This window comes from Nylanderia fulva, unplaced genomic scaffold (genome assembly GCF_048542155.1).
Source record: "Nylanderia fulva isolate GAGA-0341 unplaced genomic scaffold, ASM4854215v1 Scaffold8, whole genome shotgun sequence".
NCBI classification, from domain to species: Eukaryota; Metazoa; Arthropoda; class Insecta; order Hymenoptera; family Formicidae; genus Nylanderia; species Nylanderia fulva.
The window spans coordinates 5,786,862-5,931,040 of record NW_028190916.1 but is presented as its reverse complement, the minus strand read 5'-3'; the positions used below and the strand labels follow the sequence as shown (position 1 = coordinate 5,931,040).

Below are 144,179 nucleotides of genomic sequence, written 5' to 3'. Positions count from 1 at the left end.
TGTCCTATTTTATTTATATATAAATAAAAATTATTAAATTAATTTGAATTAAATACTCTAAGAATTAAATACATATTACAAATTGTCTATATTTTAGATATTTTCTCTACTAATTTAAATTTTGAAATACATTGTTTTGTAATATAAAGCTTACAAAATACAATACCGTGATTCAGACAAACGCATTTTACACTAAGATGTAAAAATTTAGACAAATATCGATCTATATATAGATGAATGTGGATATTTTTATTTTTAAAAAATTTAAAATTTATAAATTTTGCAGTGTGTTGTACACTGTGAATAATCTTGCGATTGCTACCGTAAAATCTTTTTCCTCTGTTTCGACCTTGTTTTCCTCACCCTGTCGTGCCTCTCCTTCACCAGGTACCATCGATTCTCTTTGTTGGACCTTTTGTGCAATTAAGCACTCCGACTGTTTCATTGGCCCGCACTGAATTCGCGATCTTTAGTGTGCGAGGCATGTGTAGAATTCACCGAATTTGCATCGGGACGAGATACGAGATCTACCTGGTATGGTGTTCGAAATACACGCGTTTGATTCTCGATGCCGAGAGAGCCTCGGCTGATTGCGCACGGCCATAGCTTCATTAAGCAACCATTCAGGTTAATCGACCATCATACCGCGTTTTAATCGCGATACTTTATCGCCACTGTTCTTGTGTAAGATAAAATAAAAAATTATCTTGTTTATCTGCTTTTTATGTGTAACGCAAGTATATGTATACAAAAATTCAGAATAGCTTTGTAATTGATCCTAAATTGGATAATGATTTTACAAAATTTGATTTTTTATATTGTACTCGTATTATTTTTGTAATTTAAAATAATATTCATTCTCACAAAAATGTTTCTCTTATTCAAATTTTTTTAAACGAGGAAATGTAGATAAAGATTAATTTTTTTGTCGCATTTGTCGCTCTATACTCCATTTTATCTTGAATAAGAAAGAACATACACACGCTCGCGATCTTTAGGATCGATCAAAGAATAGAGGAATCGATATGCCGCATGATCTTCCGTATATATCGAAGATAGAGACAAAAGTTTGCCAGGTACGCAGGAAGACAGCCGGTAACAATGCGAGGGCCCCCCGTGCTTTAGACTTTAATATATTGCCACTGGTTGCAAGGTGGGAAAAGTATTGGACCTTGTTAGGCTTCCCTGTATAAGGGCCTGCCTTGAGAGTCTTATCTTCCACCTTCGCTTTGTCTTCTTGCGTCACGTTAAAAAGAATTCACATGCTTCGCATTAAAAAGAATTTTTAATGTGAAAAATTGATTTAAAAAAAATTTTTTTAAGAACGAGGTAAAACAAATGGTGATGATACAATAGTTATTAAAATTAAAGGTATCTTTGTTTTTTCACGTATGATTATTTGTATATTATATTATTTCTTTTTTCAACGTAAAAGAATATTTATAAAATATTCACAAACTATATATTTTTACAAAACGTTTTTTATGAAACATATCCAGATCTCTATATAAATTATGTCTCGCGTTGTAATTTTTCAGTATCCATTATTTTTATGTCAAGAAGGGAATAATTTTATTTTTAATAAACTATTGTTTCTCTCGAAATATATTCTTTCGGGGAATTGGGCATAGAGACTTAATTTATTCTCAACGAATCAAGGAACTCTAGCAATCTTCTAATACAACAATAGTTATTAAAATTAAAGGTATCTTTGTTTTTTTGCGTATGATTATTTGTATATTATATTATTTCTTTTTTCAACGTAAAAGAATATTTATAAAATATTCACAAACTATATATTTTTACAAAACTTTTTTTATGAAACATATCCAGATCTCTATATAAATTATGTCTCGCGTTGTAATTTTTCAGTATCCATTATTTTTATGTCAAGAAGGGAACAATTTTATTTTTAATAAACTATTGTTTCTCTCGAAATATATTCTTTCGGGGAATTGGGCATAGAGACTTAATTTATTCTCAACGAATCAAGGAACTCTAGCAATCTTCTAATACAACAATAGTTATTAAAATTAAAGGTATCTTTGTTTTTTTGCGTATGATTATTTGTAAATTATATTATTTCTTTTTTCAACGTAAAAGAATATTTATAAAATATTCACAAACTATATATTTTTACAAAACATTTTTTATGAAACATATCCAGATCTCTATATAAATTATGTCTCGCGTTGTAATTTTTCAGTATCCATTATTTTTATGTCAAGAAGGAAATAATTTTATTTTTAATAAACTATCGTTTCTCTCGAAATATATTCTTTCGGGGAATTAGGCATAGACACTTAATTTATTCTCAACGAATCAAGGAACTCTAGCAATCTTCTAATACAACAATAGTTATTAAAATTAAAGGTATCTTTGTTTTTTCGCGTATGATTATTTGTATATTATATTATTTCTTTTTTCAACGTAAAAGAATATTTATAAAATATTCACAAACTATATATTTTTACAAAACTTTTTTTATGAAACATATCGTATCCAGATCTCTATATAAATTATGTCTCGCGTTGTAATTTTTCAGTATCCATTATTTTTATGTCAAGAAGAGAATAATTTTATTTTTAATAAACTATTGTTTCTCTCGAAATATATTCTTTCGGGGAATTAGGCATAGACACTTAATTTATTCTCAACGAATCAAGGAACTCTAGCAATCTTCTAATACAACAATAGTTATTAAAATTAAAGGTATCTTTGTTTTTTCGCGTATGATTATTTGTATATTATATTATTTCTTTTTTCAACGTAAAAGAATATTTATAAAATATTCACAAACTATATATTTTTACAAAACTTTTTTTATGAAACATATCCAGATCTCTATATAAATTATGTCTCGCGTTGTAATTTTTCAGTATCCATTATTTTTATGTCAAGAAGGGAATAATTTTATTTTTAATAAACTATTGTTTCTCTCGAAATATATTCTTTCGGGGAATTAGGCATAGACACTTAATTTATTCTCAACGAATCAAGGAACTCTAGCAATCTTCTAATACAACAATAGTTATTAAAATTAAAGATATCTTTGTTTTTTTGCGTATGATTATTTGTATATTATATTATTTCTTTTTTCAACGTAAAAGAATATTTATAAAATATTCACAAACTATATATTTTTACAAAACGTTTTTTATGAAACATATCCAGATCTCTATATAAATTATGTCTCGCGTTGTAATTTTTCAGTATCCATTATTTTTATGTCAAGAAAGGAATAATTTTATTTCTAATAAACTATCGTTTCTCTCGAAATATATTCTTTCGGGGAATTGGGCATAGAGACTTAATTTATTCTCAACGAATCAAGGAACTCTAGCAATCTTCTAATCATACATCTTCGTCATGTTTAGAAGTCAATCGCTCGCCGTTCGCGATATATTAATCTTTATGAGACGCGCGTAGGATTTACGTGGGCTTTAGTCCGAAGCCAATCAAAATCCACGTAATCTTCGAGCAGACCGAATGCAGCAACGCGCGATAAATAAACTAATAAAGCGTCGGACCCTTTTCGAGCTCCGTGGGGACCCCGAGGGACGATCAGACACCCTGCTTTTTAAATAAGCCCCCGCCAAAAAATCGCCCTATCGTTATGGTGGGAAATGCACATAGTATGATAGAGATCACCGCGTGTAATCTGGCCATAATAACATTACCCGATTTACATATGGTGGGTGCAGATCATGAATTTATTGCCATCCGGTAGTAAGCGTACTGTGCATGAGAGATAGAGGCGTAATGCGCGTGTTGTCGGTTATATCTATACACATTGGCTCGTGTCACCCGGCTTGATTATTAATATCCGTAGACACTAGAAGGAATAGGGCCGAGAATACCGGTATACGAGGATATTACATGATAATGAGGCGTGCTTAATTGATGGGAAGTTTATTTTCAAAATAGAAGCGAGCTGAGAACGAAGTCAAATCACGCTTGCGTATTCGATACTTTGTATTGGACAATATTAATATCAAGCTATTTAAATTGTTCAAAAGTTGACGGACGTTGGTCTTATTATCTCCACACTGGAAAAAAAATTTTGTTGGATTAACAAAAATTCTGTTCGAAAATGGACGAAACGGAATTACTAGTTGAATCTACCAGAATTTCTTTTAATGCAACAAGAATCTACCAGAATTCCTTTTAATGTAACAAGCATCTTGTTTGTACAACAAATCAGTTTATTGGTGCAAACAAGATATTTGTTGTATTAAAAGAAATTCTGGTAGATTCAACCAGAATTCCGTTTCGTTCATTTTCAAACAGAATTTTTGTTAATCCAACAAAATTTTTTTTTCAGTGCAATATATTGTATATTCAACTGCTTTACTTACAAGAATTCCTTAAAATCGAAGAAATAAAATATAAGTAGATTTAAGTCTACTTTACATTTGTCAGATTAACAAATTATACTTCTTGTAATTGGCACAATTTCTCACGAAAATAATCACCGATTCTTCCTCTGTTCCCGAGTTTACATACAACTTTTTTGTAACCCCGGTGGACTTATATGGCATTAATAATTTTTACTGTGCGAAAGGCAAACATGAGAAGCAAAGAATCTATTTTTATGGAAAAATAGTAACGTCGGCCTCGCATGATCTGATATTTTGATCATGTTTACCAGAGGTTTAACTAGCCCGGATTATCTTCCGAGGCTACTTTAAATCCTTGGGTGGGAATGTAGCTGTACGATCCCCTGCACGAGGGGGAATGTGCATATGTCAGAAGAATAACGACGAGCCATAGAAAAATAACGTGTGTGTCGCATCAAGGATGTGTTGGGGGGACAATCGCCCTTTACGGGCCTCCAATTGACTGCTATTGTTACGCTGTATATCTTTGGTACTTTTGACACGCGCTACGAGTCGAGAGTGATAGGTATCACGTGTCATATGTACTGTTATTCGCAAAGAAAAAAAATTGTGAGACATTATTTCGAATTCTATAACAATTTGGCACATTCTACAAATTTCAAAATAATACTAAGAATTTTAATAATACTTTTTATAGTTCTATATAGTTCCTGATCAAAATTAGAAAAGGTTCCGCATTCTTTATATTAAAAATTCAAAATTGAAAAATGTGCCACGACACCCTTCTCTTTGAAGTATTAAAATGCGTATAATATCATTTTTAACAAGAATTTTGTTCAATTTTAGAATATATATATATATATATATATATTATAATTTTAGATCGATATTTTATTAATTAATAATTTTTAATTGATTTTTAATATCCACGCTCAGAATGATTTTTAGTGAAAAGATATCGTGCTAATGATTTTTCATAGTTCTGATGATTTTCAAGTTTGTTCTATAAATTTTTTACATTAGAAAATTAATTCTAAAATGAATTCCGATTATTAACTATTTTTTAAACACTGTTCAACAATTTCCTCTAGCATGACACTTAATATTAATATCTTAGTATTTTTCTTTAATTTGTATTGTAGAAATATCATGTAAAATTCAGATATTCTAGATTTTCGAAAATTTTTTTCTTGTAATTTTGTATAATAATCATTTTGATACCGTTATTTTACAATCTCTCGGTCGCAAGAAAAAATTTCAAAATATATGTCAAGAAGAATATTTAATATTTATATTTGCATTAAAAATTAACAGTAGAGGCAGTTTTGCAAATATTTTTATTATATTCATTTCGAGAACACGTGACGCCAATTTCTGTTACTGCTAATTAGTTGCAGTTATGCAAGCATCGCACAAGAGTATTAAATTTAATATCAGATATCTGTATCCGTTTTTAATGATCAACAGCACACTATACGTTATACACCAATTAGTTTTTAAATAATCTTGAAATTAATAAATCTTGTTATCAGTAAAGCGGATGAAATACGGTGCGTGAATGTAATAATTCTTAAACTTGCAATACGCGCATCTCTCTTTTCCCCGTATTCTTTATCTCTCACTTTGTTTCTCTTATCAGCGAAAACATTTATGAGAATTAATAATAAATTTGTATTTTAAAGTAAAAAATTTTGTCATAAAAATTAATAACATTTTAATTTTTCAAACAAGATCAATTTAATATATTTTTCGATAGAATTTTTAATGTACATTTTTTTAAAGAATTGCGAGATCTCTAAAAAATATTTAATCTCCAACAAAATTGCATATTAATGCAGGGTTTTTGAAACATGCAAAGCCGATCCTGAGCATGTTGAACACATGTTTGCACCATCATTTCATAATGCATATTTTTATTTTTGGAGAGAGTACGTGTTATCTTAAATCCCTTTTTAAAGCATGGAATAAAAATCGAATAGATTTCGATAGCAGATCGAATCGCCGAGTAAAGTGAAACGGGAAGCAACGAGTGGCCACTTAGCACGACACATCACGCTTGTTAAGGTAACGCGAGATTAAGAGTGGTGAAATTGAAGACATTCTACGGCCGTTCAATTTAAATATATATTGTTGGCCTCGGTTTAATTAAGCCTACTTAATTTTCTCCGAAGGTCCGCGCCAATGTTCCTCGTAATTAGTATCGGGACGCGTACGCCGGCTCCACCACGGTCTCGTCTCGGTTCGGCCTTTTGTTTTCTCTCTTATTCCTCCGCATTAGCCTCACCTCTATCTTCGACTCTTCCCGACATCGCGCTTCTCTCAAGTCGACGCGACGGCTCTGCAGCCCTTCCGACCGAAGAGAGCGCATCAAACGAGTCACTCTTACTTTGCACTTTCCGACGGGCTTTGTATTTGGCGCGAAGCTTCTTGCATTATTAACCCTTTACCGCGCGATTCTTTTTTGCAGCTAAATTATTATGTTTGCCAAGAACAGAAAAGGAGTGCATGTTGCGTAAAAAGTATTTTAATATGTTTCACAGAATATTGAAAACAAAGGATCTGCCGTCGCGCCAATCTCGTTCATAACGTGACACAGTGTATTACCCGTAGAATAATTCTATTATGTTAAAATTATGAAATAAACTGCAAATCGTACGTATAGAGTTGTACATTTTTACAAAACTGAGAGGAAAAGTGTTAAAGAAAATCTCGATAAAATAAAATCCTGCAATTTCCCTTTTAGTTTAATAGTTCAAATGTGTTGTTTAAATTAACAAGCATTATGGAAGTGTTAAAAATATATGTACAAGCCAGAATTTCTAATTATTTGAAAGTATTTTTTCTATATTTCGTAAAGAATTTTTTACAAAATATATTTACTTTTCTCGTTTAAATGATAAGCCAGTTTTACACACATGTTATCTTATTCATCGAATTTGAATTATTTTGTATTAATTATATGCACATTGTATCGGATATGCCGCATTATATCGTGTAATCTCAATAGTTCAGGCGAAAAACGTGTTTTTAAAATATACTACTTTATATTTTTTAAATAATTATTCTGATAATTACATCGCATTAACTTAATTAATTGCACTACTCTAAATTTTTATTATTTTAAATGTATATATCGAGTATTACATCTCATAAATTTTTTCCTCGCACATTATCTTGCTGTTTTAATGAATATTCAAGTATTAATTCTTAAAATATACTAAATGTTCGACTCTACTTAGCTGAACTTTGCTCGATACAGAGATAATAAAGCTTACTTTCAGCATTGTATGATAATGAAAGTATAACATAATATCTTACTGTTATATCATCAATAAAATCTTGAATTTAAATTTTCTCAAATGTTCAGATAATTAGATTTTTAAACTTCTTACACGTTATATATGCACATGCAAAAGTGCAATTTAAAAAATTCTAAAAATACCTAATCTTTTAATTTGCACTTTTTACCGTATAACGTATGAGAAATTAAAAAATCGAAAAATTATCTCAAAAATTCATCTGAACAAATTAAAGTTCAAGATATAATAGTAGAATTTGTGTGTTATACTTTCATTGACATACAATGTTAAAAACAGACTTTAATCTTCTGTAGTAAAATTATATTATTAACAAAAAAAGAAAAAAAAATAAAGGGCGAGCGTGCAAATGTCTCTGGAGGCGGCTTCGAGCAAAGTCCAGCTAAATAGAGTCATCCCCGGTATAGTCGCCATCAGAAGTATCGAAAGACCGCCACAAATCATAAGATTAGAATTTTAAATTCGACGCAGACCTTAGGCTACGCTCCGCCACGTGGTCGGATCCGACGTCGAATTCCCTCGAAATCTCGATTCACGATCTATCTTCGCGACCTCTCTCACATGGCAATGCAAAGGCCTACCGAATAAAATCGGACGAGGAGGTCGAAATTTGAATAACTACCATTGTGTACAGACCGCGACGTAACTCGCCGGCGCTATGCAGGTACTTTTGTATGCCGGTGTATTTTTTTATAAAATAGACGTGTTTAAAGCGAGCGTGGTATTATATAGCTTGCAACACAGAATGACGATAATTTTATTAAACATCAAGTATTTTCAGGGTGTCTAGTAGCAGTCAGGGAAATCTGGAAAACCGGGCATTGTCAGGGAATTTTATAAATCTGGAATTGTCAGGGAAAAGTCAGGAAATTTTACTATTTATCTAGATTTTTTCACGTTATTCTACATTTGTCTTAATAATTAAAATGTTTTGTTAAATAAATATAAACTTTTCCTTGACTTCCATCACGCTAATTTTCTGTGTTACAAATCAATTCATCTACAGCGTGTTCGTTAATTTATATTTTCATCGTCGTGTTATTTTATTTCAATGTGTTTGATAGAGATAAAACTAAAAAAAATTTGATCTAATATAAATAAAAAAGGTGATTATTTAAATAGTTTATAGTGACATTCGTTTGTTTCGATTATCGTGCATAATGCAGATTGTATAATTGTTAATTGATTTATCATATAGATATATGCAAATTACATATTTGGAAAAAATAATACTAAAAAGTTAGGGAAAAAGTTAATGTCTAATCTTGGAAAATCTGAAAAAGAGAGAATTTTTTTCATTCTGCTGGACACCCTGTTTAATATTTTGATTAATTTAAAAATCATGTTCCATATCGATTTTGCTAAATATCGCGAGATCGATGAAAAATTAACCACAATCGCCATTGTCTTCCCACACTAATTACGATATTAACGGCGATCCATCATTGGGACGAGTCAGTCAGGTTACTGCACGTAACGACGTAGCCTACGTCCAATCAACGTGTTTCTTCGTCGAAGACAGCACGATCCGCGAGGCAATCCTGCAAGGAGGATAAAAGAAAAGCCTAATCAGCATGCGGTCCGTCCAGCCAATTAGAAATACTCTGTTTTACGAACTGTCACCGTGGATCGCGTATTGAGTTGTATCGGTCGAGTTATGTTCGCTTCGTTAGCCGGCAATCCTCTCTGGCCACCGTGAGCCACTCTCTGCCGCCTCCTCTTCTGCTCTCTTCGGCATACGTGCACATACACGTTGATCTCGCGTGCGTATACATACGAGCAAGGCCGCGTGAACGGGACATATACGCACCGTTTTAGAGACTCCTCACAGAGAGAGGCTGCACGATGAATCCCCTCTCTTTCTGTATGGACCGCTGCTTGATTTACGACGGACGGAGTCAGCCGCGACTTCTCTCGGTAGTAAGAGAGACTGCTAATAGTCCCTCCATAGTCTGTGTACGTCTACCTCGCAAATATTCTGCTCTCTAATTGGAATTGATTAGGATGGACCATCGGTGCATCGCTCCGCGGAATAAAGACGGAATTGCTGGCTGGCCAACCATCGACTCCCGCAAAGTACTCCGTCGCGATCTCTCTGCTCTTCTCGCTTTCGTCCTTTTCCGTTTGCTTTCTCCACCTTTTTTTTGCATCTCGAAAGAATCGGGGTTGACTGCGCGTATAACGATCGAAGATCGTTACCATATCTTTGTCGTCGTAGAAAAGAAGAAGTGGAAGAGGGAGAGGGATGTATACTTTGGATGGTATGCGAGATCCTCAAAGAGCATCGATCGATGATGACAAAACTTTCTGTTGTCACGCGCGATAGGCGCTCCGGGATATATATTATGTCATAAATCGTAAAGATCTTGTGTCAAGAGGGTGAAAATATTTATTGACCCTGGGCAATACTGTCATATCATTGAGAATACAATATTTCTTACATAAATCTTTAAGTGGATCCTAAACTAACATAAGTTTCTTTCCTGTTTTATCGTCAAAATGTGAGGTTCGATAAACTATAAATCTATTTATTGGCTATACGGATTGTCTTTTACCTGAAATTAGAATGCTTCGCCTTTTGTTTATATTTTAATTTGTACAGGAAAAAGACTTATCAATCTGTATAGTCTCATATATCTTGGTTACAGAATTATGAATTCTAAGCATACAAATTAAAGTATTAATATTAACAAAGGGCAAAGCGTTCTAATTTCAAGTAAAAAAAAACAATCCGTACAACCAATAAATAGATTTATAGTTTATCTAACTTCACATTTTATCGATAAAACGGGACGGAAATCACAGACGTTTAGAATGACGGTCGAAAATGTATAATGCAACGTTACATAATTTCTACTTTTAAACATTTATATACTTATTTGCTATTTAATATAGATTCTTCATGGTTTAGTAAAAATGTTCTCTGTATAATAGACGGATGTTCAGAGAGCGGAGAAATATGCAAATTATTTTGCTCGAGTCTGATCAAGGCATTTCTACAGTAAGAGGAAACCCAAGACGTATGTTCTCTAGCTCGTCTCTACTTCTTCCCCTTCTCTCTCTTTTTTTTCTCTTTCTTTTCAACCTTCAATTCCCCTTGCGTGGCAGCTCGAGTTTTGCTCAGGGACGAGGCCTCCCTTCATTTTATTTTCGCATCCAAGACGCGCTCGTTTGCTATCTCAGTTCAACGCTAACGAGCCTGTTAGCAGCAATTATTCTAATTAATATTCTCCCCCATTGGTGGGCGACGAGAAGAGGGTCTCCACCCTATCCCGCGGTCATTCTCTCTCTCTTCTTCAGCTGGTTCGTCCCTCATGGAAGCAGCGAGGAGGGATGAGAGAGAGAGACTATCGACGAGCTTTACGACGCTTCTCGTTGTGGTTTTTGCGTCTGCCGCGTGATTGGCTATTACCGTCTCTTCCTCCTCGGTTATACACCGAGGCTCGCCACGCGGGATTGAGTCTTCTTCGCCTTCTCCTTTTGTCTCTTCCTTCTGCGGCGCCTCGAAGAGGAATCCGAGGTGCTGCGTCCGGTTTACAGCGAGATAGGAAGAGGAGGGAGAAACCCTTCCGGGCCTCACCTCTAATTGTGTTTGCTCTCGCGTTTAAGACTTTTTAACCGAACGCGTGTATTAGCGCCAAGAATTAGGGGTGGAAGGACAGCTCGGTCATTATAGCAGGTTCAACAGCGAGGTTTTGCCCTATGCTCTCTCTCTTCTCGCCATTCTACTCCGTCTTGTTCCATTCGTCGCGCATACTATTCATGGTCTAGGTTCTCACGAAGAGGATACTTAACCCCGGCGTTCACCTAATTACGCTCTTTAGCTACGCCAATGGTCCTCGGATTCTCTTCCGTTCTCGAAGTTTATAGGGACTTTAACAGGAGTGTTCGATTGCATTCGCACGCTCGAGCCAATCCGATTGGAGCTAATTTGAAATTTTAAATGCGCGAGGCATCCTCGAGGGTCGTTGAAAACAAAACAGGAAAGAGGTACCGCGAGTGGTGGAAACATGAAGAGAGAGAGAGAGTGAATGGGGAACGAGTGCAGGTTTCGCGGTACAAAACGACGAGGCAAGAAAAGGGAGGGAGAAGGAACTGCGAGTCCGAGAGGTAGAGTGAATTATCGCGATATTTAAATTAACAAATGACATTCTGCATTACCATAGTCTGTCCACGGGTTTAGTATAGTAGCGGTCTCTCGAATTCTTTCACCGTTGTCGAGGAACAAAGACATCTATCGATCGTTGAATCTGTTAATTCTTTCGAGACACTGGAAAATAATGTAGCAAAGATAAGTCTGTTCTAGAATCATGCGAATACAATTTTTGAAACCTGTCAAGGTAAACGTTAAATGAAATACAGATGATAAAATTAGAAATATATTGCAACATTTACCGCAATAAAATATAAAATATGTTCGATGAATTTTACTATGTACATATTAAAATTTTTTATTATGATAAATATTAATCAGAGAAATTCTTTGAAAATTCTTCCAATACCACATTGACTATTATTACCATGATTTTCAGGGTAATTTCTAAGAGAAAATTCTCTCCGTGTACTAATCTATTTTATTCTTAAAAAATCCATTATTGAACTAATATAATAATAATAATAATAATTCGTTTTTATTAGATATGAAGTACACTACGTTTCGACCTTAAATTTAGGTCCTTTTCAAGTGTTAAAACAATTCTAATAAGCCACATTAAAGTTCACAGCGCTTAACATATCACAATTTATATCTCTATATCTTAATGTGGCTTATTAGAATTGTTTTAACACTCGAAAAGGACCTAAATTTAAGGTCGAAACGTAGTGTACTTCATATCTAATAAAGACGAATTATTAATAAGAGCCAGTATGGTCGAACTAATCATTAATTTCCTTATTATTTTTTAAATTCTCTCTGGCGAAGAATAAAAATCTAATAATAATTAGAATCAACTAGTTGCGTGTTCTGCTTTGCTGTTCAATCGAACTTCAGCAATAGCATCAACAAACTGCTGCGACAGTATACTGCACATGAGATGGTACCTCGAGAAAGACTATGAAAAAACACGAAAAGATAAACTGAAGGAAGGAGTACAGAAGTCAAGCAAAGACGAGAGAAAGAGAGCAGTGGCCCGACGAGACTAAGACAACGGAATATAAGAATAAAGGCCACAGAAGAGAAGGTAGAGTCTTTCCCTCTCGCAGCGAACGAGCAAGCGGTGGTGGTTGTATACCGAAGCCGGGAGATCTGGCGACTTAGATAGCAGGGTGATCTGTGAGGCCCGGTGTGTGGTACCCCTTTCGCGAACGTCCTGCACGCTTTTGCGACGAGGGCTGCGCGATCTGGCGAGCGCAGAGGGGAATCGAGGGACAGTATATGGGGAAAAGATAGTGACGTCGGAGAGCAGCGTGTTCCTTGCGGACCCTCCAAGGAGGACTCTCGAGAGCTCAGGATTGAGACGTCGTGGCCTCTTTGTACCGCGCCGTGATGCTTTCGGAGCATCGTATTTACGAGTAACGCCGTGTAATCGTGCGCCTGCGAGCGTATTTTCCTCTCTTCTCTCTCTTTCGTTTCGCGATGCCATGTGATAACTCTCTTCGTCGATTTCTCCATCGCGCGAGAGAGCCAGGGCTTTGCCCCTGCACGCCCGAAGCGCATTTGAATTCGAAGAAAAGGCGCAACAAGACCGGCAGCGGCTTAGTTTATTCTAGAGAGGAAATCGCGAGAGATTGATTTTCTCGACGAGAGAAGAATATCGGAGGTTGCTCGATAAATGCCCAAGATGTGTCACGTCAGAGAAAGAGAGAGATCTTTTCCGTATAACAATAACTATAATTGCGTTCTTTCTATTTTTTCGAGAATGTTCAACAATTAGTGACATGAATGTATGATTAATGTTGAAAAAAATTGCCAATTTTATTAATACCTGATTAAAACATTCCCGATATGAATTTTGTTTTACAAGTGAAAATTTTCCAAGTTTTCATGAATTATATATTTTTTTTAATATAGTTTTAATAATATGATTTAATATATGGGTTCTCTTAATGTGATTTTTTAAATATTTCTAGAAAGTAATTTAAATATTTCATTGAATAATGACTTAAATTAATCTTTATTTGAAATGAACAAGTTACTTATTTTTAACGAAAAGACAGAGTGCTTTGTATATATCTTTTAACTCTAATTTTTTATATTTAATCTCTAGAATATTTAAAATTTTAAACAGGATTCTTTGGAGAAAAAATTATTGATTATGTCAAAATATTTTAAATTAAATATTCACAAAGTTTCATTTTACAATTGCTTAATGCAATTTTTAATATTCTCTGTACACAAAGAGATATTTCATTTACGCAATGATATAAACATTATTTTCTTTCACAAGTACCGCCGCGGTAAGAATCTTCGTGCAGACGTCGCAGATATTCTGAGAAGGAGACCTCGAATTGAGACATCGTGGTCGGTTGTAACAGCCATGATGCTCTTGGTGCATCGTATTTACGATCAGCTCTACGTACGCTCACGAACCTTTTCTCTCTCTCTCTCTCTAATACGAGACTTTGATTTCAACTATGTCGCATTTGAATTCGAAGAAAGCGCACGACTAACAACGAGAAAGATATGATTTATCATAATGAAGTAAAAATATAAACTTGGCTAAATTCTTAATTCTTTAAAACAAGAAATCGTTTGAGATGTATTTTTCATTTTCACACACTTTCTGCAAAATCACATTTTTTTTTTATTTAAGAATGATTTTGACAATATAATTCCTTTTTGATATTTTTCTATGACAAACTTATAAATGTAAACTTTATAAATGTTTTCTTAGAAAAAGGAAATTAACAAATTTCTTTCAAAATATAAATTAAAAATTTGAACATAAATTTCTTAAAAAATGTATCTATAAAAGATCAAACAAATGTAATATTAGATTTATTTGTAGAGAAATTTTATTCTCATATTTATACATAGTGTGTGCCTTTTCAAAGAGTTCTGATAGTTAAAACAATGAAAAAAATTTGTAACTAATTATATGCCCGAAAATTGCATATTTTCAAGCTTAAAGGTGATATGACAGTTGATTTTTGAGAGTTCTATTTATTCTAAAACAGTTCTCGTATAGTGTTTGGCAAGCACAATGTCTTTCCATTCATTGTATGTGTCAAATATTGTACGAGAACTGTTTTAGAAAAAATATAACTCTAATATCGACTGGTATCCGACTTTAAGCTCGAAAATATGCACTTTTCAGGCATACTAATTAGTTAAAAATGTTTTATTGTTTTAATTATCAGAGTCTTTAGAAAAATGTTGTACATGTCAAATTTAATAAAATTTTAATAAAGATAATTACTGTTGATCGTAAATCGTTTTCCGACAAAATAGCAGGAAACCAGAGACATCATGTGCCATCACTGTTTATTATATATCTTGAGCGCGCGCATAAAAACAATTTAGTACTCTTACGGATTAACACACGTTCGCAGGATTCTATGATTAGAAACGGACACTCCCTATAAGTTGGCTGTCGTATCCCAAACTCGTTGTCTGATTTCCGAGTTCTCTCTTTCACGCGACACATCTTTAAATAAACTTTAAATCAAATAAATTTGTATATTTTTATTATAACGAAGTAAAAACGTGACTTATTGTTAGTTAAATTTTCTTACTAAATTCTTAATTCTTTAAAACAAAAAATTGTTTGAGATGTATTTTTCATTTTTACACAATTTCTGCAAAATCACATTTTTTTATTTAAGAATGATTTTGAGAATATAATTCCTTTTTGACATTTTTCTATGACAAACCTTAATAAAATTTCTTAGAAAAAAGAAATTAAAAAATTTATTTCAAAAATAAATTAAAGTACATATACAAAAACTGAATTATGAAGCACGAAAAACTAACATTAGTTAAAATCTGAAATTATTGATGCAAAATTAATATTTATTGTAATTAGCTATCTATAATAATTCATATAATTAAATATATAATAATTTGCATATAAGCTTGCAAAACTTGTACACGTGATTACAACTAACTCGATTTTATTTGAGATATGCTTGATCTTGAGCTATCACTTCATGCGAGAGAGAATCTTCATCTTCTTTTTTCTTCCTTATTCAAACGTTAATTGAACCGATCATATGACTATTATTTCTATAATATTTTCATAACAAAAAATTGTTTGAGATGTATTTTTCATTTTTACACACTTTCTGCAAAATCACATTTTTTTATTTAAGAATGATTTTGAGAATATAATTCCTTTTTGACATTTTTCTATGACAAACTTTAATAAAATTAAATTAATACAATAGTCGCTCGTATATTGAAAACAAAGTGATAAATATAAGGCCAACTTATCGAGCTGAATATTCGAGATGTTCAGTCAACTACCATTTATTACATGTATAAATTATAAAACTACAGTCATTATATTAAAACTAACGCAAATTACAATCATTCTATAAACGTTTCGACCGCACGCGGTCTTCTTCAGTATAATTATTGAAATATAAATTCTTACAATTCACATAATATTGAAATTTAATTATAGTTATTCAGAATCAAGAGTTTTTTTGAGTAATTAACGCGTGTTTCATTCCGTCCTGTCCAACAATGTTCGCCTCGATATGATCCCTGATTTTGTTCAGATCTCGGATAGTTTCATCGTTAATATGCGAGAAATTAACCCGTTCCGTAGGCGCTGCGATTTATAAAAAATTACCGATCAACGCATGTCCAAATTATAATATGTATCCCCTACAATTGGTAGTATGCTTACCTATCATCGTTCTTCTTGATAATTTTGCTACTTATTAACAGTTATTAAGGATGACACATAACAAACCAACAATACAGAAAGACAGCTCATTTTAAACTCTACTTGATCGGAGAGCGTGCGTGTTTATATATGATCTAATATCTATGTTTTACTCGTTAATGTCCTATTTGTCCTATTATTATTTCTTGTTCGCTAATATATCCAAAATATCAAAATACGACTCGCTAAGTAACTCAGTATCTTTGTTTAAATTTAGTCCATTTTTTTGTTCCTTGATATGTAGCATCTCAGAAATGAGTCTTTTATAATAATTATTTTCGTTGTCCATGATCTTAACATTGTCCCAATTAAAAGTATGATGTTCATTTATTATGTGTTCAGAAATTACTGAATGTTTCGTTGAGTCCAACCTAATATTATTTTTATGTTCTTTTATTCGCGTCTGCAATTGCCTCTTTGTTTGGCCTACATAAGATGCATTACAATTATTGCAACTGATCTTATAAACCACATTCGAATTGCATGGATGTTTAGTTTTATCTTTCTGCGCTTTAATAATATTGTCCAGTTTGTTGAGACATCTATACCCTACCATACAATTTTTATTTTTTACCGAGGAAACAATCATTTCTGAGATCCCATCTATATACGGAATGACAAAGAATTTTTTATTGACCGAGTCATTTCTTATACTTTTTGTTCTTTCTATGTTGGCCTGTCTCTCTATAATGCTCCCCTTAGATATGATGTGTTCTATCCGATGATTAATTTTGTTAAAAATCAGATCAAGCGGGTAACCATTGCTTCTGAGTATATTAATAATTAACTCCAAATTTTTATTAAAAAATAGTGGATGTGATAGCAATAGACATCTGTCTACAAGGTTATATATTATTCCTATTTTGTGACATAGTGGGTGGTTTGAATAAAATGATAACGTCCTTCCTGAGAAGGTTTCTTTTTGATACCAGTCTATATATATTTTGTTATTAATAATTTTAAGTGATAAATCTAAGAAATTCAAGCTATGGTTAACCTCTTGTTCGACCGTGAATTTAAGTCTTTCATGATAGTTGTTAAAATTATTCACAATCTGAGTCATATTAGTCATAGAGGTGGCCACTATTATGTCATCCACATAACGAAAATAAAACAAACATTCCAAATTCAACGCTTTGAGAACTGTATCCTCAAGATCTTGCATAACCAGGTCTGCAATAATTGGTGATAACGGTGACCCCATAGGGGTCCCAAACGTCTGTTTATAAATTATGTCATCAAATGTAAAATATGTAGAAGTCAATATGAATTTTATACCCCCCAAAAATTCGTTTTTCGGTATTTTAGTATTTATTCCAATGTGATCCCATCTATCGTTAATACCGTCAATCGCAAGATCCAGAGGAACGTTCGTAAACAAAGACACCACATCCAAGGAAAACATCCTATCATTCTCATCAATCTTTTTACCAGACAATATGCTGTACAAATCAAAACTATTATTAATATGACATTATAGAGAGACAGGCCAACATAGAAAGAACAAAAAGTATAAGAAATGACTCGGTCAATAAAAAATTCTTTGTCATTCCGTATATAGATGGGATCTCAGAAATGATTGTTTCCTCGGTAAAAAATAAAAATTGTATGGTAGGGTATAGATGTCTCAACAAACTGGACAATATTATTAAAGCGCAGAAAGATAAAACTAAACATCCATGCAATTCGAATGTGGTTTATAAGATCAGTTGCAATAATTGTAATGCATCTTATGTAGGCCAAACAAAGAGGCAATTGCAGACGCGAATAAAAGAACATAAAAATAATATTAGGTTGGACTCAACGAAACATTCAGTAATTTCTGAACACATAATAAATGAACATCATACTTTTAATTGGGACAATGTTAAGATCATGGACAACGAAAATAATTATTATAAAAGACTCATTTCTGAGATGCTACATATCAAGGAACAAAAAAATGGACTAAATTTAAACAAAGATACTGAGTTACTTAGCGAGTCGTATTTTGATATTTTGGATATATTAGCGAACAAGAAATAATAATAGGACAAATAGGACATTAACGAGTAAAACATAGATATTAGATCATATATAAACACGCACGCTCTCCGATCAAGTAGAGTTTAAAATGAGCTGTCTTTCTGTATTGTTGGTTTGTTATGTGTCATCCTTAATAACTGTTAATAAGTAGCAAAATTATCAAGAAGAACGATGATAGGTAAGCATACTACCAATTGTAGGGGATACATATTATAATTTGGACATGCGTTGATCGGTAATTTTTTATAAATCGCAGCGCCTACGGAACGGGTTAATTTCTCGCATATTAACGATGAAACTATCCGAGATCTGAACAAAATCAGGGATCATATCGAGGCGAACATTGTTGGACAGGACGGATTGAAACACGCGTTAATTACTCAAAAAAACTCTTGATTCTGAATAACTATAATTAAATTTCGATATTATGTGAATTGTAAGAATTTATATTTCAATAATTATACTGAAGAAGACCGCGTGCGGTCGAAACGTTTATAGAATGATTGTAATTTGCGTTAGTTTTAATATAATGACTGTAGTTTTATAATTTATATATGTAATAAATGGTAGTTGACTGAACATCTCGAATATTCAGCTCGATAAGTTGGCCTTATATTTATCACTTTGTTTTTAATAAAATTTCTTAGAAAAAAGAAATTAAAAAATTTATTTCAAAAATAAATTAAAGTACATATACAAAAACTGAATTATGAAGTACGAAAAACTAACATTAGTTAAAATCTGAAATTATTGATGCAAAATTAATATTTATTGTAATTAGCTATCTATAATAATTCATATAATTAAATATATAATGATTTGCATATAAGCTTATACAAAACTTGTACACGTGATTACAACTAACTCAATCTTATTTGAGATATGCTTGATCTTGAGCTATCTCTTCATGCGAGAGAGAATCTTCATCTTCTTTTTTCTTCCTTATTCAAACGTTAATTGAACCGATCATATGACTATCATTTCTATAATATTTTCATAAACTCCCTCATCGGTGCGAGCGTATCGAGAGTGTTAAAAGGGTCTTTTATCGTCAGCGCGCGATTATAAACTAGCATCGTGGATTCTCGTCTAATCTATCGGCTTTTCGGGAGGGATTAATTACTCTTCCTACGTAGATCCCCCGTTCTCGCATCCATGCCATCGCGGATGATCGGCTCAAGGGTGGCCCGTGCATGAACAAATCGCGCTCTCATCTTCGATATCTCGGCCAGATCGACCGGGCGGCCACCTTTGACGCAGATGACTTGCTCTAATCGGCTAAGTTAGACAAACAAATGACAATAGAGATCGGTTATCTAACTGTCAAGAGAGATTGAGACGAGGGAGAGAACTATGGAAGGATGGAAGAGGTAATAAGTTCGTTTCCCTCATACCGTATATATCATCGATATATCGCAGGATAGGTTTATTCCGTCGCAACAGGACGGGGATTCGGCAGGTGAACGGGATAGGATATTCAGACCTAATGAATAATCATACTAATTGGCATTAAGCCGTTGTCTAGAATTTTAATGAATAGATATTTGAATGAAATATTGCTTTGATAGATTTTCAAATGATTACGATCTTTTTTTAGGCTTATTATTCGGGGTGTCTAGCCGTTCTTGAAGTCCTTTAACTCCTTGAAATGTTCTGGAATTTTGTGTTTGTTCTTTAAAAATCCTGGAAATGAACTTCAATTTTTCGTAGATCCTTGATTTTTTTTCGTTGTTTCTAAACATTCAGCTAAAAGAACAGTTGAGACTATTCGAGTAAAAAAGATTTTATCTTACTTTGTAAATAATACAATAATGTTTTATTTAGAAATCCAAAAATATGTGTTACGCATAAGTTATTTATAGAGTTTAAACGTTCAAATGTAATATAAGAGAATATTGTATTGAATATTTGTAATGCATATATTAATTTTCATTAACATGCATTATATCGACTTGATAAAAAAAAACTTATTAATTTTTTTCCTAACAAAAAATTAAATTTTTTACATGTCTGAATATCATTATTGGAACCGTATTCTTTTTAAATTAAAGTATTATTAATTTTTATGTTCATCAATTGTAATTAAAAAATATATTTCTGTATAAAAATCAAAATTATTTCTTTGTTATGTCTTATTATAAATTTTAAAAGAATTAACAAACAAAATTCAAATTTAATATAAATAATGATTTTAAAAATTAACTTTTAATTCAACTTCAGTTAATTTAATCTTAACTTTAACGGAGTTAATTTTTTGTTTATGCAACTTTTAACTTAACTAAATTAATAAGCATCCAACTTTTACTTAACTTATATTAAAAAATCATTAACTTACCCAACTCTGAATATGATACATATATTGGATATATAAAGCAGGGGTTATTCTTATAAAATTTTCGATCGTAACAACCAATGTCATTGAGAAGCACACATTAAATCTTTGATGCTCCTCGAGGATTCCAACAGGAATTCTTTTTAAAGGAGTAAAATCTGGCAGAGATGTATATCTGGAAGGTGCTATAAACCATCATATAGAACGTCGCGTAGCCGCCACACGTTTAAAATTCTCACGAATCGTACCTGCACGAATCTCTCCTACCGGCATAGATTCCAAACAAAGGGAATTATTTTAACGATGACAAACGACTCCGCGCCGGTCATCGATCCGCTGAAATCTTTGAAAAAATTTAATTTTCCCGCCACGCCCCCCAGTGCGAGCCAGAAAACACAAATTATTCCGGCTCGAAATATACGCCGCTGCTTCTTCGAGGGTAGATCGGGGCCGAGTTAAAAAACTATTTTTCTTCCAACGGGCGGACTTCGCCTATTGTGAGCTAGTTTCTTTCTTTTTTTACCTACCTGATTCGATGATTCTGCGTATGGGCGAACTTATTCGATGCGAGAGCAGTCATCTGGAAAATTTCTCGGCCGACTCCCACGTGGAGAAATGTCCCTGTATACGATTTTATTAAGCTCTCGTCGAGTTTCTCCCGATCTAGAATTTTTCAGAGCCCGTTTCGGTCATCTTTGTCAGATACAAAGCGATCTCAGGCAAACAGATCAACGTTATATCATCTTTGTAGCGACGAAGGGACTCACCTGCGTCTCGCATTCATTGGTAACCTCTTAATCGACCGTAAAAAAGCTACTCGAGACGCACAAAGAAGAGTCACTTGAGTACTACAAAAAGGCGTTTGTGTTCGCACTATAACGTTTAGCTCCAATTTTTTCATCCTTCTTGAGAGCAGATACTTTACGATAAAATCATTAGTGTGACATCTGGATGCCTTGAAATCACGCACATTAAAAATTAACTTACATAAAAATTAAAATAATTTATAAAAAATTAAATCACATAATTAAGTAAATATTGTTAGAAAAAAAGAAAGAAAAAAGTTTTATCGTACTTCTTGCAGTACATAATGCAGACTGTATAACTGATTTAAATTTTTGTTTTAACTTTCGAACCTTTTCATTGTTGACAAAAATATCTCACACAAGGATTTCATGATTTAACATTTAATTGATTTATCAAATAGATATATGTATATGCAAATTATATATTTGGAAAAAATAATACTAAAAAGTCAGGGAAAAAATTAATTTCTGGTCTTGGAAAATGTGAAAAAGTCAGGGAATTTTTTTCATTGAGTCTATTGGACACCCTTATTGTTTATAAAATATTCGATTGTTTCTAGACTTTTAAAATACATTGTATACACATACACATACATATACATATATACATAATTTGAATATTTTGTTTTCAGAACAATGTGCTGTGTACAACTCCGCTTTTGGTTTCGATTGGTGAGTGAGAAATTGTTCATTTATTTATCTAAATTGTTTATAACATTTATTTGTTTAAATTGTTAATAACATTTCTATGGCGATAATAGAGGTGTGTAAAGCGTCTCATTTCGTGGAAACTCATAAATAATTAAGAGTTCTAGCTTAATTTTTAATAGTTCTAGAATTCTTGATAGTTTGAACAAATAGTTTTAGTGAATAATAAAGTGACGAAATTTTTTTCTTACAATTAGGCCATCGATTAATTAAATTTAAGAATTGTGAACTGCAGAATTTAAAATTGATCATCTTTACTCGTATTAATAATAGAATGTCTATGCTTCACAGTTGAAAATTATTATTAATCAGTTGATTAAGATTAATCGGAGATGTTGAAACAAGCCCAGAATTTTACGAGAATTACTTTAGAATAACCAGAATTCTCGAAAATCATTTAATATTTCGATATCTATATCACCTCAATATAATTATAGAAATCTGGTTGTTTCTATTTTCAGCATAATTAATTTTTTTTTTTTGCTTTAAAAGGCACAATTTTTTTAGAACTCATATTGAATCTAAATCTTGTTAATCATGATAATTACTGATAAGAAAAATTTTTTAAAATCTAGAACTATTCAAAATAAAGTGATAAAACTCTTAATTATTTATAAATTTCCACGAAATAAAATACCAACTTTCACACATTAGAAATAAAATTTTGGATTTATTGAGCCTTAGATATAAAAAATCACGCAATGTTGTGAAAGTATTTACATATATTTGGATATTGTTTACATATATTTGGAATTTAGATATTGCTTACATATGTTTGGTTGCATTCACATATATTTGAAATGAGATATATATTTAAACAATTTTTTGTGACATCAAAGGTAAGGAAAAATACTGTTTTCTATACTAATTTCTGAGAAGAAAATCTTGCGAAACGAAATATATATATTTTTGGAATTTGGATATTGTTTACATATATTTGGTTGTGTCTACATATATATTTGAAATAAGATATATTGAACAATTTTTTTGTGACATCAAAGGTAAGGAAAAATACTGTTTTTAGTTCTAATTTCTAAGAAAAAAATCTTGCAAAACGAAATAAAATTTTGCGAAACACAATAGATAAAAATAGAGAAATATGCGTGGTCATATATTGATAGCGAAAGAATCGAAAAAATCAGGTTCAAGTTGTGGAGGAGTAGGCCGTGGTTTTGCGTCCTTTCTCGCGGCGAACAATCAATAACTGCGGTCTCTATGATAGACGACACAGACGACTGTGCAGGTGTTAGTACTGGCTCGAAAAGCCGACAAAGATCCCGAGTTGCATTCGGCATTTGTTTCTGGAGATACTGAGATCGTAATCTCTTTCCGATGCTCTCGGACTTTAGTGGTAGTTATATGCGTCGTCTTTGCCACTCCTCCGTTTAATCTTGAATTTAACGTGTCTTTTTCGTTTGCCGACGTTCTTGTTCTTTCGCTATTTCCGAGAAAGATCTGAAAGAGGCGGGACAGCTACGCTACTTAGCAGTAATATGATTATAACTGTATTAATCTGTTAGCAGCTATCAATAAGACGGTAATTAAATCAGAAAATTATTACTAAAGAAATGATTTAAAAATAGCTACATTTTATATATAAGAGATATATTATAAATTGCAAAGTATAGGAATTATAAATTAATTATTTATATTATGTGATATATTAATTAATATACGTATTTTGTTTTTTAATTTATCTCAATAAATTTCACTGAAAAATTCAAATTATTTAAATAACATGAATTTTCTCGCGAAAATATTTTTTTTTTTTGGCATGCTTTATTTTAATTTTTACACATGTAGAGATGTAAATAACGCGCAAACTTGCTGGATTTGTTTATTCGGGCAAGAATTAATTAGGCAATCGCCTACACAGTGGCGACATCAAATTCCGATCCCGTGACTTCCGACTAAGAAGAGTAGTAGAAGTAATTAGTAGGTACCTACCGATTAGCATCTGCAAGGTGAACGAACATTTTATCATGCTTAATGAGTCTCGGAGAAAGAAAAGGAACCGTGAATCTCGAGTATATAGTATACATGCTAAACATGTGTGTTTATCTTTACTTACATTAAATTTATTTTTATTTATATGCTACGTGAACATCATTTGTTAACACATATTTAGTTCAATACGTTCAAATAAATTATTTATTTTTTATTATAATTATTTTTTAAATAATTATTTTTTTATTATAATTATTTTTTAAATAAATCTTTATTTGTTTCAAATAAATGATTCATTTGGACACATTGAACTAAATATTTGTTAATTTAACAAATTTTTTTCAGTGTACCTATATTAAACTTATTTTTATTTGTTATTTTGTTGCTTGACAAATGGCCAAAATTTGACAAACCGGCGATGTTCAGTATAAATAAAAATATATAAGATAGTATAAATAAAAATAAGTTTAATATATAATATATTTTTCTAAAAATAAATTTCGGCTGACAATTCGAAATTAAAAACAGTTAAAAAATAGATAATGGGCGAAGTTTTGCATCGATTATCAATATCGCGACGCGCATCGCATTGTTTCGCGGAGCCGACGATATACGCGTTGATAATTGACGTAGCAGATCGGTTAAAGGGATCTTGTGGAGGACTCCACTCGGCGATTAAATAGTCGTGCGATGTTCGAGCACGGGCCGAAAAGACATTCGTATCAATTATAGGAGGTAAAGTTTCAGTGCCCCGCTAAGGAGTCTACGGTGGAGACAGACCAGCGCCTTTCGAAGGAACTGGCCCGCTATATTTTACCCAGCGGGAGATCGTCTTCCCCTACCAAACATACGGCTAAAGAGTGCATACTTGTGCCAGGTCGTCCTACGTTCCCTTTGTCCTTCTCTATCTTTGTCCCGTCGGCATTCTAACGTCGTCTCTCCTTCTCTCTTCCCGTTTCTGCCGTACAAATTAAATTAATTTTCGAGAGCGGCGAACATTACTCTCTTATGAATTCTACCGCAGCACCCACGGAATGGAGATGTTTTCACGTCCCACTACTCGCGGTCTCGGGCCCTCAGAAGAGTAAAGATTCGGTCTAGGGGTCATTAGTAAGCCGTAGTTTCTTCGTCCATCTCGCTCTTTTCTTTCGGCTTTCTTCGCATCTTTTATCCGCGGATCGTTCCTTTATTTTATGACACTCGTGTTCTCTATTCATCGTGATGAAGGCGACATTTTAATTCGCGCGCTTAATCCTGCACCTAGCCGAGGAGAGAAGAGAATTTTTAGAAAGGGCGCGAAAAAATTGGAATAGAAAATAGACATTCCTGTGAACACAAGTTTGTACAAATATATTTTTATTTACGCAATTAACATTAATGTTTCACGATCCATGGATAATTAATAATATAATTAACTCTTGTTGGGAGAAAGTAAATAATACACATTTAATTGTACATGTATATAATTAGTAAGTTATTTTATCTCTCTTGACTTTCATTTACAAATTTTTTAAGACCTAATTACTTAAACTTTTTTTAAGTAATTATGTTTTAAAACTTTTGCAAATAAAGCCGGTAAAAGATAAAATATCTTACTAATCATGTATGAAATAAATGCATGTTATTTATTCGTTTTCTCTTTCAACATAAAAATTGTAATAATTATCCCTAGATCAAGAAATATGTATGTTTGAAATATAATCGTATTCTTCAGAATTCTAAATTCTCTATTAAAGAGTGAAATTAACGAAATCTAAAAACTACACTGAAAAAAAATTGTTAACTTAACTAAATATTATTTTGTTAATTGAACATAAAAAATATTTAAATTAAACATAATATATTGAACAAAACGCATATTTGACAAATATTAATATAGGTTCAATTAACAAAATAGTAATTTAGCTGAAAGGTTTAGTCAAATTAACAAATCTTTGTTCAGTATATATATTCGTGTATAGGGTCAACTAAATGATAAGGCGGCCCAACAAGCTGCCAACTTAGAGACGATAAGCAATTTGTAATATTTAATCGGAAAAGGAGAAGAAGAAAAAATGCAGCGACAGAATGAAACGACCGAAGATTGAAAGGAAGGAGAGAGATCAGGGATAAAGGCTTAGAAAAAAAATGAGACTCGGCTAGCAAAGCCGGCTAACAGATACCGTCTCCCCGGATCGTGATGAAATACATAAAATGTTATTCTCGCTTGTGTAATTCATGTCTAAACTATTCAGATAAGCCGTTATCGCACAGACGAGAGACACGAATGCACGAACCTCTTGCCCTTTTCGTCACTTTTTCTCGCTCGATATATCGGTATTTATATCATTATTCCACGCCTTTCAATCTATTCGAGTTTTCTGTATCGAGTTCTTTCTCGGCTTCTTTCAGAGAAGCCAATTAAAAATCAGTGTAATCAACGAACGAGCAAATCTTACGCCTCGATGAATGTTAATTATACGTTCCGTCTTCGGAGAAATCGCGCGTTGCGATGTTGCGATAAATCTTAAGCTACGTAGCTTTTCTTTCAACAGTGCTCCCTTTATGTTTCCGATATCAAATGATGGCAGAAAAACATTCTTGTATTACACGTGCAGGCAAAGTGGCACTTTGTGTGCGTGTTTTCTGTGCGGAAAGCGGCCGATTTTCCACGCCGCAATCTAGCGGCGACGCGGTGAGTGAATAAGCCGCATTCAAAGTCATTGCCTACGGCTGAGCCGCGTTCAAAGTCATTGTCCGTGGGCAATGACTTTGAACGCGGCTATTCCCGCACCGTGCCGTCGCAAGATGGCGGCGTGCGATCGGCCACCTCGCGCACAGAAAACGCGCACAAAGCCACTTTGCCTGCACTTGTAATACAAAATATCGTGTGTATCAAGTGCGGATTGACAATTGTTCACTCGTGTGGGGTGGTCCATCCCCCGCACTCGTGACCAATTGTCAACTTTCCGCACTTGGTACACAATATACTATTATAGAAATGCAACTTATTCGAATAGCACTTCAAAATTATGATATATAAATTAAATATATTTATTTACTATTCTAAACTTGTAATTAATAAATGAAACATCTTTCAAAATAAATTTAAATATGCAATAAAATTATTTCTTACATTTGTACGTATTTTTTAAGTTACTTTTGGCAATTATTTATAACGATGTGCTACAAAGTCGATTTTTTTATCGCGTATATCTGAACGTACTTGGTCTTTTAAAACTTGAAAAACGTACATCAAATGCGCGTGAAATAACCGATCGGGATGTCCGCTCCGAAAACTTAAATCGACGCCAGCGCTTGAGGCTATATTATTAAAGATGAGCTCGTAACAATATCGAACCGGCAGACAAATTGGACCACCCTGGGCAATACCCCCTGGTGCACTCCGCACACGCTGTCCAAAGCGAAAAAAACTTACAGATGCTACCAGCTGAGATATCGAGATAATGACGATGCCAAGAGAAGCGCTCGTCTTCCTCGTCAGGAATTTGGCTGCAAGTTATGTTCGATAATCTGTCTTCTTTTGTAGGAAAGGAAATCTTTTTCGAGATTTCATCGAGCTCTCTGTTTTCTTAATCAGTATTCATATCGTGCGGGCAACGTGTCAATGTTGAATTGTGTTGAGATATTTATGACTAATTTCGAAGCGTTTTGCCAAGTCTGTCGTGCAGTTTTTAAGGATGAAATAAATGGCGATTTTTTTTTAAATTAATTTAAAATCAATAAAAGTTTTCCAAAATAATTATATGAAATGTTAACTTGTATTGTTTTAGTTTAAATTTAAACATAATCTATACATGTAATATAAAAGGAAATTTTATTTTCAAATCTTTAAAACAATATAATATTGAAAGAATTTGATAAGAGTTTTTCTAATTAATATTTACCACAATAGGAATATTAATATCTATCACAAGAAGATATAAAATATGTACATATTAATATTTTTTATTCTGGTAAATTTGAACCAAAGAAACTCCTATAAGATTCTTTCAATACCATATATCATCCCACGATTATCATGATTTTCAAGGTAAATTCTAAGAGAACATTCCCCATGTATCATTAATATATATGGATATGAAATTGTATCTTATTGTCAGAGCACAGTAACTAATCAATCTTGTAATTTTGTCCGTTCTCACTAAAAACTTTCAATACAAATCTGATGAAAATCGACTGCATTACTGCGATCAGCAAAATGTCAGAGCGAAGAAATATGCTCCCGCCGGCAGCTAATCTAAAACAACGAGCGCGCGATATGGGCACAAAATCGGATCCCGTCGGAAGGGTACGTCCCATAAATAAGGAACTCGGATTTCGAGAAATTCAATAAGCGGGCATTATCGAAAAGAGAAACGGCCGACCTATGCACCGACTGACGGAAAGCGACCTCGAGAAAAGTCGATATCTCAATTGACCGCGGTATATAGGTATATATCGGACGTTAATGAATTTCCAACGGCGATTACGGCCCCCTAATATTACGAAATTAGTTCGCCGCTCATTTCGTCCATTCGACCCTGACGTAGCAAGAAGAAGTCGGAACCGTATTTCCGACGGTCATAAATCACGAAAAATAGACACAGGAAAGATTGCCGGCAAAAAAAAGATCGAACGGCGCGACAGGAAGAGGAAAGGTGGATATCAGATTAAAATTCTCCTCGCTCTTTCTCATATCCCTCCCATCCCTCTCTGCACGTTGGCAGATGAATGTGGCACTAAAGAATAATTAAAGCCCAGGCTGAGAAATTTGCGGCGCCGAGAGCTCGTCATTACGCATGTTGAAGGAGAGCTCGGCAAATCTTAATTAAAGTTTTACGGCGTATAATTTGGTGTGTTCTTTGCCTGACGTTACATTGGATTTAATCATATCATCTCTAATTGTATATATCTCTTTCTGAAGCAATTTCAGTTGAATTTTTACTGGCTCTATATAAATCAGGTTTTTTTCTTTTAATTGGAAGAATATTATTAATAATATTCTGTTAAAAAAACTTTTAATTATAGATTGAGTCATTATTTAATTATTATTGCATAGTGATAAATGATTCAGGAAAATTATTAATTAATGTAAATAGAATATTTTTATCAGTTATTTTAAAATTTGAAAATAACTATTTATTAAATATTTAACAAATTATTTTTTTAAGACGAATTAATAAATAATTGCACCCGCAGATTCACAAAAAATATAATTGTATTAAAAAATATATAACAATAAAATATTAAATTTCGTTCGCCAGGAATGAAATACTAAGGTAGTAGATATTAAACTGACTACACTGGCTGTCTATTAGATTTGTTAAACTATATTTATTGACGTTTCGACCATACGGGCTGTGGTCCTTTTCAAAATTACAATAGAATCATTCTAGAAATTAATGTACATGCAATCAGAATCAACATTTAAATTGAAAACGTGAAATGTAACAAATGAGACTTACAATGAGTTACTGCATATCGTTATTGACATTTAAAAGTACGCTCCGGTGAGACTTAACTTAAGATCGGATGGTAAATTAACTGCGTTCTGATTGCATGTACATTAATTTCTAGAATGCTTCTATTGTAATTTTGAAAAGGACCACAGCCCGTATGGTCGAAACGTCAATAAATATAGTTTAACAAATCTAATAGACAGCCAGTGTAGTCAGTTTAATATCTACTACCTTAAAAAATATATGTTATATATTAGATTTCAAAATATTTTACATGCAGTTGAGAAGGATAGTATATAGGTGCCATCTTTCCCCAGATATAGGTACTAGTTTTTTGTCTGAGCAAATGATATACATGTTCAATGATCTCCTTTTTTTTATAAGCATAATTTATCGGAGTTTTAAAAAATATTTTAAAAATATAATTAAGTCGCAAACATAATGAAGAAATAATATATATTTCCAATTTAATTTACCAACTGTCTTTTGACTAATATCTGAGATTGGTAATATAGAAAGTGTTGTGAAAGAACATATCTACTGTAGAGATTTTGTTCGAAGAGAACAAATATACATATGTATGTATATAATATTGTTAAAAAATTTTATTAACAAATTTTGACAGTATTTATAAGTTTTTTTTACATTCGAAACATTGATCTATATATTAGAAATCCATGTGCACAAAAAGAATTTAGTTCTTATTTCTATATAATACTGATTTTATTTACAACATGGATTTTATATTTAAATTTACAATATACTAGTAATAAAGCGTTAATCTTAAAAATTTTATGAAATTATCTCAGCATTTTTATTATTAATATTTTACTGACAGCATACATGTATTTTTTCGTATCACTATAATCATGGACCATTTTAAAAAGCTTTTAGTAGATGTAAAAAAATTATAATATACACATGTAAATGTTAATGCAAATTTTAATTAATTTTCTCTGAACTAAAATTAATAGAGAGAAAACCTTTTTTTTGTATAGATACTCTTTACACGTTAAAAAAATATCTCCAATAAAATTAAAATTACATAAAATTACTGATTTTTTTAAATGTGCGATTTAAAAATACTCTCATGATTTTTTGCATACTTAAAAAAATAAATTTTTATTGTGTTTAAAAATGTTACAAGAAGTATAATAAAATAAAGATAAAACGCATATAATATATGAGCAATTAAGTTTATTCATCTAGAAAAAATAAGATACTCTCATTCTTCGTAAAGGATCTTTACAGTAAATAGCTTTACTTAGATTTTTCTCATTATCAAAATTATAATTGGGTGTCTATATCTTGGAGGGAGGGACAACTATAAGAAAAATTTACTATAGACAACTTTTTAAATCAAACTCTCGGCGCTGCAAATTTCTTCGCTTGGGCTTTAATTATAGTTTAGCGTCATATTCATCAACAATTATAAAATATTATAATTTTCTGGATTAAAAATTTAATTTATATAAAATAGAATGCTAAGTTCACATAAATAATAATATGTGAATTAATTAATCCCAATAAATAATTCTGAGATATTAAATAAAAAATAAACAAACTAACTTGTACATAAGAATGAAAGAAGATGCATATAATTCACGAAAATTAGCAATTTTTTAATTCTCACATTAGCCTCTTGGGGACACACGTAGAAAAGGGTCCTCATCTTTAACTAAAATCGATTTGATTTGTAGACATTAACTGTTTATGCATATGCTCGTCTATTTGCACACCATCGCGTGCTTCCTTTTTCGGGACCTCGCGTAAACGTTCATCGCGGTTCCCCTTTGGCTTACAAGCAAATAAGATCGAATTTCTATGTTGAGCGTTTTATGATTGATTATCTGAATACATGATATCGTAATGGAACTATAATGATTAGAGAACATAGATATATGGTGCATGTGGAGTGATGCATTAACGTACGTTTTAAATGTGAAAAACAACATTGAAAGAATATCAATTTTAGCAACTAAAAATTCGAATTCTAAATCTATCAAAGTTACGTAACTCATTAACAATAAATGTATTTTTTTTATTAAAATCTCTTTTATACTACATATATACAAATATTTATTTTTTTATACTAACTATACATGCAGCAATGAATCGATTGTATTGATCTATCTAGCCTGTCAGATTGAAACTTCTTGCAGGTGTGGTCAGGTGCACATTTAGAACGAGAGCAAGTTGCTCTTTATTTTAGATACGATATAGCCACATGAACCTTATAAAATTAATAGTGACATTTTTATCAGCTTGTTCCCATGGCCCTTTATGGCACCAGTAGCACCATGGGCACGATTACACTGATGTAAATCGTCTATGTAGGCAGCACTTGACTGCCAGATGACCCATCGTGTTCGCGTGATAACCCAAAAGGCGCCCATGGTTTCGCTCAAGCTGTCAGAACTCACCTATTTATAAATGCCATTTTGCCATATTTTTGTATCGAATCGCGAAACTTTCAAGAGGCATGTGGATTGGATTTGATTCGATGGAAATCAATATCGATTATAAATACACAGAGCATTCATAAAGATGCATAAGAAATGCGCATGCATTTAATTTTCTTGCGAATTCTTACTTGTTTAAAAATTGCAACTTATAATTTACACATTTTTTTGTTCAATTTTTATTCTTATTTCATATTAGTACCACGTTAAAATTATATTGTCTGGTAATGAATTTTTTTTACTTATATATAATTTAAATTTAATTTTGTGGTGGACTCAGAATTTTATTGATCATTAAATACGCACAATTTTGTATCTTGTTACCTGTTAAAATCGAATCGCGAAACTTTCAAGAGGCATGTGGATTGGATTTGATTCGATGGAAATCAATATCGATTATAAATACATAGAGCATTCATAAAGATGCATAAGAAATGCGCATGCATTTAATTTTCTTGCGAATTCTTACTTGTTTAAAAATTGCAACTTTCTTATAATTACACATTTTATTGTTCAATTTTCATTCTTATTTCATATTAGTACCACGTTAAAATTATATTGTCTGGTTATGAATTTTTTTTACTTATATATAATTTAAATTTAATTTTGTGGTGGACTCAGAATTTTATTGATCATTAAATACGCACAATTTTGTATCTTTTGTTACCTGTTAAAATCATATGTAATTATAATTACAGGAGAATTAATTACTCTATCAAAATTACTTTTGCAGACCTTAAATATGTTGTAAACACAAAGTTTTATTTTTTTACGGAAAGTTAAAACAATTCTAAATATAGAATGTATATGTAGGAAAAACACAACGCTCTTCTTATATTTATGCACATTAGATGTTTAATAGAAAATTGAATATTCCTCATAATTGTTTACAATATACATACATTCTGGTCTTTTTAAGCAAAGTATATGCGAACAAAATTAATTTATTGCGCAACTTGCGTCTGCACTTGAAAGTCAGAGAGAAAAAAAAACTTCTATAACATCCGCGGAAAAGTGCTCGATGTTTCCGCAAAGGCCACTTGAAACAATTTCCGCCACTTATACAGTGTGTTACTATTACTATTTCGAAAGGAAAAATCTTAGCCGACTAAAAACAGCTGCCAATATCATAAGCTCATTCTTTGGTTAACGTACTTCTAACTTAACTTAAATTACTTACATATCCATAATAGAATTAAAAAATACATCTTTGGTTAATTACTTTAGTATATTTGGTTATTGTTTTTTTTTCCTCGTGAATATTTTTTTCGCAATTTAAAATTTTTTTTATTTAATGTTAATTAATTAAAATAAAATGTTTTATAAAGTTTGTAACCTATGTGAAAAATGAAAATAACATCTATTTTTATTATGTGATATGAACTAAAGTATTTAACATAAAAAATGCATTATTATAATTGATCATGATTCTTAATAATCGTCACACCAATTTTAAATTAATCAATAATTAATGTTAGTGTAATTGGATTCACACACACATGATCGAAAATAAAATCTAAATATTCGTCAGCAAAAATATAAAATATTTTTCAGCAGCGCATAATTTATAGTATCATTCAGAAGAATTCAAATATAACGACGTAAATTAATTACTAAATCTAAGCTGCTATCAGCTGAATTACTATAAATTCGAAAGCAGAAAGTATACAGCGATAAATTATTCATAATTCTCACATCAGACAATTCTTTCTCGTAAAGATAATTTTTTCTCAAAATCGGCACCTACCACAATCGCTGCAGATTTTGCTCCATAGGTATTTGCTCCATATAATTCACGTACTGCATTTGATAATTAGGCGGAGGAAGGTAATTCGAGAATCCATATTCGCCGCTAGGCACATCCATAGGCATCCGCTTGTCAGTCACGAGCTGTTTATTGTCAGATTGAACATTTTTTAGATCTGAATATGAGGCGGTTTCATTCCCGTTCGCGCATGTTTTAAATTGCGTCTTGATTAATCGATTGCAATCGTGCACATCCGGTGGAGCATCCGTTACAAAATTATTCCTGTATTCTGGAACGTGCCTGTCCGCCATATTATTCAGGCTCGATCTTCCAGGTATGTCTGAATTTACCTCTGATTTATACTCCGGACTAATACTGGAGTCAATTCTCACCTCGTTCGAATTGGACCTAAAATCGGGACTGAGACGAAGCTCGTTTGTCCTGAAATCTGTCTGCATCGGGCCGCTCAAATCCGATCGGATATTTGGCCAGTAAGGGCCGTTGTAAGACTCCTGTACGTTAGGTTTGCCATCCTTGATAAGAATGGGTACAGCAATCTTTTTTAGTGATTGATTCTTCATGTTCTGCGCCTGCAGTTTTTCGGCGTCCTCGATTCGAGCGCGTTTATTCTTGTATCGTCGATTCTGGAACCAGATCTTCACTTGCGTGCTAGTTAATTTCAAGGTTTGGGCTAGCATCTCCCTTTCAGGTGCGCTCAGATATCTTTGTTGCTTAAATCGTTGTTCCAATTCATAAACTTGTGTCTGTGAAGCGGATTGTTATTTATCATTTAACGCTTTGTATCTTTTAATATTTTACGTGCGAAATTCCTGTATAATTTTTTTACAAAAAATGTTAAGTTTATAATTTATAAGATTAAAATCTTGTAAATTTTTATGAAACTTATTAAGTCACAATCCACTTGAGAAGAATATTTTAATAGATATTTATAAATTATTATTAATACAAAAATATTAGATTATAGAATATTTTTAACCTACTTGTGAGAACAACACTCTTGGCTTCCGTTTCGTTCTTTTACCAGATTGACTTTTGCGCAGTTCTGTTTTGCTGGATGTAACAATATTACCTGAAAATAGTTTATTATATAATATTATTTTATTAGAAATTTTTTTACTCAATAATGTTTATTAATAAAATTAAAATTCTCCGAACTACTAAATATTTGAGAAAGAAATGTAGCAGAATATATCTCACCAATAATTTTGAAATTGTTTATCGTACTTATTTGTTTCTATCTAAAAATTAATCTTGCTTATCATTTTTTCTGACAATATAAATTTCTTACAAATTACACAAGTACTGCCATTATATTAAAAAAATGTATTCATTTGAGGAAGAACATCGATATAACATCTTTACTATAATTTGTCATTTTTATCATATTGCTACAATTAATTTAATTTACTGAGAAAAAGCGTACAGAACAATAGATAGCTTATTATAATTTCGTGTCACAAAATTATTAATATAATATAGATAATTATACCGTAAAAATTCTACTGTATAAGAAATGATTGAATTTTAAATAAAATATTAATAACAAAAAAAATAGGACTTACCATCTTCAGTGATAGAAGTTTCTTGATACGGTGGTACCACCTGACTCAACTGGTGAACGTGATTGAGATCTGAGTAATGTTGATAGTCGGGCATCGATTGCTCTTTAAATTTATCCATTTCCCAATTATTTTCAGGTACAATATTATATGAATAATAATCTTGATGCGCCACATGTGCCTGATTTTGATGATGCGCGTAACAATCCATGACGCCAAGTTGTTGTTCTTCACTAAGAATATCACGAACGCTAAACGGAGTCGATATTGAAGAAGACAACATTCTAAAGCATTCTCGATATTTAAGTCACTTATAATCGAATTTCTCAAGTAAATCCTGAATAATTACTTTTCTTTTGCACTTTCTCTTAAATGAGTCTCATCTTTGTAATTAAAAAAAGATCTCGATAATTGAAATTTTATTTTCACTATGCACAGCTTGCTGCAGCATCATAATATAATTTTGATTCGATGAATTAACTTAAATTCTAATGATAATTTTCAAAATAGTAATTTAATCAGGCTTGAACAAATCAATATTTCTTCTCGTGGAATTCTTGAAAACTTCGTCAATTAATAATTATCAAGCTTGATTATAAATTCGTCTCTTTAAATTCACACACAAAAAAGTCTTGGGAGTCCGCTCACTTTAAACTGTCAAATTTAATTAGGAAATCTTTCAAATGAAAGTGACAGTTCGAAATTCAGTTTCAAAAAAAAAAAACACATCACCAAATACAATGATACGTTGCAATCTGCGAAACTCGCGAAATTATAACGAAGAGTTATTTATCGATACGCTAACTATCCCTATTTCGAGGGATGGTCACGGTTGAGTGGTCGGGTCGGAGGGCAGACGTATAATGTGACTTGGTCTTGCAAGGGAGTCAAGTGTTGGTCCCGTCGCACAGGAACGTCATGGCGATACGCTGATGTGAATGTGCGGGTACATCAGTGTATGATTGAAGATTTTTACTACCACAGTCGCGCGTTTTTTAATAGTAATTCCGTGCATCACCATTTTCACGAAAATTATTTGTTGGAGAAAATGCAGCTATTTTAAATACAGCTATTCTCAAATATAATAATATACAAAATATATATTTTGTATATTAGAAGACATATGTTAAAATAATTTTTAAATGACTTCTAAATGATTATAAAGTCTTTCAATCGTCCTGCAATTGGACGTTACATTTTGTACAAAAATTAGGTAATGTAAAAGTATAAAGTATAATATCAGAAAATCTCGTAAATTTTAGATACTATAAATTTAATAATTAATGACGTAAGAAGTTATATTATTGCTGATATTTCGATATTTAATTAATTATATTACTTTCCATAAAGTTTTGTTACAGAGAGTAGACTTTAATTTTTATACATAAAAAAATATAATTTTTTATTTAAAAAAAACTTCAATCTTTAAGATTAACTATAATTCATCTAAATAAATTTAAATTTGTCTGTTGAAAAATTTCGATAAAAATTGTAGCATAAAAAAGCAACTAAAAAATTGAGATGGGGGTTACTATATGTATATTAATTATTGATATCATAAATGTATGAATAATCAAGCAGGCAGCAAAATATCTTCTTGCGTCATGACAGCCATAACCACTGGTAATGTAAGGAGGAGAATACGAAGACCCGCCTATACAAAAAGAGTCTGACCAATCAAAACATGCTGCGAGTCATGTTTCTAAAAGTGATATTTAAATGATTATTTGCGTAATACGTTCCCTCTCGTTCTCCTCCGCCTTTCTTGCTAGCGGCAACACGTAGTGAAATCAATTCACATCTCTCTCAGTTATTATACATGTTTTTGAATTGTGATTCAAAGCGTTGCCGAAATAAAATTAAAATACTTTCATTAATAATGTACGTCATTTGTTATGCTATAGTGCAATTTGCATAATTATTTTGCGAATAACTGAAAAAAATCATCAATCATAAAATATATTTTATAACACTTTTTCTTTTAATTCCTTCATTTGTTCATAAAATATTTTAACAAATTATAATTAGATATGCGAATAAATATAAATTGCGAATCTCAACGTAGCAAATTATTGCTTTATATTCTTGAAATGGACCGTACAATAAAATATTTTATAATTAACTATCAGATAAGAGAAATATATTAAGTATAATATCCCACATAGTATGAATAATAAATCACAAAAAAGATCTTGACAAATTATTCGGGAAAAAATAAAGAAAAAAATTTATATTTTGCGAAAGCATAGTTTTCCGTCGGCGATCGTTGCACTTAAAAGTAGCGGAAAAAGACTCAAATGCAATTTCTGCCGGAACAGAAAATGTGAAACGACGCGTCGTCTAGACTTCCAGATACACGCAATTGTCTAGACCACTCAGAAGAAAACGACAAAAGTCTCTCGATGCATTCGAATGCATAGTAGCTGACCTCTTCAAATATAATAGAAAGCATCTTCATCTGCAGTTCGGCGAGTTCTGATATGCATGTTCGAAAACATGTACAATTGAGAGAAATGTCACTTAATTTTATTACGTGTTGCTGCTAACAAGTCTTCCAGTTTCTCATTGTCGTTAAAATATATTTTTTTACATACAGTATGCCATAATAATATTAATTTTTAAATAAAATTGCATTCTGAATATGTTCAGTAATGTTCAATTTTTAATTGAAGGTAAAAGAATAATTTATGAGAGATGTAAACAATAGATTGATAATATTCTTTCTTTTAAACGTACAAATGTTTATTAAATGTTTAAATTAATACAGAGATTCATGCTTTTTTATATTATTGCAATATACCAATATTTAACTTTGATGGAGTTTTACTATGATGGGAAAAAACAGGCACAGAGTAGTTTCACTAGTCTGACTAATTCTGACGATTTCCAGTTTGTGTTGTCACATACTGACAACTTTAATACAACAATTTTTCTAAATCATCATTGTAAGTAATTAACTGACTCTTTTTTGTCATGGAAAATTTAATTTTTAAACTGAGAAATCAATTATAATTTTTATAATCTTTCTATTCTTTTGCAAACTCTAAAAATTGATGTCAATTATCTCAAAATAATCTGATAGCCTCTTTGCTACCATGTTAATTATTAATATAAAAAAGGTGCAAATTATGATTATTTCGTTGAATCCACATATAGGTTTTTGTAGAATCTCCTCTCTTCCCAACTCGTTTTATATTATCTGATAATATGTAGCAATAATAATCGATTAGCGACGAGAAAGAGCAGATTTTGAAAATGCAGATGCCTCGCCATGGGCGGCAGACGACCCCCCATGAGTTGGGCGGAATACACGCCACCGTGCGAGATTTTTCTATAAACTGTACACGGATAGGGCATTCGAGGTCGCATGCGGCTATTTAGACGTAAAGCGACAGCACAAAGGGCCCATTTATGCGGTAATACGGACGAGCCAGCCTTGCAACTGGATACCACATTATGCCGAGTATCTTCCACGACCTCAGTTTAGCATACGAGCAATCGAAGCGTATTGATTCTGCACAGCTCTATCTAATCTGGATAGCTAATCATTTAATTATTGTCAATTTAGATGTCCAGGGTGTCTAGCGGTCAGGGAAATCTGGAAAACCGGGCATTGTCAGAGAATTTTATAAATTTGGAATTGTCAAGGAAAAGTTGGAAAATTTTACTATCTGGATTTTTATTATTTTTATCTGGATTTTTTCACATTATTCTACATTTGTCTCAATAATTTGACATTTTTTATTTCATAAATATTAACTTTTCCTTCACTTCCAGCACGCTAATTTTCTGTGTTAAAAATCGATTCATCTACAGCGTGTTTTTTTTATTGTTGACAAAAATATCTCAAAGATTGCATGATTTTTAACATTTAATTGATTTATCATATAGATATATGCAAATTATATATTTGAAAAAAATACTAAAAAGTCAGGGAAAAAATTAATTTCTGGTCTTGGAAAATCTGAAAGTCGGGATTTTTTTCATTCAGTCTGCTGGACACTCTATAATGTCTCAATTTGTGAGTAATTTTTCTAATTTATATAAACTTGAATGAATATCTCACAGTATTTTTATTAAACTAACGTAATTACAGCTCAAATCTGATTGGTCAACAAATTTTTCAAAGATTACATATGTCTTCGTTATTCTATAACATATTGCTAACAAATTCTGTAAACATAACTACAAAGTTTTGTAATAATTTCTGTCATTACAATCGAACAAAATAAAAATAATTCTCGAGATAAAAATTTCGTACGAAATTGCAGAATAAATCGAAAATTATTAATTGGCAACTATATTTTTATCATCCCAAAATGGTAATACATTGCATACGAATATTTCTTGTTTATCGCGAGAGCTTTGCATTCCCGAAAATACTTGTCGTTTATTTTACTGCGGGATAGTGTTATCTATGATTGAACAAAAACCAAGCGAAAGTTAATTAAAAGATTCATAAGGGTGTTCACACGGCGTCTTCGTAGGACTCTCCAGTCGCCGGCGCTTCTTTCCCACAGTTAAGAAGGCGCCTGCTTTGCTATCTTTTGGCGCCTACCACGCATGAAGCCCAAACGTCCACGCGCCACTTGTGCTTGTATATAATTACATGCATGACTAACAGGGCGCATTAATAAAATGGCATCAATTAACAAGACGATTCTAGAGAAAACAATGTTTTATAACTTTTTATGTATGCTAATGATTCTCTCTTTCTCTCGTCTTTTTTTCTCATATGCAGTTGATCAATTATTTTCATATAAAACTCACAAATTTTTTTTTTAATTTTTTATTATATTATTTTTACTTGAACAATAGTTAATAAATTAATATATTTTTATTTTAAAAGAGATAAATATTTAATTTTAAATTTAATGGTATTTAAATAATAGTATTTATTATATATTGACAGTTTTAATTTAAAAAAAATGATGAAAACTGTGATGCGCAGGAGATACACATACGTTGAACCCGAGTTCAAGTTTCGAGACAGTGATTTTTCGAATTCCAACCTCGGGCGTCAAGGGTTCCGGGCGCCTCTAGAAACGCGTCTGGATTATGTTAGTTTCGACTCGTCGAAGTCGCGCAGTCGTAAAGGGACGTAAGGATCAACTCCTCCTGTTGCCCAGGGAAAAATGCATTGTTTTGTTTGTGCTTTAACTCTGTTACCCGAGAGCTGATACTGACAGCAAAACCACCCTGTCGAGATTATGACACGCTCCTCTTCTGTTCCGTGTCAGATGTCAGCGTAACGAAACAATTAGCTTTCAATTCTCAATAATGGAACAGTGACATTTTTTAGAATTATATTTCCCGGTAATCTCCGAGCCGTAATAGAGATCATTAATTATTCGGACATTTTATAACAATACGAATTACATAGATTTCTGTTACGTTCAACAAAATTTGAGAATAAAAAATATAAATATTCTTACGATAAAATATTAATATAAATATTCATAGTCGAATTATGCGTTGATGCATTTTTAATGTTGCAATTTATCGATTGTCGAATATTCAGATTTTAATATAAGGAAAAATGTAAATATCATTTGTATATATTATTTTATATTATTTCTTTAATTGTAATATTTTAATTGAAACTGCTAATTACGCTACAATGTTTATATTTAAAAAATCACTCAATATATAATTGAGAAACGATATTTTAAAAATGCATGTACTTTATAAATTTTTATTTTAATAATAATTTTTGCATATAGAAAAAGATTTATTAAATTAATATTCTAAAGAATAATATACATTTTTTTTGTAAAAAATTGGATTTAAATATCGAAACCTTTACTCTGCTTTATCAACGTGTGTCAAGTTATAACCGTGTGTTGCTTGCATCAGTATATTGAGAGATCAAGGGATGAAACTACTTCTCTCGGGAGAATTTAAGCTCAAATATCTAACTTACCAGCATATGAAACAGTCATTTAATTGATGCATTTTATTGACATGTCCTGCACTCTATATAGAAAAAATTTTTATTAATTTAAAAAAAGATTCTCATTGTTATATTAATGGCAAAATTCTCACTTCATCAATTTTGCACTCGCACAAATAATGTAATGCTTTATACTACTGTTTTATTATACATTCTAGAATCATTCTAAGAGATTTTGTTAAAATGTATTAGCTGTTCTCTCTCTTCATCATATGTACTATCAAATTAAATTTTTAATATTAAATGCATAACTTATCTTGCTAAAAAACTGACAAATAATATTTTTTATTTCAAAATACGAAGAAGCTCGAAATATATGCTGGTGCTATTGACGTCTATCCTCAGTCCTCCTAGTTGGTAAATATAAGAAATATTCGAAAGAATTTCTTTGAGTCGTGGCGGCTGCATGAAACACCGCTGATTGGCCGCGCGTACGCCAATTTTCCTCGACGGCGCTTCGCCACGAAAAATCGCTAAATTGCTTCTTTGAAATACCGGAAAAGCGGAGGAAACGGTTCCCTCCGTAGTTCGCTCGGCAAGTTCTTCTTGGTAGACTTCAAGCGTCGTTACCCGCTTGATGATCCGCGATGCACTCGGGCTGATTTTCTTCCTTCTTCCTTAAATTCAAAGCAGAGCGGGCATTAATTTTGAGAAGAAGAAATATTTTCACACGTAAAAATGCGTAACGTTTGTAAAGTGAAAAGTTTACACTACAAGTCTTATTTTTCGTCAGATATAATAGATATTCAAAGCTTGGATAATTATTAATGTACTATATTATATTATTTTTCATTAAAATTTCTTTTCTATAACATTGAAAAAAATATTTTTACATTTTAAAAAGCGTTAGATAAAATCCAGGATTGCTTTAAAATTTTTGTAAGTTTTTAATTTTTCTTATGAAATTATAAAATAAAATACAATTTTTTCAATAATTTTAGAATGAGCGTTAGTTTTACATTAGTAATAAATTATTTATCCCATACAGTTGATAATCAAAAAAATATAATTTATCTAATAAATAATTAAAATACTTAAAAATTTATCTTATACTTACAAATCCTATACTTGTCCCTGACGTAGCATTTCAAATGTTTTCGCGAAATGGAGAGGTGTCCCCTTTAACGTTTTCAATAGTCCATATGACACTCCGGTTCCTAGGTTTCCTTGGCAACCATCCCAATTGAAACGCGTGTCAGAAGTCGGAAGAATGGTACATAAGAGAGGTAGGAAAAAGTGACGACAAAGACGAAAGTAACTGAAATCTCAAACTTGGAACCAGTAATTCCATTTATATTACTTGGAAAGGACGGCAAAATCAGATTCACGCGTTTGTTTTACTCATAAAGAAGAAGAACTTATTACATTTTTTCTATTCTGTTCTTTAACATCTTAATTGTATATTGACTGCACATTTTCAATTATTTTTGCAGTTGATTTACAATTAAAAAAAATGTTTAACTCAATCAATGAAATATTACATATATACTTTACTTTTAAAAAATGCTTTAATTATACTTTTAAATTTGCCTCGCTCATTTTACATTTATTGTAAGAGACACTGCAGGCGCTTGAAAAAAATCAGGATTTTTTTACCCTGCACGCAAATGGTTCGTGCAAAATTGATAATGGCCGTTATGCAGCCCCGAGCGATTAAATTCCTCTTTGTACAATTTTTTACATGAAATTCAAATTGATCCCGCTTGAATGATTTTTGCGATAAATATGATTTTCGTTACCTCTACTTGTCTGCGAATTCATTAAACAAAGGATATTTAATCAAATATATATTAAAGATATGAATATATTCTTTTTTTTAAAGCTTGATATTTAATTATAATTTTTTATCTAATTATATTTTTTAATTATAATAATTACTGGGATGAATTTTTTAGATAAATAATAAATTAAAAATAACAATTTTTGTAGATATTAACACAAATGTGAAGAATTTATTTATGAAAAATGATATAAAAATTTCATAATCACATGAGATAATAGAGCACAATATTTTATATTATTACATATCAAATATAAAATTTTAATAGTATTTTCCTTACGAAAATTTGTGTATAAATAAAATATCTAAGAAAAATTTAGATTTAGATATTATATAATAGTATTTTTATAATAAAATGCATTAGGGAAAAAATTGTGAATTTTTATCTGAAATAATTTATTTGGAATATCTGCAAAATAGATTCTACATTAACTTTCCCAGTTTATCTTTCATTCATTTAACACGAAGCTTTCTAGTAACAAACGAAAGAGGTGCGCTTGTAGAGAAATGGTGTAACGAGGGGATAAGGCGTAGCGCCGTAGTGGATGATCAAGGGAGAGGGTGGTCTTGTGCTATTAACAGCTAATGAAAATTAGCTTTCGTCGGTTGATTGAGCGTTAAATCGTTCCTTTCTCGTTTTACGAGACTAGTCCGTCAGTGATGCACTCGAACTAACGTACTCTCGCTTCAAATTGCGAGCTTGTTACTGTCGGTAGCAAATTCCTGAGTCAAGGGTTGAAAATGGTTTGTTACATCCATATATTCTTAATTTAGACTTTGACATCTTTTTAGAAAAATTCCGGCGACAAAACGTTGCCAATTAATAACGACATGATTTTAATAATAATACAGTTTATAAAAAATAAAATAACTGAGAATTAAAAATTTTTATTTTACATTATGCTAATTGATTGATTGATTGATAGATCTACTTAAGTTAGCGTGTTTTTATCAATAACGTGTAATAGTTTTATATTTATAACGATTATGTTATAAAATACGCAGACTTATAATATTATTGAAGTATGAAATTTTTTTACTTATTTATGTCGCACTGTTGATGCGATACAAATTTTGATTACAGCAATTAATACGGCGACTTCTATTCGTAATGTGTTGGTAGTTTAAATGTGCGCGATGGAAAATCGGTGGCTGTAGACTTTATAGTCGCTTCTGCAGTCCATTATTGCTTCGTTTATAACAGTTCTAAACATTGTAAAGCCATATTGCTCTTGTGCTAAACGAGGCCTTGTGTCGATGTACAGTCGCTATTAGTGCCGAAACTCGTAATAATTTGTGGCTTGCGTCACGAAAATTATGTTGACCACTGTAGTTTGTTGATACTCAGAAACACCAAAAATACGAATTACGAAATAAATGAATGGACGATTTTTCTACACACACATCTGAGAATTTTTGTATATTTTTGTACAAAATGTATTTACTTCATAATTTCTTTTTTATATAAATTATTTAATCAAATATCTAAAACATTTCAAGCTAAATTATTATTTAAATATATTGTTTTTTTTTTATTTTTCTCGAAATAATTTACATCGTAAATTAATGTCGTAAAAGAATAGTATTGCAATAATTTATGAAATATTCTATATATAACTCTCATAAAAAAATAGTGCTATATACATGCAATTAAAACTTGAAAAAAATGTAAACAAATAAATTAAAAACTGCTAATTATCTTCTTAACAACTTAAAGATCGCCTCATATAAGGATTTACACGGCGGAATGTAAAAGGCATTTCGGCGAAGAGAATGTAACATTTTTGTTTACAACAGATGAGTGTCAGATCTAGATTTTTTCTCATCCGTCGGTTAAGCTTGCTCATCTCCGTGTCTGAATAAACATATCTGATGTCTGCTGGGCCCACCCAGATGCAACCATTAAAACCCTTATGAGAAAGTCAGTTGCAATACCGACGAGAAAATGCATTTTTCACCTGCAATGTTTTTTTTTCGAAATTAAAAGGAATCGGGGGAAAAAAGGAAAAATTAGAAGAAAACGTACACATATAATTTATAATATATACACAAATTTTGAGTGATATACATATATTTGAAAACATTTACGCGATCATCCGAATGTACTTAAATAATAAATCGAATTTGAACATAGTACACTCGTGATGCATGTTAAACAAATTCAGTTAGTATTAGATTTAATTCATACTTTTTACATTGCACATAGTTCACTAGTAATTGCACATGTTTTATAGTATTAATTCGAAGAACACATTTTCTAATTTTACTTAAGAATCATGCATCGCAATTTATATGTCAGTTAATCTTCTTCCAATTAAAAAGCTAAATATAGTTTAGCATTATTACAATACAATATCATTTCTGTTTCGAGATATGAAACATTAAAGTTAAAAAACATACATGAAGAAGTCAATATAGAGCAGAGTATTAGCGCATTGTAAAAATTTAATTCTTTAACTCTTTCCTATTTTTCAAATTTAATAAAGTATATGATATATCCTAGATAACAAAGAAAATAGAGGAAACCCAATTATTCGCATTTTATTATACATTTATTTACAGACTAATTTACATCATTTTTATATCGTCATTGAATTACAATAAATATATGATAATTTCAGACAGCTCTATAAGATGAGTAGTAAGTCCAATTATTATGCATATTATTATGATTCTAAGAAACAGACTTTTCGTATGAAGTGCTTCATACATCGAAATATAATTGAAAGGCTTAGTACAATGTTAAGAACGTTTTATAGATAAGCTACTGAAAAATATCATAAATTGTTAGTAACATTTAGTATAGGTGTAGTCATACTTCGAACATCCTTTGATTTGATATTCTAAAAAAGATGAAAAACACACTTTCATGAAAAGTCTCATAATTTAATAAATAAATATCCAAAAATTGTATTTGCGATTTTTGCGGGTGGATTGAGCATGCTGTTGTTTCAAGTCTCGTTCAATTTATTTATTTTTTTTTTTATTATTCAGGCAAAGTCAATAGATTTTAAAAGTCTTCTCCCACGACATTTCGCAATACATTTATCTAACACAAAATATAATTATTCTAAATGATAGTATTTTACATGATTCACTTGAAAGTGACCATCATCTTCGTGTCGATATGAAACAACAGTCGACATTTCGCGAGCAATCTATCGTTCATTTCTCGTTCTTGATTTTCGAGATTTGACTCGGATCGAAATCGGGCGCGATCGGGCTTTGTACCTGAACGTGGGTGGCGTGCAGGGGCGGACAAAGCAGCGGATGATACGGGAGACAGTAATATGGGAAACCGCCGAGCGCTTTGTTCGCTGGGTGAATTTGCGGGCTCGACATTTGGCCGGGAAGTTGTCCGGAACCACGAAGAGGCAATCCCCTCAAATGCTCGTCCGGATGTACCAGGACGCGTACAGCCACGCGCCTGGCGCTCCCAGAATTTACGAGGGCACCTAATTCCTGCTGTTGGCGCCGTTTGGTCTTGTATCTGAAGTGAAAATTAGTAAGGATACACGGAGTTTTCTTTTAGAATTTACCCTGAAAATCACTGTAATCGTAGGATTATATCGTGTTGGAAGACTTTTATAGGATTAATGTTTATCACAAAAAATATTAATAGGTACATAGTAAAATTAATCGAGTATATTTTATATCTTATTGTGGTAGATATTCATATTTTTATTGTGATAAATATTAATCGATAAAACTCTTATAAAATTCTTCCAATACCATATTGTCCCATGATTACCATGATTTTCATGGTAAATTTTAAGAGAAAATTTTCTGTGTTTAATGAAATTCGAAACGGTAATCCGTATAATAGTGTCAAATTCCGATTCTATTTCCGAAAAAAATTCAGGGTGTCTAGCGGTCAGGGAAATCTGGAAAACCGGGCATTGTCAGGGAATTTTATAAATAATTTTATAAATATCTTGATTTTTTTCACATTATTCTACATTTGTCTCAATAATTTGAAATTTTTTATTAAATAAATATAAACTTTCTTGACTTCCAGCACGCTAATTTACTGTGTTGTCGATTCATCTTCAGTGTTCGCTTTACATTAATTTATATTTTCGTTGTCGTGTTATTTTATTTCAATGTGTTCGATAGAGACAAAACTAAAAAATTTGATATAATATAAATAAAAAAGGTGATTATTTAAATAGTTTATATAGTGTCGTGTTGGTTTCGATTATCGTACATAATGCAGATTGTATAATTGATTTAAATTTTTATTTTTTTTTTTAACTTCCGAACCTTTTTATTGTTGACAAAAATATCTCAAGGATTTCATGATTTAACATTTAATTGATTTATCATATAGACATCTGCAAATTATATATTTGGAAAAAATGATACTAAAAAGTCAGGGAAAAAATTAATTTCTGGTCTTGGGAAAATAAGAAAAAGTCAGGGATTTTTTTTCATTGAGTCTACTAGACACCCTGAAATTACAAAATTTTTATATTAAATTTAAAATTAATTATTATATATTTTGAAACCTTCGATTTTGAAACCAAATCTTGACTTGCGTCTCCGTCAATTTCAAGCCGCGTGCCAGATCTGCTCTTTCAGGACCCGACAAATATTTTTGAGCGGCAAATCTTCTCTCTAATTCGTAGACTTGTGCATGCGAGAATGCCGCTCTGCTGCGTTTTTTTCTGTTCTGCAAACTTTGCCCCGAATTTTGCGTTTCATACGCATCGTCTTCCACTTCATCTGTAAGATATGGACGAATAAGTTTATTTCAGAAATAAAATCAAGCAACTCCTTTTGCATGCTGCAACTTAAATTAATAGATACTTATAAAAAGTAAAACTTTTATTTTCACGACATTCTACTTTCATTAAACATATTCCATTTATATTTTAAATTATCATGGTATATATTAAAAGAAGAGCAGCTTTTGCAAGCTTTTACATATCAACGACCATGGAATCTCATTTTTCGAATAACGCGAGCTTGCCGAGCTCAAATTCGTTTGCGGATAAATATTTAGATTCACGCGAGAATCTGCAACTATACCGTAAAGCAATCGTTTAGCCCGAAAGTCGGAGTAACCATCAGCGAGCGGCCATAGAGACGGCGAACGATCGGAGAGAGAAAGAGAGAGCTTCGTTGCTTTTGATGTCTCGAACAAACATTAACACATGTACTCGCTACTCCGACATGTTTACGCTTCTGTTCCGCGGTAATTCTCCTCTAAGTTTAACCAGTGGCACTAGAGTACAATCATGCTCAGCAGATCGGGCTAACTTCTTCTACTTGGCAATGCGCTTGGTCCACTACTTTGCAATACAAATATATACAGGTATTATTATAAGCAAATAGCATATACTTTTTTAATCAACAGAATGAACAAATTTCATCATTGACGGCTACAAAATTAATTCGCACTTTATTACTTTTTATAAATTATCGAGATATCTTTTGAAATATCTTTGTATTGTATTTTTATATAATTTTTTTTTGTGTAACATTACAATTTTGACCGCGGACATCCTTTCAAAATATATCGTAGAGATGGTCAAATTAAAATTATTTAATACAGATTTCTTATATATTTTAATATCTAAAAATATATCGCACCTTTGAAATATAGAAATAAATTCTTTAGTATCATAACGATTTGTCAGTGAGATATCATATTTAAAAAAGTGAAAAAATCCTTTTTAATGTATTTATCAAATTTTAAAGAAAAATATAATTAAACTTATCACTCTGATAATTTTCAAATAAATATACAGAGGGGAAAAAGAAAAATGAATAAGATTTTTCAGATCAATATATTTTCGCGAGTTTTTAATCGCGAAGTTCTCCGATGGTATTATAATTATTTCGCGCTTAAAACGCTCATCCTACGTCAATGTTTATCGTCGGCGGTTCGCAGGGGATGCGGAGCATTTAGAGAGATCTATATTTGATCACTTTCGACGTCAACTAGATGCCATCTCGTCCGGCTAATGCGTCCATCCTTCGGCGCTCGTCAAACATCCTACACCGCGTCTATATCGAGAGTTTAGTTCCAGACGAGCAAGTGGCGTCGACTGACTCTGATTACATCGATGATCCTTTGAAACCACTAAAACGCTTTTCGGTCCCTACCTGTCTTAGCTTACGACGCGACGGGGGCGATATTGAAAACCATTTTTTCAATTATTATTTCATTACCGCAATGAAGAATTAAGAGTCATCTATTCGCGACGTTATCGATATTCTTTCGATTTATATGTTCATTATTATATTAAATGACTGGAGAGATTTTTCCTTCGTGGAAGTAGAGTCGTAATTTTCTGAGTGCACCTTGAATCGGTGCCAGCTCGTGCCTATCTCTTTACCCCCGAGTCGCTGCAAACAATATACTTCCGTGGCTCGTGCTCAAGTGACGATTCTTCATTTAAGAGGAGGCGGTACACCGTGTCTTCGTAAAGTTAATTATCGTATTTTTTTTTATGGAGCTATCCTTATCCGATTTTTTAAATAAAATCTTATATAGTTACGTATTTTTTTATAAAGAATTTTTTATTTTTATTTTTTTTTAAATTATACTAAGTTTTATTAGATTACATATTTTATTAGATTTTACATGCTTTACGAATTTTTTAAATTATTTGGAATTGATTTTTTATTTGTATAATACATGGACATAATTCTAAGAGCGCAATTATTTAAAAATATATCGAATAATTGTAACACTTGCTAAATCTGAAATGAAAAAATTAATCAAAATTTATAGTTCGTGACAAATTATAGTGTCGTATTTAATATAAAAATTCTTTTCTTATTATATTTAACGATTTAAGGATAAAATAAAAATCATGTGTATATTTCACCACGAACGCTGTTAATCATGATTGATTTCTCGAGCATGCAGTGTGAGAGAAAATATCTCTGTTTACCTTTATATTAAGATAACACTATTCGGCCATGTAATTCAATACCTACCCTTCGTATCGCAATAACGAGGGCGAATATATATTACGAAAAAATGGATATAGGGGAATGCAAAGATTAACTAAGAAATTTCGCTATATGCTGTGACATGAATTGGTATAAAATTTAATTTATTAAGTGGGAAATATCATCAGTGCAATTCTATGTGCAACATATATCACACATCGCAGATTTAACGTAAATAGTTAATGATAAAAATTATTGCTATTCTGTATATATTACGTAGCGTTACATCCATAGCAAATAAATCAATCGCGAATGTTTACTCGGAAATAGTTAGCGATCGTAACCTTGATCTAAAACAGTTTTTGAGGTAATCCACGAATCCTTGCGTGCTTTCGAGACAGGGGAACCGAGTGCGGCCAGAGATTGAACAAGTGCAAGAAGTAATCGGCACTCGTGACGTCTGCCGAGTCGAGTGCCACTTATGCTACTAAAATTACATTCAATTATGTTATCTTCGCTCGGGTTAACTTTAAAAACCCTTGAAGAAGCTCGCCTGTTACGCGCGTATCTGCTTAAATGACCTCTTAAGCCCGCATCCTCGTGCCCGACGTAAGATCATCCGGCAAGTCACCATCTTCCAGAATTTCAGAAAGATGTTTTTATTCGCGCCAAATATTAAGCATGTATTATTTCATCTCTTCCGAAAAGATTTTACTTTAATTTTCTTTTATTTTCTTTTATTTTTTTTCAATTTTTTTAATATTCATTGATAATTGTAATCGATTGATCATTGTTAAAAATATATTGTAAGACTTATAGATTACAATAATCAATTATTATTAATAATGAAAATTTGACAAAAATAAGATTAAAGTAAAATTTTGGATGAGCTTTTTATAAGCTTTTTAAAAGTTATATATATCATCAGCATTCTGAATAATATTTTGAAGAAAGTGCGATATAGTTTGCATAATAAAGTTGCTTATTGAATTGTGATATTTATTACAAGATTATTATTTGATAAAATTCAATATTGTTAAATTGATGTACGAGAATAAATCTTGATGCTACTTTGGCATAATTTTTAATGATAGAACATTCGTGATACAATACGCTCTTTATTATCGAATAAAATTTCTCGCGCAATGAAAATTAAATGATTAACTCACGCGAACGATATCACGTACCTAAATACTTGTTTTTACTCATATCCAACGCTTCGTCCTGCTGTCTGTGAGAAGTCTCCATCGGTTCTTTAACAGGCTGATATGCCGTTAGATTTTCCAGAGTCTCGAGGTGATGCTTGAAAGTTCCCTGGGTTAAATGCGGGATGCTTCCAAAATTTGATAAATTTGCTTGCGCCAGATTCCTTCTCAGGATATCCAGTTCGTGCGCCATACTCAGCTCCGGGGTTGGTAATCTCGGATAATGAATCATCCTGATCGTGATCGTAATTTCCGTCAAGCTGCTCGTTCTCCGCTACGCGCTCGTAATCCCGATTGTGTCTTCTCATCGGCGCGGAAACAACGGCCTGGATTTTCTCTAAATCGCATCGTCTCGAATCCGTAGTTCTTCGACTTAGAATGTCCGCGATGCTGAAGGGAGTCGGTTGAGAAGGTTTCGGCGAAGCTTCGCTACGCTTATCGTCCTCCATCACTCCGATTTCGATGAGCTTTCTCGCGGATCTCGCAATAATTGCAATAAAAAAGTCTAGCTAGGAAAAAAAAAAGGATTCTTTGTACACTCTCAGTCGTCTCACTTTCAAATGTTTTCAACTTTTTTCTTCATCATTACAACCATCATCAATTGTATGCACACATGAGAAAGCTTGTCGCGTCACATGTTATACGAATCGTCACCAAATTCCACTATCCTGTTTCCTTCTACAATTCTTTTAGTTCTCGATCACCTTTTACGAACCTACAGAAGTCGAATTTTCTCAGTCACTCGCTCGTTCAACTAGCGTCGTCGACACGTCGGAGCGGAGAATCAGCCGACGAATGCTAGAAGATGTCTTCCGCGTTCACATAATCCCTGAAGACTCTTCGAGCAGCCAGAGAGGATCGCTGGTAGGCCGACTGGCGTTATTAATTGTTATTCCCGAGTGCTCGACCCTTTCGATTCGAGTGTGCTTCGGTCAAGTGTGCTTGTCGCCCGCGGAGACTTATTTTTCGAATTACCACACTCAACTCGCGACTCTCCCTTCCTCCCTCGTAAAGAGAGAGCCTCCCTCTTTTGCCAGATCAACCCCCACCTAAGAGACGCTTGCTGTTCTTTGCCCTTCTCTTTCTGGTCCCACTTTTTCTATTTTACGAAAACCTCTCTAGTTTCACACAGATGATCTCGAAGTTCAGTTTTATCTTCCTTTATCGGGGGAAACGAAGTTCAGCGTAAATCAATTCCGATTATATATTACTCATCAGCTATCGATCTCCCGCTACGTATTGAAGAGATGATCCACCACCTCTTCTCTCATTAACGTGCTCGACGGTGCTTCTCTCTCGTTTGCCCACCCTCTCGGTCTCGGCTCTCCCGAGCTTGCACACGAGTTCTGAGATAGGTGGAGCTTTAGATGTCCTACGTGCGACCGGATGTAATGCTTCCGTCACGACGCAAGCCTCGCCCTACAACCAATCCGTCGCTTTTCCCTCGACTCTGCTTTTCCGCGATGGCCAATCCAGACTGAGGCGCGAACCGGGAAATATTCCGCGACGGAGTGGGAATGCGGGAGATTTTTAGATCATCGTATAGTCGTCGCGACCCCGCCGGAACCGTACGGGCACTTTAGACATTTTCTCGTTTTGTCATCCGTGTCAGCGAGGAATGATAAAAGGCTCCTTAAGTTCTTGCGACGAAGCAATCACTCACGGTCGTCATATGCGACGACAGTTTCATAATTGATGTCTGTTTCGCACAATCGAGTTTACTTGTACTAATATTGGAACAAAATGTGCTTTCACATATTGGGGAAATAATTGTCTTCAATTAGATTCAAGTTTGTTAAAGGAACTCGCTGGAACTCGGTGGAATTGGCTTTTTTTATATGTTATAGCTTGCGGAACAAAAGATGTAATGCAAAGATAAATAATGAACAATTACTGAGTTACAACCAGTCAAACAACTCGCAAAGTTCTAATTCTTCATTTTTGACTGCTTGTAAATCAGTAATCATTTATTATTCAGCTTTTTGGGCTTATTACATTTTTTGTTTCAGCGAGTCATAAGTTACAACATGTGAGAAAAGTAGCTGATTTTACCGGGATTTAATTTCATCTAGGATTTTATATAGGTTCAAAAACCCTGTACTAATCATAAAATTAAATTTTGATGAAATAATCTGATTTTCTCATATGTTGTAGCTTGTGATCTACTGAACAAAAAATATAATAGGCTCAATGCTAAAATAATATACATTTACTGATCTAGAGTCAGTCATACGAAAAACTTTGGAGGTTGTTTGACTGTCTGTAGCTTAATAACTATGTAATATTTAACATTGAAGTTATTACATCTTTTGTTCAGGATTACAATATATAAAAAAACAACTAATTCGACCGAAAGCCAAAATTCTATGTATTTAGTGCATCCTTTTAAAGTACTTTTTTATAGTAAAATAAAATTATAAAACTTATAATAATTTCACGTATTTAATTAATATATTGTAATGCATTTATTATCTATTTTTGATTGCTTGTTTTTACATCATTTTTCTTAAGTTATTAAATATATTTTCTATTGATCCAATTTTTGTCTTTTTTTTTAAACGTCACGATTAATATTGAAATATTAATTGTAACTGCATGGGATCTATGTATATTTAATTCTGACCTAAATATTACTTCGATTAATGCAATTATAATGTAGATAATTTAGGCAATTACGTAGGTTTTATATTTTAATTTACATTTAAATATATATCCAATCATATATATTTAAAAACATGCACACACACACACACACATACATAAATATGAATCGGAAAATATTCCTTTTTATTTTAAAATATTTAATCTCTCATAATGTCAAATATTTAATGTCTCCTTTTTATTTTAAAATATTTAATGTCTCATTATAATGTATTGATATATATGCATTAAAATATTTTAGCACATATTAAAGATAACAACCAATAGAGCTTCAATGTTTCATAGAAAAATTTCAGTACAAAAAATATAGCACTTCAGTAGAACATCAAAGTTTTCTTTTTGTAAAGTATGAGAATTACGATTCGAGAGGCCACGTCGGTAGTGGATAAAAGCGATCAAAGTTGTACCAGTTGAATCGCAGCTAATGCTTTCAAAAAGTTACATCGCTCTCTCTATCTCTCCTTCTTTCTCTAGATTTAAAGGGGGTAGTAGAGGTACCTATGTAGTTCTCTCGTCTCGATACGATACGAGAGAAACTGCGCGGTGCATATATAGGGTGTGCTTTACATAACAATCGTCGCTAAAGACTCGCAGCATTGTCCGCCACGTGCTAGCACCCGAGTTCCTATGGCGGTTTAATTAAGTGTGAACCGCAGGAACGTGGACTACGCTTGACTTGACCTGATGATGATTCCGCGCGTTCGAGATATCGATGAGAGAATACTTTTACCTCCCAACTTGTTGTCGGGCGAGATATGTTATTTTTATTCAGTCGTCGAAAGGCTGCGTGTCGATTATCTGTAATTACAAAAATAATTGGAGATATTAATAAGTAGAAAATATATCATTTTTACGAGATTCAATTTCTTCTATTGATACATTTTTATTTCAATCAAATTGAAAAACAGTAGCATTCATAATAAGAGACATCACGATATTTATGACATTTGAACGTGTAATTATCTAAATATATTTTTTTATATTTTTTAAAATAAATAACAGAATATTTAACAAGATTATCTCCTATATATCAATAATTATTTAAAATATTAATTATTTATATTTATTTTTATTCATATGATTATTTAGCAGATTTTTAATTTAATGACAACATATAAGTTACATACTAATAATTACCTGTAATCAATAAACTTCTTTTTAAAAGATTATGCATAAAGTGCTATTATGCTTTGAGCATCCGGATCGGAAATTGGAAAATCGACGTTCGCCATTTGCTCGTTACACTCCGTTATAACGTAGACCATCTTAAGTCTACATACCAAGACCTTTTTTTCTCGATTCGATCTAATCAATAATAAATTATAGGGGGATGGCGGTACGTCTCTCCCCTAAAGCTAAGGCTCTGACCCTCCCGCTCAATTGGTCGCAATTCTTAAAGACCTTAATTGGCGCGGAAAATTATACCTTATTTCAGTTACCCCCGAATAAGACCAGCGTCCGCCCTTCGCGTCGTCCTTTACTCAGCCTCGCTGTACTTTGTTACATCTCTTCATCTTCTTCGCGCTCGAATTTATGCCACTCGGATATTTTTTTTTTTTTTTTCGCTGTGAGCAATCGCTCGAAATATCGAGACTGCGTGATGACGAATGTCTCGAGCGGATGAGATTTTTATCGAGCACGATGTCACGAGTTACGTCGATTAAGGGCCAAAGTGTCAGTCATTTATGATATGATTTCGGCAGCATCCGTCTGTCGACTTCAGCAGCCGTCAGTCTCTCTCTTTCTTTCTCTCGTCGCTGCAAAAAGTCAGCGGCCTCGACAGTTCGTCTCGCTACCCTTTTAAACAAGCTCGTCGTCGCCTGTCGCGCGAAGAGAGAGCGGCTGGAGATGTCCCATAAAATCCAATAGTTCCGTACGTGGCTCCTTCCGAGGCCGGATTTAACCGGCAGTCAATAAAGACTTGTGAGCCAGCGGTGGCTCGTTCAACGACCGTATCGAAACGAAAGCGAAACGTTAACGTAAACTGAAAAACAATCGTCGGCCACGGCGGCTGTCACTCCAACGAGGAGTTGGCATCCGCGTGGCGAGTCATCTGTTCCCTACGCGGCCGCGGTCGTTTATTTTTCCAGAATGCCCGCTAAAACACCGTCGTTTTGCCCGGGTCCTCCGAGTAATTTCGACTATTTATAACGATCCACCTAGGACGAGCTATCAAGGCGCTTTTTACGGAGAAGGTGCTAACGTGAGAATCGATGAGTAATGCTTATTACGCGGTATTCTTCATTTGTCGTGCAAACGCGAAGAGGCTGCCTCTATTTATCTTATACATATATTTTTATATTGAAATTGTAATAATAACAAAATTTCCATGTAACGTTACATTGTAAAGAATCGTATTCATGGACGTTTTCCCAAAAGTTGCACAATCATTTTTTCTATAAGAACGGGAGATATCTCTTGTCCAAAATCTCTATATTTTGTTATTTGATATCGCAAGCCTTTATGTTTAAAAATGAAATAATCAAATTCGGTATGTGTCATTTATGTAGCATTCAATTAATTGTACCATATATACCTCTATAGGTTTTTTAATATATTGTATATTAATATATATATTTTTTTCGGATCAAAACTTCGAATGCAGATGAGATACAAAAACACCATACAATATATTTTAGATCATCAAGCAGTCGCATAATTATTAATAAAAAAAAGTTGGAAGCTTAACATAATTCTACGACTTATCACAACGAAATTTTATATACATACAATCTTTGAGAATTTATACATAAAATACCCATACAAGAAAAAGAAATTTGTAAGAGCCAGAAGAATAAGTATTAATTTAACTTAAATTATTATGAACATATTAAACAAATATTACTTTATTCCACATATTGATGTTAGACATTAATTCTATCATTTTTGTTTATATACAATCGGCAAATCTATATGATTAAATTTTGTGTTTTTTCTTAAAGAGCTAAGGTGTAATTGATCATTGATATTATCACATTTTATTATATCAAGATGTTAATTTTAATTTTAATTTTCTATTAATTTTAATTGATACGTATACAATAATGAATTAAATGACAATAATAGCGGAAATTAATTGTATCATTTTTATTTTTATACAATCGGCAAATCTATGATTAAATTTTGTGTTTTTTCTTAAAGAGCTAAGGTGTAATTGATCATTTATATTATCACATTTTATTATATCAAGATTATATTAACGTTAATTTTAATTTTATTTTCAATTAATTTTAATTAATACGTATACAATAATGAATTAAATGACAATAATAGCGATCCGAGAAGTTTGAGAAGACACGTAGGAAAATAAGAGGAAGGAGAATCATGCGAGGGAGTGACAGAAGAGCGAGAGAGAGGAAGAGTGAATGAGCGGGAGTGGTGGCGGCAGCATACACTAAGCACTAATATTACGTCTCTGGGCTGACAGACGCGCGGACTTTAAAACCCAAGACTAACAAACAGTTAGCAGTCATCCGGTCTTCTTGTTTTTATATTCTTACGCGTTCACGCGCACGGCCGCCCATATCGCGCGCCAACGCTCGCGCGAGTAAGCTTCTTCTCCCCCATGTCTCACTGGTTACTTTCGCGTCGTCAAACAGCGATCGAAATTTCCTGCTCGTCTTCGCCGAAAGCAAGCACGAGATTTCCTGTCGACGTGGGGAGACGCGAGAAGTCGAGTCAAGTCCCCCTCAAAGTAAGAGCAATTTTTGTCACCGTCAAAAATGCCCAACTTAGGTATCGTTTGAATGGATGATTTATTTTTGTTCCAATGAGTATTTAGGATCGTCGCACCCAAATTCATATATGACAGGACTATATGTGCAGACAAGGTTTCATAAATTATTAATATAATTCAATCTATTTTTTCAAATACATTGAACGATGTAATTAAATTAAATTTTGAAAGAAGTTGAGTGCAATATTATCAACAATATAAGATACTGTTTATAATAAAAACAAATCATCTTATTAGGGTCAAAGCTATGTTTGGGAGAACTTTATTTTGACTCTCTGATGTTCTCTACATATTATGGTTTTGTCTGTAATCTTTGTAATTATTATGTTCTAATTTGTGTAGTCTACTTTTGTATCTATTAGCTGTCTCCGAAATGCAATTAAAGTAAAGTAATTATTTGTTGATCAGTCCATGTGATTATATGTTTTGAATATTTAATGCCATTTAATTTAGCAAATTATGTTAGTGCAGAAATTATATATAAAATTCAAGATGCATTATAGGAGTTTCGATAAGTCTCGTTTGATAAACAAATAAATAAAATGAATACAATATTTATTTATTAAAAGAGACTTATCGAAACTCTATACATTTATCAAAAGATAAGATTCATCGAAAAAGAAGAAGAATGCATTCTGATGCATCTTGATTTTTATATTTAATTTTTGCACTAACATCGAATAGCAAAGATACCTGTTTTAATAAATTGAGATACGTGGGATAGTTATTTTATCATTAGAAGATATAAAGAGGAGAAACAATTTCTCACATATATTAATGGTATATACCTGGTATCCATCTTCTACCAACTGATGTAAAAGTAGATTTCTCGGTAGTCTCTGCTACCAGTATGGCCACTTCGAAGCAACTCACCACATATGGCTGGAGATGGCCACATTTTGCCTTCTCCTGAACATCTCTTCTGTACATTCAGCTTTACCAGTAGAACGAATCGTAATAGCCCATAAATCCCCATTTTTTTCCTTAGGCATCAGCTCTTTTTATTATTTTCGACCAAGCGAGTGTGAATAATCGAATAATTATCTTTCCAAGTCGTAATTAGGCCACCGCGGAAGGCCTTTTTTTCCAAAGCCCCGTCGTTTCAAAATTAAAACCTCGGACAGAATGACGTTCCCTAATAATACATGTATTTTACCTTACTAATTGTCTTGCACCTTCGAGGTAGATCGTGTGTGAAATGCACATGTTATCCCAACCTTCGCAAGAATGCACTTTGCTATTGAAAATGCGAAACACAATTTAAATATTACATGAATTCACCAACATATGGAAACAGATATTGTAATTAATTTTTAATATTATTTAGCGTAAACAAAAGAACATTTTTTTATTTAATTAACATATAATCAATATTTTATTTTATCATTTTAAATATGAATAACAAGATTAAATAATTGAAAATGTACATGAAAATATATAGTCCATACATTTCAATGCAAAATACAATATAATCCTTTTAATTGCATTATGCTTTTTTTATATTTGGTTTCTTCCTCTGTGAAAATTTTACCGATTCTTTATATAATTTTAGCATTCGAGAATAATTATCGTTATCCATGCCAGTCTATTAGCTGTCATTAAATGAAACTGTCAGTGTAGGAAAAAATTGGATGTCAATTTTATTTTTCACTCTATTCCACACGTAATAAATTGAGAAGCGTTTAATTTTCATTCGAGATTAAAAAGCGCTGATTTTTAAAATTATTTCGAGCAAGATTGCATATAGAATACACGCGAGAAGTTAACAAGCTCAGGTAGATTCGTTGAAACATCGTCATCATCAACGTTATATCTTTTCGCGGATAGTCCTTTCACCTTACCTCAAGGACTACAGACGAGAAAAAGAGGAGATTGGTCGGGTCGGGAATGAGCGATTCGCGAAAGGAAGAGAGCAAGGAAGAAATAAAGAGCATGGCGGACGCTGATAACTCCCGGGGGTCATGATTAATCAATTAGCGATCTCGGGATCCCCTTTAAAAATCGACGCCGGGGGAAGGTCCGGAGCAAAAAAAAAAAAAAAGGATAGCTGCCCAAAGGAGCCGCCGATGACGCGGCTAAATCCGCTGCTCGACCGGACTGTCAACCGATTTTCGAAAAAATTCGATCACGTCGATTGTTTGCCTTGCCGATCGCACCGCACTTGAATCCTATTTTGTCTTCTACTTCTCGTAACAGAGTTCTTCATCAACCGACAAATTCTATTATGTCGACCGAAGAAAGAAAGTGTTTCCCTTCGTCCTTTCTATATAGTCGGCCCTTTCGATTTCACCGATTTGTTCTCATTGAAATGTAATTAAGTTATCCTACGTATGTTTATGCTGTGTGATTAATTAAGTGAATTTTAGCTTACAATTAATATAAGAGACAGTTCATAAGATCAATAAGAGATTTATTTTTACAATCTTGAAATATAATTGTTGGAGGAAAACGTTAAATTTTTGTAAAATATTTATTGTATTAGTATTAAAAAGCTCAACTAAATTTCTCTAGTGAAAAATTAATATATTATAATATACAGGGTGTCCGGTAACTAACGGACTAACGATTACAAGTGGATTCTTTGGTCAATTTGGGAACGATTTTTCCTCAGCAAAAATGTCGAAAAAGGTCATCATTTTTTACAACTTTCCAATATTTGTCATTATGTATCTTTATAACTAAGCCTCAAATTAAAATTTTATTATAGTAAACTCTACCTGAAATTAACTGAAGAATGTAATTGTGTTAGACTTTTAACTCCAAAACGTTTAGTTTTCAAAAAACCCATTTTTTTCAATCGCTTATAACTCGAAAATTATTGACTTCTCAACATTTTTGCTAAGGAAAAATCGTCTCCAAATTGGCCAGAGAATCCGCCCTTAATCATTGGTCCGTTAGTTACCGGACACCCTGTATAAATGAAATTTTGAGCGCACCTTTTAAATATTATTTGCGCGCAACTCTATTAACTACTATTAAATACTATTAATACTATTAATTACTAATAAATACTTTTAAATACTATTAATTACTATTAAATACTATTCATATATTGCATAAGATTTAATGTCAAATTTTCTTATCCATGTAATCCGCGTATTTTTGACACGCAGATGCAATGAAAATTATCCGATACTTTTTCTAACAACGCGGACTCGCAAAAATAATCTGAATTCCATAGATAGAAGACGCGCGTTAACCATTCTTCGGACCGAAGTCTGGAATGTCTAGAATATTTATAGTTCCAGTCAGAATCGAGTGATTTATCGTTGAACGAAAAATTATATAAGATCGAGAATGATCAAATCTTTGATTATATCGAAGATGCATTATCTTACAATTAATAAAGCGAAAAACAAATACGGATAACTGGGACATAAAAAAATTAAACGTCATAAGAGAGAGAGAGGTTAAGCCTTTTAATCCTTTTTTTAATATCTTGAAAAAATTGATTTGTTATTACCCCGCATTACAAATCATCTGAATCATCGCGTTTCGAATAATTTCGCTTCCGTTTTCGCTGATGCAAAAATCGCGGCGACTCCCACGGCCGACGTCTCCAGCAGTTGGGTAACGAGGATGCTCTTTCAGATTCTACGGCGAATCGGGGCCCGATCCAAGGAGAGCCTAACACCCGAGGACACGGGTCGTTTAGGCGGCTTCTTTCTTCGATCATTAGTCCGGTCCGCGGTCGACCGAGGGTCGTAAGTCCTCCTCTTCTTCCACATTAACTCTTCTCGCCCCCGCGTGGGTTCGTTTTTTGTCTCCTTCCTCTTGTCGCGTCTATCTTATAAACCCAGGCTTCCTCCGATCGCTTCACGGTATCCGACATGTATTTTGACAGAAGCGTGTCTGGTAGTTCGGCCTTTCCACGGAAAGAGAATCGATAAGAGAGGGTTGCGGTTTGTTGTGATTGCATTGTGTCGCCGCATCAATAATCTGAAATTACTGGCTTGATTTCTCGGAACGGATTTTCCTCGAAACTACATTTTTCGAAATTCCGAGATATTTTTAGAGCGATTTTTTATGCAGCTCTGTGCAATTTAGAATCAGTGCATCAACGGATGCTGGGTGTCTAGCGATCAGGGAATTTTGTAAATCTGAAATTGTGAGGGAAATATTATACATCTGTCTCAATAATTTGAAATTTTTTGTTAAACAAATATAATATATTTCAATGTGTTTAACAGAGATAAAGCTAAAAAATTTGATATAATATAAATAAAAAAAGATGATCATTTAAATAGTTTTTATAGTGACACGTTTGTTTCGATTATTGTACATATAATGCAAGTTGTATAATTGATTATTTAAATTGTTTTTTAAACTTCCGAACCTTTTCATTGTCGATAAAAAGATCTCAGGAATTTCATGATTTAACATTTAATTGATTCGCCATATAAATATCTGCAAATTATATATTTAGAAAAAATGATACTATATGAAGTCAATGAATTTTTTTTCATCGAGTCTGCTGGACACCCTGAAAGCAGATTGCCCGAAATAGATGGCCAGCTCTTGGAATTCTGAATTCGTAGATTTTGTGCTGATTTGAGAATATACGAAAGCGCAATAACTATTGAATTTCAAAAGAGCCATTTACTTTCCTCTGACACGTAAACCGGAATTGTTCGCAGTTTTGCAGCCGTCGCTCTTCCGTTTCACAGAAACCGTCGAGACGAGAAGTACCGGACGCGTATTATACGCTCTGTAAGTACATTTCCATGAAACGCTGCATTTAGGTACCGTGTGATGTATTATGCGTCCGCGTGTAAAAACGATAATTCAGTGGTATAAGCGTGTTTATTGACTTTTTGCGAAATTTTATAAGGACCGCTTCCTTAATCCTTCGCTGATTTTAGCATCGAAATATACACGTATATACTTGCATAAAAATAATATTATACCGCAAATTAAATATTCATCGCTTCGTGTCGAATCTCTCGTATAATAGATCGACGTGTTGTTTCTCTATCATCTATTTTCGAACAAACTCGCAGCTCTCTTCTTCGTCTCTCTTACACGCTCCCAGCGTCAACGCGCGCGCTTTCTCTCCTTCCTTTCGTCTCTTTCTCTCTTCGCGAGATGTATAAGGCAGCGGCAGTGCACACAGAAAATCTCAATCATCTCCGGCCGGTTTCTTTTGTACTTGGCGCTCTAAAGGCGGCCGCTGATTGGTCGAGGGGCGTTCAAAGAGCGCCGCCATGACTCGCAAAGCGGCCGGCTTTTGTTTGTGAAACAATGGTGCTCGGTGCTCACCTCACTTAGCGTGCCAACCAAATGACAACCTCTTCCGATATTTAATCTATTAGGGAAATTAGCGGGTCACGCGAGTGCTCGAAGGCGCGAGAAGACCGAGCGATCCCGAAGAGATCGAAAGACCTACCTGCATCTCTCTTCCTCCGCCCACGGCCAGCTTTAGATCCCGCGTAGATACACGGAAACCCTAATTAAACAATTAGTCGAGGAGTCTTGCCAGCAATCTTCCCGCTACTCGCCTCGATGACAAGATCGATCGTTTCGCCGCGCTCAACTTGGAAAATTTTCGCTTATCCCGGCATCGATGAGCCTTTCGATCCGGCTGATCGTATCTTTTCGAAGATCATCTTTAACGGGGTGTCTAGCGGTCAGGGAAATCTGGAAAACCGGGCATTCCCAGGCATCGTTAGGGAATTTTAATTTATCTGGATTTTTCATTTTTATTCTCTACATTTGTCTCAATAATTTGACATTTTTTATTAAATAAATATCAACTTTTCCTTGCTGTGTTGTTAAAAATCGATTCATCTACAATGTGTTCGTTAATTTATATTTTCATCGTATTTTATTTCAGTGTGTTTGATAGAAATCATGTTAGTTTCGATTATCGTACATAATGCAGATTGTGTAATTGATTTAAATGTTTGTTTTTTTAACTTCCGAACCTTTTCATTGTTGACAAAAATATCTCAAGAATTTTTCATGATTTAACGTTGCATTGATTTATCATATAGATATATGCAAATTATATATTTGGAAAAAATAATATTAAAAAGCCAGGGAAAAAATTAATTTCTGGTCTTGGAAAATCTGAAAAAGTCAGGGAATTTATTTTTTTATTGAGTCTGCTGGGCACCCTGTTTAAGAGATGTGAATCTTTAACTGCGTTCGGCTCTTTAGATATAATATACAGGGCTTTTCAGTGTACCACGTGTTAATGGGAAATTCTTGAGGCGATTTGGATTTTTCCTCAGCAAAAATGTCCAGGCACCAATAATTTTCGAATCATAAACGATTGAAAGTAAAATCTTTGTTGTAAACTAAGCCTTGTAAAAATAAATTGATAACAAATTAATTTCAGGTAAAGTTTAATAGAATTTTAATTTAAGGCTTTTAATTACAAAGATACATGATTTCAAAAATTGGGAACATTAAAAAAATGATGACCTTCCTCGACATTTGCGCTGAGGAAGAATCGCCTCCAAATAACCTCAGGAGTCTCCTATAAACGAATAATATAGTAAGATTAGGACACTGTATAATGTATCAAGTTGTACAATGAAAATTTATAGACGAGAAAGAATGGCTTAAATTGTTAATAAAATTTGAATAAGGATGCATTTCAGTGCGTTTCTTGATTGCGATTCTTAGAATTATCTTATATATTTCCTAATATATCTACAATCTTCGAAGAATGAAAGAATGTATGACTAATCGTAATCGAATGACTAATTGTGATTGAATCTATAAATAAATATGAGCATATAAAATCTCGCGATACTTTCTCTTACATGATTTAGCACGTTATTCGAAACATGAGACAAAACTAAATGCCATTTATATTAAAACAATAAATAATTATATTACAAAAGGAAATAATTCCGATAATATGTATTAGCTAAACTGGTAAACAGTCATTGTTATTAAAAATGACGATCCGCCGACGTTTGAAAATTTATCATCAACACGCACGACTTATAATCATTTAATTAATCGGATGTCTATATTAATTCATCAACCAATTTTTCTCTTTGTAACATAAAGTTGTAAATATCTGACTAAGTAATAACTAATTGTAAGTCACGTATCTCCGACTAATAATTCATGGCAATGCCTCGTGAATACGGACAAGAGCAAGAAAATTACCTTCGATAATATAAGATCGTGTTTACTTCATAATTTCCAGATGGCAAGGCATGAAGAATTCTAAATAAAATAATGGAACCGATAACTTCCACGTGTGTAATATCTACTTTATTAATAGATTTCAAAATTGTCAAAAAAGGTTAGAGAAAAATATTAAAATTAAACATTCCATATTTTGCTTTTTATGGAGTACAAGTATACGACAGTAAATATATTTCATCATCTTTAATGATTCTTTAACTCGTCTACTCCTCCGTTTAGTACATGCTGTCGGTGCTTCTATCGATTTTTATTTAGTGTTTAAACACAAAATATCAATAGCGTACTGTTCCAAAAGTGGTTTTCTCTTGATATTTCTCTTCGCCGTTTGGGGAACGTGTCGGTAATGGACAAGGTAACAGAACTTTAAGAGTTAATTAAATCAAAGACTGCCGACGCGGACTCGTAATAAAAGTAAGAACACGTCCCGAGGTATGCATTATAGAAGGATGCAGCAGCAATAAAATAAAAAGCTTTCGGAAAGGAAAAGATAACCGAAGGGTTTGCGCGCGGCCGCTTTTGGACCTGCAATAAAATTCGGGCTTCCTTATATATTGGACACACGTTTTCGCTGGTTTCGTGCCTTCCTGCGAAAACTTTCCTACGAGAATTCACGAAACGAAGAGGACGCTTAGACGACGTCAACTTCTCGTAGACGTCCCGCGGCGACGGGTGTCGAGAGAAGCGGTGAAAAAACGCATATATACACATATATCGAGCGATTAACCAAACGAGACAGGAGTCTCTCTCTCTCTCTCTCTCTATCCCCGTATCGAACATTATCTGGCCCATGTCGAAACACCAGTGAGCGATTTCGTCCGTCTTGTTCGTTCTCTCACTCGCTTCGTCTCAGTCACACCCTCGTGACACGTTCCTAACCCCGTCCCTTTCCTGCAGCTCTCGGAGCGCAATATCCACCGGTCGTCCTTGTCGCACATCTTCTCTCCCTTCCATCTCTCGTTCTCGAATTCCCCTTAAATATTCTTTTCTCTTTCTCTCTTATAGAGGGGATTCATGCTAAGCTCGCCTCGTTTCTCTTCCTCAAGCGCGACCCTTCTCGCTCGCTCTCGAACGAAACGCCGTATGGCGCGTATAATTTTCATATGGTTCCCTCTCGCTCTCGGCCGTCGGCCGGCGAGCGAGCCGTCGGCTCTCTCGCGCCCGTGGCGGCGCGGATGAAGGAGAGCGGCGCCCTTTGAAGTCCAGTTGGGAGCCAATTACACGAGTCACACAGGGCCGCACGCACCGCGGCCGCGGCACCGAAAATATTATTGCGCCCTCGCGCGCTCGGGGATCAATTAAAATCGAGAATTATGATTGTAGGAACGCGCCGTGGAAAAGGTGCGATGGTTCAGGGGTAGGGGGAGGAGGGAGAGGAGGATTAAACGCTTAAATTAATTAACGATCGGACCGACAGTGACGGCTGTGCACGGAAGCGGATGGAACTCGCGGTAAATGATATAATTCGTTGATTAGTAGTGACTTCCGTAGATTTTAGTTGAGAATTTCTCGGGAATAATTGAAAAGAATGAAGAGGAAAACTTTTGCTTAAATAGGTTTTATATGTATATAAAGAAAAGACTTTTGAGTTGGAAAAACACGATTGCGAGGAACTGTAAATGATATAATTCGTTGATTAGTAGTGACTTTCGTAAATTTTTAGTTGAGAATTTCTCGGGAATAATTGAAAAAAAAGGAGAGGAAAACTTTTATATAGTTTTTATTTATATATATATAAAACTCTTTTGAGTTGGAAAAACACGATTGCGAGGAACTGTAAATGATATAATTCGTTGATTAGTAGTGACTTCCGTAAATTTTTAGTTGAGAATTTCTCGAGAATAATTGAAAAAAAAGGAGAGAAAAACTTTTATATAGTTTTTATTTATATATATAAAACTCTTTTGAGTTGGAAAAACACGATTGCGAGGAACTGTAAATGATATAATTCGTTGATTAGTAGTGACTTCCGTAAATTTTTAGTTGAGAATTTCTCGGGAATAATTGAAAAAAAAGGAGAGGAAAACTTTTATATAGTTTTTATTTATATATATAAAACTCTTTTGAGTTGGAAAAACACGATTGCGAGGAACTGTAAATGATATAATTCGTTGATTAGTAGTGACTTTCGTAAATTTTTAGTTGAGAATTTCTCGGGAATAATTGAAAAAAAAGGAGAGGAAAACTTTTATATAGTTTTTATTTATATATATAAAACTATTTTGAGTTGGAAAAACACGATTGCGAGGAACCGCGATTACTCATTATTTTGTTCTAAATATTTATACGTCTTATTGATACAGTGAAAAAATGTTAACTTGATTATAAACCTCTTTTAAGTAAATATTATTTTGTTAATTGAATATGTAAAATTATTTAAATTAAATATAACATTAAATCTAACAAAGTGTATATTTGATTTAAATACTAATATATAATAAACAAAATAATAATTTAGTCAAGTTAGCAAATATTTTTTTCAGTGTACTTATGTTAAAAATTTTATCTATGATTTTTTTCTCTTTCACTCATCTATATTTTGCACACAAATCCATCTATATATGCATGTATGTAACAACGCATTTTGCAAATGCACGTTTAACAGTTAATTGCTATAGTAATAACTAATCTGGATTGCGTTAAGCATCAAAATTATAATAGCATTTATAAAGAATATTCCTTGCGTAATGAACTTAACTTATCGTCCATGATCTGAGCAACTTGTTAACGCTTATTAGACACGTAAATGCTTATTAATACGATGCTAAGGCATCGAAAGGATCGAAGGCCGGCATCATTCGCGTTTTGATACGAATCGTTAACCGTGACTAAACGGCTAATTATCTTGTCCAAGTTTTTATGTTGCATGAATCGATCATATGCGCCGATAAAATATTCTTCATCATCCGAGAATCGTTATACTCGTAGTATAACGTATATGATCCATAATTCGCTTGATTTATTCCATTTCTGTTAAATTAGAGAAGAATGCCTATTGGAAATTCTCATCGCAACAATGTATGAAGAAAAGATATTTCTCTCTCTTTTGCAACCCGGCGGCAATATTTACCATAGATCATAATATGAGATTTATACATATGAGGTTGAAATAATTTTCTTTAATCAATGTAATGTAAAAAGCGCTCGCAGATTTTATACATATATAAAAATAGTTGGAGAGAAATATTTAATTCAATTAATTTTTTTTAATTGATATTAACTAATTAGAGATCGCAATCCTGCTCTTACGGATACAGCTTACTAACGAAAGGATCAAAAATCAATTTCGGGAGTGAAAACACGGCACATTGCGTTTATTGTTGCTCCAACCATGCACGTGCCTATCCACGACACGGTGCTTGGTACGGCGCACCATAGCCCGATGCCTACAAACACCCACATATTTTCGCATCCACGCGGGAACGATTGGGTGAGACTGCTGGACAGAACGAAGCGAAGGAAAGGGAGAAAGCCGCGAGAAAGAGGTAGGGTGTGCATAGTGTCGGTCGTAAAGTTGCAAAAGCTCGCGTGCTAAAACGCAACCTCGGCCAACGCGCCGACCAACGAGAGTGGCAAAGCCCGGGTTTCATCGTCGTTTCAAATACCCGAGCCGAGCTGTCACGAACGATCTTCTCTCGTGACGAAGTTCGCGGCTATTTGACCCTCTGTGCTGTGGTAACCTGCTTTACGCCGAGTAGCGTGCACGCTGCATGCTTAACGAGAAGTGTGTCTACGTGGAAAAGTAATTTAAAAGCTCTTGATTTTCTACTGACATATCCATGAATGGATATATACAGTACATATACAATAGTTGTATATATTTATAAATAGTGCATATTTTTAACGAGGCTACTAAAGCACATAAAATTACAATTCATATTTATTTAAAACAATTTTATTAATTATTTTTCTCGTTTATTTATCAGGGTGTCTATAGCGGTCAGGGAAATCTGGAAAGCATTGTCAGGGAATTTTATAAATCTCTTAGTGAGGCTCTTTATATAGATAAATAATTTAAAAATTAGATAATTAAATAATTCATAAATTAAATGATTAATAAAATGCTTTATTAATAATTAATTAATATGTTGAATATGTTTAAGCAGGCTTCAAAATATGAAAAAACGTCAAAGCTTATCATATATTCGAAAATTCGAGTTTTTTGGATTAAATATATATTTAGTAGCAGCCTATGGTCGGAACTATGTTCAACAAATGATGTGCTAACTTGGTTTGAAAGTTAGCACATCACACTTCACATCTTCCAAATTTGAATAATGAAATTTTATAGTTTTTGACGTGTTCTATAGTTCTGTGACATAGTTCCGACCATAGGCTGCCACTAAATATATATTTAACCCAAAAGCTCGAATTTTCGAATATATGATAAGCTTTGACGGTTTTTGATATTTTGAAGCCTGCTTAAACATATTCAACATATTAATTAATTAAGGAGTTTTATTTTAGTATTATTATTTAATTTGTATTAATAATATATTATTTAAAGATTCACACATATTTTTTAACAGTTATTAGCTGAATTCTGTCAAAAGATTAATGGGATTCAATTTTTATTAATTTTTTTAATCTAAAAGCGAAAAATGGCACGCACTTGTGTTGTTCTAGTGTATATTAAAACCTCATTCGTTGATAGAGGAGTATCAATAATTATAACTCGATTGTACTTGTTATCTCTCGCGTACCGTACGAGACCACCCAAATGGCGATTCTGTTTCCCGTCTGGCAACACGATTGCAACTATCCTCCCTTTTCCCATTCTCATAGGTAAAACCGTCAGAAAGGGGCGAGAACGAAAAAGCTAGAGAGAGAGAGAGAGAATTGCGGTAGAAGAATGGACCAGGTGGCGTAAGAAATTAGTAGTGGCCAAGCAAGCACGGGCGTTCTCGCCCTCAAGGTCCCTAATAGCGTGGATGGTATTGACGATGCCGGTTTTGCCACCCCTGCAGTCTCTTCCTCCTCGCTCTCTCCTCGTTGCATTACCCTCGGCATCTATAGCTCAATTTGCCGACACCTCGCTAAGTATAGGTTGGGTGGGTGGTCCTTCCTTATGGGACCACGCGGGATCCTCCACGTACGGAGGAGTGAACCTGACCCGGGACGATAGATGAGAGACAGAGCGCGCGAGAGGCAAGAGGATCTTTCTCGCGCCTCATATATCTATCGGACCATGAGACAATGGGGGCCCCTTCGATCGAGCCGGCTTCGATCGCCCGTAAAGAGCAAGCACGCCCGCTCGACACCCACCGCTTCGACTCGCGAGCGCGCGAGAGCGTATTTACGCATCAGGATGCGCCCAAATTCATTTCTGCGTTTCGCGCGTCCGGAACCACACCTACGCGTGCGCGAACTCTCCAGCTGACGATGATTGATTGGGGGATGAAGAAAAATAATGTCCGCGTTCGCAATAGAGAAAATAAATAATTTTGTATATATACGAGAGCGATTTGTTTAGCATTATATTTTTGTCTCTGCTTCTCTGATTAATATTTTTACCATAATAAAAAATCTTAATCTATCTCTTACAATAGTTTATAAAATAAAAAATTAAACATTTGCTTTCCTTTTGAATAAAATTTATTTGCTTACGTAATATAAAAAATGAAAATAAAATGACAAAAAATAAATTTTTAAAAACTAAGAAAGAAAAATTAATTATATGCCTCCTTCTGGAAAAAATCCTGCGGACGCCCGCATGTGTTCATATTAATCTTTTTTTATTGTATTGAAATATTAATCAGAAAAACTCATAAAATTCTTCCAACGCCATATTGTCTCACGATTACCAGGATTTTCAGGGTAATTCTAAGAGAAATAAATTCTCTCCGTGTATATTATATCGGAGCAACTTGCCTGTAAGATTATGCTAATTGTCTCAGATAAAAATAAGACACTCTCGTTGATCCTATTCACGAAATATGCACCATACATGCCACAATGGAGGAGGGATTTCCAAATCCGTAGTACTTTGGCCACCGGTTTGATGCGTGATCGTTCCCGAATAATGACGGTCCAGATGGCGGATGGCATTGTCTGAAAATGTTTCGTGAAGTGATCAATACTCGTGTCAGACAATGCCTTTTGACGCTGATGGCAACATCTTCTCCGCAAAATCTGCTTCCGAATGGAGAAGTCATCATAATACGAGGGATGCGGTGACGTCGTATTAAGACGGCAACCGACACGTTTAATTGACGTTCTCATTTGCATGAGACACGTCCGGCGCGTTAACCGCTATTACAAGACGTTAACATCCCTTTGTCATCTTTACTGGCGATGCGATAAATACAGGGATATTATCCGTCGTATAATTGCATTTAAAATCGCATTCGCGTTCTTTTGTAGTAACAAACACGTACATATCTTCTATACACGTGTATAAAAGAGTCGAGGAATTTATAAAATATCTAAAGCCGTAATTAGCTTTTTACTCGAATTCTTATTTGATTTTATATTCATTGCTGTACTAAAATATATCAAAACGCATTTTTTTGCACTTTCTTATAAACATATTCGGTATGTAGGGTGTCTAGCGGTCAGGGAAAATCGGGCATTGTCAGGGAATTTTATAAATCTGGAATTGTCAGTGAAAAAAGCCAGGAAATTTGACTATTTGGATTTTTTCGCATTATTCTACATTTATCTCAATAATTTGAAATTTGTGATTAAATAAATTTAAACTTTTCCTTGACTTCCAGCACGCTAATTTTCTGTGTTAAAAATCGATTCCTCTACATCGTGTTTTTTTATTGTTGACAAACATATCTCAAATATTGCATGATTTTTAATATTTAATTGATTTATCATATAGATATATGCAAATTATATATTTGGAAAAAATACTAAAAAGTCAGGGAAAAAATTAATTTCTGGTCTTGGAAAATCTGAAAGTCGGGATTTTTTTCATTCAGTCTGCTGGACACTCTAATGTCTCAATTTGTGAGTAATTTTTCTAATTTATATAAACTTGAATGAATATCTCACAGTATTTTTATTAAACTAACGTAATTAGAGCTCAAATCTGATTGGTCAACAAATTTTTCAAAGATTACATTCATTATTCTATAACATATTGCTAACAAATTCTGTAAACATAAGTTCAAAGTTTTGTTCCAGAGAAATCTGGAAAACCGGGCATTGTCAGGGAATTTTATAAATCTGGAATTGTCAGTGAAAAGTCAGGAAATTTTACTATTTGGATTTTTTCGCATTATTTTACATTTATCTCAATAATTTGAAATTTGTGATTAAATAAATCTAAAATTTTCCTTCACTTCCAGCACGCTAATTTTCTGTGTTAAAAATCGATTCATCTACAGCGTGTTCGTTAATTTATATTTTCATCGTCGTGTTATTTTATTTCAATGTGTTTGATAGAGACAAAGCTGAAAAATTTGATATAAATAGTGACACGTTTGTTTCGATTATCGCACATAATGCAGATTGTATAATTGATTAAAATGTTTTAATCCTTCGAACCTTTTTATTATTGACAGAAATATCTCAAAGATTTCACGATTGAACATTTAAATGATTTATCATATAGATATCTGCAAATTATATATTTGAAAAAAAAAAATACAAAAAAATGAGGGAAAAAAATGAATTTCTGGTCTTGCGTGGAAAATCTGAAAAAATCAAGGAATTTTTTTTCATCGAGTCCGCTGGACGCCCTGGTATATCTTATGAGGCCTCTTACATAATATAAGTAAAACATGTCTCTTCCTCTATTTAGCACTCCTAGACGGTCTGTCTCGGCGTGCACAATGAACATCTCTTCTATCTTTTATCGCGTAGAACCAAAGAAGCAGAGCCGGAGCGTACGATTAGCGAGGATAATGTTGCGGTCTCCTGACCGCAGTACTTTTCCGGCTCGTCATTAATGTTTGTATGATAATGGCGAAGGTGTGGAGAAATGAGAGATACCGTGGAAGAAAGAGACAGCGAGATTACCAGAACCCGGTGGTAAGTCGGGAAGGAGAAGAAGTACGCGAAGCGAAGAAGGAAACCCAAAGAGAGAGAGAAAGAGAGACAGAGTGGGCGCACGAAGAAGAGGAGGTAGGAAAGCGGTCCTTTTGATGGGGCCTTTGTCGGTTCTCGCGGCGCTTTGCGATTTGCAACTAAAATCGTCGCCCTCCTTGCCTGCGCTCGCCGTTCTCCTCGTCGAGTGATTTGCGGTGAATTTATTAATGCGACGCCGCGACGATAGAACGCACGTCGTTTTCGAGCCGTTTTGAGAACGAGGAATCCCCGATTACATATATATACGTGCGCGTATGTGTGTATTCAATCGAGCTTCTGAATTTTCAACGCAAAACGCGCAAGTCCCGCCTTTTTCATTAAATTACATTATAATTATAGGTGGTTTCTTGGATCCGATAATTTGTAGACGAACAGATGGACATGAATTATATCGTAAAATTCCCACGATTTCTCTCTGCATTAATTCTAAAGAGAATTAAGTTACGATCGTCGTCACCCGGTGCAAATAAATTTTCATAATTTACTGGATGCTGTGTATGATGAAAGAAAAAAAGAGGATTCCAACGTTCCTTCGATATAAATTCCAGAAAAATGTCAAATTTCAGATTCCTATCCGGCAATTATTGGAAAATTGTACATGGAAAAAAAAAATTGTCCAGGATTCCCATAGTTTATTCCTAACCAGCAAGCCGCTCGGGAGAGATGCAACGTTCCGTCGAACAATTTCGCGAGGCATTGCGGCGGCCGTATGGTAACAGACGCTGGAAGATCGGAGGGAACGTAGATCGTCGAACCACATAGTCGAAGAACATGAGCGTGGAAATATGAATAATATAAGCGCGCGCGCGCGAGAGAGAGAGAGAGAGAGAGAGAGAGCGAAGAGATGATGCCGAAGAGGGAGAAAAAGAGAGAGAGAGTGGAGAGGACTCTTGGTAGGCAACGGCGAAGAAGAAGGAAGAAACGCGAGAGAGAACGCGGGTAGGGACCACCCCGTGGCTCGTCGGCTCGTTTGATCTTCTCCCACCCCGGAACGGTCCTTTACCCCCTTTCGTTCTCGCTCGTACGTCGACCGGTATCGTCGTCCTTCTCGGTTCCTTCTTTCTCTCTCTCTCTCGCTTCCTTCTCTCGTCTCGTGATCTCTCACCTGCGGAGAAGAGGCGTCCGACACGTCAGAATCACACCTTCTACGACTACCCGCTCACTAATAATCCGAAGCTTCGTGCTGTGGTCCTTTTCTCGGGATCCGTGGAATCCTTCGAGAGACGATGGACGCCTTTTGTCTCTGCCTTGAACGTGCTTGCCGGCCGCCCTTGCACGTGGATTCGCACGTCATACGGACGCATCTTCTGGGTATCGGTTGGTGTAATAAAACTCAAATTGTCAAATTTATTTTATGGATTTATTTTTAGCTTTTGTACTAAATATATATAAGGTTCCCCGTGTATTTATTGCTGCATCGCTAGTTAGGATGGCAATATGGGATGTTAACATCTCGGAACAGCGGTTGTCTCTCTCATGTATAAATGAGAACGTCAATGAAACGTGTCAGTTCCAGTCTTAATATAGAGGACATTTCATATTTTTATGAAATACGGTAATTCTTTATTTGACACTCGAGGCTTATTGGAATGGATCATGATGGTTTTCATCTCGACAAAGATGTCATTACGGAGTAGAATCGCAAAATTTCTCAAAGGGAAATCCGAAGAACATCTCGGAACAGCGGTTGTCTCTCTCATGTAAATGAGAACGTCAATGAAACGTGTCAGTTCCAGTCTTAATATAGAGGACATTTCATATTTTTATGAAATACGGTAATTCTTTATTTGACACTCGAGGCTTATTGAAATGGATCATGATGGTTTTCATCTCGACAAAGATGTCATTACGGAGTAGATCCGCAAAATTTCTCAAAGGGAAATTCGAAGAGCACGAATATCGAGCATAGCATCGGCGTGTTGTGTAGCTGGGCGTTATTCGAAGGCGCTACTTAATTATCTCGCAGCCTCTAATCTGTCTGAGCCGACATACACACACGCCACGCATCTAGCGGACGTTACCTCGAGATCCGGTCTATGCCTAAATCTAAATCTCCCTTAACTGGAGGGCAGGCTGCGTATAACGATCGTATTCAAAATATTACGCATTCTGACATGAGCCTCGTGTATCGACAATGGCCCGAAGGAACTCGTACAGAATTATTTAAACAACAACACATCGTTATCGAATGAAGGATGGACGCTACGATTCCATTTATTCATCTCGCACAAATTGCAGAATTTCGAAATCGAATAATTTTGCAAGCTTAATTGAGAGATTTTTAACGGGACGCTGACTATGTCTGTTTTACCGACTTTGAATTCAAGAGCTTTTCTTTTTATTGGCTATACAGATTGAAAGATCCTTCTCCATAATTAAAGTACTGATAATAATGAACAGGGACCGCTCTGTAACTTTGTATTAAAAAAAAACAATTAAAACATTACAGTTTTTTATCGACTTCTTGCATCAGCTCATAACAATAGTTATTAATAGAAAAGTTTATTTGTGCACAAAATATGGCGCTCCCAATAGAGATGACGTGAAAGAATAATACAGAAGTATTTAATCAAAATGAGATTAATAGTCTGTATCAAAGGATTCGTACTTGAATTAATTATGTATGTATATTTGCGTGCGGAATCGATGTCGAGGCATAAAACAGCAAAAAGAATTAGTTGCATTATGGAGAATTGTTCAATCTGTATATTCGTAATAACAAGTGAACGTGAGCCTAACTTAAAGTCGACAAAACAGAACTACGGCAGCATCCTCTTAAGAGATCCAACTTGTCAAAATGTTCGACATATGAAAATTGAATTCGCTTCGGTCAGAGATCTTGGAGAATTTAAAGTTCCAAACACCCGCGGTACATTCTAAGAATCCTAGAGTGTCGGGGGAGTCGCATGTTTATGACTCACTGGATCAAACTGATCTGAAAGATCCGATGATCTAGAGCTAGAGAAGACCTTTCTCTCTCTCTCTCTTTCTCTCGATCGCTCGAACGCATTAGCGGGGGGCGCGGAGAACGCCACCGATAAATTTCTCGTGAAACTGGAATGCCGTGGACCACCTCCACGAGTTACAACACCTTCCTCTCGGCCGCCGCCGTGCCGATCGAACAAACTGCCGGACGGCCGGTGATCTATAGTGGTGTCCCGGCCACGCTCGGTACAATAACCGAAGTGAGAGCGAGAGTGTAGAGTATCCGGTGGTCTGTAATCAGGAGCTGAGCCGCTGGCAGACCCAAGCCTCGATCCCGAGAGAGCCTCCTTACCATTAACCTATCCGGTACCCGTTCCGTTCCGTCAACCTGACGTCATCGTAATTCGTGATCATTCTATACGCACGCATAGCGCCTTGCTTTTGCGCAAACGACCACCGTCGTCTACCTCGAGTGATCCGCGAAACAAGGTGGAATTAACGCACACGGGAGGGCTTTTTTGCGCGGAATCGGCGTTTATTAGATTACCGCTTCCCGTAGAAAACTGCACCGTCTTCTTGTTAACAGACCGCGAGCGCTGTCTATATAGTGATATTCGCATTTTCTATGGTACACGCACAAGAATCTTTCAAATATTAATTACTCTCGTAACTACTCTTTCGCTCTGATTTTTTTAATATTTTAGCTCAACAATTTTATTTTATTGAATTTTTAATTTTGCCCGATTAGAAAAATGACGCTGAAACTTAGACAAAAAATTGGAGAGACTGCATTCCGCAGAAATAACGAACTTGAAAGTATATTGCTTTGTGTATACGGTATTGCAGCCGTGTCCCCATCCTTGCGTTTCAACCGCGGTTCATGCGGTACGCAGCAGAGTTCGTTAGCGTCCGACTGTTGAATATCATGGCTTTTTAGCCTGCAGGTGTCATTAGGGTGCGGACGGACGAACGAACGCTGATTGGTCTCGGCCGATCGCCTTCGGGGACACCGGCCATCAGCTGTCCCATTCGCGCCAACGATGCCGACGACGAACGACTCGCACGTCTATCCATCGCTTCCATCACTTCCATCTTCGTGGAACCCGCGAATCCGCGTTTCCCAGACGCGTTACTTTCGTTTTATCCGATAACGCGTGTGAAAGGCTCTCTAATTACTTAACGCACTTCAGTTTTTCAGATTCCGTTTGTTTATCTTGCCTTAGGACGACTATTAGTGGTATAACCAGAGGTGTGACTGACGCAAATTTGTATATAATGAATTTTGTAAGAGAGCACGATATATTTATTTATATAGCAGAGCTGATTGATAGGAACAACACTTACGTCAAAAAGCACTTTACATGTGCACACATAAAAATCTACATACATATATTATTCCTGAAATTAAAAAATTACTAGAATATGTTGTCAAGATTGCAATTTCTTCTCTAGAAGTTTTTTGTTACATAAATTACTTTGGTAAATTTTTTAAATTATTTAGAAATATATGTATTATTTTCAAAATACATTATTGTATTTTGATGTTCACGTAAACTGTAAAAATTGTTTTTCTATATAACTGTGTGCATACATTAATAATGATTAAAACTCGTTATCCGAGCATCATCTGTTATCTAACTGAAGCAACGTTTTGCGAGATTCCAACCGGCGCGAATAATATATCGTCTTGATCACCCACCCACTTTTGCCTAAACACTCCCACATATTAATCTTCCATCGTCGGGACTACGAGCTCTCGTTAGGTAGAACCGTGCGCATAGCATAGAGCTGGGCCTCCCAAAAGAAGTCCTTCCGCCGTGTAAATGGACCTCGTTGGCGAAGACGAGATGAAAGACCGCGCAGGTAGAAATCAGCCACGTGAAAGAAGTCAGTCTATGAGGAATCGAAAAAAAAGGACGAAATAGAAGCGCGAGGATTCGACGGGGTCCGAGATATCGCATTAACGAGGCCCGCTGATGGGAGGGTGGGAGAGAGCCTAGATCCACGTCTAATTACATCCGCGCAGAGCGAGGGAAACTCGTTTCTCGCGTGCTGAAACGCTTCGAATCGAAATTATGGATCTGCGGCAGTCCGCGCCGGCTTGACTGACGCATGACTGGCTGCGGGTTAAGCGAGTCAACGAGTAAATGAGTCCGAATTACGTGGGCGTGTCAATGCCGGGAAAATGAGCTACGCGAGCCGCTTTTATGGAGGTATCTTCTGGTAAGATTATGCAAAACAACGCTGAATAATACACGCTCTCGCATGGCCTATCTCGGTCGACGACACGTGCGCGAGTAGATATACGCGAGTAGACGTTCGCACGTGTTTTCGTATATAGAGACAAATTAGTATGCATCGATGAGATTACGTTTAAGGTCATTCCCGAGTGAACTTACATATACTTGACTTCCTGGTAATTTCGAAGAGAAGCTTGTACATATATTTAGAATGCAGATATATGCAGAAATAGAAAGTTCTGATACTTCTGACAATCTCGTTTATTATTAAATGGACTGTCACTTTTACAGATATTTCGGTGAATCGTTAATAAACGAACGGAACAAATTTCTAGATGGTAAAAATATCGCGACCTTATGACTCTTTAATCTTGATTTACATTTAATATTTTTGCAATATTCAAGATGTTAATATTAATGTATAGAACACTGTATTTTTTATGCTGAAATATTGAAAGTTTCTTCAATGATTTTGTTATGCAAATTGACGTTTTCAAATAATTATTTTTTGATTTTCGATATTACGAACGAAGTTATATTGAAGGGAAACTATTGCGAGATTCAATTAAACGAAGTGAAGAGACAAGTTTTTAATCGAACCAATAAAAAGAAACTTCTTTTCAAGCCCGGCGATTAAATGGAAGCGATGTGCCTGCTACCGACCGTCCGATAATTACCACGAAATTAATTTTTCGATAATCCGATAACATTTATATAATCTGTCTATATCGGTACGTTGAATAAATTTGATTCCCCAGGCTCGTATTAATGAACATCATTTCGCAATGCTATTTCATTATATACGAGCAATATCTATTGAAAAATAATTAGGATTAACGGATAATAAAATTAATTATCTTCAATACGTCGAGAGGGAGCCGAATATCGATCTATAATAAAAATCTTCCGATAAAGGATATATACAAATGTACGAATCGGTTATAAATTGTCACGATTAAACGATAATTCGTTAATGTCGTGCATTACTCGCGCGATCTCGTAGAATCGCGACTAATGCGTCTCGAGATGCATGAAGGTCAATGAATGATATTGCACATTCCAGTCGAAGATCACTTGAATTATTGGTGTATCGGATATATCGAGAAAATTGACGGTGGTCATCATCGCCATTATGAATTCTTTATTTGGATGTTGCGGCGTCTGAATTACAGGGCGGTACGGGCTACCTTGCTTACTGCTTCATATATGGGTCCGTTGATTTCAGCGATGGCTGAGAACTGCCTCGCATACGTTCAAGCCTGCTGCGATCGCGTTATATTTTTCTCGACTCGTATCGACGATTGCGCAAAATATCTTTCGCGCTCTTATTTTACGGGTTTAAAAATCTTTTGCGACCAATTGGCCGTTGTAAATTTTTTCGGAAATTTTACGCTTTTTAGATTCGCGTCTCTTCGGATTATCGAACCCTTCGCTTCCCAACGATCGCATGTATCGATCAAGCCGAACGTAACGAGCTTAATAAACAGTCGATTTTTTAAAGCACCGGATATTTGAAAATTTTCGCAAATCTACGCAGACATGAATTTACGTATAAATAAATATGCGGATGAAAATATCTCTATATAAGGTATATATATAACTCCTTCGTGTACATAAATAGAGCGGCTAATTTTGCATATCAGCAACGAGTCTCGCAATGCATGATATACGAACAGATAGCTCGACATTACCAACTCGCTTCCTGTTACTTGAATATCTGATGCTAAACGGAACCATTTGATATGAGGTCTCGTTAATGAGTCTATCATTAACCTGTCGTCATTATCTCTGATATAAAACGCGTGCTGCTGCTAGCGCAATAGATTAATCGAGTCGAATCTAGGATGTTTATAGCGGATATGATTACGTGTATTACACGCGTTAAGTATATGCTGATTATATGTCTTGGGTGTAGTTCATGCACCCTCAATACTTCTAATAAGTATCCGGCGGCTTCTGCGACGTATGTAGAGTTTCCGTTGCTAACATTTTTTAGTATAACTCTAAAACACTTTCTTCCGTTCTATTGTCTGTTAAGTACTTATCTTAAAACTTTCTTTCAATTTTCTTTACGTTACTTTTCTTATTTAAAAAAGAAAGTTAGAAAATTAAATTTTGAACGTTGTAATTAAATAATGAAACTTTTCGGATTATTTCTCAATTTAAAATAAATTTAATTTTGACAAACTTTTAATTTTACTCTTAATTCTCTGAAAATTAAAAATTGTCAAAGATCAAAAATAATTACTTGTCAAACTCAGTAGGTTTGGCCTTGCTGAATAAATCTCTATATAGGCAAAAAGAAAAAATAAAGCGTCTGTAGAATTTGTAAATTTGTGAATTTTAAACGTTATAATTAAATAATAAAACTTTGGATTGTTTCTCAATTTAAAATGAATTTAATTTTGACAAACTGTTAATTTTACTCTTAATTCTCTGAAAATTAAAACTTGTCAAAGATCAAAAATAATTACTTGTCAAACTCAGTATTAAAAAAACTTGGCCTTGCGCTGAATAAATCTCTGTATAGGCAAAAAGAAAAAATAAAGCGTTTGTAGAACTTGTATATTTGTGATATTGAGTTTGCAAGTTTCTCAGACTCGAAAGCTCTATAACCTATCGACAGCAAAAGCGTTCGGTTATGACGAGTGTCAGACTCCGCACGAACGGATACAACAGGGAAAAGGGGCGAAATGACTTCATCTTAATAAATTACATCTCTAGGTAAACCTCGCGAATGGCTTCAAAAAGATTCTGAGAAGAGCCGCAGCGTGGTACATGCTATTTTTGGAGAATAATTCCTTTTCATCTCTGTGTACATGCGCGTTTGTAGACTCTTTACCATGCACGCCAACGCGCGTCGAGTCTTTTTCGCCAGCCACGGTATTACGCAAAGCGCAATAAAATGTAAATTTTACTTCATTAGTACGATCCGAAGATAAATAACGCGAGCCTTGTATATGTATTTAATCTTTTTTCTCTTCATTAAAGCTTGCAAATTAGATTTGATCGAGAAAGTCTATTTTTTAATAATTGCGTAAGCTTCTTTCAACTGTGAAAAACAATAATTTTATTTTTTAAATTTTATATACGTCATTTAAAAATATCGTATAAGATAGGAGATTATAGAAGAATTGTAGGAGAAAAGATGGTGTGATTTAAAGAAGAGTAAAGAAGTTGATACGCAGATTATTTCAATAATGTGTTTTTTTTCCATTTATTTAGCTTCGCTATACACTGTACTAAGTCGATTTTTTTTATATACGCGCTCCTAATTTACTCTCACGCATCTCACACTATCACTTTACGAATCTCACCGTATGTAATATACATCTTATATATTCGCTCCTAAAACTCACTAATTAAACTCATAATCAGGTATATTGCAGTGTCCCATCTATATGTTTTACGATCTTTTTTTTTAATCCTAATCATGTATAACGACTCTATCATGTTTATATGTAATATTATCAAGGGAACGATGCATACGTATATACAGTATATGTACACAATGGCGCCACAGGATGCGTGGTTATTTATAATTTACGGAATAATATTCGCTTAATAATTTATTATCGGTTTAAACCGGCCTTTTCCTCGGCCTGCGTTGTCCCCTTTTTCGATTTGATAATAAATACAATATAATACATCGCGCTCCTCCTGCGCTTTATAAAGTTACCGCATACTCTATACGCTTCCCATATTTTGTCTTCAAGCCGTAAATTACGACATAAAATGCTACTTTTTCAGTTCTAAGAGCACAACGAAAATTTCTATTGAAATTTTTACTTTTATCATTTCTTCCGCTACATCGTATTTCAGTTTATAGTTTTGTCACTGCTTTGTACCATTGTAGAGAATATTTGTTTATCGAAAAATTGGATGCAATAACAGCGTAAATAATTTTATAAAAGAAATGGTCTAAAGGTCTTGAATCGTACACACAGAGAGAATTTTCTCGTAGAATTTACCCTGAAAATCATGGTAATCATAAACAATATGGTATTGAAAGAATTTTATAAGAATTTCTCTGATTAATATTTACTACAATATAGTAATATCTGCCACGATAAAATATAAAATATGTTCGAATTTTATGACCTATGTACATAGTAAAATTTACTATGTACATATTCATATTTTTTATTGTCATAAACATTAATCAGAGAAACTCTTATAAAATGTGTTTAACACCATATTATTCAACGATTACCATGATTTTCGGGGTAAATTCTAAGAGAAAATTCTCTCCGTGTAGTATGATGTTACTAAAGCAATGTTAAGTAAATTTGAGAAGGTAGTAGATATTAAACTGACTACACTGGCTGTCTATTAGATTTGTTAAACTATATTTATTGACGTTTCGACCATACGGGCTGTGGTCCTTTTCAAAATTACAATAGAATCATTCTAGAAATTAATGTACATGCAATCAGAATCAACATTTAAATTGAAAACGTGAATAAATATAGTTTAACAAATCTAATAGACAGCCAGTGTAGTCAGTTTAATATCTACTACCTTAGTATTTCATTCCTGGCGAACGAAATTTAATATTTTATTGTAAATTTGAGAAGATGCTCATTACTGTAAGATTATTACTCGCGTTTTTTTTTTCTAAAGGAAGGACTAAATTACGTCAACGGATTGAATCGCACATAAAAAAACTATACAAAATTGATGCATGAAAAAAAGAATTTTCGTATTTGCCTTTCAGAATAGTTACGTCGCAACACGACATTGAATCACTGTTCGATCTTTCCTTTCGATCGAGACACTATTATAATTGTCCGTTGTCAATTGACGTATCGAGTTCCGATTGCACAGAGAAGATCGAAAAAGAGCTATTACACTGTTCGATCTCTACGATTTTTCATCCATGGAATTTGGCAATGGTCGTTTCTTTAGAATTCCCAGATCTTGCACATTCTCTAGGAAAGTCTTGTGATGTTGAGCGACCAAAAGTGGATTCACAGTCTGCACGTCCTTTTTAAGCTCCTCCATGTCCCTCTTGAGCTTCGCTCTTCTGTTTTGAAACCACGTGATCACTTGGGCATTGCTGAGACCCAGCTGAGCGGCAATCTCGTCCCTGTCGGCCGGACTCAAGTACTTCTGATACAGAAATCTCTTCTCCAGCTCGAAAATCTGCTGATTCGTGAACGCGGTCCGACTCTTGCGCTTCTTTTTCGGTTGCTGGCGATTGTTGAACAGGTTCAAGTGATTAGCTTGTTCTGAAACAGAAAACATTAGACACGGTTAGGCATGGTCGTGCATTTCTTTAATATATATACATTATATGCCAAATTTTAAATCTTTTGTGATTTCAATCGGCATGTGATCTTTAATTGTTTTCAACAATTTCGATTTATTTCATAATTGTTAATTTATAAAACGTGGGGAAAATATTATTTATTTTTATTTATTAATAATTATATACACAAACTCAAGAAGCATAATGTTTTAACAAAAGAGAGAAACGATCTTCATTAAAGATAAAGAAAGCGTGTAATATCGGAGTATAATTTTTATCCATGATTTCTCGCGAAAGATTTGAAAGTGATTCTCCTCTTTCGTGACTTACGCTGCATTATCAGCGCATTATATACTCAGATAATGAATGAACGAAGGCGCGCGTATTGCGCAAGACCGCAAACGAAACATCGATTCAGCAGCAATTAAATTCCGCCGATAACGAGACCCGTTCGTCTCGGCGAGCGTGTTTCTCAGAGAGAAATGCGATAATTAGCTACCGATACCATAGGTACAAATGTATTAAGATTTTATCGCTGACGTCGTCTAAGTAATTGCTCGCGGACTTTTACGCGACGGAAAAATTATTCGCCTAAACGCGTTAGGCGTAAAATACGATGCGAGAAATACGGGAAAAAATATTAGAGAATTATCCCAAGTAACACATGAAGCTTTAAAACGTCTGCGATAACGTTGTCGTAGCTTAAACTGCAGCATTTTTGTCTACCACAGCTACTGCGACAACATCATTATGACGTTTTGAGAAAGTTGTAACAGCAAAAGTGGGACAACATTTTTAAGCTTTGAAAATGATGTCACAGCTATATGGTTGCACAGCTATTTTGCTGTAAAGACGTCATCACAGTCATATGGTTGCACAGCTATTTTGCTGTAAAGACATTGTCACAGTCATACGGTTGCACAGCTATTTTGATGTAAAGACGTTGTCATAGCTACATTACAGCAATCGGAGTAAGCAATACAAATAACGGATAATTAATATTCAAGCAATACAAATAATGGATAATTAATATTCAATAAAAGTTAAATTTTAATTTTAACATTCCGTAAAAAGGTTAAAAAAATATTAAAAAATTTTTTTTTGCTTTAACTGGGATTGAACTTCTGACAACCCGAAACCTTTGCTTCAAAAGCTTAGATTAAAAAAAATTAATTAATTATTGCAAATAATTACAATTTATAACTTACATATAAGTATACTAGTAATGCGGACACAAATTCATACAAATACTGTGATAACAGAATTATATACTATCCTTAAGTAATAAGTTTAGATTCGCAATAAGTGAACGCATGGGTCCGCTGACCATCGCTGATACATACTAAATTTAACATAAAATTGAAAGTCATGTTACTCTTTGCTATAACATACAAATTATAGCCAGATTACAGCTAAAATAGCTGTAATCTGGCTGTAATTAACACGCGCGCATAAACTTTGCTATGACATACAAATTACAGCCAGATTACAGCTATTTTAGCTGTAATTTGGCTGTAGTTCGCACGCGCGCATAAACTTTCCATATAGTGATCTACCTTAACCTAAAATTTGACCGTGCTGTCTGTATTAAAAAATAAAAATGTTTATCATTGTTGAAACTATTGAAGATGGTGAAAAAAACTTGTGTGTTGTGCCCGAAAGTTGGGAAAAAAACGAAATTTTATATTGGCCACCAGGACGAAAAGGATTAAACCTTAGGAAAGATGATAGTGTTTTACCCGATTTTAATAATTGGTCGAAACAAAAATGCATTGTAAAAAGAAAAAATTTTGATACGTTTCAAGCTGCTATTAAAGTAGAAAAATTTTTAAGTCGATTTGACGATACCGAGGACGAAGAAAGGTAAGTAAATATATGTTAAAAATTATTTGCAATATGGGTTAATATGTAGATAAAACTGTACCTTCAAATGAAATATTCGTTCAATATACGGGTGAGTGCTTCAAAAAATAACAGCAAATAATTTTTTTGATATATTTAATTCAATTAAAGATTTCAAATAATGCGTCATTGTTTTATGTAATCATCTTTTTCAATGCAATTTTTATAACATTGTGCTAACTGCTTTATTCTGTTTAAAAAAAGTTTTTCATTGTGCCTTTAGTCAGGAATGCATCACTCCTTTGATCTCAACATCATTCTCAAATCTTTCAAAACGTACTTGCAAAAAATTACATTGAAAAAGAAGATGATTATGTAGAACAATGACATATTATATTTGTAATTTTTAATTGAATCCAATATATAAAAAAATTATTTACTGTTACTTCTTAAAGCACTCACATATATTTTTGAAAAAATTTTGAATATCAAATATCTAAAATTTACTTGAAACAATATTTGTTTACAGTTATTTAGCACAGAATTCTTCAAAACAGACACAGTCTTCACAGAAGAGGAATATTGATTTTAATAATTTAATGACAAACAATAATATAATAAATAACAACGTAGACACTGAACTAACTAAAAATGTAGAAATTTATCACAGTGATAATATTCCAATCTCTGTACAAATTCCACAAAATTCACAAGATTCGGAAACTGCATTAGAATTTATAAATGCAACTTTAATTAAGGATAATGGAATTTCTACATTGACCATGAATAATTCTCCGAAATTGTTAGACGTTGTTGAAAGTAAGTGATTAAATATTTATGTATTTATAATTTTAATTTTTATATTATATCTATATATATAAAAATATTATTATCTATTTAATATTATATAACACATTTTTAAATGTTTTCTTTTTCAGTAGGAGAAAAATTAAACACAATAAATTCAAATCTGGAAAATTTGAATAATTATATTCATCGAGAAATATCTGCGCTACATGTCAAATTTGATAAATTAATCGATCTTTTGATTAAAAATCAAAGCAACATCATTGAGAAATCCGAAAATGATGCATTAAAAAACGAAAACCTCGAAAGAGATATACAACAAATAAAACCACTAGCAATAGAATCGGATATTAATAATTTAGAAAAAAAACTGTGCAATGAAGAATTCAAATTGGCATTTGTAAGTTTCTATACTTTCAATATTGTATAAATAAATACTAAATAATATATAAATAAATACTAATATAACTAATATACTGTGTGATATAAATAATATAACTAATATACTGATATAAATAAATATTAATACTCTAATACTAATGTTTTAGATAAAAGTGATGAGTGAAATTGGAGGCACTACTGGTCAGAAGGATGGAAATAAAATAGCATATTTATTGGTGGATCGACTATTTGAAAGACAACTGTTAACTCAGTGTTCATGGACTGGGTCTACAAAAAAGAAAGAAGAAAAAAATAACAAAATTGCTTTTTTCAAGTACAATCAAATAATTGAAGCAATTTATAAAATTTTACACTTAGCCGACTTACGTTATACGATTGATGATAACATTGCTTTTTTGAAACGAATTCTTAAAAACAGTGTTAGCCGAAACAAGCAGCTTCAAAAGCAACAGAAGTAAGTGGGAATTTAAAAATATAATTTGGAAATATAATTTTTAAAAGTACACATACATATTTATTTGTAATTATTTATAATTATTTTTAGTAAACAAAATAAAAATTCTGAAGAAGCTAATGATAATGAATATGATAACAATGTGATGAGAATTCTTGAAGGTGGTAACATTTACGATGAAAATATAGAGGAAGAAACAACCGAAAATAGTGATGGAATTTAATTATTGTCGCTACTGTTTAAGTAAATAATGGTAATATTAATGAAAAATTTTGATTTATTATAAGATGAATCTTTATTTTTATTATACATACATGATGCAATTTTAGTAAGAGATATATTTTATTACTATAAATTACAAAATGTTTAAGTTTTTTGGTTTATTTAAAGCAATTTAAAAAAGTTACTTAATGTTTATTTACATAATTATAATAATTTTTAATTATAAAAAGTTTGAAATATTATTGTTATATAATAATGATAATATAAAATAAGATATTATTATATAAAGATATTATAATATAAAATAAGATACTTATGTGTGTGATCTGTTTGGCGTTTAACTATGTGTTTAATTTGCTACATAAATCCAAAGTATGTATTAGCGGGAAAAATACAGTATCTTTGTGATATTCTATTGCCACTAATTTACATTTAATGTCTTTTATATCATACCATTTGGGTACATGTTCCTTGCGGTTTGAACAAAATATATTTAAATAAGATGATGCAATCGGCGTTTCAAAAAAATTACTTACTTCTTTCAAACACGAACCAAATATATAAATTTTATTTTCAAAACTCGTCACGTTTTTCAAACCAATAATTTTATTTTTTCTTGTCAAGAACCATTTGTTTCTATCTTCATTTGTTAGTGTTATTCCGTCCATTAATTCGACTTTGTAAAAAAAATGCTTATATTTATTTTGATCACAATTATTGCCAGAATTTTTATTCTTTAAGATAGGAAATTTTTTATTATTATAATTTGGAGTTTGTATTAAATTCATTTCAAAAATTCGTCGAGCTATTTGCGGTAATGGCTTGTTTCCTGTCCGGAGCAATTTTTTAATTTTTTGTAAACAATTTTCAAATGGATATGCATTGAAGGTAGACAAATCGCCGAAATCCTTTACTTCATCAACTAAATGGCAAAGATTATGTACGTTGCTACTAATAGAATTTATACCGTAAATTTTAATGTAATGTTCTATAAAAATTTTAAATAACTGATCTGCTACATGCAAATAGTTTGAATATGACTTGCTAGAACAAATTACAACACCACAAAAAAATAACATAAAATGTTGATATATTTCTTCGGATAGATAATCTTTCAATATAACAGGACCTAGGTATAAACCAAAGGTTCGATACTCTGTCCCTTTCCAAAATTTTAAACAATCAAGTCCTCTAACAGCTCGATGAATTTCACTTGGCATTCTACACCGAAGGAGAAAATTAGATACCGATTTAGTTACATTTGCAGACCATTTAGTTTTCAAGCCCAAAGTTCCATATACGTAGCCAGTTAATAAACGTTTTATTATACCTAGATCTAATAAATGCAATGAATCGGATACCGGAATACTTTTTATCATGTCAATTGGAAGTTTTTCCAAAGGTGTATTCATTTTATGATGATCTGAATCGGTTCTGTTGCGAAAAGATGCATCAGTTCTTCTAGGCATGTCTATGCGTGGAAAACTTATTCGATGATCTTTATGATAATATTCACCCGTAGTCGTACATTTCAGACACGAATTATAGCCATTAAAATTAACAGTACCTGTAAAAAAGATTATAATAAAATTAAATATAATTATTTAGAAAAAGTATGCACACTATAAATATTGTAAAATATTCAGTACACTTAATTATTCTAATAATATTTCTATTTATTCTATTTTATTGTCTCTAATAATAAATTTTCTCTGTAACTTATTACCTTTAATAAAAGATCTGGCAGGAGTATCACATATGAAGCATCGAATATGTATACTAATTTTATATCCGTTGATGATAATGCCATTATTTAAAATAATTAATAATTCGTCGACAAAAGGAGTTAAAAACTCATCAGGAGTTGGAGGTTTACTTTCTCCGCAATAAATTCCAATAATCATAGGTTCAATATTCGAATCATGTATTGAAAACAATATTGGCCAAAACTGCATCTTTGAATTATTGTGAATTGGTAATCCATCGATATTAAAATTGAGTGCAATATCCATCGAGTTTTTTACATTAGTTAAACACTTTTTAAGACAAGTCTGTAGTCCATTGTGCCAATATTGTCCGTTTCCCATCCTTATAGTATTCATTGACCTTGGTGTTTCCAATAGTGTCTTTGGATCTCGAGGCATATGTGGTATTTTTAACTCAATTAAAATATTCAGTAATGCCTTTAGTGCATTATGGCATATATTAAATGTCAGTGCCCATTCCTTTACTGCCTCTCGTATATCAATACACTCGTCCTTTAGATCTTCACGTAGATTGTCATTATCTGATGATTCAGTATTACAATAGCTCCAACAATCAAAATTTACATTTTCGTTTTGATTTTTATTATGCGATATATTATGCGGTAAATCTTCAAACAAAACAGATGCTTCTGTTAATCTTTCAACATTTTGTACTAAATTTGATATTGAAGCGATAGATTTCTCATCCGGTGTTTTATCTCTTCCAAAATTTGATTTTACACTATCAGTTTTCTTTATGTGCTGTTCAATTTTTCTGTAAAACGTACTACTTTTTTTGAATTTTTGAAATTTTTGTAAATCGTTTAATAGTGTTTTTTTCATCTTAAAGACTTTTATTCACACTCTATATAATCTCAAAAACAAAATGGTTCAAACTAGTTTTCAACTTTTTTAATGTCATGATATAATTTTCATTAATATTAATACAGCTAAAATCGCTGTGGCTGCATTTTGGATTTTCGGATCGTTGTCACAGCGACTTTACAGCTATAAATACAGCTAAAATTGCTGTGGCTGCATTTTGGATTTTCAGATCGCTGTCACAACGACTTTACAGCTATAAATACAGCTAAAATCGCTGTGGCTGCATTTTGGATTTTCGGATCGTTGTCACAGCGACTTTACAGCTATAAATACAGCTAAAATCGCTGTGGCTGCATTTTGGATTTTCGGATCGTTGTCACAGCGACTTTACAGCTATAAATACAGCTAAAATTGCTGTGGCTGCATTTTGGATTTTCAGATCGCTGTCACAACGACTTTACAGCTATAAATACAGCTAAAATCGCTGTGGCTGCATTTTGGATTTTCGGATCGTTGTCACAGCGACTTTACAGCTATAAATATAGCTAAAATTGCTGTGGCTGCATTTTGGATTTTCAGATCGCTGTCACAACGACTTTACAGCTATAAATACAGCTCAAATTGCTGTGGCTGTATTTTGGATTTTCGGATCGTTGTCACAGCGACTTTACAGCTATAAATATAGCTAAAATTGCTGTGGCTGTATTTTGACTCTTTTATTAACTATCGCAGCGCTTTTACAGTTAAAAATCCAGCAAAATAGCATTTGCAGCCAAATAGATGTAATTAAGGCTGGCAGAACGTTTTACTAGCTACATTTTTGCTGTTGCAGCGAATATAGCCAGACTGTGTTACTTGGGAAATGAACGTTCTGCATGCTTCACCATTTTCGCCACTTAATTAACGAACTATGTTCATGGTTAATTAAACGCGTGGGACTAAGATATAGATGCAATAAGAAGGATATTTATTTTCCACATTGCGTGAATTTACAAAGACGTCGGTAAATGTAGAATACGTATTCGCAGTGATAATAAGGACAAGATAATTGCCAATTAATTCCACGAGATTGCCAATAAGCGGCAAACGCATGTCGGTCAGAGATTAAAGAACACGCAGCTGCGCAGTAAATAACGGTGTTTTGGGGGCAGTTGTTTCTCTATTAAACAGAATGAACGATTGATACATTTTCAATTTTTCTTTTACACATTAATGATTCAATATGACGAAGTAAGACTCAAAAGTATATTTGAGATTCGTTTTCCCTACGTATTTTAATATTAGTCGATTCCAATTTTCTTCTCAAACTTCATCATATACTTTTGAAACATTATTTACGCAAATGTACAGAGTACATAATACCAAAATTTCGTAATCCCGTAACGATCGAGAGAGCGGAACATGCAAAACGAATCCAAGTTTTCTCATTGTCAAACGACCGAGTTGGAATTGTGGTTAGAGAATCATTTCTAAGGGTCTCTACAAATTAAATGTATTTTTGAGACGTGGAAGGGTTCTCTCCATAAAAGTATTACGCATTCGTTACGGTGCTCAGACGGAATTCCGAGAGCCATAACTATCGTAGTTATATGCCTGTGATCTAGCTAAGATTGTAATTCAAAATGTTTTCCATTCTTATTTAGTATTAGATTTCAAAGTAATTTGTGGTTACAAAATAGATCGTATGTTAACATAAATAATTTCACTTCGCAATATTACTATGAAATACAACGTTTACTTCTCTAAATACAATATGTAAAACATTTAATTATTGATTATATTTTTGATATCTTTTGATATTGGACTGTCCAAAAATTCACGAATTTAATTAAATACCTAATCAAGATTTATCTTTTAAAGATAATCAAAATATCAGCAATTAAGTATTTTTCAATATTTTACTAATTTTTGCTTTATCTATAAATAGATACTCTTGTAAGGAGTGAGAATGGATTGCTATTTTAAAAGTTCTGACTTCCACCGTCTCTTATCGAACTCGTTACGAGCGCATGTTATCGCGGTAATTTTTTTAAATCGGCCTGTTATTAGAAATTAATTGCTAGTTTGGAGTAGCCAGTTAAAGTAATCATCTGCGTCGTCGTAGCTTATCGGACGTACAATATTATGGTGAACACATTGTAGTTTATATAATTTTTCAAATACGTGCTACAATACTAATTCACTAAGTTTTAAAACGCGGAATGTTCTTATATTAATTGTTCAATATTAAACATTTTAAATTTTGCAAAATTGAATAAAAATTACACATCGGTTTCAATTAATTTCAATCTGGTATAAATTCTCAAGATGTTTTCCGAGAGAAAGACTGAATATGATTAATTAATCTATATATTAATAATGGTGTATTGTATTTTAAATTGAATTATCGAATTGGAAAGTTTTCCAATTAGGTGATTAAACCTTTGAAAATCCATCCCGGCGATATAAAGTTTGACGAGAAAATTGCCGTATCGATTCTATCGGCTAATGCATTAATCGCTTCCTCTCGCGAAGCAGCTTAAAATAATCACCGCCGTCATATCTCATTATATGGATGACGCCGCGTAATACCGGTTTCCGTTTTACAATTTTCGTAATGCTCGCGCTGACCCTTGAACGAGGAAAATATTGTCAATTAACGTCATTAGCCAATAACCGGGGCGCATTTTTTATCTTGCATAATGTTTACCGGAGAGTATACGCGAGACGGTCGTTTTCGCAATGGCGTTAGCCATTAGGAAATAATCGAATCGAATGACGAAAAAGCGAGGCGGGCGCGATGAGTCGTGGACAAAGTAGCCGAGGAGTCGCTCCAGGATCAAAGACCGCCGCCATCGGTCACACCTGCGCAACCTGACCGTACAGTCCGTTTGAAAAATTCTCACTGACGGACACGAGCAATGTCACGTTTGTATATATGTATATATAATAGGATGACCCGAGACATCACGTTTCTGGCAGGACAGTTTATCTTATTTCAAAGTCGAGATCCGCATTCTTACATCTTAATCGTTTTAATCACACTATAGGTACCTATATTTGGAAATTTAAAAACTTGACGAATATATGTTTTTTTAATGTCAAATCTCCATGTTGAAAATATGCAGAGCAATGCTATATACGTGTTTCCTCTTAATATTCACGCATGTTTTACTTAATAAAAGTTGACATTTATGTTTGAAGTCGGATATTAGTAAAAATATAAATATCTCAAATAATATATGCTAAGAAAATTATGAACCTTAATTATAAATATATGATTTATAATTTATTACTCTCTATCGAGCACGATCTCAAACTATTTTGCTTGCGAAAACATTCAATTTAATTGACGGAGGTACATAATAATTATTTCGGAGAAATAAAAATACAGCTAGCTCTATACGAGAAATAGATTGGCTAGAATGTAATTGAGTGTCTAACCGATATTCTATTTGTCGATCAAGCAATTCAAATTGTTTATAACTGAAGTCAATATTAAGTAGATAGAAATATTAATAATCAACCGTATATGAGAGGAGATTAATTTCCAATTCATGAGGACTTGAGGAAAATAAATAATTAAAGACTCGAAGACCACCGAGCACTTTGTAATAAAGGCGAGGCTTTCATGAAAGACATTGATTCGATCATATATATACGTGCACTGTAACTCAAGTTTTCACTTATATAAAAAATAAAAGAGAGGAAATAAAAAAAAAACAATAATATTAATTATTTAAAATTACATAAAATACAAATATTATTTTTATATAACAATTATTCAGATTATAATATTTAATCTTTCAGATATTTATTAATTTCTATACATAAATATTGTAATTTTGTTTTTCATAATGGATTAATTAAATAAATGATATACTTGCATATAGATATTATTCATCAAAATTCATTCAATTCTCGCATTTATTATCCTCCTCAATTTTGATAACAATTATTTTTGCGTTTAATTTTTAAAATTTAGGCCAAGATCTAACAATGCGAATAAAATCGGAGACAAAGCGAACGATTTTTGCACGACAAGGACATGGAGACACGACGTTGAAACGGTAAACGGATGGACGGAAGAAGCGGTACGCGTCGAGATATTAGTTTCTGCGGTCGGCTCTCCGCAGAGATTTAATTCGTTTGATGTTCACGAATTCGCCGCTTCGACTATCTTTTCGCAACTCGCATCTCCGCGGTCTCTCTTCCTCTCTCTCCCTTTCCCTTCAGCTTTCCCCAATAATCTTAACAGTTATCGTCAATATACTTTCTTTTCCAAGTTTTCGCACACTTTCGAGGCAAAAATTTCAAAAACACATATATTTTTTATTTATGTATTCTTTGAAACATTTTGACGTTTCGTTAAAAATATTCATAAAAGAAAATGCATGTTTCTTCGCATTTTATTTTCTATTGAAAAATTAGTTGGCAATTTTTTTTTTCAAAATTATACGTGATTTTAAAACAATTAAAGTTTTAAAGTGATATATTTATGTATTGGAAAATTGTATAAAAATAAATTTCTGATAAAGAGCAGCCGGACGCGACCACCTGCCGTGCGTAAACCTGACCATATCCGTGTACGACATCTACTACTAGGGTCACAGATGGCGGCGAAATTTACTTGATTAATATGCTGACTTGGCCGAAAACTTGCTTTAATTACGCGAGCCGATATACTTTCGTATCTTTGCCCTATCTTCTTTTGCGCTTAATTTAACAAACTGCTCTCATAATTAATCGCAATAATTAATAACAGATTGACCTTCTCCTTATTAAAGTGATGCAATCTGCAAAGACTGTACCAACTTTCAAAAGTAGGCTACAAAGCTATTTTATAAAAATATTCCACTGTTTATTAATTTTTATACAATCTTTCTCTTATTTATTTTAAATAATTCAATGAAATAATAGGTTTGCAAAATTTTATAAAATGTATCTAGATCTTTCATATCTAGAATAGTTGGCAAAAATATCTAAAAAAAATTCTTTATTTGAAATTTGGAATTATCTTAATCAAATCAAGGAAATTTGTTCTAATTGTTCTTAAATTACTAAGTGACAAAAATACAATAACTTAACACGAAGATAATTACGGACATGTTATAGAAGTACACGAAATTTAATTTATTATGACACGATGACAGAAAACGAGAAAGACAAGAGGGAAAACTGCTTCAGAAGCAAACTGACAAAACGCAAAACGACATGATATGTTTCACAAAGACTAACAAAACCGCTGCGCAGCCATCTTGGTTACGCTCGAGCAGGATTCACTCGAGTAGAATAGTGACGGAGTTAAGAGGCGCGACGATCTTGAAACAATCTAACTGGCATTTCGTCGACTAGATTATTCGACAACAGTTTCTTGTTAGCTTAACTTTACGATCAAAGCAAGCGATCTATGAAGAAAATCGTTCTTGACGAGTTCCAATGCACTTTTGTCACATTCGTTTCGTTGTACACTTTTAAGATCCATTACACATGTTTGTGACATATCGCTGCCGTATCCGTTCAGTTTCGCGATTTTGTATCAGCATCGGTGATAATAAATAACAGTCCTTTGTTTTTGGATGAATTGGATCGTTCAGTCTCACAATCGGTACAGTGACTTTGGGTTTTATTGCCAACAATATTTTTGCTTTCACGGCCGCGTTTACGGCACTTCACAAATTGCTTGTGGATTATTTTATACAGGGCAAATCACTTTGTTTGGGTCGTGGATTTGGATGTAAATAAAATATGCTTATTGCATAATTTTATGATAAAATTTTACGGTTAATATATCTTGTTTGTATCCATATATCCACGACTTAACTTTTAAAAAAATGATTTGCTTGGCATGAAAAGACTCCTGTAAGTTTGTGCTTACATTTATATAGATATTTTTTGGCTTATAAACACGATGAACAATTAATTGATAAATCATGCATGTGTCACGAATATGTATATAAATAGACCTTTATCATATCGTTTCATTTGCATTTAATATCCACAATATTTAAATTAATTAGTAATTTAAGATCAAGGATATCTATTTAGATCCTGTTAGCTTTTATGATTAATTATAGAATCTCTCTTCAATTTATTAGAATAATATTATACGATTGTTCCCCCAAAAAACAATATGTTACGAGTAGAATAAAACAATGTCATTCCGCGACTTTGAAGCAGAAAATAAAAATGTGATATACACAGGGCATTAATCTTATTTCCAAGTTATATCGAATGTTAATTATTCCCCATTGAAGATTTATTGTTCCATGCAATTCCTGCAGAGATCATTATGTAAATGATGGACTCTTTTTACTCGGCCCGTTACAAGATCGGTAAATATCCATAAGCGGTGCTTAAAGGGTTAATTGCAAATTGCAGCAGTGCTACTAGATAAGAAGTCGATCTAAACGATCTAGCGCGGATGTAAATCGTTCGATAGCTCGAAGCAAAACGTTTCGGCTCTCAGCACCTCGTGTCTTCGCGGCAATCTAACGCTATCGCGGTGAAAGAAAAGATCGAAATAAGGTTAACGACCGTCTGCGCGATGCATCATTCGAATCCTACGTAAGTGTATATTAGTTGCGTAAAACAGGTTTCTCGTAACGCTCTTCTTGCTATTGTGGATAACCAGTCTCTCTTTCTCTGTCTCTCTCTCTTTTTCTCTTGAGATATTTGATGTCTTTATCGATGTGCGCAACAACGAATAAAAAAAATCAAGTCGTTACACTGTCCTCGGCGTGCTTTTAACGGTACTCCTACACTACGCATTTTTTTACAAGCATCATTACACGCCAGCGGCAACCTTTTGTGCCGTCATTCTGCGATGAGATACAATTTTATTTTTTTTTTACTAGGGAATTTCATTTCTTGAAACGTTTTTATACCTCCGATGTTTCACGCATCTTTATGTATCAGGAACATTCAATGAATGAATTGTATTTTTTTGTTGTGGTTTAAATTATTGTTTAAAGAATCTTTTTATAGTTAAATTAGGGATGAAACGAGTGATTAAATGATCACACATACTTTAAGATTTTTTTTGTTTTTGTATCTATATAAGAATTAAAATTAAGAATTAAATTTTTGATGAAACGGTTCTCGAAAGACAATCTTTTTCTTTATGCATATAAAAATTATATATTCAACTTTGGAGTTGGATGAAAATGACAGTCGACCGATGCATCTCGCTGCAGGAAAAAATTTGTAAATTTAATACGTTGCAAATACAATTTTATAAAAGACCAGCATAAAGATTATATTTTTATTTTATCATTCAATAGCATGAATAAATCAATACCGGTTAAGTAATTTTTAAGCATTGCTCAAATTTTAGTACCATGACGAAATAGTTTGAGTGACGATATCTTTTTCACGTATTAAAAGTAACGAATAAAGTCGTAATATAATTAAAAATATTAATAAAGGTAAAAGAATTATTTAGTACATTTTGTGCATATTATTATGATAAAACATAATTTAAAAGTATCTGATATGTATCTGAGATACTTTTAAAGTATCCTGAGTATCTATATACATTTTAATTTTTGTATCTGTACACAGAGAGAATTTCCTTTTAGAATTTACCCTGAAAATCATGATAATAATGGGACATTTACTATTGAAAAAATTTTATAAGAGCTTCTTTAATTAATATTTAGCACAATAAAAAATATTAATATCTACCAGAACAAAATATAAAATATGTTCGATTAATTTTACTATATACATATATTAATATTTTTTGTGGTAAATATTAATCAGAGAAACTTTGAACTTAAAATTCTTCCAATAGCACACCGTCCTACTATTATCATGATTTTCAGGGTAAATTCTAAAAGAAAATTCTCTGTGTGTATCTGTATCTAGATATATTTTTTTACACACAAAAAAAGGAATCCTTGATTCAAGTATATTTTTATTCTTGAACGCTATTTGATTGATTTAAGCATAGAATGCTCTTTGTAATCACAAATTTTTTATTTGCCTTAATAATAAATAAGTTTGTGTGAAGTATATTTTATCCTTAAGATATATTCTTGTTTTAAAAATCGCATATGGTAAAAACAAACTTAGTCACATTTGAACTAAGAATTATTATATATACTTGAAAGTACCGCTTATATCCGATGCACACTTGTCACTTGTCCTTGCAATATTTATAAGTAAATTTCAGCTTCAACCAAGAATATTTTGCACTTTGTTTTAAGGATAAATTATCCTTTATCCAAAATTATTTATATTTGGCGCTATTATAAGGATAAAATATACTTGATCAAGGCATCTTTGCATTCTTTCATAAGGATACTGTTTTTTCTGTGCACGTATCTGCATCTGTATCTCGATACATTTGAAATGCATCTACCCATCACTGAGTAGGAAATACCAGCCGCGACAACTGCTTTGAACTTAAAATTCTTCCAATAGCACACTGTCCTACTATTATCATGATTTTCAGGGTAAATTCTAAAAGAAAATTCTCCGTGTGTATCTGTATCTAGATATATTTTTTTACACGTATCTGCATCTGTATCTCGATACATTTGAAATGCATCTATCCATCACTGAGTAGGAAATACCAGCCGCGACAACTGCTTTGAACTTAAAATTCTTCCAATAGCACACTGTCCTACTATTATCATGATTTTCAGGGTAAATTCTAAAAGAAAATTCTCCGTGTGTATCTGTATTTAGATATATTTTTTACACGTATCTGCATCTGTATCTCGATACATTTGAAATGCATCTACTCATCACTGAGTACGGAAATACCAGCCGCGACAACTGCTTTGAACTTAAAATTCTTCCAATAGCACACTGTCCTACTATTATCATGATTTTCAGGGTAAATTCTAAAAGAAAATTCTCCGTGTGTATCTGTATTTAGATATATTTTTTTACACGTATCTGCATCTGTATCTCGATACATTTGAAATGCATCTACTCATCACTGAGTACGAAATACCAGCCGCGACAACTGCTTTGAACTTAAAATTCTTCCAATAGCACACTGTCCTACTATTATCATGATTTTCAGGGTAAATTCTAAAAGAAAATTCTCCGTGTGTTTCTGTATCTAGATATATTTTTTTACACGTATCTGCATCTGTATCTCGATACATTTGAAATCTGCATCTACCCATCACTGAGTACGAAATACCAGCCGCGACAACTGCTCCCGTATATCGAATCGCGAATGTATAAACGAAACGTCGAGACAAACAGACATTGCTCGTGCCACACGTCTCGCGGTATTTCGCTAATAAGTCGTCCGCCCGCTACAAGATAGCATTTCGAAGAATATACGAAGAGACACGCAAAAAGAGGCGGGACTGCGACACCGTGGAGCAATTTGGAAGTGTCTTCCGTCGGTCGGCGGTCATTTGTCTCCCGACAGCATCTCCGGGAGTCTCTTCTCCCTTGCTACCACCCTTCTCTTTCTCTTTCTATCTCTCTTTTCTCTCTCGCTCTTCGACTTACTACCCCGGCTCTTAACCCGAGGGGCTTTGCCCACATGTCAACGATATATTTTCTGCCGGCCCACAAATCGTTTAGCGGGTAATTTTGAAATTGGAACACTTATTTAGTCGTTTAGACCCAAGGGCATAACCGCAGCCCCAGAGTTCGAGATTTATCGCTTGATTTTTCGCCGGTTTGTAAGCGCCGACCTGCCACTCTCGCTTTCCTGCTCTTTCTTTCCCGACTTTACGTTCCTATGTGCCAAAGTGCAGGCGACAAAATTACGACGCCGTTCATCTTGCGCTTTCTTATTATTGCACCATTCGACAGAGAGATGAGGACCGTTAATCTGAGATCGATGAGTCGTCCGTTTGTAAGAGCGTAACGATCGATTAAAAAAAAAAGCTCCGCGAATGCTGGTCCGATTAAAAACAGATCTGCGACTGATGTTCCGAATGGCAGTTTAAATTTTACAAATTAAATATATATATATTTTTTTTTTATTAATATTTATGTTACCAAAAAATAGGCTTAATCATGACGTTACTTTTTAATTTGTATCGATAAACTCTTACGAATATATCTTGAACTTGGAAAACAGATTCTATCTTACATATATATTTATTTCATTCTTTAAAGTATCCAGAAAAATAAAGACATTATAAAAATTAAGATTAAATCTCCTTATAAGTCCGACAACCATTTAAATCTTTAGATAATTTTTTAAATATTCTTTATTTTCGATTAGGTATAAATATAATAGTTCGATCAAACAAGATATACATAAAAAGCACAGATATATTCGCTCTCTTCTTGGGAAAAAGGACCGTATCCATTTCCAAGTTAACCGCTTCCGGAGTATATCGAAACAGCCTCGGTCGATTAGCTATCGAAGTATAACGGATGTTGTTTAACGAATCGTTGTTTAACGAAGAAACTAAGCACGAGAGGCTCGTTTCCGCATAGAGCGTAAAATACGATAACTCGACCGCTACATAAGGATCCCCTCGGGAATACGACGTGTCAGCTCACGCTACGACTAGCCTCATAAAGATGCGTACGGAGGATGAGTGAGAGAAGGACAGAGAACGAGAAAGACAGGGCGTATAGGGCGTGGAGCGAAAAAAATGCTTAGTGGCTTCTAATTGCAGAAGTGACGACGCCGTAACTAATGACCGGGAGACGACATCCTTTGTCAGTAGTCGCGACGAGACGTTCGTCCTTCCACGAGGTGCGGACGTTTAAATACTTGGAAGAAAAGTCATTTTCTCGGATCGGCGACAAATTTCTCTTCAAGTTCGCCTCGCGGTTTCCAGAACTCGAAACGCGAATGTAGCCGATTTTATTTCGATACAAGGAATGCATTACGCGAGTTTTATTATTTCAGAGAATTATTTTAACACTCAAGAGCGGATATATGCAACGGATCGTGAATATATTTTTTATTTTTTTTATTTATGAAATCTAAATTAAAAATATTTTGATACAGAACAAAAAACCTTTTCAGCTTATTTTTAATAGAGCAATCTTGAGTAAAAAGTCTGAAAAGTAATTTATTTAGCTGAACAATTTAATTCGTTTTATCGTTTCCTATTATGTCGAAATTCTCATTTTATATGCGACACAAGTAGCAAACATTTATTTCGATACAAGGAATGCATTACGCGAGTTTTATTATTTCAGAGTCATTTTAATACTCAAGAGCGGATATATGCAACAGATCGTGTATATATATATATGTATTTTTTATTTTTTTTTATTTATAAATTCTAAATTAAAAATATTTTGATACAGAACAAAAAAGCTTATTTTTAATAGAGCAATCTTGAGTAAACAGTCTGAAAAATAATTTATTTAGCTGAACAATTTAATTCGTTTTATCGTTTCCTATATTATGTCAAAATTCTCATTTTATATGCGACACAAGTAGCAAACAATATATTAGAATTATTTGGTTTACATTATCTGTACACTTAAACTATATGAAATAGTAGGTACTACTTTAGATACCGTACGTACAAACTGTTTATATACATCAGGCGTATTGCTTAGCATTAGTTTAAATTGAAAATACCAACATGACTAAAGTTTAATGCAATAAAGTTTAGCGCGAAGCAGCGATCCTTCGAATTTCGAGAACACGTAACACGCGACGTAATGTCGCTTTGAGATGTCTCTTTTGCATCTCTCGAAATAACAGCGGCTTCAAGGATCGTTTGACCGCGGCTCTCTGATCCTATTAGCTCAGACTTCTTTCTCAGATTTTCATCTTTCTCGCTACTCGCATCTCTCCATCTCATTCGTACCCCTTTAGCGTCTCTCGCGTCTATTTCCGGCGCCTGTGGTCCTTCACTAGCTTCTAGCGGCTTTGAAACCGTCGAAAAACAAGCGGTCGATTCACGTGCCGCTGATTAGCGTAATTACGAGAGAAATTCTTTAGCCCAACCAGATTGTCGCGCTACTCCTTTTTTTCTCCCCCGAGACTTAAGAGACTTCGAGGTCTTCTGTAATTAGTCCTATTGCCATTACAGATAATGTGGAGTACGGTTTTCCTCTCCCTTTTTGAATTTGGTCTCGTATAAAGATTGTGTTAATATGAAGACGTGTAATGAACAGATGTGATGTTTGCTTTATATTTTAAAGAAAAGAATTTAATATGAATTAAATATGATTTAATAAAAATTTAAAAGAATTATTTTAATATTTTTATTTATTATAGAATTGTCTTTGTTTCTTTTTTTAAATTAAATATACAGTTGCATTGCGGATCAATATGCTTGAAAAATTTTCCGGGGCGCAAATTTATGTAGGAGATCGCGTGTTTCGGATACATTCTTTTAGGCGAGTCAGAATTCGGTTAGGGAATGTTGTACAAAATACAGGCAAAGTTATGTTCCGGTGAGTCAAGTATAAGTAGCAGACACGTCCTGTACTTTCGTAATAAATGATAAGCGCTGCTTTGATCTGGCACGCGTTGAAACGATATATAAAATGTATCTAATACATCTGAAAATATTTTAAGAAGAGAAAAAGAAATTAAATAATAGGAAACTTATTATAAAATTGTAAATAAGGAAAATAATTTATTGGGTTGGATGAACAAATTGATGGGGGTAAATATAATACGATCATAGAACATTTTCTCTTAGAATATATACCCTTAAAATCATGGTAATCATGGACAATATGGTATTGGAAGAATTTTATAAGAATTTCTCTGATTAATATTTCTCACAATAAAAAATATTAATATGTACATAGTAAAATTCATCGAACATATTTTATATTTTATTGTGATAAATATTAATCGGAGAAATTTTTATCAAATTCTTCCAATACCGTATTACCATGATTTTCAGGGTGAATTCTAAGAGAAAATTCTCTCTGCGTATCGCCACACGTAAATCAATATAAACGTCCATTCTATTACTCTCTCGTATCGCGAATGTGATCTGGGGAACGTAATAAAATTAAAATGTTTCTGATGTGTTAACGTACATACTTGAAATACACCTTATACGCGGCAAAGGGTCGCCTTGGTAAATCCACATCAGGGGTAAATAAGTCAGCTCGGGCTCGTAAGTCCGAGCGAGGAAGACGAAGGAGAACCAACTGTTCGCGTCTTCATCAACGACACCAAGGTGGGGGACCACCCATCAGGAGCAATATCGTTTCATCAGCCGCTAATATCACCGCTTCGAGTGGTTCAACACCTTATAACGCCAGGTGGGACGTTAGTGGCGCCGCAGGAAGTCCTAATGAAGACAAATCTCACCCAAAATGGCGGCCGAACTTATTTCCTGCTCCGCCTCCTTCTGTCTCCGTCTATTCCTCTCCGTCTCGCTGCCTTTCCACATCGCGCGGTTCCCTTTCTACCTTGCGAATCAATTTGGAAGCGGCATTTTTACATTTTCCCTCGCGCGCGAGCGAGCGATTGAGATAAGAAGGGTCTACGAATTGAAACGACCGTTTTAATCGATCGGAGAATCTTAATCGCACTCGCGAACCATGAGCGCAAATGTGAGGTGCAGACATTTATTTCTGTGAAGATCATTCTGAGAAACATTTTATTTATTTCTTCATTCTCTATTAATTCTTCTAAACACTTTATCTTTTTTATTTTATGTAAGATATTGAGAATTAATGTCAGTCTCAACGCGCGTTGATTATTAAAGATTATTAAAGATTTTATCGTATTCTTCGCATTACTAAAAATTTAATTTTGAATAATTTAACGCGAATGTCAAAAGTGAATGATAATGTATATATAGTTATGAAGAATCTACAGTTTTCAAAATTAGTTTGCAGACGAAATATGAATTGAAAATCGATGAAAGAGCTGCTGGATTTGATTTGGGCAACAGAAAATGCATTTTTGTCTCGTAGTCATTAGTCGATGCCGGTAGGAAGTTACATAGCGAGAAACTTTTCGCAATTATATTACCGAGTGCATTTGCATATGTAAGCAAGATTATACACGCTTCGGAAACGATAGCTGCTGGGGGGATCGACGTTATAAAGCTCCCTGGTTTATCGATCGCACGTCCATCGTGTTACAGCCAGTACGGAAATAAACGACTCAGGTGAAAAATCATAGGTACCTTCGATCCGAATGGACTATTACGGATCACCGACTCTATCACAGTTTTACGTCACGTATGCATTTGCATCGTAAAGGCCGCGACGCGGAGACGAGATACTTCGCGTTACGAAATCATGTAAAATCAGCGCAAATTCTTACAAGATATTTTTCATATAAATTTCCCTTTTAAACGACGAAGCTCGTTTGACAGGTCTCGGTGAAACGAAACTCGCTTCAAACGTTTCAAATATCTCTAACTCTCGCTTATGAAATATAAATTACAGGAACGGAAAATATATGTGCGTTTGTGTGTGGCCAAACATTCTCGGATATCTAGTCTCCTTGCTGGGGGGACCACACGTGCACACCCGGAAATAGGTTCAATTTTCTGGAGTGTAATATTGCGACAGGACATGTAGGCTCGTAAGCGTCGAATATCATGCTAACGGGATGGTGTTTCTTCGAAAATAATTTGTCTCAATTTTTTTCGAATGACATACGTCAGGATATTCATCCGGTAATTCGTCTCAGATCGAATCACATTGTTAACAGATATCAATTTCTATCAATACATTTCATATAGTATTTAATATTAAGTTTGCGTGTATGTTTTCTTACTCATCTATAAATTAATTTTTAATGATTATATTTTAGCGATTAACGAACATATAAAATTTCTAAATATATGCTATAATTGTAGCTTATCCTTCAATATTATTTATTTTAATAATATTCATCAGGATATTTCAGTCTATCTTAATTTAGAAAGAAATTAGCGATAAAATGATTATTGAAAAAAACCAAATTCATGTTTCCATTTAAAAGATGTCTATACTGTTGTCAATAGAGTAGATGCTATCTCGAAGACAAAACTTGACTGACTGGTTAGGTTGACAATGTACGAATAAGGCGAGAAGATGACGGCATTAGAGGCGGAAATTCTTTATGGAAAAGCTGTACGGCCATTTTTGTCATAGCGGTGAACAGGGCAGATAAGCAGAAGCGTCTCCTAGTGGTGAACGAGGCTTCTGCTTCGAATCATGGACAGATACTCGCATGGGCGGCACGTTTGAGGACTTATCTCGAGTTCTGGTCTCGTGTTGCTTCTCTTATAGGTTCGCCGATGCCGTTAGCTCGCTCGCCACGGGCGACCTCCATTCACGCGTCCAATTTAGACGTCAATGATGCAAATAAAGCATCGCGAGCTCGATCGGACGATCTAGCCGGTGATGCGGTGCGCACGCAATCATTAACGATCTCTATCGGAGTCTCATCTCGATTTTTTCCGACGCTAACGAGATCTGATGGACCACTTGCATTTAAATTGAAACGATCTCGCGGACTTTTAATTGCAAAAACGCGACGCGAATATATAGATTTCAAAACCGTGAAATTCTGAAACGTCATTTTGTTCTGTTCATCGAGGGCTGAGAGCGCAAATATGTATACATCGGGTATGTAAAGTTTGCTCCCTATTTTTTAAATTTTCGAAAAATTATTATTAGAGTTCTGGTTGTCTCCTTAATAGAGTTCTCTATCTTTACAAATAGTTCCGCCGTTTAAAGCATCGAAAGCAGCACTCAAAGTTACGGGGAACTAACTTCACACTTTTTTTCAACTTTGGGGTTGTATAATTTTTTTTCTATTTATTTTAGCGCATTAAACAATACGGGTAATCGATAGAACTCTTCGGGGGGGCTATCAGAACTCTCAATAAAATGGCCGATTTAAAAGAAAATTGTGGATTCGAAAATTTATTTTTATTGTTCAATGCGCTAAAATAAATAGAAAAAAAATTATACAACCCCAACGTTGAAAAAAAAGTTTAGGCTTCAAAGTTGGAAAAAAATGTGAAGTTAGTCCCCCGTAATAATTTTTTTCAAAATTTAAAAAATTGGAAGCTAACTTCACATACTCGTATACATCAAGAGAAAAATATTTTTATGAATATAAAAAAAAAAGTCGTGATTATTTCTCAAACTTGTTAAATTAATTTGTATTTTGTTAATATAATTGTTACGACATAAATAAATTGTTAATTATATTTTCATGCGACGGAATCTGTCACAGATAAATACAATTGTTGCTCTTTTATTTATAGAAACAATATATTAAATTGAAACTCGTTTCTCACATTATGCATTACTAACAGTCTGCCAACTTGTGTCAACAGCTACATCAACTTAATCGCTCCACAATATCTACGTTTCGAAAGACATCAAGGAGTCCTAATAGATGGAACGTCATAGTAGCCTAACGAGGTCATGCGCCATATTAATGGCGCATGATTGCGATCTGTTGGAATGAAAATTACAGATTGAATCTTCAACCATACCTCGAAGATCGCCGTATTGGCGATGTGTCGTTAGTTGGCGTATGTCAAACGCTGGATATATTCCAAATGTTAAACGTGTCATCTCCTCGTTACTCGACGACGGAGTCCTCTGGTTATTTACTTAATATCGTCGCGACGCGTGACGCGTCGCTTCGTGACAAATCTAATTAGACGCTTCGTGTTAAACGCAATTCCGCCAAAACGCGTTAAACGCTAACGAACGTCGGGCAAAAAAAGCCTCGCGGTAATTTGTAATATTTTTTTTTTTTTTTTTAACATTGCTTATTGCGAGCGAGAGACTTTGCGCGCGCGTAGATAACGGGTTAAAAACTGCGGTTCCCAAATGACGCGAATCACGCACGCGCTGATGGCGTTGATTATCACGGGATGGTTTCGGTAATGAGGATTATTCGCGCAGGGATTTGCGACTCGCGTCAAAGGAACAAGGGAATCTTTTATCGGCGTGTCGCATTAGTGTCGTCGGCGTTAGTTTCATTGCACTGGGTGGTGTTGGCGGCGTTCCAGTGCTAAAGGAGTCATTACCTAATCACCCGTACCGCTTTATGCATACTTACACGTCGGATTCTGTCATCTGCTTCTTCGTGGTTAACGCGGGAGGAGAAATAGAGAAAGATAAATGCGCCACGCGAAATAGAACGATATGGCGGCATCGAAATAGACTAGTAAAGGGGAAATCTCCCCAGTCGTGTCTTGGCTCGTAATGAATCTGAATACTTTATCTACCGCGGAAATATATCATCCTCATAGACAAAGAGAGAGAGAGAGAAAATAAACTCGCGATAGCATCATCCTCTTTTTGTGATGCTTAATTAGACAAATCTTTGTGTGTCGCATTAGTAGTAATTAAAAAGTGATTAAATATAAATTCTGAGAAGCTTAGAAAGGAAGTGGAGAATTCTTTCGATGATAATTCTCTACTCGCGCATAGCGATATATGCAAAAGATATGTCTCTATGCAGGCGGGGATTAATAGTTTCGCTCGGCTTACACGCTTTACATGTATGTAAGAAGGATGCCACGGATTCCGCCCTTCGCGCGTTTAATACACACGCATAGCTATATCTCCGCGGTCGCTATTAACGCGCAGGTTTAAATTAAAATGGTTGAAAACAAACGAAAATTGTAAAGAGCGACTTTACCGCCGTGCGGCCTGCAAATTGGAGCTTTACGAGCAAAAAAAAAGAGATCTTCTTGCGCCGTGAAAAGGGACGCGCATCTACAAGAGTCGCGTTTTACGATTTTCCGCACGCGTGTATTTCACACAGCCGCGTTTCAACTAACATTCCACGCAAGCCCGGAGGAATGAAGTCGTTCGCACCCTTCTGGCTATCCCGCCGCCATGACGAGAGATTTGTAGAGCCGACGCGGAAAATATTCTCGTCTTACCGGGGATGGGAAGAGACGGGAGGGTGACAGACGCCAGCGACGAAAAATATAGAACGTCATTTTCGGTATACAAATTGCCGCGTGCCTCGAAAACTCTTTCAATATATGCTGTGCTCTTCTTTCGCAGGATTTATATTTTTTTTTCCGAGAGAAAGATGATTATTTGACATTTGTCTGCATAGATATATATACGCATACATACGTTATTCTCTCCTTTACAAATTTGATAATTATTATTAAGATTTCTTTGAAGGCGGTTTAATCAGGGTGTCAAGCAAACTCAATGAAAAAAATTCCCTGACTTTTTCAGATTTTTCAAGATCGGAAATTCATTTTTTCTATGAGTTTTTAATATTATTTTTTCCAAACATATAATTTGCATATATCTATATGATAAATCAATTAACAATTATATAATCTGCATTAAATAATCACCTTTTTTATTTATATTATATCAAATTTTTTAGTTTTGTCTCTATCAAACATTGAAATAAAATAACATTGCACGACGATGAAAATATAAATTAACGAACACGCTGTAGATGAATCAATTTTTAACAATACAGAAAATTAGCGTGCTGGGAGTCAAAAGGAAAAGTTCATATTTATTTAATAAAAAATTTCAAATTACTGAAATGTAGAATGTGAAAAAATCCATCAGATAAATAGTAAAATTTCCTGACTTTTTTCCCCTCACAATTCCAGATTTATAAAATTCCCTGACCGCTAGACATTTTGTTCGAAGAAGAATAAAAAAATATTCTAAGAGAACATTATTTATATTTATAATTATTATGGTTCAGGTAATGAAATATTGTGGTTTAAGAGGAAGAAATTCTCGAAATAAGAGTCGCATGTGTCATCGATGACTTCGAGAGCATTTAAATTGGACACGCGCGTCTGGTGCATGACGAGTCGCAATACGATCATTCTGGCGGAAACAAACACCTGCTAATGTCCATTAGGAACATTTTCCCCGGTGCATTTTTGAAGGCGTGAACGAAGCTCAATCGGACGGAAGGACCGCGATCGTCGTTGTTTTGATGCACTTTCGCTCGGTTAGTCGTGTTCCGCGCAGTCAACTCATAATGAGATTAAACTTCGCACGCTTTCTGTAATTAATTCCGAGCGCAAATTGCAAGGAATTGATTCTTTCGATTGCGGAGAACGTTTCCCAAAGTCCGGATACTCTAATTGGATTCGACATAATTTCGTGCATCGAAATTATTACAATTTTCCTGCTTTGATTGCCATTCTTCTATTTTTTTCGTTTTGCGCAATCGCGTATAATAGAAATTATGTTTTATGAATTCGCGACGTTTACCTGAAGTATAAAGTTAATTTCAATTTTTCTTCGTACAATATTATTTGTTCAGCGACGAATAAACTGTATTTACGATTACCGAAACGAAAATATTTTTGTTGAATTATAAGTATTTCTCAGTGCGATTTTTTACAAAATTCCAAAACTTTTGTCGCGCAATATCTTATTTTATTTTTGCTGTATATATTCTACATATCTAGACTATAAAGATAATGCAGACAGCAAGTTTGTGTAAATAGTCCAATGGCAATTTTTCTATTTACGACTTGCTTTTAGTATTTTATGCATCCGGAGTAATAAATAATCTTGATAAATAATTATGAGTTTTTGCGATGACACATTCGTTATTCAGATAGCAATTCCTCGATCGTCTGCGTTACGTATTTTTCTAATAGGTATGCTTAAGCTTTTTATTATTAAAACTAAATATTTTGCAACAATTTTTCAAGAATATAACTTGTCAGGCGAGTCGATCAGAATAAACATTTCATTCATTGTGCGTCCCTAAGCCTTAAAAATATATACATATTACATTCAGGATTCGCCAGTAATATATTCTAATTATTGAAAAAACAAAAAATGTCAACACTTTCCGGTTGGCGATACATCCCGTGTCGCGATTAGACGCGGACGATTTTTATAGACGCGGTGTATTCAGTCGGCCGAGCGTTTTCGCGGCGGACATCTGCTTCCTCGTCGTCGAACATCCAATTACGGGATCGGGATTTAATCTACTGGAAAGCCCGGGACGCGTTAAGGCCAAAGCAAAATCGGTTTAGCCACGGTATGCACAGGTGGTGACGTTTGACACGACGCCCATACGAGTCTTCGCGTGCGATTATCCTCCTTGTAATCGGCAAAATTGATTGATCGGGGGATTCCACGTATCATAATAGATTGGTGATTCAGTTGGTGTGTAAGGATGATCCTTTGAGCTTCCCAGCCGCCATCGAGCCCTTTCATCGGCGCGGTAGAATGTCTTCCAGAGTACGATATGCACTTTTCTTTTGGTCAAATTAGAACACCGATAGTGCTCTCTTTTGTTAGCGACTTGTTTAAAAGACTTTAAGAACAAGAAACAAAATAAATTATACATATAATGTATTTTAAATATAAAATCTCTCTTCTCTTTCTTGTTATATCATAATTTTTCTCTTTCTTCGATCTTTTTTGAAAAAATCACTCATATAGGTTCAATTAATTATCATATTGCGCGATTCGTAATACGTATCCTTCGAAATCGCGTATTCATATTAGCATTCCAGGCATGATTTCTTTCGCAGGTCGTAATCGCGAGACACTTGCTCACTCGTCGGAATTAATTTGAAGCGCAATAATGAAACAATGCGTTAGTAATAATGACGAAGACGGTGCCGACGATGGCTCCAATTTAACGCCACGTTGGCGCGATGCAACGCATGCATAGGTGCGTTATGCATGTATATCTCTCGTGCATCCCGCGGAATTGATCGACTAGATGATCCTTCTAACAGCGGTGCATCGTGATACCTACGTCAGCTATTGTGCGGCGAATGCACCGTTAATGCGCTTACGCAGGAGTGCCAGAGAGATTCTCGTAAGAGTGCAGCAAAGATTCTCGTAAAACATCGAACTCGTCTACACGAACCGGTATCTCGCCAAATTCTTACTCAGAAAATATTAAAAGAAAATTAACATGTCGACGTGTATAACTTTATCGTCACTTAATATGCGCGTTATAAATACAGAGTGTCTAGCGATCAGGGAAATTTGGAAGACTAGGCATTTTATAAATCTGGAATTGTCAGGAAATTTTACTATTTATCTGGATTTTTTCACATTATTCTATTTGTCTCAATGATTTGAAATTTTTTATTAAATAAATATAAACTTTTTCTCGACTCCCAGCACGCTAATTTTCTGTGTTGTTAAAAATTGATTCATTTACAGCGTGTTCGTTAATTTATATTTTCATCGTCGTGTTATTTTATTTCAATGTGTTTGATAGAGACAAAACTAAAAAATTTGATATAATATAAATGAAAAAGATGATTATTTAAATAGTTTATAGTGACATATTTGTTTCGATTATCGTACATAATGCAGATTGTATAATTGTTAATTGATTTATCATATAAATATATGCAAATTATATATTTGGAAAAAATAATATTAAAAAGTCAGGGAAAAAATGAATTTCTGGTCTTGGAAAATCTGAAAAAGTCGGGGAATTTTTTTCATCGAGTATTGCTGGACACTCTGATAAATAGAATGCAGGTTTTATCGGAGGTTGAAACTAAAACGCATTCTAGATATAAAACACAAGGAAGCTACTTTCTCCTGCGTGTTATTTAATTGTCGCGCTTGTAAAAAATCAAAAATTTACTTTTTGTACACAGATCTACTTGCATATAAACCGATTCATTTTTTGGAAAATATCTTTATATGCATTTCTAAAACAATAGCTTAAAAGATTTTCCACGATTATATATTTTTTTTTAATTTGCGAAAATATTGTTTCTAGAGTTTTGAATGAAAATTTATTTCTCTCTTTCTCTATCTTTTTTTCTGTCTAAAAAATCAGGTATCGCAATGCTACATGACAGGCTTTCACTAGTCCAGTCACTCGCGATTGCAGCATTTAGAAACGTTGTAACACTGTCGGCGGTTAGGCTCGCTGCAAATTTACCCGGCTATGAGAGGGATTAGACGGCTGCTAATTAGACTGCACTGTTTGTCGCGCATCGCCGAGTGCGCTTCCATGCGTCGACGAAGTTAAATAGAGGATCAGTCCAAGTAAGAAAAGCAAAAAGATTTCAAAGGAAGGGAAATCTCGTCGAGCAATGTCGCGCTTCTCTTACTTAAAATAAAAGGAAATGTTCTCTCTCTGTATATATGTGTGTATTATATTTAGAAAAAAAAACTTTAATTAAATAGAGCTCGTATCGCAAAGAGACGAATAGTTTGTATATTATTTTTGTAACAGAAAATGTTCATATTGATTACATCGAAATAAAGCGCGATTCATCTTAAGCTTATTCCAGCTGGTCAACGCTTTCTCGCTGAATGTAGAGGAACATGTTTAATAAATGCGAGATAATGTCTCTCTATGCGCTTTTGAGACGCAGGATGAGTGAAATTTCACGCGAGCGAATTTTATTCAAAAATTCTGCTGTGTCAATATAACATTGCGCGCTTCTTTCGAAGTTTAGGTGTGAACGGGCACACGGTTTTTACTTGCTCTAACTTAATTAATTCGAGATAGCCCGCCCAGGGAAGCGACAGGTTCGGCATCGCACAAAGAGATACAGACGGTCGATTGGCAACAATCGGACAGGAAATTAAGAAGGCGATCAAGAAATGCCTCTTCATTGTTTCTTTTTCTTTTCTCTCGACGAAGCGCGACGAATAGTCGGATAGTGTCTCACGAAGCTTGTCTAGCTATTAACTTCTTACCGCCCTTTTCCCATCATTTTCCTCGGTTTGATGATTTCCAAAGGAGCAAAAGAATAAGATGAAGTAAAACAGGTAATGGGAAAATTATTGTTTTTATCATCGTGCAACGTGATAAAATGCGATTCGAAAAACTGTAAAGATGTGTAAAAATTTGTGCACATTTTAATAAGAAAAAGTATCGCGTTTTTTAAAAAGAAAAATATTAAACTTCCCTCTAACAATTTTCGCTTATACATATAAGTATAATTACACGATGTCCTCAATGCATAATAAATTTAATATTGATTGGGAAAATTAAATTATTAGAGAATGTCATCGTGATAGTGTCATTAATTTTTCCATATTTAACCGTCTTGAATTAATTCGAGTCTCCATCATCGAGTGACGTTAATGGTGAATACCCGGTACAAGTAATAGCATCCGGGAGTGGCAGTGAAAGGAAATCGATATGTCCTGCAAAGATGTCGCTCATATTACTCATCTACCGTGCATGTAACTCTAAACGTTGGTAGATAGTTAATAGTAACGCCATTTCATTAAATAATGTGTAAGAAATAGCGAGTCTATGTCACGCAAGAGAAGCCTTATATATAACAGGATGAATCTTGAGATTAATAACTGTGAATTATGTGTATGTATCTGATACTTTGTCCAAGACTCATTACGACGAATTCTTTATGCTTTCTAGGTCTTTTAATTCGTTGAGTTTAAATCACACTGACGAAAGCGTATCTTTTATGAAAGCCTCAACATTTTGAAGTTGATTAGGATTTAGAAGAGAAAGATTGACAGTTTTGAATGATGATCCTTGAATTTTTATATGTTGCAAGTGATCCGAAGGAAGGGTGCGATTGTGAAGAAACCTTATATGTCACAATGCATATGTTCCGCCTACATAGTATAAGTATAGAAGTTCGAACGCTAATCATGTTGTCGAACAGGTTTTAAGTTTCTTCTCTCTCCTTTGCTTGTCCACCGATATTCTCTTTTCTTTTTTCGTAATAAAAAGTTCTCCGATATTAAGATAATACACATACAAATTTGAACATTTTTTTCTAATCAAAATGAAAGCATAATCCACATGAACAACGCGCGAATTAAATATTGGAGCAGAATAAAGATTCTGTATGAATTATGTTCTCCCCTTGTCATAATTTTTTATTAATATTTCATTGAGATTTTTGTATTTATTTATTAAAATATTTTTTAAAATAGATTTTCTATATTTATATCTTGGCTGCATTTTTTAGAAAATTCATGTATTAATATTGGAGCAGAATAAAGATTCTGTATGAATTATGTTCTTCCGTTGTCATAATTTTTTATTAATATTTCACTGAGATTTTTGTATTTATTTATTAAAATATTTTTTAAAATAGATTTTCTATATTTATATCTTGGCTGCATTTTTTAGAAAATTCATGTATTAATATTGGAGCAGAATAAAGATTCTGTATGAATTATGTTCTCCCCTTGTCATAATTTTTTATTAATATTTCATTGAGATTTTTGTATTTATTTATTAAAATATTTTTTAAAATAGATTTTCTATATTTATATCTTGGCTGCATTTTTTAGAAAATTCGAGTATTAATGAAAGAGTCGAAAAAGAAGAAGAAAGCTTCTTTTATATAAATGGCTCAGCAAGGGAGAAGAAATATATTTAACATATCACACGTACGCCTCTCGCTTTCGAATCGGCCGATGAAATGTGGCTGTCGTCGATATTATTAACGGCGCATAACAGTGAAATCGATAGAGCTCTTTTTCCGCGCTACCCGCCTTTTAATGCGGCTCTCCGGACTTGTCCCGTACCTGCTTATCGCCGAGATACCACTAAGGAAGGCCGCTACCGTGCATTATGCTCTATGCACATCGATTCCGGCCCGGTCGGTTATTTCACGGTGATCGGACACAGAATTCAGGTCTGCGTTCCGGCAGCTTCTTGCGGAGCCATTAAAGCGGAGAGCTCCGCAACGCGGAGAGGCCGCAACCGTTCTGTCATTAACGATAACACGTATTATTTTAGTGCAAGTAAATGAGAGACGCGTGTTCGGGCAGAATCCTTGTTCTAATACGTTCTTTTACGACGATCGATTAAAGTGATATTGCTAACAGATTGATTATTTAGTAAGAATATCCGGCACGGTATTTAATTGAGGGAAGATTGGGGATAAAATTCTTTTGATGACGTAAAACAATATTTTTTGTTTTATAAATTGGCCTTGTATTACAACTCTTGAAGAATTATCGGTTTTGTAAAAATATAAAAATGAAAGATAAGATAAAAATCTAGTTGGTTTTTCACGATGGTAATATTTAATAGCTTTCTTTATTTTTCTTGGTAATGATTGAAAATCAACAACGTTGCATGAATTTTATTTTATTTCGTCGAATTTATTTTGTCAGTGGCACGAGTTAACAAGGACGACGCAAATTACAGAACGAATCATTCCGGCTCATTAATTGCAATGTCTCCAGCTCTAATTGGTCCAGTTCAATCGACACTTTTTTAACTCCTGGTTTTTTCCAAACGTGAAAACTTTGAACCTCCCACCCTCTGTCTATTATAATTAGAATCTTTAAAGCGAGCTTGATTCCATTTTGCGTTTTATCTGAACGCTCTGTTGACTAGGTAATTAATTCTCCCTCTGAAAACCCTATCTAAATGGGAGAACAATTTGTTTTCTGGAGTACCTTTTTAATTCTTCTAATGTAACATTTTCACGCTACCATTATGTTCCGCCAATTTTAAGTGCTAATAGCTTTACTGTAATCGCTTCGTGCATATATAAAATAATATATCAATACGGTAACTCACTCACACATGAGTGAGTTTCTCTGTAATTTAAAATTATCCATACCTAATACATATATTCCTCCGATATTAAATATCGTAGAAAAATCCAGCAGTTTAACGCTCGACCTGTTAAGCGTTCGCGCTGCAAAAAGCTTCATACTGCAAAAAGTCCATTCACACTGCGTGATTATGCAGCATCATCAGTTTCATCGCGTCGACCGACTCCACGCGCGAGCGCGTTGCAACAATAACTTCGCGCTGCGCCATTACTACGTTATAAATGCTAATTGTACAGTGCGCGCGCGCGCGCACGATTCGTCTTTTTCATTGCTCCGCGACGTTTTTCATCTCGCGGCTGAGCGACATTTACGCGTGCCGGAAGCGAGAGAAAAAAAGGAAAGAGAGGAATAATATGCTCGATCGGTTTACGACCCAATGTGGCGCATTAATGTCTCGTAAACCGCGTGCGTCATATTAAAGAGCCAGTGTAATAGTCGTCATCGTCATCTTCGCCACCATCATCGAGGCGACCTTGAACTCTGAACTTAGAGTCCCGTGATTGTCGCGCGATAATCTGACGTCATTAAGGCGCTTTTTCACCTTATCGCGAGATATGCGTTTCGCACGCGGTTGTGTACAAGTTTATCAATCTTTAGGTCTCGGTTAATGATTCCTCCGCTCGATGATTGCGATAACGAATGTCGGTTTTATTATGGACGACGAAATTTTCTTTCAATTTCCTGATTATTTCGAGATTGTTTTGCCGCGGAAAAGGAAGCACGTCGTGCAAGGGAAGCGCCAGTGACACGCAATTAAAAAAGAAAAAATCCGAGTGTCAGTTTTCGATGCCGATTTATTTTCTATAATTAGTATATCGAATGCAGTCTACGAAGTATCTTCATTTTATATATGGCTATTAACTCGATACGTTCTATGATTCACGTCTAGTCATGACAGCTGTTCGCATAACGGGCGAGCAGCCTCACCCTTTACACCATTCGAAACTTTTCACAATGTTGGTGGTCCAGAACCTACCTGTTAATATTTCTGTCGAGCGAAGTGAAATAATTAAAATATACTATCGGACGTTTAAATTATTATATCCAGCGTTATGGAAATAAACAATGTTTATAGCTATCCATCACATGTTACATAGTGGCATAAATGAATTTATATTAAAGTATGTTATTTTTTTATATATTTCTCTTTTTTATTCAATTTAATTTTGTATAAAAATGGCAGATGTTTTCTTTAAGTATTTTCTATGACAAAAAAAGTGCAAGGGAGATGAATTTATATTAAAAGTATGTTATTTTTTATATATTTCTCTTTTTTATTTAATTTAATTTTGTATAAAAATGGCAGACGTTTTCTTTAAGTATTTTCTATGACAAAAAAAAGTGCAAGGAAGATGAATTTATATTAAAAGTATGTTATTTTTTATATATTTCTCTTTTTTATTCAATTTAATTTTGTATAAAAATGGCAGACGTTTTCTTTAAGTTTTTTCCATGACAAAAAAAGTGCAGGGGAGATGCGAATTGTTTCAACTTTTGTACCTGATTGTCTGTTTTCTTATGTCGCATACAATCTTAGGAAGCTTTGGAAAATCACATCGTTCTTTAAATTCTAGAGTTAACGTAACATAAAATCTTGATCTAAGCGCAAATGCTCGCGGATTAACAGCTAAGCGCGCAAATGCACGCCTGAAATCGCGACAGCCCGAATCCGTCTGTTATTTCAGCGTCTACCGAACCCCGTCTTCTGTGTCTCTCTCTCTCTCGCTCCGTCAACAGATTGCGGACTTAATCGGCCGTGAAAAGAGCAAATCGTTTCGCGCGATTATCTGGGCGCATTGTCTCCTTTCCTCCACGTTTCCAACCCTCGGCGGGAAATGCGGAGTCTTTCGACGAGGGACGAGATATTAGCACAGAGAGGTGTAACCGATTCGTAATGCTCGCGGGATTCACGATGTGAGTCTGGGGAAGACCGGGGAGTCCGATGTGAAGAAGGAAGAGAGGAAGAATGAGCGCGCGTCCGCTTCGCGAGAGAGGGTGACATTTAATTATCCTCTGAGAATTCAGCAATTTTCCGTTTTGTCGCGTACGTACTGCTAGTCATTTCACCGGATTGCTAGACCGTGTTACCGGCAAACTTTTCCATCGTTTTTGTGAAAACGTCAAGCGTTTCGCCATTTCGACGTACTAGAAATTTTTTCGACAATTTCATAATTTTTTGAAAGTCATTTGTTTTTAGACATTTTTAACAGTCGAAATTTACGAAATCAAATTCATTTTACAATTTATTGCAATGTTCTCTAATCTTATTATGAATACAGTAGTATACACTAATTAATTTAGTAAACCTATTTTTATTTTTAGAATGAAAAGAATATATATAGTATATATATATATATATATATTTTTTTTTTAATGACGTTTACGAAATAAAATTCTCTTCGGAGTTTTCTCGCAATGTTCTAATCTTATCTATATACAGTAGCACACCAATTAATTTAGTAATCGTATTTTTGTTCTTAGAATAAAAAAAATAATTTTTTTGCTTTCGTAGTATAAACAAAAATTATTAGTGCAAAAAGTAAGAGTGCGCGATGGCGATGGCCGTGTGTCGACGCGTTTACACGCAAAGACGCATGTACGCCGTTTAATTATTCCCCGGGAATCCGGCAATTTTCCGTTTTATCGCTCTCCCACTTTTCACAACCCCTGGCATAGAAGAGGGTCCCTCACCCTATAGCCTCTCGTATCGTATGGCGGCCATAGCTCGAAGGTTGATCCGCGTCGTAACTTACAAGTGCGTATTTTTTCGTCTATCTCTGCTCTTAGAAACCCTGACGTCGACATTCACCATAAAAAGATACCTCCCTGTCAGAGGTGACAAAAGCGTAGCCGCGTAAAATAAATGGGTCGATTTATGAGAGATTGTTGAAGTCTTGGCTAATCAAGTTTCAGCCACGATAGACCTTCCTTTAATATTGACGCGATATAAAAACGCCGTGTGTATTTTCTTTCACGAATTTTCGCGAATATGTAATTTTATCCGATAAAAATCATCATCACATACAAAGCGATTTGTGACTAAACTTTTTAATTTGATGAGATTTCTATAGCTTCTTGACATACCTTCGTGCAATTAAATTAACGAATAATCAAAAATTTTTGAAACTAACTTATAAAGTCTCCGACGAATTTACATATAAAACGGTTAATGTAATCACGATTTTCTTCCTTTGGAACATTGCATTATCGAACAACGACAACAAATATCATCATTCTTAATGTCTTGATTATTTACAATCGTGAGATGTCTCTTCCAGATATATAGCTTTATTAATCTCGAACTCGGCGACATTAAAGAGAGCCCTATATTATCACGCATTTTGCAATTCCATTAAAAATATTTTGACGTTTAATGAAACTCCGAAATGACGCTGATCTGTTTTTTCGAATAAAAATTGTTTCCTAAAGTTTTATTGCAACATATGTGCAATTGTATCATTTGCGCAAAATTATAAGTTCACGTAACATTTTTTTGCGTGGACGCAATCGCAATACGGATCTTTGTTTAGACTTTATCGCAACGTTCTCTAATCTTATTACGGATACAGTATTACACTAATTAATTTAATAATTAATTAAAAATTCCTAATTAATTTAGTAATATTTATTCTAAGAATAAACAGAATGTATTTTTTCTTTTTTTAATAATCGAAGTCAGTAGTACACTAATTAATTTTAATAAACATATTTTTATTCTTAAACGATAGAAAAAAAAACTGCTAAATTGACACGCTCGTAATCATCTTGCGAAGTAGACACGCAATGTTGTGTACGTGGCTTGAAGTTTACCATCGAAGGGACCACAGAGCACACCGACCCTGCATCCGCGTATATCACCGTCCCAAGTTTCGCATCCATACAGTTTCGCGTTCCTGCCCAATGACCGCGGTGTATTCGCCCCATCCCTTGTCGTCACCCTCGTAATACAAGGCAGGCGGAGCGAGCGCGGCTCTCTCTCTCTCTTTCCGCGCGGTGATCAACCATTTGTCACCAGGCCGCCGGATTTCCCATTTTCCGCCCGATTTCCCGGCAACGACAGTGATATCCCCCTCTAAACGTAGTTCTCTCCCGCCGTCCATCGGTTCGAAGCGGAAGAACGAGGATGGTGGTGCTGCTCTACCATCGGCGATGCTGGCTGGCATCGAGATCTCGCGAAAGAAGAGCATCAGCTGTGCTCGCGAAATAGCTGTTCGTCAAAATTATTTATAAAATTGTAGTGTAGATATTAATATTGAAGCGAATTCTGGATTAACCAAAATTTTGGTGATAAACTTGCAATTTAAATTAATTGATGAAAGGCTCGTATAAATTAACAAAATTTAAAAAAGTAAATATTGTAGGCCAACTAAACGAAAAAAATTAAATAAGATCTAAAGATTTATTAATAATTAAATTCTTATAGCGTACGCTGTATATTGTTTCTCTAACGGAATAAAAATTTAATTATTAATAAATCTTTAGATCTTATTTAATTTTGCTCGTTCAGTTGGCCTACAATATTTACTTTTTTTAATTTTGTTGCAATTTAAATATCTCGCGCGATGGTTAAATTCTAGCGGTTCGGGAAATTTGAAAAACCTCGGGCATTGTGTCAGGGAATTTTGTAAATCTAGAATTGTCAGGGAATTGTCAGGAAATTTTGCTATTTATATCTGCATTTTTTCACATTATTCTATACATTTGTCTCAATAATTTAAAATATTTTATTAAATAAATATAAACTTTTCCTTGACTCCTAGCACGCTAATTTTCTGTGTTAAAAATCGATTCATCTACAGCATGTTCGTTAATTTATATTTTCATCGTCGTGTTATTTTGTTTCAATGTGTTTGATAGAGATAAAACTAAAAAATTTGATATATTTATTAAAATTTTTGTTTTAACTTCCGAACCTTTTCATTGTTGATAAAAATATTTCGAGGATTTCATGATTTAACATTTAATTGATTCATCATATAGATATATGCAAATTATATATTTGGAAAAAATAATACTAAAAAGTCAGGGAGAAAATTAATTTCTGGTGAATCTTGGAAAATCTGAAAAATCAGGGAATTTTTTTCATCGAGTCTACTTAGATACCCTAAAATTATAATTATAATATATAAATTATAATTATAATCATAACATATATTAAATTAATACATATCTTTTGCAATTTAATTTGTCAAAATCCTTTATAAATCCTTGGAAAAAATAATACTAAAAAGTCAGGGAGAAAATTAATTTCTGGTGAATCTTGGAAAATCTGAAAAATCAGGGAATTTTTTTCATCGAGTCTACTTGGATACCCTAAAATTATAATTATAATTATAACATATATTAAATTAATACATATCTTTTGCAATTTAATTTGTCAAAATCCTTTATAATTTTCAATATCGAATCGAGGGTATCATCGGTGCCTTGATGTTGGAGCGACGAAAGAGAACAGCCCTAAGCGATCCTTAACGATCATCAACGCGCACGGTGGTAAACACAATCACCGTTATCCGTTACTCTTAGAAGATACCCACACCGAGGACGTTGCCACGTGGTGGGAGAATCCCCGTCGATGTTTGTAGACGGTGCTATTGGGGAAAAGCTCATTTTCGCTGTTAGCACTGGCGTGCCTGGACGCTCGTTTGTTTTCCGCGCCAACGCTATTGTCATCGTCACCAGGCGGAAAATCGATATCGGGACTTAAATGCCTTTCGTCTATCGATGAGTAAAGAGGGTGTGTAGAACCTGGAGAGCTTTTTATCAATGTGACGAGGAGGAGAGAACCCCTCGGAAAAATGTTAACGAACATAAATCTGATGGTATATACATCATTGAATTTGTTCGATCATCCGCGTATTTTTACATAGCACATTACATTTTATTAACTTTTAATTTTTTATATTTAGCGGTATTAACTGATGACCTAAAATATTTAATATATTTAAAAACAATCGATTAATGTGTACTTCGATATTTATACTTTGTGGGCAAAAAGCACAACGCGTAATTGCGCAAAATCTCGTTGCGTGTAGAAATTTCCTCACATTCTCCGATTTTATTAAGTGGAACATCTAATGGTGCGGCTATTATCTCGTATGATAATATAATATTCCGGAAGAGAGACTCTCTCTGATAACGATCATAACGCGCCATTCGCGTAATGAGGATCGCGTGTACCCTTTGCGGAGATTAGATACTCGAATGTCGGCAAAATGTTTTCCTTGCACAACACCCTCCTTTCTCTTTCTCCTTCCTCCCCTATCTCTCTCTCTCTCTCTTTGCGGTAATATCTTGAAACATCCGCTCTTTAAGGGTGAAACGCGATATTCCGCCGCTCGTTCGATACCTCGTTATTATAATGTGGCTAACACTCGTTAACCTTTACAGGGGAACTCTAGTTCGCGCTGGTAACAGTAGTATCCAATTCCGAGTTAACCGACGTTTTCGCCACTGTTCATATTTCCAATCTATATGAATCCTATTACAGAACTGATGCATATATCTGCATATACCTAGAGAGTCTCGTTTTTTCAAATATATGCTACTTGCGCATTAATTATCCAGCGTTTTAGTGTGTCAGATTTTGAAGCAACATCTCAGTCATATTCGCACACATGTGAGGTATTTAATTATGTGTATGACTTATTCAAATAATTATTTTACTTAGTGTATGCATATATTATTAATATTATTATTATTGCCTTATAAAATCATAATTATTTGTCTCTTAAAATGATAAGTTGCAAATTAGGTTTCTGTTAATGTAATGTGTCTTCAGAAGGAACTTAAGCGGACATAAAGACATTTAAATATGTACGTCGTAAAATAAATTTCCAGTTAAAATTCCACATAATATGAATATTAGCTTAATAGATATTCAAATGTAAGCCATTTTAATTGCAGAGACTTGACACTTTCTCGGCTTCCATAAATATAATCCATAAATCATGTCAAATTATGAATTGAATTTTGTACGACGTCGCTCCTTAAGACGCGTCACACTAAACTGCAACATCATAAATCGTTTCTTTTGCCGGTTATATCGTCAGCCGCGCGATGATGAAGCTACCAAAGCTAGAGTAAGCGAAGGTAGGATATATACGTGTATAACTGTGGTTGCATAAGACAGAGTATGTCTTTCAAATTATGCATTATTTATTTCAGCATCGCGTTGTCTTCCAAGTTAGAATAAACAGATAGAACACGATAATCGTTATGTTCGATATATGTAATAAAAATAACCCAAGTTTTGCAAGTAGAAAAAATAGGTAAGCAGAAAATAAAAACTTTCTGCATCTTTGTTCATAAAGACATTTGCTGTTTAAAATACACACGTCAAAAGAGATTCGATACGAGTGTATTGAAAAAAAAAAAAAAAAAAAAAACTGGAGAAAATTTTAATTTTTTACATACTCTCTCTTTCTCCCAAGATTCAAAGAGAATTTTTTTTTATTCTCAAGATGTACAATTTAACGATCGTACATATTTTACTAGGCTATGATATATAAGGGGTATATACTTGCATAATACGTTATGGACATACATGCACACATACATACGTACAATCATTCTATATTTATTTCACTCGTATCACTCCAAGTGAGGTCGCTCGATTGTTGAATTGGACACACCATAGTAAGTGGACTAGTTAACATAAGCGCGATATACATATAGTCGCAAAATGTAAAGACAGTATTACAGCTGTAAAAAAAGTGTGACTTTTTCCCGTGTCTGATATGGCATGGTGTTCGTTTCTATAATTTATTGTACATTACGCTAATATATGAAAAAGTCAATTATATTACGTACATTTTTGATGATAAAATTACAAGTAAACAACAAGAAATAATTTTTCTTTATTTGAGAACAAAAAGTTTTTTTTTTCACGTCTGTGCACTTATAATAAAATGTATCGCGATTGAGAAAAAATGTTTTAACCATCATCAAATATCTAAAGAAAAGAATAAAATAATTTTTCTATGCTTGAAATAATTCTGAGATTAATTACATACTTTATCATGATCATTTGGCCATCTTTTCACTTAAATATTTAGTACTTTGGTCATAAGAGACTTGCCAATCAAATATTATTACGAATATTAGATAACTACAGCTTTTCGTTTTACTATATTAATAATGTATAGCACAATTTGAATTGGCGTATAGATATTGCTAGCATATTAACACTGCCCTTACAGCTTTGACATATGTGTAATTGCAGGTTCTTATACTCATCTTCATTATTTAATAGTATACGCTACATACACATTGTTCTATGACACTTCTGTGCGTCACAATCTTATATAATACAAACAGTAATAATGGAGAGAATATAGGAATAGATCGATCCTACAGTCATTAGCACATTGGACATGATAGGCTTGCTCGATACGCGGCCGTCCATGTTTGCGCTAGATTAATGTCTCGTGAACATGAACCGCGCACGTTTCACATTCTTTAATTAGACGAAGTCAGGAAGTTCGCCGTAAGTCGCACCGAACCGAGTGCGTTAATCTCGGGATCTCCCGTTGGTTTTTACTGTGAATTAAATAAACGGACGCGATGAATAACCAAAGACAATGCGATCCAATTTCAAGATAAAATTTTGACTCTCAACTCATTCATTACAGTTTTCAATTATCCCAGAAATGCATTTAATTCGATGCACCGAGTTAGAAAATAATCAACTTGTTTTTGCCCCCGACAAGTGACTGCACATTCGTAATCAAAGAAAAAGTAATTGGCGAATAATATTATATCTCGTAGAAAATATAAACGAAATATTATTAGATTCAAAATTGCGTTCCAATTGCGATGCACCAATCTAAATAAATATATATAGTTTCGCAGGGGAATACAAACTAAATTTGTTTTAGCTCGTAAGGCGCTTTCGCGCGATGATATGCGTAATTCGCGCTATAAGCTATATAACTAATAATGTTAACAGCACATGTTGCGCGGGGTTTAAGGTCACTCGTAATATTAGTCATTATAAAATACTTGCGGATAATATCAAACGGGATGATCCTCTCTCTCACGAACGAACATCTGCTGTCGAGTCAACACAACACAGTGTTGGTCGAGTGACGTTAAGTGATTCTTGTTTTTTTCAAAATCACAGGGGACGCACCGGCATAATTAATGTCTATCAATTACAAATTGCCAGATTGCACTGTGCTGTGCTACGTTGTCGAGAGTCCTTTCCGGTACTAATGCTTCGTTTATAGCTATTCTTTAAAAACTACCGCGTATACAGTATCGTGCCGTGCCGTCCGAGAAAATCGCATCATTTCTTTGTTACTATGGAAAAACGAAAAAAATAAATTTTCGAAGCAACATTGTTTCAATGTCCGAGCGAATATCTGGCTTTTTAATAGACACAAACAAAGAATATAAGATAAAATTAGATTTTTATATACAATTCAATCTCAGAATTATTTATGTAAGAAGTATCTCTTTATTTTAACTTTGAAACAATTTTTAAGATAGCGATAGTTAAGAATTATTGAATTGATTACATACATAATTATTAGTAATGATAATTTTATGCTCTTATCATAAGTATTTTTTTTCTTTTATAGTTTCTAATCTTGGACAATTTTCTTAAATGTATACGAATTAATTATGTAAGTTGCTTTATTAATATTATAATGCCACATTAAAATTAAAGATTATTTCTATGCAATTTTCTATACATCATTATTAAATAATTGCGTAATTTTATTGGCGAATTGCGATTTTTGAAATTATTTTGTATCGCGATGTCGCGTATATATTAATAAATATGTATCGCGAATGTCGTGCGAGGAAGAGACAGCCAACACGAGAGAACGAGGCCGAGAAAGAAGCGTAGAGACAGGTCGAGCGATGAGGAAGATGAATGAGAAACGCGAAGAGAAAGAAAAGGAAAAAGAATTGCCAATACGAACGAAAAGAGAAACGGAGCCGCGAAATAGAGCCATAAAGGCTTTACTGCTCGCGTCAGACCGCGCGGCTCGCGAGAGGTTCATTGTTTCGGATTTGAGACTTCCGTTCGGTCGGGGCAGATCCCACCTATTAACCGGGAAGATACACGCGAGTGCTGCAGCGATGAATGCACACGCGGGATATTGCCGCGCATTCATAAACGGCTGTCGAGCCCTGAATGGTGATGTGTTTCGAAGAAATTTGTGGGCTATTTGAAAAGAAATTTTTGTCTCTATTATTTATATGCGTGTGTGTGTGTATGTGTGTGTCCGTCTGTGTGTGTATATGTGAGATAAATTGCAGACAGAGGCATCGCTGGCGTAAATTAGTCTGTCCAATTTGACCCTATTCTCCAATATATCATCATAATCAAATAATACTGTATATGGTTTTTTTTTCCTATATTTGATTAGAATGTAATGCGAGTCAAATTATAAATTATATGAAGAAATATTAATATATATGTTTATGTATCTGTGAAGTTTCATATTTTCGAAAAGGTTCTTCTTGACAGAGAAGAGAGAAAGAGAAGAAATTAATTATATAATTATTCGAAAAAATCTTTTAGGAATAGTAAATGGGAAAATCCTGAAAAATTTAAATTAATTCGCCGCTATATTTTGAAAACTTTACGCAGAGTATTGAGGACGATCTCGCGTCGCGCTTCGTCTGTTTTCATATGCAAATCAGTTCGGGGTAGCCATCTTTACGCTCGATAGCATCGAGCCTCCGCGCGAAGCTTTATTACGTCGCTAATTAGTTGGGGCGCGGACGGAAGGTGCTAAGTGAAACAAAAGGTCCGAGTTGAATCGCAAAGGTCGCTTTGGATACCGAAGAAACGGCCGATTTTTCTTTCCGCACGTTTCATATCGCCCACCGTCATCTGTGACGACTTCCTGTTCTGACTTTCGCTTAGAAATTAGAGACGAATTTCGCACCTGACGATTATTCTATTCACACTAGATAATGCATCAAAATAGAATTGTATAGAATTGTTTCATATGTAAAGCAAAAGGCAGTGTACCATGAAAATAGAATTTTTTAAATTGTATCTCATCAATCAACTGTTTTTCACTTTTTTATCGCTTCGAACAAATTTATATATTTTAATAGATTACACAAAAAAAAGAAGAATATGAGATATATAATTAATTTGAAAGAATTTTTAAGATAGAGATAGTTAAAGAATGATTGAATTGATTACATACATAATTATCAGTGAAATATTGCATTTGTTTCTTTGTTAAGAAATTTCTTGACCTAGAACTACAGCTCTGACCTTTTTGTGTCATTGCATGATGATGCTTCTAATCTGTTATTTATTTCGCGAAATAATTTTCTCTAAGTCAAGTTGTTCGTAACTTCAGCTACTTTTATAATTCATACAACGTTGACAACTAAGTAAGAAAGTATGACATTATACTTATTTCCATTGTGTATGATTTACTTGAATTTCAATGAAATCATCCATAAAAACCTACATAACATTGTTCATACAGAGATATAGTTATAGAACCGAAGGCAATTTGATGACAAAGGAAAGATAATTAATAATTAATGATTCCAAATGTATGATAATTATAAAAATGAAAATAATTATGATTAGAAACACCATTGTCTCCAGTTGAAGTTGATGTTGGCGATCGACCGAGATCAAATCGAGACGAACTATATAATAACAGACGACTCTGTCCTTTTTCTTTCCGCACTCAGTTTTTTATTCGCATATAGCTCTCTTTATCTTTCCTTCGTTCTCTCACCTCTTCCTCGCCACTTTTCTCACCAGCTGCACCTTCGTGTCGGATTCTCGCCGATTGTGTCGGTGCGTCGGTGTGTCCAGTCGGCGAGAGATCCGGCAAAAAGGACGCCGCTCCCGCGGGCATCTCTCACAATCAGACGGGACTGCCGAAAAATACATGACACGCGAAAATCAATTTCAACGGCGGTTGGCTCCGACGGGGTTAGCCGTAAAAGCCATTGTATTGGTGTTCCGAGAGGGAGAAAGACGTCCTTTCTTCTGCGCCGCAAAGAGAGGAGGAACTCTAGAGAAGAGCCGCGCGCTTATATATGCAATTCTGTCGAGCGTGCGAATTTCCTGTGGCTGCGGATTGGGTGTTAAACGATGTTTTATGCGGCAATTTGCGGCTTTTCGGCAATGCGACCGGGTGGCGCAAGCGGTATTGCATCCGCTGAATGAATTCGCTCGCGTCGATTCGAAAACGAATGACGTGTCGCGTAGGAGACACATTTGCCGAGGATAAAAATTCGAGAGAAACCCTAAATGTACAAAAGCTAACTCTTTCGAGTCGGACACAATTTTCATGATTTATTTTTTCATCGATCCCGATGATTCGAAGGAATCTTTGAATTCTGTGTAACTTGGTTGCACTACCAGATAATGAAATGGGACGATGTTTCAATATATCATTTTTAATGTTAAAATCTACCACAAATCCTATTTTTTTAATGTCAGGAAATTTTATAAATCTGGAATTGTCAGGGAAAAGTGAGGAAATTTTATAAATCTGGAATTGTCAGGGAAAAAGTCAGGAAATTTTATAAATCTGGAATTGTCAGGGAAAAAATCAGGAAATTTTACTATTTATCTGGATTTTTTCACATTATTCTACATTTGTCTTAATAATTTGGAATTTTTTGCTAATTTTTGGTGTTAAAAATCGATGCATGTACAGCGTGTTCGTTAATTTATATTTTCATCGACGTGTTATTTTATTTCAATGTGTTTGATAGAGATAAAACTAAAAAATTTGATATAATATAAACAAAAAGGATGATTATTTAAATAGTTTATAGTGACATGTTTGTTTCGATTATCGTATACAATGCGGACTGTATAACTGATTTAAATTTTTGCTTTAACTTCCGAACCTTTTCATTATTGACAAAAATATCTCAAAGATTTCATGATTTAACATTTAATTGATTTATCATATGATTTAGATATGTGCAAATTATATATTTGGAAAAAAGAATACTACTAAAAAGTCAGGGAAAAAATTAATTTCTGGTTTTGGAAAATCTGAAAAAGTCAGGGAATTTTTTTCATCGAGTCTGCCGGACGCCCTGTCCAAATAAAATCCTATTTTCATCACGCGCACAAATTCGAAGTCTCCAAAAAGGAAACATTAGCAACGAATGTGTCAATAAAGACCAGGGAGATTTACGCGTAGGCGCACGTGCTTGTCCCCTGACGCGCACCATTCCTCGAGCGTGTAATCTGCCTCGTATTTATTTCTATTTGGTCTCGAGGGTCAATGATGATTTGCCCCCAGTAGTGAGAAATCCTTCTAACGTTCCACAAGGGAGTAGTGATCTCGCTCACGTCTCATCAGAGAACAGCCGTTAATTACGAAATAAATTAACTATCAATAACTTTTACGGCAATTTCACAAAAAATTAATAATATTAAATACATTTATATATTAAAATTATATATAATTATCAGGTCAACAACTATCCTTAAAAATTCTTAAAAATTAGAATATTCCAAAAATTCATGTTATATATTAAGAACGAGACAATATTCGAGAATGTTTAAAAAAACCCATAAATAAAATTTGAAAAATCGTACAAGCCCCGTGTCGTAAATACGGAAGCAAGGAGCGCGGAAGACACGGCGTTATAGCAGAAGGGTGGAAAGCCGGGGAGGAGGGTTGTGCCGTGGGTGAAGAGAAGGGGAACGCGGAGAGATCCACGGACAAACTGAGACGGATCGGCCGCATAAATCTCCAGGCTCGGTCCAATATAAATCCAAAGGCAGCGACGTCGACGCCACCGGCGGACATAAATACGACTTAGCAGGCCGCGATCTCCAGCGGCTAATTGAGAATTATTTCCCCGCGATAGTAACTGCGAGATCCCGCCGTTCCGTTCGCAGATCTCTCCCCGGCTAATTTTCCCGCGAGTTACGCGCGAAGAGAAGGAGGGGATAAAACTCAATTGAAACCGACGCTTCGATTGAATTCACGAGGTATTGCGCAGAATGCTTTTCGAACTGGAATGAAATGGTAATTTATATCGAAAGAAAGGCGATTCGTACACACAACTAGTCAACCTTTTTCCCGTTAGTCTATTTCTTTGTGAATGTTTTTTTTGTATTTTTTTTATAAAGTATACACTTACCTACGAGTAGAGAGATCTTATTTGCAAAATTTTACATTTCTGTTAAATTAAATTAAAGAATTTTTTTTTTTTATTTAATATGCCTCGTGAATTTTTAAATATTTATCATTAAATCATTTAAAAAATTAATTCATAATTAGATTTGATCTCTAGATTTTATTAGGATTTTAAAAAAGGAAACTCCTTGCAACTATGATTATGTTAATGCAACTTATTATATAATTATATCCAGTCAACTCTCGAATAAATAGTTAAAATCCAATTCTGATAGATTAGATATAAATACAATACGTAACGAGTAAAAAAATGTGTCAGCGCGATTTAAACATCGCGAAAGTATTGCAATAAACAACACATTTTACGGATGCAATTCTAGAATGCATGCACAAGTGGCAGTTTCTAGCGCGATGTAATTGGACTCTCTTCGTTCAGTCTGGAAATAGAGGAAACAAGATCGAAAACGAACTGCTTCTATTTGACCGGGTCTCGAGTGTCTCGAAAAAGCTGCACACTTATTTCCAAACCGAATGGTCACTTAGCGCAGCGGGATGTTGGCTTCACAATCGCTAAAAAAAATCTAACGGCATCCGGAGTCAACTAGCCGGGCGTGGCGGGTGGAGAGGACTGATATTTTGTTTGTTCGGCAAACTGTCACAACAACTCGAGTCGGAGAACCACCCCTCAGGCTCGTTTTCTCGAGAGTTGGAAACTCGAGTGCCACTACGACTCGTGTCGTCGTCCTCGAATGTGATCGGCGTGTTTCGTCGGAGAGAAAGCCGAGAGCTCTTAGACCGAAAATAGGCAATATTGTCGAAGGCGTCGATCTTTCCAAAAATCTTAATTTGTTCAAAGATTCTACTCATTTATTCGAGATATTTTCTCCACGCGAATTTTTAAAAAATTATTAATTATATAATAAGTTGCATTAAAATTATATCATAGCTAAGCAGCGTTCCTTTTTTAAAATCCTAATAAAATCTAGAGATAAAATCTATTGATCTAATTATGAATTAACTTTTTAATGATTTAATGATAAAGACCGCTTATGAAAATATCGAGTTTTTAAATGTGTCTGTACACAATTACGATAATGTAGTTAAAAATTTCTGAGTGTTTTGAAGGAGTTAAACTCATTAGAAAAAAGAAGGTGTACGATTCATGAGAATCCAAGGAAAAAATCTGTATATAGCGTAGCTCAGGTACTTCTCACTTGGCTTTCGTCGAAAAATTAGTGACAACTCGTGCATTTTCGGTTCGATTTTTCTTACGATCTCTTTCTCGGTACGCACCTATTAACAACGCAGAAACGAGCGGCACCGACCGACCGAGCTGTTTATGACGAGTATAGTAGTCGACGCACGGCCGACTTTGTAGTTTTTACGACGTATATAGATATTCCTCGCAGTAAGCACCTACCTAAGTTGTGCAGTAAACTCGGACGGGTAGTTAAAAACCCACTTCGGTGGGACTCGAAGTGCGAAACGCGTTGAAAACGCATTGTCCTTGTCCAAGTCACGTTCGTCCTTGCAACTATCATATGAAAACGAGGCAAATGCAACGTTGCTTCTCGTATAAAAAAGCATGTGCAAAGCATATTTCATTTTTTTTCCATACTTTTTTCTACGAAAATTAATCTTCTCTAATTAAATTTTTAGCATATTTTTATCATTATATATATATAAAGAAATAAATTTAGATAGGGATCTGAGAGTACATGACATTTCTGCTTGCATTACTTACTAGACTGTAAAACTCAAAAAATTGAGAATTACTTTCTTCTGCTTTTAATATTGTTCCATGATTTTCCAGAAAGTGAAAAACGAGTAATCTAATTTCAATAAATTTGATTAGTAATGAAATAGTCATCTTCTTGAAATATTTTAACATTATCAAAGAATTGTGTTTTGAACATTGTACTGAAAATGATTTCTACCAGCGAATATAACATTGAAAACAGAATCAGAGCTTTCTGTGCAACAGTTTGTAATATGAAAATTATACCTATATAAACATTCGACTCGAGTGTCTTAAGTGAAAAAATTAGCGTACAATCCGCCGGGACGCAAAATGGCTTTTACGTTTAACGCGAGCTCCATGCATTGTGTTAATCGCTTTTCAGAAGCCCACGCTTCTACGAACGATACTAATATTAGCGATGGTCGTTACGCGTTCTGGATGTGCCGTAATTAAACGACGAGACTTTTTCTTACCTCGGCGCACGCGTAACGACTGTCGTAGGCCTGGTCTACAATAAGTCGGATGTGATGGTCCAATGAGAAAATTTCTTTTTGGAAAACAAAATTTCCTCATTGAACCATCGCTTACGTTCCGACATCCGACTGCGACATACGACTTATTGTAGACCAGGCCGTACGACTCGCTGCGACACACGTCTCGTATTTTAGAGGTATTATACATGCTTACTTTTCTCGGACGATATTATTAGGCGTGCATCCTCTCGACGTCGAAGTCGAGAAAGTATTAGGACGTTGCCACAAGGTTGCCGCGACGATTGATGACGTACGAGGGACAAGTGTGCGATTACGCGACCAGATTAATGGATAAGTGCATCGGCCAAGTCGTGTGCCAGGTCCGCGTGCATTTATCATTAAGCAGATATCGATCGGCATTTCCATTCGATTTCGCGTATCAAATATTTTATCGAGAAGTACCATCGTCGTACTTGATATTACGTGAAGTATCTACGGAGTCTCAATGAAATAAATTGCGATATCGTTTAATCCGATGTTCGGATATAGGGCGTAGAGGTTTAGTTTTTATCTGACAAAGTGACATCATTGATTAGCGTTGAAAAATTATTCACTAACGCTCTCTCTCTCTCTCTTCGGTTTCAGATAATTTGCTATTTAATATACGAAAACGAAAAAATATATTGCATCGGCAAATTAAACGACAGAAAAAGATACTGTATATAGTCTATAGTTTCATTATAATTGTGTACATATATTAAATGATTTTATTTAATCTTAATATTAATCAGTTTTTTACGGTTTTAATTAAATATTGTTTATTGAAAGATGTGAAAAAATCCCAGATATGTGATGTTTATAACTGTACATTTTTCTATTCTCTAAATATTTGTATTTATAGTTTCTTCTGTCGATACGGTTTCAAAATGTTTTTTTTTCTTTTATGGAAAAAGGTAAAAATGCATCATAAATCTATAGAATCTATGGTAAATATAAATAATGGGGTCTTTGAGAGATAATCGTTCGGTATGAATAGAGAAACGTATCTTTGTACTCTTTAGCATTTGTATCTGAATCTTTTACGATGATTATCATGGAATTCAGTTCTCTTTTTTACTAGACTAACGATCTTAATTCCGGGAACTGTAGCGAGTCCGATTTTGCGACAAAGTATTCTTAAGCCAGAAACGAAGGATTTTATGACTTTTACGAGTCTTTTCAAGAGGGAAAAAAACGTCGGCGCTACTTTTATCTAACTCTTTGTCTAGATTTATCTTTTCGGCGCAAATGATTGGATTAAAGGAAACCGGTTGCCGACAACCGAGAGAGATCGATCAGTGTTTGTTCACGTGTGCACGGGAGGCACTTCTTCCAATTATCGCTAGAAAATCCAATCTCTCGAAGGGTCACGTTTATTTTGATCGTCGACTCGCACTTTGGCAAACATGCCGGAACGGAAACGCGCGGCATCCAATTCGGAAGCTTCCAGTCGAAAACGTTTTGTCACCGTTTTTATAAATACCTTATATGTGTTTCAAAAATACATTTTACATATATATATGTAAATACAAAATTTATTTAATTAAAATTCGACGGATTTATATATGTATACACGGGAGAGAATTTTCTCTTAGAATTTACTCCGAAAATCATGGTGAATTTTATAAGAATTTCTCTGATTAAATATTTATCACAATAAAAAATAATAATATATATCGTACATAGTAAAATTAATCGAACATATTTAGATCTTATCGTGGTAGATATTAAATCATTTATTGTGGCAAATATTAATTAGAAAAATTCTTTCAATACCATACTTATTGTCTCACGATTACCATGATTAGAGAAAATTCTAAGTGAAAATTCTGTCTGTGCAGGAATGTAAGTATTTTTTCTTTGATTTTCTTGAAAAAAAAAAAAGATGTTTTACGTCGTTTCCTATCAAACGCGTGAATCAAGGAAAAAAATCATGATTGCGCGCATTTTATCGCGTGTATTCTTCTTTTTATGGTGACATATCGTAATAATTCCAAGGGAAACTAGGGCGATCGACGGCGAGTCAGCTCTTTAAAACGGCTGCGACGAAAGGGCAGTTTGCCATCGTGCGCGTCCGTGTAAAAAGCACGTATTATCCCGTAAGACGAGCAGACACGGATCTCACGTATATCGGGTACGTATACCGTGACATGTGTTACGTGCACGAGCGTGTGTTGCACGTCGTGCATGCGTGGCGGCACAGGGCCGGGGATACGTAATTTTAGGCCTACCTATATATGTGTAATTTATTACGTGGCTCGGGCGAGAGCATATGTCTCATTTGCATATAGCGTGATATAGAAAACGCGGCCCGCGACTTCCGACGGCGCGGACAATGTAGAAAAAAATTTCAACAAAAGGGAATCCCCGCTTCTCTGCATCGTCGAAGAACATCTCTCTCGCGCGTCTCTCCCAGTGTTTTCTCTTTTATCATCATCTTTTTTCTTATCTTCTTCTTTTTCTTCGAGAGAGAGAGAGAGAGAGGAAGTAGCGACCGGCAAAACTGTGCTCGAAAGTTGCACAAATTACGAAAGCACCCTAGTGCCCCATCTCGGTGCATATAGCCGGTACAATAAACAGGCGTGTTTTACTACCCAGGCTCACGGAGACGATGCTAGTTCGACACCAGCAATTTATGGAAACAAGCAAGAAATCTGATTTTTTGTATTTTTCAAACGAGCCGACGATTTATTTTCCCAGAGGGAATTCTTGGACTTGAAAAAACGTGAATACAACGGTTTGGTCTGACAAGTTTAGTGCAACTATAAAGCTTCTTTTCGTTATTGTTAGATACGTCATTATTGGGTCCATTCTGTAAAATTGCTCTTTAACGCTTTATCTCTATATAACTCTTTATCTCTAAAGAGGGAAGAGTTTTTTTATAGAGCGAAAATTTTCTTATAGAATACACGATTATATATTTCTCGATAATGAAAGAATTTTAGAAAATTGAAGATGACTGCAAAAGACTGCAATACCCAGCATTCGATTTCCGTTAACGCTGCATTACTAACGAGACGTATTAGTCTTGCAACATCATAGGATGTTAAGTTGCCTATTTTCTAATGACAGACTATACGTTGATGGAATCATGTCCTAATTATGTTTTTTTTCACGGAACGTCTCTCGCTTGGAAAGCGTTGTAAACTGACCGTTAGCTCACGAAACAAGAAAACCGTGTAAAATCATCGAGATTCTTAGAATTTAACTAGCGACGCTGATTGCTGTATTTTGACGTAACTGATTGGCTAACTGACAGTCAGCAATCGCGAAAGCTACATGCAAATGAGTGTGAAAAAAAGATAATACCGCGTTTATTTGAGAATACTCGGTTTTTTTCCATAATCACCTTTCACAACATAGTATCTAATCCAACAATTTAAGAACTTTTTAATTTTATCGGATACAAGATTGATAAAAAATTATTTTTTTCATTTATATTAATCTTACTTGATTTTCTTTAAAAATAATGTAATAAGATACTCTCTATTTTTAAGGCTGCATTAGAGCTTATTTCGAAAATCTAGATGTAAAAATATTTCGATTTTTTACGATGAGCTCTCTCTCGAAATTATTTGTCTAAAAAGTGCAGTTAATAAACGAATAAAATAATGTGAAATGTATTTTTCTCTAATTTGTTTTCTTTGGTAAAACAATTTTCTAAGCTAATATTTGTTTCAATATTATTATTTTGTTTTTGATTATCCCTTCTTTCAATGCGCACGTCCCAGGTCACAGGCTCCCATACTCTATTGAAGGTTCCAAAGTTTCCCGATATATTTTCTCTTCTTGCTATTCCAAATTACGCGGTAAAATTAATTGTTCACACGACGCGGATAGAAGTTTGATGAAATAATTTTTTAAATTCATATTCATCTTAATTGATTTTCTTTAAAAATATAATAAGATGCTCTCTATTTTTAAGACGGCATTAGCTTATTTCAAAAATCTGTAAAAATAATTCGATATTTTTTACGATGAGCTCTCTCTCGAAATTATTTGTCTAAAAAGTGCAGTTAATAAACGAATAAAATAATGTGAAATGTATTTTTCTCTAATCTGTTTTCTTTGGTAAAACAATTTTCTAAGCTAATATTTGTTTCAATATTATTTTCTAGATGTAAAAATATTTCGATTTTTTACGATGAGCTCTCTCTCGAAATTATTTGTCTAAAAAGTGCAGTTAATAAACGAATAAAATGATGTGAAATGTATTTTTCTCTAATTTGTTTTCTTTGGTAAAACAATTTTCTAAGCTAATATTTGTTTCAATATTATTTTGTTTTTGATTATTCCTTCTTTCAATGCGCACGTCCCAGGTCACAGGCTCCCATACTCTATTGAAGGTTCCAAAGTTTCCCGATATATTTTCTCTTCTTGCTATTCCAAATTGCTCGAGTAAAATGAGTTGTTCACAGAACGGCGGTGGGTCCGGCCGGGTCCCGTGGACCAGCGCAGCGGCGCGTTGCGGTCTCCCGGAATTACAAATGATATCGAATCGAATCGCTCGTAATATTATTCGATACGTGTTCCATTACCTGACCGGGGCCTCGAGATTCAAATTAGATTACCGGCAGGTCAGACGCTCTCTCGCGTTCATATATTTCTTACACACACCGACACACGCGCGTAGGGCGAGAAAGGGAGGAGACACGGCTGTGCCCTACGACTGTGCCCTACGGTGGTGCCCTACGGAAGGAACGATGAATGCTGCCGATCGCTGGAGGAGGAGCCTCGCGTGTAGTCGCGGATTCCCTCAGGTTCCCTACGATACGGTAGCCTCACGTATTCGCAATTTACTTCTGATTATTATGCTCTCTATACTTACGCGGCATTCTTATTTCTCCCTCTCCCCCGTTTCCTCCCCTTTATCTCTCTCTCTTCTCTCCGTAACTTGATCCGATGCCTGCGATGCGCCCTGAATGAGAATCGCGGTAGGGCGCATCGATTTAGGCGATTCGATCGTTGTAATCTCGATGTAAGCTCTCGACCCTTCGCACGCTGGACTTTTGCAGCTCGCTTTTTCGCCGATTTTTTGGTAGCGGTATGTGCGAATATTTTTGTGCCACTTGGCGTGATTTTTATTCATCATCGTGAGAATTATGAATGAAATCGATTCTAGAAATGGGCAACCGTTCGCCGGATGTAATCGTCACGATCTCTCGATCCTCTGTATATCCTTCGATACATCTTGCAGCTTGCTTTTCGAGTGATTATTTGATAATAATGCGATAATTGTGTTACTTTGTGATTTTTATATTGCAACATTTAAGGAGAAAATTAAGATTAAAATGACCTTTCCGGTTAGCTTTGTTGTCTAAATAATTGTTTAATAGCATGAATAAATAGTTGCTACTTTTTGCTTCTTTCATAAAAAAAAAAAAACTAAAGAGATAATTTCTAAAATTATTGTTAAAACAATATTAAGGACGAAAAATTTGTATTATTGTAAACATTTTATTTTTATATATTTTTTTTAATATGACGATTAAGATTGAAAAATTATAGGGCTCTTATAAGAGAAAGCAACGAAAAATATTTAGAAAAACAAAACAATTATCTATATATAAATGATAAATACTATCTCTCGATAATTGAATAGGCCATAGTAATAAAAATAGAACCACTATATTGTGGCTCTTTAGATTTTCTACATCGATGATATCAGTTGGAAGTGCTTGCAGTAATGATCGGCAATCGATTGATTGAATGATAAATGAATATTCTAATTGCAAGAGACGGAAAAGTAAGTGTTTATATATTTTGCATTGCAAATTATTCAATGAAACGACTCCTTGGAAACATTATTTGTGAGATCCAGAGAGCGTACTGTGAAAAATATTGCAAATACAATTACAAAATATTTCCGGTCGCATCGCTCTTGTAAACCGTTATTATTGCTGACATTATGAAGGTGTGTCACGCGTCACAGAATTCTCGAGCAAAACGGAAGAGACGGCTGTTCCCCGTAATAATCTCTCACATGTCGCTTCAGGACACATCGCAGATGCGTGATCCACGAGCGAGGAATCAATAGAAAGTTAAAGATCGTCATAACACGTGGATTCAAGTCTTTAACCGTGATCTCGACTGACATTTATTGCCCGACATTTCCGTCATGCGAAAACTCGAAGGAAGACAGTAGAAATATCTCTGTATGTTCTCTGTCTGTCACTATTATTCAAATGTGTACGAAAAAAAATTTGTTAACTTGAGATTAAACCTTTCAACTAAATTACTACTTTGTTAATTGAACATATATTAGTATTTAAGTCAAACATAAGTTTTGTTAGATTTAATGTCATTAATTTAAATATTTTACAACGCGCTTCTTGACCCTCGAATAATATTGTAATCTGCACGTTGAATCAACATGCATTATGCATTAATGATAATTAATTATACTCGCGCGTATTTTATTGTTATGTAAACAAATAATTTTTATTAATTAATTTATGCGGTTCGTATCAAGTAATCGTAATTCAAACGCGAGAGAATCGAGAATTTAAAAAATATTAAGATCAAGACTTTGGAAATTAATTGATTCTTTGGACTCCTCAAAGTTGTAATTAATAAGAATTATTCGTGAATTATCTCAATCTAGAATAATATCAAATGTAATATTGAATGTTACTTATTGCCAATTAAAATATAATGTATATCATACAACAGAATGAACGTGTGCAAAATTATAGCTATCATATCTGCAATTTACATTTAATTACGTTTAACATCGAACGTGATATTTTTGTTATATTTTTTTTTCAACTGCACATTTACATGTTTTTTTCACAGTTTTTTTGTTGCCTACATTTACATGTAAAATTTTATTAATATTCATTGAATATGGCTCATCAATGTTGAAAGATTAATATTATGTCAGGTATTATTCGCGCGATTAATCCGTCACTTATGATGCTGCATCTGCATATGTATGCAGATCTAAAAGAGTTGCAGAATCTAAGGATTCGAGCAAACTCAGATTAACATTTTGCTGACTCGTATTTTTGGCACCTGCCACACCTAACGCGCCACGAAATTTGAAACGTTCCGTATGTCGGGCCTTAGGGGGCTTGTGGAGAAGAGTAAAATAAAGCGCCGCCTTTGAAAGGATTGAGCTCGGCCAGCGCTTCCTGGCTCTCGAGCGAAACATCAATCAAAATTAAAGCCCGTATTCATCGCCGATATATTTAAGCTTGCAATTAAATAAACGATAGATTCTACGAACGATCGCGTTTTCGCGATCATACGTATTCGTGTCTCATCTGTCAAATTGCAGGCGTAATATAACGATGCAATTTTAAGCAATCGAAGTATACGACGTGCATTCCTTCTAAATATAGTGCTGATTATATCGCACAGTTAATATCATATATTAATCCCTTATGCAAGAGGTCGGGATTAAAATTAGTAAATATGTAAATCGCATGGTGCAGTTAAAATGTCAAACAGAAACACAAATAAGAAAAAGAATGTTATTCTCATTTTTTAAAACTGTTTACCGCTTTCGTTAGGTAAAGCTACCGTCGCTTGGCTGACTATCGTGTTAGCGCTTTGCGTATCACATTCAAGTAAAACATTCTCATGTAAATATATATGCATAAATATTTAGTATATTAAATGTACTTTACATATACGTATGTATTAAAAACTGAACTCTAATATACGGAAATTATTTAGAGAGGAAATCAATGAATGAAATATGTAAATATCATTATTAACTTGTGCAATTTTTTATTCTTGAGTGAATCATTTTTTTTTTTTTAATTTTTTTACTTTAGTGAGACGGTTACTTTAATTATTAAACGATTTTATGTTTTTTTATTAACGATACATCATTGATGAATTATACATAAAATTGAAACTTTGGAACGCGTTTCTTTCTTAAGAATTATTGATCTCATATATTGTGTAATAAAATTATGCAAAATATATGGAAGAGAATATATATATATAGTAGGTATTTTGATCAAAAAATGAATTATTTAGACCGATTGAGTAAAAGTTGATTTAAAAAATAAATATTAAACAAAATGCACATGAATCATATCAGAATTTTCATTAAAATTTTGATTATACATAAATTTCGTCCTCTCTCTGATGAGCTATTGAGATATCTATATCTCAAGCATTCATTGATCATTAATTACACATTGATAATATCAATCTGTATGACACTTTTTCCTAAAATTAACCTATGAATGAACGAGAAAATAATTGTATGCACGGAAAAAAAGAATTAGCTACCATAGCTAAATTTTAGCTATTCATATATTATACTATCCATGAAATTTAGTTATCATGCCTATATTTTAGCTATAACAACCAATATTTTTTAGCTATAACATTCTCCGTTAAACAATGGCTAAAAAATATTAGTTACATAGCTAAAATTTAGACACGATAACTAAATTTCAGGTTGTAATATATGGACAGCTACACTGTAAAAGAATGTGTTAACTTGACTAAACCTTTCAACTAAATCTCACCATGCATTTTGTTAATTGAACATATATAAGTATTTAAGTGAAATATACGTTGTGTTAGATTTAATTTAAATATAAATATATATGTTCAATTAACAAAATAATATTTAGTTAAAAGGTTTAGTGAAGTTTCAGAAATTCGTTTGCAGTGTAAAATTTCATTTTCAAAACACGCGTAAAATAGAGTATCTTAAGCAGGTATCGCAGTAGATCCGATTGAAAATTGTGGCTTACCCTGACTGTGCTCGCCCGCGTCGAAGGTCTTGCTAGTCATCTGGAAGAGCGCGTCCAAGGGACTGCCCTGTCCTGTGGTCCTCTTGCCGTTTTGTCCGGCGTGCGAGCCGTGTTGCTGCGACGCTTTCCTCTTGAACTGCTGATGCTGCTGCTGCTGCTGCTGCTGCGGCTGCTGGAGCGCCGGGTGATGCAGACCGGGATGAATGGCCGCGTGATGAAGCGCGGCGTGATGATGGTGATGATGGGCGAGCGGGTCCGGGCTGCCGGAATCCGACACGGAGCTCCTTCCGGACGACGAGGAGCTGCTGAGAGGCGGCTCGCTAATGGAGCCGGACATGGACGCGAGTGACATACCCATCAGCGAGAGGTCCCGGGGTCCGGCCGCGTGACCCGGATGATGACTACTGTGATGATGATGGTGGTGGTGCAGATGGTGCTGGTGATGTTGCTGGAGATGATGACGGTGCTGATGGCTGAGGCCGGAATCCACCGTGTCCCAGGGACGGACGATCTTCGCCTTTGGCCGATGCGATAAGATGTCCAGGATACTGAAGGACTTGACCCCGCGATCGTTGGACTCCCGTTCTCTCTCGTCCTCCTCATCCGAGTGCTGCACCTGCACCATCTTCAGACGTTTCAACGGCTTGAAATAATCGTCGGTGGTGCCGGCAGCTGTCGCGCCGTTGCTACCGGTCCTGCTGTCTACCTCCTCCTCCTCTTCGTCATCTTCCTCGTCGTCTCTGAGCGTCGTAACCGAATCACCGCTCTCGCGAGTCCTGCTACCGGTTCGTCCGTTCGACATCCTGTATTCCCCGTTGCGCGAGTAATCTCTTTCCTCCTCCTCCGTCATCGAATCTCGCGCGTAGGTTCTTCTGGGACTCAAACGGTCGGCGTAATCCTCCCTGGAGGAAGCCAACTCGTCTTCCGTGTTCGGGGTCACGACCACCAGTGGTAGCGGGCTGGGACAGCCCACGGAGATCTCGTCCTCGTCGTCTTGGACGTCACCTCGACCTGGCGAGCTTCTGCACGACGTCCGTCGGTGCGCCGGCGAGCTGCTCATGCAACCGGGCGTCGCGGCGCTGGAAGATACCGTCGTCGACGGCGACATCGTGTACGATTCCGTCATCTCCGTGGTACACATGCCGGAGCGAAGAGCTAGCTTAGAAAGAAGCGAAATCGCTCGCGAGACCCTCGCCTGTCTGACTTGGAGCAGTCAGTCGAGGTCGCGGCAGGTTTAACTTCTCAAACACCATGCATCTTTATTTCAACGCGCACCTTTTCTACCTTCGAAAACTGTTCACGAGGTTGTCGCACAGTCGTATCGAGTCCTTACTCACTGCTCCAACATGTCCAACAGATCTTCGACACTTGCTATCGACGATCCGTCAATGTTGCACTCGTATTCTCCGTCATCGCGCTGAACCCTACACACGAGTTTCATCATCAGCATCCGAGGATCCGTCTCATACCTCCCGCCGAATCATTTCCCTTAAGATCAGTCGGATATCGACCCGAGTCTTTCCTCTTCATTCTAACACACTGTCACCGTTGAAGCTTCTAAACAAAACACCAGAATATTATAGCGGAACTTCATAGCGTGCTCGAGCTTCTTCGAAGCATCTCGGTCCTCGTCGAATTTCCAGGACAACCTGTTCTTCCTGGGAGTAGAAGCTCGACGGGTCTCAGGCCTCTTCTCTCGTTTGCTATTCTCACTGAACAACAGCGCACCAGCGCGACGCGTCCTGATGCCGAGCGTGTTTGATCCCGCTGCGAGCGAGATACGCGCGCGAAACGTCAATACGTGTCGGCGTTTCTAACGAGTTTCGGAGCTAAGGAGGCACAGCCGGGTTGCCTCCTCTCTCTCTCTCAGGCCAGTCGAAGCCGGTGACGCGAAATGGTACGGTAGATGGGGATCCCCCGGCGCGGCGCCGGCGTTGGGCAGGCGCTTTCCACACAACCGGCTCAGCGCACGCGTAGAAAGGTGGTGGACTCGCTCGAACTCGGCTGAACATTTCGAAGCCGCTGCCACGGTACCAAGTACCACCTCCGTTGCAGAGACGTGCCCCTTTGGCGGACCCAGGGGCTGAGCCAGTCCGAACTCCGCCTTTCGTGTCTAACGTAGCGAGCACGGCAAAATGACGCCGCTGCGGGATGGAATTTTTACGAGACGTACTTAACGTCCCGCAGCGCAGCGGCGCGACCGTTCTTCCTTCCTCATCGTCCTGGTCTCTCTCTCGCCTCCGTCCTTCTTTGCCTTTCGTAGCGCACGCGTTCCTCTCTCGCTCGAATGACGTGGGACTGACCCTCCACGACGCGGAGGGCGACTAACGAGGGCCCACCGTGATTTCGCCCCATCCGGAGAGTATATACGGATTTTTGGGCTTCGCCGCGAGCGAGCTTGGGAACGGATTATCGGACGAAAAGAGTTCTAGCGGCCGCCCAACATCCAGATGCGGGATAAACGACTTTCGAGACAAATACGTCCGATAATGCGATATACTCCACACCGAGGAAACAGAGGACTTGTCTTCTGTAGTATTATGCATTATGCATTATATGCACCACGTCTCTATAATTTGCGTTTGTCAGTTACTTCCTCTATTATTATTATTTACGTCTTTCTCTACTTTGTTATTTGAGCGTAAAAGTATATAATATAATAGGATATATAAAGAGAAGGAAGAGGTATTTTCAGTTTTTTTTTATATTTTAGACACAGTAGACTAGAAACTTGATAATCTTATTAAAATTTTTTAAATAAAGAACATGTTAGTTTTGTCTGTCACATATATAAATTGTGTGTATGTGTATAAAAATACAAATCAATCTGTCATATAGTATGATAGAAAAATTTTTGTTTTTCAAAGATTTCAAGATCAATTGTTAAAATTAATCCAAGAACAATCAAACAAGGAAATGTCTTTAATAAATCAAACATAATCCAAATTGTCAAAGGACTATGAAATCATAACTTTCGATATAATATCGCAGATTTTCTGTAACAATAATATTAAAAGAATATCGAAACTATTACGTATCATTATCCACCAGCTAATTTGAGAATCGATTTTGATTTAATTGCAGCAATATCATTGACAACTAACAGGCTTCATTGATATCTTATTCGATATTATTCTTCTGTCATAGATATTCACAATTTGCTCAATTAACTCTCTTTTGATTGATTTTGTTGAAAGAAATTAAATATGTTTCTTAAATCTACTAAAATTCCAATTATTTTATGTACGCAATTAAAATCACATTGTAGAATTATTAATATATTACTGAATAAAAAGAACTTTTTAAATTTTCTATTGAATTTGTATGGATAATTGAAATTTGAAGATAAATTATAAAAATTCCCATCAAATCCATTCATCGAGTTGTTGCTTATTGTCGTGGCAATCTTTTGTACGAATTGATGAATGAAGAACAAGAGCGTATATATGTTTCCATTGAACGGGCTCAATTTAAAGGGAACAGAGTCAAAGACTGTTGAATTCTGCAGAGTGCATGTTATTTTTGTTCTTTTTACGTGGTTTTGGCCGAGGGAATAGCACCGGATGCATCCGACGGGCCATTATTATATCTATTCCTATATCATGCTTTGTATATTTTTTTAAGTTTTATAATTTTCATCGATAATAAAAACTGAGAAACGTTACAAAATAATATTAAATTCTCAATTTATTTCAATTTTAATAGATATTAATTGCGTATTATATTTAAGAAGAGAACGCTATTGCATCTCATTCACACACAAATTAATATAAATTGATTCATATTGATAATTGAAATCACAATTTTGCAGTAATAAAGCAAAAGCTAGTTAAGCAAATTTTCATTTTGTTGAAAATGTTTGGAATGAGAATTATCATCATCATTATTTATGTAGAAAACATGTAGCAAAAGTTGAATGAAAATTGATTATTCGTCGTCTAGTGTTATATTATATTTGACGTATACACATTTCTATTTTTCTACATTACAAGTCGATATTACCTATCGATTTCTGATGTAAATG

General features: G+C 34.3%; 4 protein-coding genes across 4 annotated transcripts; 1 reads left to right on the top strand and 3 right to left on the bottom strand.

Moving 5' to 3' along the window:
- Positions 1-33,740: 33,740 nt before the first annotated feature.
- On the bottom strand, positions 33,741-36,287 carry LOC114941316 (uncharacterized). The gene is made up of 3 exons (XM_029316253.2): positions 35,540-36,287; positions 34,958-35,046; positions 33,741-34,720 (listed from the first exon to the last, which is right to left on the bottom strand). The coding sequence occupies exons 1-3, from the start codon at positions 35,817-35,819 to the stop codon at positions 33,953-33,955; spliced, it is 1,137 nt and encodes a 378-aa protein (XP_029172086.2). The 5' UTR covers positions 35,820-36,287; the 3' UTR covers positions 33,741-33,952.
- Positions 36,288-46,052: 9,765 nt separating this feature from the next.
- LOC114941310 (uncharacterized) lies at positions 46,053-52,673 on the bottom strand. Its single transcript, XM_029316244.2, is given in 4 exon segments — positions 46,053-46,759; positions 47,778-47,994; positions 51,363-51,609; positions 51,611-52,673. Coding segments are annotated over 4 exon segments (1,008 nt in total). The 5' UTR covers positions 51,830-52,673; the 3' UTR covers positions 46,053-46,434.
- A 28,662-nt stretch (positions 52,674-81,335) lies between these two features.
- LOC114941284 (uncharacterized) lies at positions 81,336-142,456 on the bottom strand. The gene is made up of 2 exons (XM_029316214.2): positions 140,156-142,456; positions 81,336-83,377 (listed from the first exon to the last, which is right to left on the bottom strand). Exons 1-2 carry the CDS (start codon positions 141,294-141,296, stop codon positions 83,010-83,012), a joined length of 1,509 nt encoding a protein of 502 aa, XP_029172047.1. The 5' UTR covers positions 141,297-142,456; the 3' UTR covers positions 81,336-83,009.
- On the top strand, positions 84,048-87,549 carry LOC114943256 (uncharacterized). The gene is made up of 5 exons (XM_029318849.2): positions 84,048-85,260; positions 85,769-86,058; positions 86,178-86,446; positions 86,595-86,902; positions 86,993-87,549. Exons 1-5 carry the CDS (start codon positions 84,998-85,000, stop codon positions 87,123-87,125), a joined length of 1,263 nt encoding a protein of 420 aa, XP_029174682.1. The 5' UTR covers positions 84,048-84,997; the 3' UTR covers positions 87,126-87,549.
- Positions 142,457-144,179: the final 1,723 nt, after the last annotated feature.

Bases quoted from the DNA above. Each gene is read 5' to 3' on its own strand.
- LOC114941316 (XM_029316253.2), bottom strand. From the start codon at position 35,819: ATGTTGTCTTCTTCAATATCGACTCCGTTTAGCGTTCGTGATATTCTT. The intron at 35,047-35,539 runs GTAAGTCCTATT...AACTATTTTCAG, and splicing joins AACTTCTATCACTGAAGATG to GTAATATTGTTACATCCAGC. The intron at 34,721-34,957 runs GTAGGTTAAAAA...TCCGCTTCACAG, and splicing joins CAAGAGTGTTGTTCTCACAA to ACACAAGTTTATGAATTGGA.
- LOC114943256 (XM_029318849.2), top strand. From the start codon at position 84,998: ATGTTTATCATTGTTGAAACTATTGAAGATGGTGAAAAAAACTTGTGT. The intron at 86,059-86,177 runs GTAAGTGATTAA...TTTCTTTTTCAG, and splicing joins ATTGTTAGACGTTGTTGAAA to TAGGAGAAAAATTAAACACA. The intron at 86,447-86,594 runs GTAAGTTTCTAT...CTAATGTTTTAG, and splicing joins AAGAATTCAAATTGGCATTT to ATAAAAGTGATGAGTGAAAT.
- LOC114941284 (XM_029316214.2), bottom strand. From the start codon at position 141,296: ATGTGTACCACGGAGATGACGGAATCGTACACGATGTCGCCGTCGACG. The intron at 83,378-140,155 runs GTAAGCCACAAT...TTTCTGTTTCAG, and splicing joins CGCGGGCGAGCACAGTCAGG to AACAAGCTAATCACTTGAAC.